Source organism: Hyperolius riggenbachi, chromosome 10 (genome assembly GCF_040937935.1).
Source record: "Hyperolius riggenbachi isolate aHypRig1 chromosome 10, aHypRig1.pri, whole genome shotgun sequence".
In the NCBI taxonomy this organism is placed as follows: Eukaryota; Metazoa; Chordata; class Amphibia; order Anura; family Hyperoliidae; genus Hyperolius; species Hyperolius riggenbachi.
In genome coordinates this window covers 209804809-209933338 of record NC_090655.1, presented here as the reverse complement: position 1 = coordinate 209933338, position 128530 = coordinate 209804809, and the positions used below count along the sequence as shown (strand labels likewise).

Sequence of the window (128530 nt, the reverse complement as noted above, 5' to 3'; positions counted from 1 at the left end):
ATGGGGGGTATATACAGGGGGAATAGTGTGATAAGGGGTGTATATAGAGGGGGATAGCAGTAAGAGAAGGTGCACATGGGTTTGTTTAGGGTACTTGGTGAAGCTGGTGGGGCAGCAGCGGTTGGTCTAGCTGGGCAGTGTAGATTAGATAGAGGTAGGTTTGGGGGAAAAGGTCCACAAGACGTCTCTGACCATAGACACACCAGGTTTGTTTGTTTTTTTTCCTGGGTTTTGTCCTCTAAGCCTAACTGTCTTATAGTCCAGAACGTCTTATGGTCCAAAAAAATACGGGAATTAACCTAATGCTTGGCTGTACCCTTTCAATCACTGGCCCCAGCCCATACCTGTTTCGTGAGCACAAGCTCTGGTCTACATCACCAACAACATTGCAGAGTTCCCTAACCATCCTAAGTGTCTAATTAATAGACAAGGCCTCCATGGCATAGCCTGCTGAGCCTGCCAAAATGTACTCAGTGGCTGACACAATTCACAAAAATGTGTCTTTAGAGTGGATACTACTTGATGTCATTAGAGGAGGAAGATCTGTCTTTTTTAAAAGGTCACATAGGAGCAGAGCTGTGCCAAAGCAGAGACTTGGGTACCAGGGGCCTCCGGGTGCAGGTGCTCTATTGGGTTGGGAGGATGCAGGCTTCACTTATTCCTCTGTCCTCACGTCTACTTATGTGACGCACCTCCCATCCTCCTGTATAGCAGTGCTGCCCACAGCAGCCAGCCATCAATGTGCAGGGCAGATTTGTTATTACTCGCCCTCCCTCACAAAGGCTGAATTCAGCTTTGCCCCTCCTGCCTCTGTTGGGATGCTTCTCACCAAGGCAGCCTCTCTGCAGGTCTTGCCAGTGTATGTGCTGGTCAGCTTAAGAATGGGTTGCTCTGATGTATTTACATATGTGTGTATAGGGTGCTTGCATATGTGTGAGAAACCTGTGCCTGGTGTGCATATTTCTGTGTGTACATATGTGGGAACTCTGTTGTACAGGTGCCCCAGGCTATCTAGCACTCTTTACCCACAACTTGTCAATCCGAACGTGTCACCCAGTGTTTTTCCCCACTTCTTGTCACCTAATAACCAGCACCAATTTACAGTATAACCCAATACTGGTCACTCACTACTTGTCGCTCACTAGTACCTGTCACCTATCTACCACAACTAGAGATCTATCTATCTACAGGTCCTTCTCAAAAAAAATAGCATATTGTGATAAAGTTCATTATTTTCTGTAATGTACTGATAAACATTAGACTTTCATATATTCTAGATTCATTACCCACAATTGAAGTAGTTCAAGTATTTTATTGTTTTAATATTGATGATTTTGGCATACAGCTCATGAAATTCCAAAATTCCTATCTCAAAAAATTAGCATATTTCATCCGACCAATAACAGAAAAGTGTTTTTAAAACAAAAAAAGGCAACCTTCAAATAATTGTTTAGTTATGCACTGAATACTTGGTCGGGAATCCTTTTGCAGAAATGACTGCTTCAATGCGGCGTGGCATGGAGGCAATCAGCCTGTGGCACTGCTCAGGTGTTATGGAGACCCAGGATGCTTCGATAGCGGCCTTAAGCTCATCCAGAGTGTTGGGTCTTGCGCCTCTCAACTTTCTCTTCACAATATCCCACAGATTCTCTATGGGGTTCAGGTCAGGAGAGTTGGCAGGCCAATTAAGCACAGTAATACCATGGTCAGTAAACTATTTGCTAGTGGTTTTGGCACTGTGAGCAGGTGCCAGGTCGTGCTGAAAAATGAAATCTTCATCTCCATAAAGCTTTTCAGCAGATGGAAGCATGAAGTGCTCCAAAATCTCCTGATAGCTAGCTGCATTGACCCTGCCCTTGATAAAACACAGTGGACCAACACCAGCAGCTGACATGGCACCCCAGACCATCACTGACTGTGGGTACTTGACACTGGATTTCAGGCATTTTGGCAAAACCCTCTCCCCAGTCTTCCTCCAGACTCTGACACATTGATTTCCGAATGACACGCAAAAGTTGCTGTCATCCAAAAAAAGTACTTTGGACCTCTGAGCAACAGTCCAGTGCTGCTTCTCTGTAGCCCAGGTCAGGTGCTTCTGCCGCTGTTTCTGGTTCAAAAGTGGCTTGACCTGGGGAATGCGGCACCTGTAGCCCATTTCCTGTACACGGTGGCTCAGGATGTTTCTACTCCAGACTCGGTCCACTGCTTCCGCAGGTCCCCCAAGGTCTGGAATCTGTCCTTCTCCACAATCTTCCTCCGGGTCCGGTCACCTCTTCTCGTTGTGCAGCGTTTTCTGCCACACTTTTTCCTTCCCACAGACTTCCCACTGAGGTGCCTTGATACAGCACTCTTGGAACAGCCTATTTGTTCAGAAATTTCTTTGTGTCTTACCTTCTTGCTTGAGGGTGTCAATGATGCCCTTCTGGACAGCAGTAAGGTCGGCAGTCTTACCCATGATTTTGGTTTTGAGTAATGAACCAGGCTGGGAGTTTTTAAAAGCCTCAGGAATCTTTTGCAGGTGTTTAGAGTTAATTAGTTGATTCAGATGATTAGGTTAATAGCTCGTTTAGAGAACCTTTTCATGATATGCTAATTTTTTGAGATAGGAATTTTGGGTTTTCATGTGCTATATGCCAAAATCGTCAATATTAAAACAATAAAAGGCTTAAACTACTTCAGTTGTGTGTAATGAATCTAAAATATATGAAAGTCTAATGTTTATCAGTACATTACAGAAAATAATGAACTTTATCACAATATGCTAATTTTGAGAAGGACCTGTATATATCTTCCTTCTATCTACCTGCTTGCCATTAAAACCTATTGATGACTACCTGACTGCCACATGATTGGGGCATGAATAAAGAGTGTTGGACTGGACAATTTTTGATCAGAGTATAGTTAGAGTAGGTGATTAATCTTTCTAAATTTGAAAAGGGTGGGAAAAGAAGACACAGCTTTTAAAGGATACCAGAGCCAAATAAAGCTAGAGAAATGGGGAGCGGGGAGTGGGCATATACTGTCACCTGTCCTGATGCCTACCTCTGCATTCTACGTAAATGCCCTCCGGCAGCCTCTTCTGGGTCGCAGGAGTCGGGCACTACTGCTCATGCATATGTCGCTATATTATGCGCATGTCGTCATATGCATGCGCAGAGTGCCCTCCCCACCACTGGCGCATGTTGTAGGATGTGCACAGCCCGGCCTGCGCAGTAGTGCCACGCCCTGAAGAATCATCCTGTGATGTGAAACGTGTTGGTGGGAGGAGCCATCCGCGGCAGTGCATTTATGCACGCCTATCCCACATCTGAGCCGGCTCATCTGCCCGCAGGAACCGCTCTGTGACTGATCAGTGGTAACCGAGAACAGGTCTGAGACAAGTAGAGACCTGTGTGTTTGTAGCTCCATGAGAGGAGCTCATTGTGTTTAGTGTGCATAAAGAATTCATGTGCAATAAAGAATTGGTGATTTTGGACAATTGAAAAATAGGTGTACTAGGCCATTAATTTTTTGTTGATTTATTTATATATATATATACACACACACACACACACACACACACACACACACACACACACACACACACACACACACACACACACACACACACACACACACACACACACACACACACACACACACACACACACACACACACACAGCTTCACCTAATTAATTGGTCCAAAAGAATAATTGTGACCTCTTTGTGCACAATGCAGCGTGCTGCACCCACAACCCTTGAATTGTTGCCTGCGCAGTAGTGCCCGACTCCGGTGACCTGGAAGAGGCTGCTGGAGGAGCATTTAGGTAGAATGCGGGGACAGAAAAAATGGGGGAGTGGTAGGCATCAGGATAGGTGACAGTATATGCCCCTTTTTCTCTAGGTTTATTCGGCTCAGCCTTGGGTGATAGACCACCTTGTCTCAGCCTTACATCTAAGAGACAATCCTAGCAAATGTTTATTTCTGAAATAAAGTTACCTTTATAGAAAAAAGATTAGAATAGATATCCTGTACATTCATATTAGGGGTGCGGTTATGTGGAGGGGATGTTATTGTTGCAGTAAGTCCTTTGTTGAAGGTTTCTAATTGCTCCCGCTACAATTATATTCTGTATTGGCTTTAAAATTACTTAAAATTAAACTTTCCACACTTTACTTCTTGACAGCTGGAAGATGTTAAACCTGTTAGAGAAAAAATATACTTTTCATGCTTTCATGTCAAATACTCCCATAGATGCTCTATTTGTGTTGGTCAAACAGACCTCTCAAAAGTAAAGTACACCTCAACTGAGAGGGAGATGGAGGTTGCCATATGTATTTCCTCTTAAAGGTGTGTAACGATCTGATCATTTATCGAACGATCTGGAACAACGTCACATACTGTCCCTGGAAGTGACATCATAGCAAGTTCCGCCCGCACGTAACAAACTGTTCAAAACGTACATTACACTGTAAAGCTAACGTTAAGTATATTACATTACAAGAATTCATACTGTAGGTATGTAGGTGGAGCAGTTACATAATATAGCGTTGGCAAAACATACAAAAATACACTCTGTCCTGTTAAAATGATAATCATGTAGCAATTAACATGTCACAGGACACATTCATGGAACGAACGTTACATCACGAAAAGCAACTGTTGCGCTTGCGCATAAAAATGAGAGGTTCTATGGAGATATAACAAAATGCGCATGTCAAGCCTAGTACGAACGACCGTTTTCTAACAATGTACTACTTTTGCAAACAATCGTCGTTAAAAACAAAAGATCTGCCTTGGCGGATTTTTTTAAACGATCTAGCTCGTCCATCGTTTGACTTAATGATCGTTGGATTTTCTTTTTTTAAACGATCGTCGTTTGAAATGATCGGGGAACGATCGTTTCAAACAACTATAGTCGCATGTGTGTACCCACCTAAACTTGGGCTGCAGCATTTTTTAGATTTCTGAGGCATTTCTGCCTCAATGTTAAAGTATAGGAAAGTGGAAAAACGCTGCATCAGGGTGGTTTTCCTGGCGTTTTTGTTACAGTAGCTGTTCAGTAACAGCTTTACTGTAACAATATTTGTAATCTGCTACACAAAAACGCTCCCAAAACCGCTAGGCATGTTCAGAAAGCGTCTCTAAACATGCCTTGAAGGCCAGTAATTGTGCTCCTAAATACAGCAGTACTTTATTTGTGTATTGCATGAGATTGCACATTGCCTCTGACGGATTTTGCTGTTTTATGCTTGTTTTTGGTTTTCATTTAAAACAGCGTGTACGTGTTGAAACAAACTCATTATTAGACTCAATTCACTAAGCAGTTTAGACTAGTCTACTGATGGTTTTTAGTCTACTGATGGTTTGGTCAGTTGCATCAAAGGGGAATTCACTATTACCAAATGTTTTAGGTCTGTTTGTAGACCTGGTCTAAACCATTTGGTAATTAGCTGGGTAAAACAGGGGGAATGATCAAAAGATGCAATTCAAAAACAAGTAGCTATGACTAACATCCTTCTCCTTTGATGAGCTCTCCTCTGCATAGAATTAAACTCCTGCATAATTAATTCAAAAGGTTCCATCCTCACATCTAAAATGCCTCACAGAATTACTTTACGGACAAGAAATCAGCTGGTCTAATCTCTGTCAGAAGAAGTGGGCGTGGTTACTCCTTGTTTGCCTTTGTGAATTGTGTAATTACTGAATGTTAGACCAGGTCTGAAAACAGGTCTAAAACCCAATCTACACGATACGATTCTTTGTGCGATTTAATTACGATCCAATTAAATCCGATCGGAATTTGATTCGATTTGCCATTTCAAAACAATGGTAAATCGAATTGAATCAAATCGAATTCCGATCGGACATGTCTGATTTAATCCGATCGTAAATAGAATTGTAATCGAACCGCACAGTATCGTATCGTGTAGATGGGACTTAAAACATTACACCAAACCATCAGTAGTCTAAAAACCATCTGTAGACTCGTCTAAATTGCTTAGTGAATTAAGGCCATTGAGGAAAAATGGAACACAAGCTAGTTCCCAGTAGGATTGGCTCTGTACATTTATCCATCATGTTACATGTCCAGTGGTATAACTATGGAGCTTGGGGCCCCCGTGTGAGTTTTACATGGGGCCCCAAGCACTCTATTGATATGGAGCCCAAAAAAATCCTATCAAGGACAGCTGCAGTGCCAGAGAGGTGTAATCACAGTAAGGGCTTGTTCACACCTAGGGCTTGATTCACAAAGCCGTGCAAACTGTTTAGCATGGTTGTGCTAAACAGCACGTGAAGTGCCGTTCGCTGACTTTTGCGCACGCAAAGTGCTGCGATTCGTGCGATTGCGGACTGTTGCGCACGCAAACGTCCACGATCGCGCGAATCGCGGCACTTTGCGTGCGCAAAAGTCCGCGAACGGCACTTCACGTGCTAACTGTTTAGCACACCCATGCTAAACAGTTTGCACGGCTTTGTGAATCAGGCCCCTAGAGTGTTTTCGCCTTTCTTGTGAAATTGCCCTCAAAGTGCTTGTGCAATGATTCCCTATGAGAGTGTTCACATCTGAGCGGTTCGATTCCGATCCGCTTACTAAAGTACTGCCTGTACCATTTTTGGGGCGATTTTTTATAATCGCAAAATGCTTGAAAAAAGAGCTTGGTATAGTGATTTCCCAGCACTTTTAAGCAGTGGCGTAACTAGAAACCTCTGGGCCCCGATGCGCAATCTGGATGTGGGTCCCCCCCCCCCCTCCTGGGAACAACAGCCCCCCCCCCCCCCCCTCGCAACACCAGAAGCACACACATATCCAAATCCCCATAGCTGTGCATGGTATGGCTATATCAATTCCGCTTTCCAGCAGCATGGGTGCCACGTTCAATTTGCAAACATACGCAGCACCCAGAGGAAATAGGGCAATTAGTAGCAAGATGCCAGTCTGAAGGAAAATAATCGTTATGTGCGCAGCATTCACCCGATAATAATTATGTGCGCAGCATTCACCAGAAAATAATCGTTATGTGCGCAGCATTCACCAGAAAATAATCGCAATGTGGGAGCATTCACCAGAAAATAATCACAATGTGGGAGCATTCACCAGAAAATAATCGCAATATGGGGAGCAGTCACCAGAAAATAATAGTTATGTGCGCAGCATTCACCAGAAAATAAACGCAATGTGGAGACATTCACCAGAAAATAATCGTTATGTGGGGGCAGTCACCAGAAAATAATCGTTATGTGGGGGCAGTCACCAGAAAATAAACCTGTACAAATAAAAAAAATTCACTCACCTGGCCTGCCCCTGACGTGAGCTCCCCGACGTGCAGCTCCTCTAGCGACGATCCTGCAGCGGAGCAGCCAGTTTCTCCCTCGCTGACAGGCAGAGTGCAGGGCTACGGGAAGATGGCGCCCGAAGCCCTGTACTGGAGACACAAATAGTCTCTAGTGCAGGGCTTCGGCAGCCATCTTGCCTTAGCACTGCTCTGCTATCGGGAGAAACTGGCTGCTCCGCTGCAGGATCCTGCTCTGCCTTTCAACACCTGCCCTCCCCCGCCTCTTTAGGAGGCGGGCCTGGTCGCCACGGCGACCCCTGCGATCCTACGCCCATGCTTTTAAGAATAAAGACAATGTATTTATTATTTTCCGGGTCAAAGTGTTCACTTCCAGACTTGTCAGGAAGTGAACAAACAAATTGCTTAGAAAAGCGCTTTTAAAAAAAGGTAAGGTAAGCACTGGGAGAGGGGGAAAAAAAATCACAAAATTGAAAATCGCTGGCATCAGCGATTACACCAGCGTTAATATACTTTACATTGCAGAAACGCTAACGCTAAATGCCAAAAATGCTGCATGTCCTGCATTTTGCGATTTGGCAATCGCAATCGCTCCAGTGGAATTTGGCCCATCCATTAACAGCTGAGTGTTTAGGAAAATCGCTAGTGGTTTGAATTGCTCCCTAAACGCTCATAATATCGCTCTAGTGGGTTCCAGCCAGGGCTGTTTTTACCGCCGTGCGGCCTGTGCCGCCGCCCTGAGCGCTGCTGGGAGGGGGGCGCTGTGATTGAGGGGGGAGCCGCAGCCGCGGGGAGGGCAGCCCGACCCCTCCCTTCCTCTCCCCGGGCCGCCCTCCGTGCGATCCCCCCTCGGACTGCAGAGTGATGCGCAGGGAAGCGCTATAGAAAACTACTCACCTCGCTGGCTCCAAGCGCTGCTCTCTCGCCGCCAGTCTCCTCTCTCTGCCTACACGCTGATACACACACACACACGCTGCTTCCGGCTAAACAGGACGCAGCGTGTGTGTGTATCAGCGTGTAGGCAGAGAGAGGAGACTGGCGGCGAGAGAGCAGCGCTTGGAGCCAGCGAGGTGAGTCGTTTTCTATAGCGCTTCCCTGCGCATCACTCTGCAGTCCGAGGGGGGATCGCACGGAGGGAGGCCCGGGGAGAGGAAGGGAGGGAGAGGTCGGGCTGCCCTCCCCGAGGGTGCGGCTCCCCCCTCCATCATGAGGGGGTACCTACCTAACCTATATTGGGGCAGCTACCTATCTAACCTATCCTGGGGGGCACCGACCTAATCTAACCTATCCTGGGGGGCACCGACCTAATCTAACCTGTACTGGGGGGCACCGACCTAATCTAACCTATACTGGGGGGCAGCTACCTAATCTAACATATACTGGGGCAGCTAACTATCTTACCTATCCTGGGGGGCACCTACCTATCTAACCTATCCTGGGGGGCACCTACCTAATCTAACCTATCCTGGGGGGCACCTACCTAATCTAACCTATACTGGGGGGCACCTACCTAATCTAACCTATACTGGGGCACCTACCTATCTAACCTATCCTGGGGGGCACCTATCTATCTAACCTATACTGAGGGGCAGCTACCTAATTAACCTATACTGGGGGGCACCTACCTAATCTAACTTATACTGGAGGGCAGCTACCTAATCTAACCTATACTGGGGGGCAGCTACCTAATCTAACCTATACTGGGGGGCAACTAGCTAAGCTATACTGGGGGCAGCTACCTATCTAACCTATACTGGGGGGCACCTACCTATCTAACCTATACTGGGGGGCAGCTACCTATCTAACCTGGGGGGCAGCTGCCTAATCTAACCTATACTGAGGGGGCAGCTACCTAATCTAATCTATACAGGGGGGGGGCACCTACCTATCTAACCTATACTGGGGGGCAGCTACCTATCTAACCTATAGTGGGAGCAATAAGTTATCTAACCTGTATTGGGGGCACCTACCTACCTAGCTAGCCTATACAGGTGACCACTATACTGGCTACCTATATTGGAGGCACCTACCTAACTAACCTATACTGGGGGCTTCTACCTATCTAACCTATGCTGGGGGCAACTATTCTGGCTACCTATATTAGAGGCACCCACCTAGCTAACCTGTACTGGGGGCACCTACTACCTATCTAATTTATACCGGGGACGCCTGCCTATCTAACCTATACTGGGGGCAACTATACTGGCTACCTATACCGGAGGCAACTATACTGGCTCACCTATGCCTGGCTACCTATACTGGGGGAACCTATAGCTGGCTACCTGTACTGGGGTAGCTATTCTGGGTTAATCTATACTGAGTGCAACTAGACCTGGCTAATCTATACTGCGGCCACCCATACCTTGCTGGGGGGGGGGGGGGGGGGGGGCGCAATTTGTACACCCTCGCCCTGGGTGCAATTTAGCCTAGAAACTGCACTGGTTCCAGCCCTAACAAAGCCTCAGAGACACAGAGGTCTCCTTAATCCACTTTGGATGAGTATAGCACATCAGACACCCCAGAGTGCAGGCAGCCAGAGACTAGTGTTGTCCGGATCATGAACGAATCGTTCATTTGATCCGGATCTTTTTTGTGAGTCGAATCATCCGGATCATCACAATGAACGATTCGGTTCACAGTGGATGTCTGCTGGAAGAAAGGGCCTGGTGCACACCAAAAACCGCTAGCAGATCCGCAAAATGCTAGCAGATTTTGAAACGCTTTTTCTTATTTTTCTGTAGCGTTTCAGCTAGCATTTTGCGGTTTTGTGAAGCGTTTTTGGTGTAGTAGATTTCATGTATTGTTACAACAGAGTAACCAAGCAGCTCAGGGTGACCCAAACTACTAGGAATGTATAGGGGGATAAAAGGAACCAAAAAGCCCTCCTACTAAAAAAGCAAAGCTTGGTGTAATTGCCTTCTTAAAACAGAAGGAAATTTGCAATAATTCAGTTATAAGTGAACATTTGTGGTTACCCACAATGCACTACTACTAAATGTGCAAATTATCCCTTTTCGCCCTTGTTAAGCATAGCAAGCAAGCATCCAGAACCGCTGGTGTATAGCAAGCCTATAGCTTTAAAGAGACTCTGTAACAAATTTTTCAGCCTTAGTTCTTCTATCCTATAAGTTCCTATGCCTGTTCTAATGTGCTCTGGCTTACTGCAGCTTTTCCTAATTGCACTGTCTCTGTAATAAATCTTATCTCCTTTCCTCTGTCGTGTCTGTCGGGCTAAGGCTTGAATGTGTGGAATGTGCAGGGCTGCTTGTGATTGGTTAGAAGCGATACACACCCTCTGCAGGCCCCCTGCACACTCTGTATGACTCACACACTCTGTTTATGTGAGCCTATCACAAGCTGGTTAGTTTGCTTGTAAACACTGCCTAAAACTGTTAATTACAAGCCAGGATTGCAGCAGAGAGTGGCAGAAACAGCACAGAAGGGCACAGGAGAAAATAAGGAATAGAATGGTACAGGGGCGTAACTTGAAGCCACTGGGCCCCCCTGCGAAATTTTGGATGGGGCCCCCCACATCCAAACCTCCCTCCCCTCCGAACTCTTCCCCAAACCACTCCCCCCCCCCCCCCAAAAAAAAATCAGGCTGGAACCCTACCTTCACTAGAAAAATAGAAATTTTGCAGGCACCCCCACTCACAAAACAGAAATCAAGCACCAACCACACCCTCCCTCCTTCAGAAAATACATCAGGCAGCATACTAATAATACATATATACACACACACACACAGGCTCAGGGTAACGTCCCCCCCCCCCCCCCTGCGACCTCTCTTGTCCCCCGAGTGTCTCGAATCCTCAGGTACACACACACACACACACAGCACCCAGACATATACTCACACACACACACAGCACCCTGACACAGCATACACAGAGCAACCTGAAACAGCATACACACAGCACTCTGGCACAGCATACACACAGCACTCTGACACACACATGCACACAGCACCATGACACACATGCACACAGCACCATGACACACACAGCACCATGACATACACATGCACACAGCACACACATGCACACAGCACCATGACACACACATGCACACAGCACCATGACACACACATGCACACAGCACCATGACACACACATGCACACAGCACCATGACACACACATGCACACAGCACCATGACACACACATGCACACAGCACCATGACACACACATGCACACAGCACCATGACACACACATGCACACAGCACCATGACACACACATGCACACAGCACCATGACACACACATGCACACAGCACCATGACACACACATGCACACAGTACCATGACACACACATGCACACAGCACCATGACACTCACATGCACACAGCACCATGACACTCACATGCGCACACATGCACACAGCACACACATGTACACAGCACCATGACACACACATGCACACAGCACACACATGCACACAACACCATGACACACACATGCACACAGCACACACCCAAGCGGATCCGCAGACGCAAGCGGATCGCAAAATGCAGCCGAACCACTCTGGTGTGCACTAGGCCGAACTGCAGCTTCTGCTGAGCTGTGAATAGTTTGGAAGGCCATAGTGCCAGTATAAAACGCAGGCCTCTTGGGAATTTGGTGGGCAGACAGTTAGGGGGGTCTCCATATAGGTTTACATGTTAGTTAGCAAGTTGCTGGTAGGATATATATATATATAGCTAATGATGGTGCTCAGGTAGGGATAGTTATATACTACTGACAGGATTAGTGGTACTAATAGGGTTAAATAGTTTTTTCTGTTTGATGCTGGCTGTGCCTTTCTTCTCTTTCAGGTGATGGGCTGTCCCTAGGAAGCCTGTGAGGAATGCAGTTGCTGTGCGGATGCCCAGAGGAGCTCTCTGTGATTGGCAGCTGTCACTTGGAGCCAAGATTTGTCCGGCCAATCACAGAGGGGGTCCTGTCAAGACATCTCTGACACTCTGTGTATCTCCTCAGTTTCCAGTCAGGCATAGAGATGGGAAGTTCGGATCTTTTTAATGATCCGGATGATTCGAATCGGATCATTGAAAAGATCCGGATCTTTGATCCGAATCTCGGATCATTTTACTACCGAAGCATTCGGGGTGAGATGACTAGCAGGACAGGTCTTTCCCTGCTGTGGACAGGAGAAGGGGAGGGGGGTGGATACACAGAGAGAAGGGGAGAAGATGGACAGAGGGCAGGGAGTGGACAGAGAAGGGAGGACGGACGAGCAGAGAGCAGAAATGTTTGTGCACACAATACCCACATGCTGCAATCATATGCTTTACATGTATTTATTTCACCTATATGCTCATCTGTGTACTTTCCATGCAAACGTCACACAGTGAAGGAAAGCATTCCCAGAAGATAAGTGCAGCTGTTTAGTGCCGAGTGCAGGAGGATCATTTTGCCCTGCAATCACAGTGCCTGCAAAGTTACTGAGCTGTGCTGAGCCAAAAGCTTCAAATGTGTTCACTGTGTAGCACTACGGAACAGCCAGCCTATAATGGGCAGCACATTGCAGCCAGTATGTGTGCTCTAGTCTACACATATCTGGCAGTGGCACCCATGTCCCCTCTCTCTCATCTACCTGTCTCCCTGCAAGGCTGCCTCCCATCCAACAGAGCGATCCATCTCAGCTCTGCTTCCAGGACCCCGCTGCCCGCTGAGAGGGGGCGTGTCGCTCCTGGCCCCGCCCCTTTTGCGATCCGAATCGTTCATTTTGATGATTCGGATGATCGACTCATTAAATAGATTCGGATCAAAGATCCGAATCGTTCATGATCCGGACAACACTAGTCAGGCAAGCTGGGAGCAGGAGCTGTCATTAGCTGTTCCTCTCACTGATAGTTTCTGACGGAATTCTGATTACTTTTCCTTTATTTTACTTTATCTCTTATTCTTTTATCTTTATTTATTCTTTCCTTTCATTTATTTTCAAAAAAAAAAAAAAAAATTATCTCTTTCTTTATTTCTTTTCTTGTTATTTTTCCTCCATTTTTCATCCCTCCTTCTTTTCTATTCTGCTGCCATGGATCAAATCTGGATGAGAGTGGCAGCTGTTGCGGGGTCTGAAGGGGGCGAAGACACGCTCCGCAGGTTTCTGGACTCTATTTCTGTTCCTCCTGCCCCCCTGCCTAACCAGCAACCTCTGCCCGCTGTGCAGCTACCTCAAATGCCTACTGACCTGGTCCCCCTGGATGTTCAGCTGCCTCCGGCGATCCCCTCCACCTCTGCTGCCGCCTCCGCTGCGCCCGGATCGTCTGTGCGGGAGTCCAGGAGCCGCACCAAGAAATCCAGGGCCCCGGACCACCTTTCTGTTACTGCCGGAGCGGGCGCGGACCTTTCCTTAGCGCCGCCGGCGAAGAGGCCCAAAAAGCCCAGGCGCCCCTACTCTCCGGATTCCCGGGGGCCGCTTTTGAAGAGCGCAGGAAGTCGCTCTGCTGTGGGCGGAAGTGCACGGGCATCTAAGGGCGGAAGTCGTCACCTCCACACCACCGGAAAGAAGCCCGGCGGCCATCTTGCCGATCAGTCAGGGCCTAGCTGCGTTCCAGGGCGCCCTGCGGATTCAGCTGCCCGGAACGCCTCTTCATCTGCTGCCGCTGATGCGGCTCTTTCCTCCTCCGCTTCTGCCTTTCCTCCGGCGGCTGCCGGCCACCAAGCGTCAGGACCATCTCCGGCCTCCCTGCCCTCCACATCCAGCTCCACGCCAGCTGCCTCCTACCTTCCGGGACCGGCCTGCCAGGTACCCCTTCCACAGCATGTGATGCAGGGCCAGCCCTCCCTCTATGCGCAGCCTCCACCTCCGGGCCTGCCCATCCTGCCCAGCCAGCATCCACTCCTGGGGGCCCCTCCGCTTCTGAGCCAGCCTCATCCACAGGACCAGCCTCCTCTACAGGTCCAGCCAAGGGTTGCAGGGGACTTCACTGCGGATCCAGCCTCTGATTCATCGGATGGGGAAGCTGAGGAACCTGTCCAAGGAATCCCTGCTCCCAGACCGGGTGAGAATTTGGGGAATATTGGGGAGGGTTTAATGCATCGTATGAATGTTTTATTACAATGTATGCAGCAGGTGGTGGAGAGAATGCCTGCTCCTAGCCAAATTGCTTCACCTGCGACAGTATGGATTAAATGCGGTTGAAGGCAATCTTTGTAATTCTGTATCTAATGTTGGTATTTCTGCTTCTCCTATCAGTGTAACTATTGCTGCAACTGTTGTTGCTAATACTTTTCCTGACTCTGCTAACACTGTTTTTCCAGGGTCACACTCATTTAACCTACCTAATGCCTCTGGAGGGCTTAGCTCCCTTTCTGATTCGGTTACATTGCTTCCTGCATCAAGGGCCGGTGTACCCGAGACGTCTTATAAGGGAGTTATGCCTTGTCCCTCTTCCCCGCTTGGCTTTCACTTACCTCAAGCTGTTAAAGAAAAAATCTGGCGTGGGGAATATGTGGATGTCCTCTCACTGCTTCCTTTCCATAAGGAGTACCTGAAAGACCACAAGGAGGAGGAAGATCGGAGGAGGCCTGTGACCAGAAATTTTAACAACTGGTTGCAGGCCTTCCTGATTTTCGCTGGTGTTATTGTCGAGAGGGATCAGAGTGTGGCGCTAGGTTTGCTCCAACATATTGACACGGTTTTTGATGTTCAGCGTCAGTATGGTGGAATAGCATGGTTCCTCTATGATGAGGCATTTCGCCAGAAAAGGGCAATATACCCCACGCTGCTATGGGGAACCAAAGATGTGGAACTGTGGATCCGTCTGATGATTCCACAGCAGCCGCAGAAACCCAAACCAGCTGTTCCCGCCACCTCGGGCGCCGTCCCTTTCAAAAAAGGTATATGTCATGCGTTTAACGAATCGCAATGCAGATTTACACCGAATTGCCGTTATAGGCACGAGTGTGCGCACTGCGGAGGTCTCCATGCGGCGATCCGCTGCTTCAAGAAAGCATCGGCGGCTATCCAGGGTTCCACGAAGGAGTCCTTTCTGCGCAGCGCGGACGCCAGTGAAGGTTCAAAACCTCACTCAATACCTAAAACACTTTCCAAATCCGGAGATTAGTGAATTTTTTGATTGGCGGTTTTACCCATGGTTTCTTTCTTCCACCTTTTGCTGGTTCGGGTTGCCTGTGGGCTGACAACTTAAAATCTGTGTACAAAGAGCCTGTCATTGTTACAGAGAAAATTGAAAAAGAGGTGCGGGCCGGCAGAGTTGCCGGCCCTTTCCTCTCTCCCCCGTTCAAGGACTTCAGGGTGTCACCCTTGGGGATTGTGCCAAAAAAAAAAAAAAGATCCAGGCGAGTGGCGCCTAATTCATCATCTGTCTTTCCCCAAGGGTGGCTCTCTGAATGATTCAATTGATTCCGCTATGTGCTCGGTATCCTACTTGTCATTTGACCAGGCTGTGTCTGTGATCAGACAATTTGGTCGAGGAGCCTTACTGGCCAAGGCTGACATTAAGTCGGCTTTCCGCTTACTGCCAATTTGGCCTGGGGCCTATAATTCCCTGGGATTTCAATTTGAGAACAAGTTTTATTTCGACATGTGTCTCCCCATGGGCTGTTCACTTTCATGTTGCTACTTCGAGATTTTTGTTCTGAAGGAGCGGCTCAATAAACTATTGAGCAAGCATAAAGCGACAGTTAAGGAGCTGCAGGAACTCCTGGGTCGTTTGGCGTTCGCAAGTAGAATCATGCCCATGGGGAGGGTTTTCTCCCGTCGTACTGCGCGCTTATTATCGGGCCTAGAGAATCCTGCATGGCATGTAAGATCGACTAGACCAGTAAAAGAAGATTTTTTGGTCTGGTATGGCTTCCTGGTTAATTTTAACGGGCGGTCTATGTGGCAGGAGGATTTCGTTAAGGATGTTGACATGGACTTGTTCACAGACGCAGCTGGGTCAATTGGCTATGGTGCTTATTTCCAGGGACAATGGAGTGCTGAAAAATGGCCCGAGGATTGGTTCACCCTCGGTTACAGTAAAAACATTGTACTCATGGAATTGTTCCCAGTTTTGGTTTCAATAGCCATTTGGGGCCATAGTTGCGCTAATAAGCGCATACTATTGCAATCTGATAACAGGGGAGTGGTTTTTGCCGTAAATACCTTAACTTCAAAGTCTTTGCCTGTTTTGCAAATCCTTAGACAATTGGTACTATTATGTTTACGTTTTAACATATGGTTGAAGGCGGTTCATCTGCCGGGCAAATTGAATCTGATCGCAGATGCTTTATCCCGACAGCAATTTGCGTCATTCAGAGAGCTGGCGCCATCTGCGATCCAAGAGGGTGTCCCCTGTCCGGCCCATCTATGGAAGTTAATCGGGAACTAGTATCATCGGCAATACGCCAGTCACTGTCAGCCAGAACATGGGCTGAGTACTCAGCTGCATGGGCTGATTGGTGTGCTTACGCAAATGCTGGTGGTATATCACCTTTAGCAGGCGAAGTAGTACTGTTTTTATCTTTCATTTGCGCTAAGCTTTCTGAGGGTTCGTCGGTATCCTCGCTCCAGCGTGTTTTGGCAGGCATTTCCTTTTTCCGTCGTTTACATAATTCTATCCCATGCGCCAATTATTTTATAGTTAAACAGCTTCTTAAGGGTCTTAAGTCTTCCTCTGCCATCCCAGACGGCAGGCGCCCAATCACTTTTCAGCTCCTGGGTGACTTGCTACGTGTTCTGCCAATGATTTGTTCTTCGGAGTACGAAGTTCACTTGTTCCGTGCGGCCTTTACGCTAGCGTTTTTTGGCGCATTGCGTATTTCGGAACTGGTGTCTAGATCAAAGCTGGTTCACACAGGTTTGGGCCACCAGGATGTGGTCTTGACTAGTGACTCAGTCAAAATTTTTATTAAGAAATCCAAAACAGACAGATTCGGTAGGGGGGCATGGCTCTCACTTTACAAATTGGATGGTTTGTCATGCCCCTGTTATTCAATTTCCAAATTTTTGCAGCTGCGGGCTCCCTCTTTATCATTCCTTGCGCATGCCGATGGTGCCCCACTGTCCATGTTCCAGTTTAGGTCAGTTTTGAGCAAATGCCTCAGTGTCCTCGGGCTGTAAGCCTTAAAATTCTCTAGCCATTCTTTTAGGATTGGTGCGGCTACTGAGGCCGCCAGACTCGGTTTAGCAGAATCTGTGATTAAACGCATTGGCAGGTGGGAGTCTAGGAGGTACAAATTGTATATCCGCCCTGCTTTATCCTGTTACTAATGTTTTATTTTTCAGGTCTCAAAAGGATGGTCTGGATAGTTGGACACTCGTTCATCTTCTGGGCCCGGATGAGGGCAAAGGAAAGGCCTTATTCCGAGCAGTTGGATCTTAATGTGGATGATTACCATATTTATTGGAAGGGTGGTAGGGGAATGCGTTGGGCTTCATTTGTCCCAAAAATATTATCCTTGTTAGATTCATGGCCGGTACCTGATATTCTGATTGTGCACCTAGGGGGCAACGATTTGGGCAAGGTCAGGACGCTTGACCTTATGTCACAGATGCGTCATGACTTCCAGCAGATACACGATTCTTTTCCCCACACAATTTTAGTTTTCTCCGAAATGGTGTAACGCTATCTGTGGTTAAAGGGTTCCCGCAGATTCCTGGAGAAAATCCGTAAACGAGTGAATTTTGCGATGAGCAAATTTATGCCATTGGTGGGCGGTTTCACGTTTCGCCACACCGAGTTAGAGGGGGATGTCCCAGGCTTGTACCGCCGGGACCTTGTTCATTTGTCCCCAATAGGACTGGACATTTTTAATATGGACATGCAAAGCATGGTTGAGAGGGCCGTGGGCGGTGGTGCCAGGCCTTAGCCTGGCGTGTGGCGGTTAAAGTCGCCCACGATTGTGGGTTGACTAGTTTGACTTGGATTACTTGGTATAATACTAGTCTAAAGACTGTATTTTGGAATATTTATTTTGGAATATTTATGGTTATACTGTTTGGAGTTTTATTTGGTTATATGATTTCCGATTTAATGATCAAAGTTTTATAATAAAGATTAATTATTTAATTAAATTAAACCGCAATAAACAGTGCCTGCGGCCATTTTTACATCCAACCTGGTGTTTTGTTCTTTCTTTATTATGATTTTATGGTTAACCATGTATGTACCACTTAAATTCCCAAGGGACTCCGAAGTGAGAGAAGCAACTCCTCCCAGCTCACTGAGGGTGAGGGATCACATTACAGCAGCATAAGCAGCAGCTCTTTGGTTACAAAGTTAATAACTCCTAGTCTCACACGCCCACTATCACTGCTGGCCATGTGTCCTCACACTCACTATCACTGCTGGCCATGGGCCTGATTCACAAAGCGGTGCTAACAGTTAGCACGCTGGTGAAAAGCCCTTTATCACGCCTAAACTCAGTTTAGGCATGATAAGTTTAGGTGTGATAAGTTTAGGCATGATAAGTTTAGGTGTGATAAGTTTAGGCATGATAAGTTTAAGCACCAACTGCGTTAGCACCGCAGTGCACAGCTGATCAAAAGTTTTGCGCTAGCAAAGTCTGGTGCACTTCGTATAGAGTTTAATGGCGCTGCTTTGCGTGCGGGACTTTGCACGCTATCTACACTTATCTAAACTTAGCATGCCTAAACTTATCACACGTAACTTATCACACCTAAACTTATCACACCTAAACTGGCTTTTCACCAGTGTGGTGCAAAGGTTATCATGCCTAAAGTCTTTTAGGTGTGATAACTGAGTTATCACCGCTTTGTGAATCAGGCCCCATGTGTCCTCACACAGCCACTACCACTGCTGGCAAGGTGAGAGGTATTTGGAGGCTGCCATATTTATTTGCTTTTAAACAATACCAGTTGCCTGGCAACCCTGTGTCTCTAAAGCCCTATCTACACGAGGCGATCCGGCGGCTCGATTAGCCGCCGGATCGCCTCTTCCGCATTCCCGCGCGTACCCCAGATTCGATCCCCCGCTCGTCCCCGCCCGGTGCCGCTTATCTTCCGCTCCATTCCCTGCCATTGTCCCTTCATGGGGAACAAGCAGGGGATCGGCGGTGGCAAGATCCGACCTGTCGGATCTTATCAATCGAGCTGCATCAGCGGCTCGATTGATAATCCACATCGCCGCCTCATCTACTTGTGTAGATGAGGCTTTATACTTTTAGTCATAGACCCTGAACAAGCATGCAGCAGATCAGGTACTCTGACTCAGGTTTTACTAATTTGCCATATGCTTGTTCCTGGGTTTTGACACTACTTATGCCAGCTGATCAGCAGGGCTGCCAGGCAACTGGCATGGTTTACAAGGAAATAAATATGGCAGCTTCCATATCCTTCTCACCTCAGGTTCCCTTTAAAGGACTTCCGAGGCCAAATAAAAAAAAAGTGACATACCTGCATCATATTTGAAGGCATGGAGGACGCCGTCCACGCCCTCCATGCCGTTCTGCCGGGTCCCCGCCACTCCATAGGTTGGCCCTAGAGCTGCGCAGCCGCACTCGCAGCTATGCGGACTGCGCAAGCGCGGCCAGCTCATGCGGCCATGTTTGTAGAGGCAGGAGAGCCTGACCCGGGCCGTGAGTTTGGGAGCTGGCCCGGGGGGCTATTAACCAGCGGGCACCCGGCAGAACGGCACAGAGGGCGCGGACGGCGTCCTCCGTGCCTTCAAATATGATGCAGGTATTTACGGTAACTTTTTTTTTGATTTGGCCTCGGAAGTCCTTTAAAGGAGTACTGTGGGTTTTTTTTTAAAAAAAATAGGACACTTGCCTGGGGCTTCTACCAGCCCCCTGAAGACATCAACTCCCGCGTTGTCCCTGCAGGATCTTGCGTTTGCCGCCACCAGTCACGGTGTCATTATCACCGCGGCTGCGCGGCCGGGACTGTGCATGTCCTCGTTTCCGATCGTGTCATCGGGAGCTTACTGTGCAGGAGCAGTTCGAGAATGCTTTGTACTGCGCAGTAAGTCTCGATCACGACACGATCGTAAGAGAGGACACACGGCCCTGGCTGCGCAGCTGCAGTGATATTTGTCTAGTTAGACGAATAATGACACCGTGACCGGCGTCGGGGAATGGAAGATCTTGCAGGGACGGTGCGGGACTTAATGTCTTAAGGGGGCCGGTAGATGCCCCAAGTAAGTGTCCGTTTTTCTTTTTAAAAAAACCCACAGTACTTCTTTAATAGATCCTGTGTGTTGCTGTGCTGCATACAGTACACACAACAGAAGGAGAGGGAGACAGGAGGAGTAATGATAGATGTATGGGTCAACACACATACAACTACGAAAATAATGACACATTACAGAGTTGGATTCAAAAAATGTTTTAATTAACACAATAATAAAATAACAATGTAAAACTACAAAAATGCAAAAACTGTTTTTTCTTCAACATAAACATACTATTCTATAAAGGGAACCTAAACTGAGAAGTTCAGACTAACCAGCAAGCTCATGGTGAACCAGAACTCATTGGAGTGTGTGAGTGGCTACAATGGTCCTAAAAGACCCCTTACTAAAATACTGAGGAAAACAAGAGTTTGCTTTCTTACAACAGAAAGAATTTGCGATAATTCAGGTTGGAGTGAGCTTGAGATGTCTCCCAGTGCATCACTGCGGAATATATGCAAATTAACCATTGTTGCCCTTAGAAGCTAAACACACCTCCAAAACCGGTGGAATGCAATGATGTGTCATCTTGTTAATTTGTACAGAGCCATAATAATCCAACATACATACAGACTGTTTCGGTTTGTTTGATCCTCATCAGAGCATGGCATGGATTAATTTGCCTCTATGGAGTAGGGCTTGTAACACCAAGAGGTACAGACTAACCAGCAAGCTCATGGTGAACCAGAACTCGTTGGAGTGTGTGGTGGCCCACACGCGTGAAGATTCCAATTAAGGCGTCTGCTACTGTCTCTAAGATCTAAGGGAAGACAGTGCCACTGCCTGACTTGCTAGCGGGCACACGAGAAGTGGCCGACGACTTGAATGTCAGCCCCATCTTTCGCACTCCCAGCAAGCCAAAGTGCTAAACACCTATAGGCACACATTCTTGGGAACCCCTGGGCAAACCACTTTAGCAGTCCACAGGGTAGATACGGGGACCCACAAGCCCATACGGCAATTCCCCTATCGGACCTCTCCGGAGGTGCAGGCACAGATTAAGCAAGAGATTGAAGAGATGCTGCAGTTAGGAGTCGTACAGAAATCCTCTAGTCCATGGGTTGCACCGGTCGTGCTGGTTCCCAAGAAGGACAAGACCACGCGGTTCTGTGTTGACTACAGGAGGCAGAATGACATCACCACAACCGATGCGTATCCCATGCCTCGAATCGATGAACTGCTAGATCAGCTGGCTTCTGCCAGCTACCTAACAATCATGGACTTGAGCCGTGGATACTGGCAGATTCCCCTCGCGCCTGACGCACGAGAGAAATCGGCATTCATCACACCCTGTGGCTTCTATAAATTTACTGTGATGCTTTTCGGTATGAAGAATGCTCCGGCCACCTTTCAGCGGGCTATGAATGACCTGCTGGAAGGAATGCACGGTTTTGCGGTTGCATATCTGGATGATATCGCCGTATTCAGCCCAACCTGGGAGGATCACCTTCACCACCTAGCACAGGTATTAGAAAAACTGTGCACTGCCAATCTGACTGTAAAGCCCAGCAAATGTCAAATTGGCATGACCAAAGTACAGTACCTTGGACACCGAATTGGAAATCAGCAACTGAGGCCTGAGACAGGAAAGATTGATGCCATCCTGTCATGGCCACGACCTGTCACCAAGAAACAGGTGCAGGCTTTCTTGGGGACGGCAGGATACTATAGACAGTTTGTTCCAAACTATAGTACCCTGGCCAAACCCCTGACTGACGCGACGGGTAAGAAACAACCCCAAACTGTACAGTGGACCCCACACTGCGAAGAGGCCGTTTCGAGCCTTGAAGGAGGCACTGGCTAGCGCTCCCATCCTTCAAGCCCCAGACTTTAGCCGTCGGTTTATCGTACAAACCGATGCCTCTGACTTGGTTTAGGAGCTGTTCTCAGCCAGGTGGACGCGACAGGAAACGAACGCCCTGTCGTCTACCTGAGCCGCAAGTTACTCCCCAGGGAAGTAGCGTACGCTACAACCGAGAAAGTGTGCCTGGCGATTGTGTGGGCCCTCCAGAAGTTACAATTGTACCTTTATGGATGGACCTTTACGGTCATCACTGACTGGCTGAATCGCACTGCGGGTAGCAACGGGAAACTCCTATGTTGGAGCCTGGCGCTACAGCAGTACGATTTCACGATCCAGCATAAGGCTGGGAGTCGCCACCAAAACGCAGATGGCCTTTCTCGCTGTGGCGAACCCTACAACACCAAAGGAGTAAGTTGCTCAGTTCAAGGCATTGTGGGAATACCTATCCCTACCGCAACAAGTTCGGGGGGAGGTGTCACGATTTTGCGAACGCCATTGCGGCAAGAGCATGTAAATGCGCCCAAAATATGATCTGGAGCACCCCTTTAAATTCATTAGCCTGTTTGTAGAAAAAAACAGTGTTGATTTTAGCCCAGACTTCTGCTGCACAGGGAAGAGATGTATATCCACTTTACAGTCAATGTTTCCTAGAGGGAGCCCCAATAAACCAAGAAAAAAAAAAAAAAAAACCAGAGCATTCACATAGCTCACAAATCTACTTCAAAGGTATTGATAAAAAGAGATATGGACAAGAAAACATTCTGCATGTTCAAGCCAGCCACACATTAGAGGAAATGATGTGGTGTTTATGCCTCCCTAGCTAGGGGTCCATAAACCATGATGGCAGAGTCACTGGTTCCTACTACAAAGAATTGCTGATCAGAAGCAGTATACAGGAACCCATGGTAAAATCATTAGGTGACATTCCTGCCTGTAGCCTGTCCTGCAGATACCCAGAGACATGTCCCTTAATGAGCTTTTGATACCTCATTTCACAGTAGTCCATAATTTGATGGATATTGCGGAACTGTTTGGGCTCAGCGGTCCACAACTCGCAGTGCGTCATGCGACCAGCGCAGCACACCTCCTGAGACGTTAATCGATCACATAGTTGCCTCACAGCCTGAGATATCGATTACATAGGCAGGGAAGGTGTCACTCCAAGCGAGTTTGACAGGGGCGTTTCTAGGGTCCTTGGAGATCAGTGGCACCTGTGGGCACCAGGCGGGGAGGCAAAAAATGGGTGTGGCCATGCGGTGAGTGGGCGTGGCCATGGGTGGGGCCAAATGTACATGAACTTAGCAGCGGTGTAAGCTACGGATAACGGGCCTGCCCATCGAAATATTGGACGGAGCCCCCTGTCCTTTATTTCGATCATTTACAATCAGTATAGGCATAGATCAAAGATGTATACGCACATACAATTTTGATTGGTCAATCACTGACCCCCAATTTTCCACCCCCGTGCAGTAAGTGGGCCAACAGACAATGAATTTTATGAACAGAGCTAAAATTGGCTAATCAAAATTGTATGTGTGTACCAGGCTTTACAGCTAATACTGTACATACTGAAAGTAGCAGGGATCAGCATACAATACAGCTGGTTTACAATCAATAAAGGCACAGAGTAACACCTTAAACTGTACACACTGGAGGTAAATCAGCACACAGTGCAAGCACTAGAGAACAGCGTATACTGTACATACTGTAGGCAGCAGAATTCAGCACACTGCAGCTAGCGTGCCAAAAATATGACGATCACGTTGTGCGGCGTGCTTATCGCGCCGCACCAAAAAATGGGTGGGCCATGGACCAGAATATAGGTGTGGTAACGGGTGGAGACAAATTTACATGAACCTAGCAATGGTGGGACATCAGATTAGGACAGTGGTGGCGAACCTTTTGGAGGCCGAGTGCCCAAACTGCAACCCAAAAGTCACTTACCGGTATCTATCGCAAAGTGGCAACAGCAATTTAAACTAAATACTGTACAAACGTTTTAACTCATACATGAACATTATGGAAAATCCAAGTTGAAAATAAACTGTGAAGATAAACAATTTCATCCATCCTACTCCCGAAAAATGTATTCAATTTTTTAGAACCTCCCAGTTTTATTTTCTGTTTTAAAACGCTAAAAAAGTAGGTTTAATGCTATTGTCTCATATGATAAGGATTCAGCTTTTCCCATAGTCTCGCAGTTAGCAATCATGTGACCCCCAACAAGACATATTCAGCAATCATGAGGCCCCCAACAAGACAAATTCAGCAATCATGAGGCCTCCAACAAATCATGAGGCCCCCAACAAGACAAATTCAGCAATCATGAGGCCCCCAACAAGACAAATTCAGCAATCATGAGGGCCCCCAACAAATCATGAGGCCCCCAACAAGACAAATTCAGCAATCATGAGGCCCCCAACAAATCATAAGGCTCCCAACAAGACACATTCAGCAGTCATGAGGCACATAAATAGACAGCATTTCACATAAATAGGCAGAATGCCCCCTTAATATGGTAGCCCCCCAAGTTAGGTAGTGAGTGACAGGGACCCCCAGGTTAGCTAGTGAGTGACAGGCGCCTCCAGTTAGGTAGTGAGTGACAGGGACCCCGATAGTGAGTGACAGGGAGCACCTTTAGGTAGTGAGTGAGTGCCAGGGAGCCCCTTTAGGCAGTGCGTGAGTGACAGGAAGCCCCTTTAGGCAGTGAGTGAGTGACAGGGAGCCCCTTTAGGGAGTGAGTGAGTGACAGGGAGCCCCTTTAGGGAGTGAGTGAGTGACAGGGAGGCCCTTTAGGGAGTGAGTGAGTGACAGGGAGGCCCTTTAGGGAGTGAGTGACAGGGAGGCCCTTTAGGAAGTGAGTAAGTGCCAGGGAGCCCCTTTAGGGAGTGAGTGAGTGCCAGGGAGCCCCTTTAGTGAGTGAGTGCGTGCCAGGGAGCCCCTTTAGTGAGTGAGTGCGTGCCAGGGAGCCCCTTTAGGGAGTGAGTGCGTGCCAGGGAGCCCCTTTAGGGAGTGAGTGCGTGCCAGGGAGCCCCTTTAGGGAGTGAGTGAGTGACAGGGAGCCCCTTTAGGGAGTGAGTGACAGGGAGCCCCTTTAGGGAGTGAGTGAGTGACAGGGAGCCCCTTTAGGGAGTGCGTGCCAGGGAGCCCCTTTAGGGAGTGGGTGCGTGCCAGGGAGCCCCTTTAGGGAGTGAGTGCGTGCCAGGGAGCCCCTTTAGGGAGTGAGTGAGTGACAGGGAGCCCCTTTAGGGAGTGGGTGCGTGCCAGGGAGCCCCTTTAGGGAGTGGGTGCGTGCCAGGGAGCCCCTTTAGGGAGTGAGTGAGTGCCAGGGGGAGCCCCTTTAGGGAGTGAGTGAGTGCCAGGGGGAGCCCCTTTAGGGAGTGAGTGAGTGCCAGGGGGAGCCCCTTTAGGGAGTGAGTGCCAGGGAGCCCCTTTAGGGAGTGAGCGAGTGCCAGGGGGAGCCCCTTTAGGGAGTGAGTGCGTGCCAGGGAGCCCCTTTAGGGAGTGGGTGCGTGCCAGGGAGCCCCTTTAGGGAGTGAGTGAGTGACAGGGAGCCCCTTTAGGGAGTGAGTGAGTGACAGGGAGCCCCTTTAGGGAGTGAGTGAGTGCCAGGGAGTTTGATATGGATTGGTTCAGCGCATGATGACGGAATGTAAAATGTTGGCTTTTATATGATTTGTCAGATATCCGCTGAGTTATGGCATAATTAGAGAAACTGCCAATTCTGTCCCTCAGACAATAGGGGCGGACTTCAGCAGCCTGAGGTCAGATTGCTAAGGGTGGAGAAACCTCTCTTGTTACCATCCACACACCCTCTGGCAGAGAGATGGTTAAAAACCGACTGACACTCAGCCTGAGGGGAGACTCCAGCCATCCTTTACCATCATGGATTTGGCTGGATTATAAAAGGACTAATATCCAACCCACAGAACTTTCCAGAATTGGACTTCATATCACAAAGGACACGGTAACTTGACAAATTGCTCAGACTATCAATAGCTATTTTTCCATTTAATCCTTATTATTTCTGTATCGATTTGTTTCTATTGCTATATTTTTGCTTTGCATGATTTCTTAAAATAAACGATTAAAAATCGTTCGTCTAAGTGCTGTTCTGAAAAATCTCCGTAAACGGATTCATATCTCCGTAGAGACGTTACCATAACTGTTTTGATATTAAGGCTGCTTTCACAGTGGGACGTTACAGCCGCACGTTACAGCAGCCCCTAACGCAGAACAACTTACAGTAATGAAAAATCAATGGGCTGTTCACAGTGCGTTGGAATATAACACTGCACATTAAATGATAGTGCAGCATGCTGTGCGTTATACTCGTATTTAGCTGCGTTAGAATGTTTGCACATGCTCAGTAATGTTTGTTTGTTTTTTTAAAATTTGAAGCATGCGCCTTTTTCGTTCGATCACTATGCGTATCAAAAAGTATGCATCAAGAGACGCATAACGCAGTTCAATATAACGTCCAACTTCAATACTAACATGCGTTGCGTTAGGTGCACGTTATGCGACCTTAACGTCGCATCAAACGCAACGTCTTAGTATGAAAGAGCCCTAATTATTGTTAGTTTAGCTATCTCTAGAAAGGTTGTCAAATTAACCCTTTTTCCTACAGGATTTAGCTAGAGACTATAGTCGTTTGAAATGATCGTTCCGCGATCATTTCAAACGACGATCGTTTTAAAAAAAGCTACCAATGACCATTAAGTCTAACGACGGACGAGCTAGATCGTTAAAAACGAACGATCTAGCTTGGCGGATTTTTTCCAATGACGATCGTTTGCAAAAGTAGTACATCGTTGGAAAATGGTCGTTCGTACTAGGCTTGACATGCGCATGTAGCTATTTATCCATGGAACTTTTCATTTTTATGCGCAAGCGCAATAATTGCTTTACGTGATGTAACGTTCGTTCTAACGATCAGATCGTTACACACCTTTAAAAGCTAACTTTACTTAGGTTGTTCTTTCGTCAATTAAAAGTTCGTTCGTGTTTCACAACAAACGATCGTTGTCGTATGTGTGTACGTAGCTTTAGACTTAGTGCATTCGCACGCTTTATTGCGGATTGGTGGCAGCAACCTGGCCTCTATATGAGAGCCCAGATTGTATCGATTGTATATACAATCGAAATTGGACTGTGTGTGGACTCACCAACCAATCCAAAAGGTTACTTTGCCTGCAGTTCTGACTGCCTTCAGGGTTCCCTCAGGGTCTGAGGTTTTATGGTAAACTGCAGCAAAGGGAACAGGAATTGGTAGGTGACTGCGCATACGTCAAATTGGTGACACATTGGTGTTTTCCTTAGTATTTTAGTAAGGGGGCTTTTAGGACCATTGTAGCCCCTCACACACTCCAATGAGTTCTGGTTCACCATGAGCTTGCTGGTTAGTCTGTACCTCTCGGTGTTACAAGCCCTACTCCATAGAGCCAAATTAATCCATGCCATGCACTGATGAGGATCAAACAATCCGAAACAGTCTTTATGCATGTCGGATTATTATGACTCTGCACAAATTAACAAGCTGACACATCATTGCATTCCAGCGGTTCTGGAGGTGTATTTAGCTTCTAAGGGCAACAATGGTTAATTTGCATATATTCAACCATGATGCACTGGGAGACATCTCAAGCTCACTCCAACCTGAATTATCGCAAATTCTTTCTGTTTTAAGAAAGCAAACTTTTGTTTTTCTTAAACTGAGAAAGATATGGATTTCTCCTTTTAGGCTGGTTTCACAGAGGGACGTTAATTAAAGCCCCACGTTACAGCAGCCAGTAATGCAGCCTTACTCACAGCACTGTAAAATCAATGTGCTGTTCACAGTGCACACTTTGCGTTAGGGTATAACGCTACACGTTGAATGAAAGTGCAGCATGGTGTACTTGTAGGTTATACCCCTATAGAGCTGCGGTTTGCACATGCTCAGTGACTAGCCACATGGCTAATTAATATTCACTGCACTGTGGTGACTAGTGGGGCTCACTGCACTGTGGTGACTAGTGGGGCTCATTTGATCCTGATCTTTTTTGTGAGTTGAATCATCCGGATCATCACAATGAAAGATTCGGTTCACAGTGGATGTCTGTCTGGAAGAAACAGGAACATACAGAATTTACAGTGCAGGGAAAGTGGTGTCCTGCTAGTCATTTCACCCAGTCTGCTTCCCTAGTAAAATGATTCAAATGATTCGGTTCAAAGATCCGGTGCTTTTCAATGATCCGATTCGAATGATCCGAATGCTTAAAAAGATCCAGATTTCCCATCACTATCCTGGAGCGGCTGCTTTGAGAGGCGCATAACACGGCTCAATCTGACATCTAACTTTAACACCACCATGCGTTGCGTTAGGAGCACCTTATGCGACCTAAACGTCCCCTAAAACGCAACGTCTTGGTGTGAAAGTAGCCTTAAAATAATACCAGTTGCCTGACTCTCCTGCTGCGCCTGTGTCTCTAATACTTTTAAGCCTAGTACATACTAGCAATTTTGATAGGCCAGTCATTGGTCAATTTTACCAGCTCCATGTAGTATGACCATTTACCTATATAATCTGCATAGAATTGAAAATCTGTTTGGCCCTCATAATACATGGAGGTGGTAAAATTGACCAATCATTGGCCAATCAAAATTGCTAGTGTGTACTAGCCTAAGGCTGGTTTCACAGTGGGACGTTACAGGCGCACGTTAGAGCAGCCTGTAACGCACCCCACCGCACAGCAATGAAAAATCAATGGGCTGTTCACAGTGCCCACGTTGCGTTACACAGTAACGCTGCGCCATAAGTCAACGTACTGCATGCAGTACTGTATAAGCGGCAGAGCCGCGTTAGACTGCTTGCACATGCGCAGTAATGTTGGGGAGGAGCGGAGAGCGGCCAAGCACATGGCTAATTATTATTCACTGCACTCAGTGACGTCCAGTGTTTACTTCCTGGAGCGTCCGCTCTGTGCGGCGATTGGCCGGGCGGGACCACGTGATGCCGCATGAGTCCAAGAGTGCGCATCACGGACGCCAGAGTGAGCTGCACAACGCGGCTCACTCTGACGTCCACATCAGAGAGCACCAGGCGTTGCGTTAGGGGCACGTTATGCGACCATAACGTCCCCTAAAACGCAACTTCCTGGTGTGAAACCAGCCTAAAGGCTCATACACACATCAGACTATAGTCTGAAAATGAAAGATCACAGACCAATCTTACCACCCTTCATGTAGTATGAGAGCCATACCTTCACAGTCTTTTCTATGGAGCTGAACTCCACATCAGACAGAAATCTTTGCAAGATGTTGCACACACAGATGCTGTACAGGCACAAAAGATCAGTATCTGCAAAAGATCTGTTCCTGCCAAAGATCCATTCCTGCAAATTGCATTCATAGTCTATGAGATCTGCAGATCATCATACACACCTTGTTTAACTGACATTCATCTGCAGATCTGAAAATCCATCGTGGTGGATCTGATCTGCAGATGAATGTCTGTTAAACAAGGTGTGTATGATGATCTGCAGATATCATAGACTAATGCTACATACACACTTGAGATAAAAGTCTTTGGAAAAGGCAAGATCTTAGACCAATTTTACCCCCTTCCATGTAGTATGAGAGCCATACCTACACAGTCTATTCTATGGAGCTGAACTCCCCATCAGATAAAATCTTTGCAAGATGCTGCACACAAAGATGCTGTACACATTCAAAAGATCATTATTTGCAAAAGATCTGTTCCTGCAAAAGATCCATTCCTGCAAAATGCATTCATAGTCTATGATATCTGCAGATCCTCATACACACCTTGTTTAACAGACATTCATCTGCAGATCAGATGCAGATCAGATGCACCAGGATGGATTTTCAGATCTGCAGATGATTGCCAGATATGTAGATGAAGTCTGTTAAACAAGGTGTGTATGAGATCTGCAGATATCATAGACTATGAATGCATTTTGCAGAAATGGATCTTTTGCAGGAACAGATCTTTTGCAGATACTGATCTTTTGAATGTATACAGCATCTTTGTGTGCAGCATCTTGCAAAGATTTCTATCTGATGGGGAGTTCAGCTCCATAGAATAGACTGTGTAGGTATGGCTCTCATACTACATGGAAGGGGGTAACATTGGTCTGTGATCTTTCATTTTCCAAAGACTATGGTCTGATGTGTGTATGTGGCCTTTAGCCACAGCCCCTCAACAAGCATGCAGATCAGGTTCTCAACTGAAGTGTGACTGGATGAACTTCATGCTTGTTTCAGGTGTGTGATTCAGATACTGCTGCAGCCAAAGAGATTAGCAGGACTGACAAGCAACTTGTATTGTATAAAAGGAAATATCCATATCCCTCTCAGTTAAAGTGGATCCGAGATGAAAAGCTAAATATAACAAGTCACTTGTCTATATATCTTATCTAAACTTTAGATAGTTTACACAGCAAATCTAGCTGCAAACAGCTTCAACAGTATATTATTTTTTTCCTGATATACAATGGGAGCAGCCATGTGCTCATCACTATTACACAATTACACATACAGGCAAGCTTATCTGAATCTAGGCATGCTAATCTGCATATTATTATTATTTAGTATTTATATCGCGCCAACATCTTCTGCAGCGCTGTACAGAGTATATCATCTTGTCACTAACTGTCCCTCAGAGGAGCTCACAATCTAATTCCCTACCAGAGTCATATGTCTATGTATGTATTGTAGTCTAGGTCTAATTTAGGGAGGAGCCAATTAACCTATCCGTATGTTTTTGGGATGTGGGAGGAAACCGGAGTGCCCGGAGAAACCCCACGCAGACACAGGGAGAACATACAAACTCCTTGCAGATGTTGACCTGGCTGGGATTCGAACCAGGAACCCAGCGCTGCAAGGCGAGAGCGCTAACCACTACGCCACCGTGCTGCCCGCATATTCAGCCCTCAGCTTGTGAACTCCAGTCCAATCTCTTCCATTACACAGGCAACTGATCTGTATCTGCACTGCCACCCTCAGCTTGTGAAAACTCTGCCTCTGAAATCTATAGCTAGTAATGCTGGGCTCGATGCTGGCGCTACCCGCTCGTCCGCATGGATCGATTCCCGCTCGTCCCCGCGGGTGCTTCTTATCTGCAGTTCATTTTTTTCTATTGTCCGCCCGCGGGGATGAAGCGCAGAATCGATCCGCCGCGGTGATCGGACACGTCGGATATTATCAATCGAGCCATCAGCAGCTCGATTGGTAAGAAGAAACAAACCATGTATGCCCAGCATAACACTTTTTCACCTGCCCAGACTAAAATCCCACAATCCCTTGCAAGCGCCAATGGAACTCTGGAGAAGCTGTGGGCGTGGCTTGTTTAGTTTATAGGAAATTAGGGTATTAAAATAAAACAAAAAAAGTATTTGGCTTAAAGTGAACCTTAAAGAGAATCTGTACTCTAATATTCTTACACTAAAAAGCATACCATTCTATTCCTTATTTTCTCCTGTGCCCCTCTGTGCTGTTTCTGCCACTCTCTGCTGCAATCCTGGCTTGTAATTAACAGTTTTAGGCAATGTTTACAAACAAACTAACCAGCTTCTAATAGGCTCAGCTAAGCATAGTGTGTGAGTATGCAGGGGGCCTGCAGAGGGTGTGTATCGCTTCTACCAATCACAAGCAGCCCTGCACATTCCACACAATCAAAGCCTTAGCCCGACAAACAGGACAGAGGAAAGATACATTGATTTATTACAGAGACAGTGTAATTAGGAAGAGCTGCAGTAAGCCCCAGCACATTAGAACAGGCATAGGAACTCATAGGATAGAAGAACTAAGGCTGAAAAAATTGTTACAGAGTCTCTTTAAGCCAGAAAAAAAAAATGAGTTTTACTCACCTGGGGCTTCTACCAGCCCCCTGCAACAGTCCTGTGCCCTCGCAGTCACTCACTGATCCTCTGGTCCCCCGCTGCCAGCTAGTTTCGTTTTTGCCGACAGGCCCGTCAGGACTGGCCACGCGTAGCTTTTTCCGCATTCCCCACTGTAATTAGCGCTATTGCGGGCCGCAACGCGTACAAAAATATCTATGCGTGCGTAATGCGGAAAAAGCTACGCGTGGCCAGTCCTGACGGGCCTGTCGGCAAAAACGAAACTAGCTGGCAGCAGGGGACCAGAGGATTAGTGAGTGGCTGCGAGGGCACAGGACTGTTGCAGGGGGCTGGTAGAAGCCCCAGGTGAGTAAAACTCATTTTTTTTTCTGGCTTAAGTGTCTCTTTAAGGAGTGGATAAGGCCCCTTGCTTGCTAAACCTCTCTCCAGGCCCGTTTTTAGCGCCGTGCGGCCCGTGCCGCCGCCCGGGGCGCTGTTGGGAGGTGGGCGCTGAAATGGAGGGGGGAGCCGGAGCCGCGGGGAGGGCAGCCCGACCTCTCCCTCCCTCTCCTGGGCCGCCCTCCGTGCTCCCCCCTCAGATGCAGAGCGCAGCAGCAGCAGCAGCCAGGGAGGAAGCGCTGTAAACAACATACCTCCCTGCGTTCCAAGCGCTGCTCTTTCGCCGCCGGTCTCTTCCTCTCTGCCGTCTATACGATGATGCACACACTAGTTCCGGCTAACAGGAACCAGCGTGTGCATCATCATATAGGCGGCAGAGAGGAAGAGACCGGCGGCGAGAGAGTAGCGCTTGGAACGCAGGGAGGTATGTTGTTTACAGCGCTTCCTCCCTGGCTGCTGCTGCGCTCTGCATCTGAGGGGGGAGCACGGAGGGCGGCCCAGGAGAGGGAGGGAGAGGTCGGGCTGCCCTCCCCGCGGCTCCGGCTCCCCCCTCCATTATGGGGGACAGCTACCTATCTAACCTACCCTGGGGGGCACCTACCTAATCTAACCTACGCTGGGGGGCACCTACCTATCTATCCTATACTGGGGGGCACCTACCTAATCTAACCTACCCTGGGGGGCACCTACCTAATGTAACCTACCCTGGGGGGCACCAACCTAATCTAACCTATACTGGGGGGCAGCTACCTAATCTAACCTACGCTGGGGGGCACCTACCTATCTAACCTACACTGGGGGGCACCTACCTAATCTAACCTACACTGGGGGCACCTACCTAATCTACCCTACACTGGGGGGCACCTACCTAATGTAACCTACCCTGGGGGGCACCAACCTAATCTAACCTATACTGGGGGGCAGCTACCTAATCTAACCTACGCTGGGGGGCACCTACCTAATCTAACCTACGCTGGGGGGCACCTACCTATCTAACCTACACTGGGGGGCACCTACCTAATCTAACCTACACTGGGGGGCACCTACCTAATCTAACCTACACTGGGGGGCACCTACCTAATCTAACCTACACTGGGGGGCACCTACTTAATCTAACCTACGCTGGGGGGCAGCTACCTAATCTAACCTATACTGGGGGGCAGCTACCTAATCTAACCTACACTGGGGGGGCACCTACCTAATCTAACCTACACTGGGGGGCACCTACTTAATCTAACCTACGCTGGGGGGCAGCTACCTAATCTAACCTATACTGGGGGGCAGCTACCTAATCTAACGTATGCTAGGGGGCAGCTACCTAATCTAACCTATACTGGGGGGCAGCTACCTAATCTCACCTACGCTGGGGGGCACCTACCTATCTAACGTATACTGGGGGGAACCTACCTAATCTAACCTACACTGGGGGGCACCTACGTAATCTAACCTACACTGGGGGGCACCTACTTAATCTAACCTACACTGGGGGGCACCTACTTAATCTAACCTACGCTGGGGGGCAGCTACCTAATCTAACCTATACTGGGGAGCAGCTACCTAATCTAACCTATACTGGGGGGCACCTACCTAATCTAACCTATACTGGGGGGCAGCTACCCATCTAACCTATACTGGGGGGAACCTACCTATCTAACCTATGCTGGGGGTAACTATTCTGGCTACCTATATTAGAGGCACCCACCTAGCTAACCTGTACTGGGGCACCTACCTAACTAACTTATACCGGGGGCGCCTGCCTATCTAACCTATACTGGGGCAACTATACTGGCTACCTTTACTGGAGGCACCTACCTGGCTAACCTATAGCGGGGGCAACTATACTGGCTCACCTATGCCTGGCTACCTATACTGGGATACCTATTCTTGGCTACCTATACTGGGGGGACCTATACTAAGTGCAACTAGACCTGGCTAACCTATACTGCGGGCACCCATACCTTGCTTGGGGGGGGGGCGCAATTTTTACACACTCGCCCTGGGTGCATTTTAGCCTAGAAACTGCACTGCCTCTCTCTTTAGGTGGGGAAAGGTTATCTTATCCGGAGCAGTGCTTTTCAGCGCTGCTAGATTTGGGCGCAGCCGGCGCCTCCATAGACTTCAATAGGAATCATTCCTATTGAAGCGCTCAGTGAGTAACGTCGGCTCCGTCAGAAGACAGAGCCGAAGTTGCTTAAAAACATAATAATTCGGCCTTCAGCAATCGCTGGAAGCCGAATTATTTCATTCCCCCACTATCCATGTCGGCCTGGAGGGGGAATAGTAATTAAATCGGCCCGGACTTGTGCAGAAGCAGGATCAGCTATATACCGCTGTATCCTGCGCCCAAGTCTACCGGCGCCGATTTCAAATGTACGCTATCTTATCATCCTGCGCGAGTCTACATATCATGTCTTAAAACAGAACTAAAAGTAAAATATATCAGTGAAGTTGACACACAGCTTGCTATACTAGCAGCCAGGCTTGAACAGCATGTACACAGTGCAGGGAAAGTCCTGTCCTGATAGTCTTTTCACTCCCAGTCTGCTTCCCTAGTAAAATGATTCAAAGATTCAGTTCAAAGATCCGGATCTTTTCAACGATCCGATTCGAATCATCCGAATCCTTGAAAAGATCCAGACTTCTCATCTCTACTAGAGATGGGAAGTTCGGATCTTTTCAATGATCCGGATGATTCGAATCGGATCATTGAAGAGATCCGGATCTTTGATCCGAATCTCGGATCATTTTACTACCGGAAGCATTCGGGGGTGAAATGAACAGCCGGACAGGTCTGTGGACAGGAGACGGGGAGGGAGTGGACACACAGAGAAGGGGAGAAGATGGACAGAGGGCAGGGAGTGGACAGAGAAGGGAGAAGGGACGAGCAGAAATGTTTGCACGTAATACCCACATGCTGCAAATCACATGCTTTACATATATTTCACCTATATGTTCACCTGTACACTTTGAAACAAAAGGTCGCACAGTGAAAGAAAGCATTCCCAGAAGATAAGTGCAGCTGTTTAGTGCTGAGTGCAGGAGGATTATATTGCCTTTCAATCACACTGTCTCTAAAGTTACTGAGCTGTGCTGAGCCAAAAGCTTCCAATGTGTTCACTGTGCAGCACAACTACGGAACAGCCAGCCTATAATGGGCAGCACATTGCAGCCAGTATGTGTGCTCTACACATATCTGGCAGTGGCACCCATGTCCCCTCTCTCTCATCTACCTGTCACCCTGCAAGGCTGGCTCCCATCCAACAGAGCGATCCATCTCAGCTCTGCTTCCAGGACCCCGCTGCCCGCTGAGAGGGGGCGTGTCGCTCCTGGCCCCGCCCCTTTTGCGATCCGAATCACTCATTTTGATGATTCGGATTATCGACTCATAAAATAGATTCGGATCAAAGATCCGAATCGTTCATGATCCGGACAACACTAATCTCTACCAGAGACCTCCTGCAGTAGCAGCAGCAGCTATTACTTTCTGCCTCCCTGAAGCACAGGGAAGGGGGTGGGAGAGAGTGGGGGAGGGATCTCACTTCTCAGTGCACACTGCACAGAAGAGAGGCTCCATAGTACTAGTGCTGGATCCGAGGCCTGGCTGAGCTCTGCATGCCTGTGCTGTGAGTATCTGCTCCTGACTCCTGTGCCCAATCCAAACCTGGAAGCAGCATTAGTGGTGGCTCATTTGTCTAATACCCCAGTATAGAGGCACCACAGCTCCCAGCATGGCCCTCGGTGGAAGCACCACAGCTCCCAGCATGGCCCTCGGTGGAAGCACCACAGCTCCCAGCATGGCCCTCGATGGAAGCACCACAGCTCCCAGCATGGCCCTCGGTGGAAGCACCACAGCTCCGAGCATACCCCTCGGTGGAAGCACCACAGCTCCCAGCGCGCCCCTCGGTGGAAGCACCACAGCTCCCAGCACGCCCCTCGGTGGAAGCGCCACAGCTCCCGGCACGCCCCTCGGTGGAAGCGCCACAGCTCCCGGCACGCCCCTCGGTGGAAGCGCCACAGCTCCCGGCACGCCCCTCGGTGGAAGCGCCACAGCTCCCAGCACGCCCCTCGGTGGAAGCGCCACAGCTCCCGGCACGCCCCTCGGTGGAAGCGCCACAGCTCCCGGCACGCCCCTCGGTGGAAGCACCACAGCTCCCAGCATGGCCCTCGGTGGAAGCACCACAGCTCCCAGCATGGCCCTCGATGGAAGCACCACAGCTCCCAGCATGGCCCTCGGTGGAAGCACCACAGCTCCGAGCATACCCCTCGGTGGAAGCACCACAGCTCCCAGCGCGCCCCTCGGTGGAAGCACCACAGCTCCCAGCACGCCCCTCGGTGGAAGCGCCACAGCTCCCGGCACGCCCCTCGGTGGAAGCGCCACAGCTCCCGGCACGCCCCTCGGTGGAAGCGCCACAGCTCCCAGCACGCCCCTCGGTGGAAGCGCCACAGCTCCCAGCACGCCCCTCGGTGGAAGCGCCACAGCTCCCGGCACGCCCCTCGGTGGAAGCGCCACAGCTCCCGGCACGCCCCTCCGTAAAAGCGCCACAGCTCCCGGCATGCCCCTCCGTAGAAGCGCCACAGCTCCCGGCATGCCCCTCCGTAGAAGCGCCACAGCTCCCGGAATGCCCCTCCGTAGAAGTGCCATAGCTCCTAGCATGCGGAGCAGTGCTTTTCGGCGCTGCTAGATTTGGGCGCAGCCAGCGCCGCCATAGACTATTATTATTATTTAGTATTTATATAGCGCCAACATATTACGCAGCGCTGTACAGTGTATATATATATATTGTCTTGTCACTAACTGTCCCTCAAAGGAGCTCACAATCTAATCCCTACCATTGCCATATGTCTATATTATGCAGTGTAAGTACTGTAGTCTAGGGTCAATTTTTTTTTTAGGGGGAGCCACTTAACTTATCCGTATGTTTTTGGAATGTGGGAGGAAACCAGAGTGCCCGGAGGAAACCCACGCAGACACGCAGGGCTGTGGAGTCGGTCCAAAAATCCTCCGACTCCTCAGTTTAGGATTACTCCGACTCCTCTAATTTGCATATTACAATTTTGTTGATTAAAAGTATGTAACATGAAATTCGTCTCATAACTGCCAACGCTTAGGAATTTTACAAGACAACTGAAGTGAGAAGGATATGTAGACTACTATATTTATTCCCTTTAGACTAAAACTAGTCCTTGGTAAGAGTACTTGTAAAAGGTACAAACCGGAACAAAGAACATCTATCAGGCCCTAGGCAATGTAAGTGTGGGTACATGTAAGAATGATGTGCAGGTACTCTGCAGGGGAATGAGGAGATTGTAAACAGACAACACCTCTGTGTTCAATGTGCACAGCATTCTCAGTGGATTCCCTGCAGCTCTGTGGGGAGTACATATGTAGAGTATAGTACTACTGTGTAACAAAGTAAACCTGAGACAGATGAAATTAAAGTTTTATACATACCTGGGGTAACCTCCAGCCCCCTTCAGGCTAATCAGTCCCTCGTTGTCCTCCTCCACCACCTGGATCTTCTGCTATGAGTCCAGGTACTTGAGCCAGTCAGGCGTAGTGCGCATGCACACACTCCGCCGCCAGGAGCATACTACACCTGTGCAGCACTATTGCGCAGGTGCAGAATGTTCCTGGCTGTGGGAGCGGCATGCGGCCGGACAGCGCTGACTGACTGAATTACCGGGACTCATAGCAGAAGATCCGGGTGGTGGAGGACAGTGAGGGACTGATTAGCCTGAAGGGGGCTGGAGGAAGCCCCAGGTATGTATAAAACTTTACTTTTCATCCGTCTCAGTTACCCTTTAATTTGTAGTCACCAAACCAAATTTTAATAACATATCAAATTATTTTATTTCATCAGCAAAGGGAGTGCATACATTTGCATAAATCAGCATCAATGCAGAATTATTTCCATCTTGTTGACCATCTCTATTAGTGACATAGCTACACATCAGGCTTTATTCTTACAGCATAGATGTTATTTAGTATATATAAGAGATTCCTGTGTACACATCATATATACAGTCACAATCAGAAATGTATATCTGACCTTAAAAATACGTGGACTGCTTTATTGAAGCAGCACAAGTAACTAATTTTGATTGGTTTATTTCATTTTTGTATACTAAGCACAGCTATTACTGTATATATACTGTATATATACATTATTTTTAATGACTATTATCTGAGAAATAGAACATTTTATCATATATTCTATTTTAATTACAGTTACAAATTCATTAGGAGTCGGAGTCAGAGTCGGTGCATTTTTTCCCGACTCCGACTCCAGGCACCCAAAATTGCCCGACTCCACGACTCCGACTCCACAGCCCTGCAGACACGGAGAGAACATACAAACTCTTTGCAGATAGTGCACTGGCTGGGATTCGAACCAGGGACCCAGCGCTGCAAGGCGAGAGAGCTAACCACTACGCCACCGTGCTGCCCATAATGGGCATCAGTCTATAGCGGCGCTCAGTGAGTAACGTCGGGGCCGGCAGAGGACGGAGCCGAAGTTGCTTAAAAAACACAATAATTCGGCCTCCAGCAATCGCTGGAAGACGAATTATTTCATTCCCCCACTATCCATGGCGGTTTGGAGGGGGAATAGTAATTAAAACTGCCCGGACTTGTGTAGAAGCAGGATCAGCCATATATCGGCTGTATCCTGCGCCCAAGTCTACCGGCGCCGATTTTAAATGTACTCCCTAGCATGCCCCTCCGTAGAAGCACTAAGGCTCCTAGCATGCCCCTCCGTAGAAGCACTACAGCTCCTAGCATGCCCCTCCGTAGAAGCACTACAGCTCCTAGCATGCCCCTCCGTAGAAGCACTACAGTTCCCTGCATGCCCCTCCGTAGATGTACTAAGGCTCCCAGCATGCCCCTCCGTAGAAGCACCACAGCTCCTAGCATGCCCCTCTGTAGAAGCACTACAGCTCCTAGCATGCCCCTCTGTAGAAGCACCACAGCTCCTAGCATGCCCCTCCATAGACGCACTACAGCTCCCAGCATGCCCCTCCGTGGAAGCACCACAGCTCCTAGCAGGCCCCTCCGTAGAAGCACCACAGCTCCCAGCATGCCCCTCCATAGACGCACTACAGCTCCCAGCATGCCCCTCCGTGGAAGCACCACAGCTCCCAGCATGCCCCTCCGTAGAAGCACCACAGCTCCCAGCATGCCTCCTCCGTAGAAGCACCACAGCTCCCAGCATGCCTCCTCCGTAGAAGCAGCACAGCTCCCAGCATGCCCCTCCGTGGAAGCACCACAGCTCCCGGCATGCCCCTCCGTGGAAGCACCACAGCTCTCGGCATGCCCCTCCGTGGAAGCTCCACAGCTCCCGGCATGCCCCTCCGTGGAAGCGCCACAGCTCCCGGCATGCCCCTCCGTGGAAGCGCCACAGCTCCCGGCATGCCCCTCCGTGGAAGCGCCACAGCTCCCGGCATGCCCCCTCCGTGGAAGCGCCACAGCTCCCGGCATGCCCCCTCCGTGGAAGCGCCACAGCTCCCGGCATGCCCCCTCCGTAGAAGCGCCACAGCCCCGGCATGCCCCTCCGTAGAAGCGCCACAGCTCCCGGCATGCCCCTCCGTAGAAGCGCCACAGCTCCCGGCATGCCCCTCCGTAGAAGCGCCACAGCTCCTAGCATGCGGAGCAGTGCTTCTCGGCGCTGCTAGATTTGGGCGCAGCCAGCGCCGCCATAGACTATAATGGGTATCAGTCTATAGCAGCGCTCAGTGAGTAACGTCGGGGCCGGCAGAGGACAAAGCCGAAGTTGCTTAAAAAACACAATAATTCGGCCTCCAGCAATCGCTGGAAGACAAATTATTTCATTCCCCCACTATCCATGGCGGTTTAGAGGGGGAATAGTAATTAAAACTGCCCGGACTTGTGCAGAAGCAGGATCAGCCATATACCGGCTGTATCCTGCGCCCAAGTCTACCGGCGCCGATTTTAAATGTACTCCCTAGCATGCCCCTCCGTAGAAGCACTAAGGCTCCTAGCATGCCCCTCCGTAGAAGCACTAAGGCTCCTAGCATGCCCCTCCGTAGAAGCACTAAGGCTCCTAGCATGCCCCTCCGTAGAAGCACTAAGGCTCCTAGTAGGCCTGAACGATTTTAGGAAAGAATTGAATTGAGCGATTTCTGTCCAAAATTACGATTTCGATTCACGATTTCCTTCAAATCAAGCTTTGTTCCCCCCCTTTGTGCCTGTTTGTTCCCCCTCTGTCCCCCTGTCTCTCCTTATGCCCCTTTTGCATCTTAATGCTTCCTCTGGGTCTCTCTCTTGCCTCCTTTGTGTCTCTGTGCCCACTCTGTTTCTCTCTGTGCCCCCTCTGTGTCTCCTGTGTCTCTCTCTGTGCCTCCTGTGTCTCCCAAGTTGCATCGGTTCTGGACATAGCTTCAAGCACGAGTCCAGCGATGCCCGTCTATCCACTTTGCCTCCTGCAGGCTCTAATGCTCGGCATACTTCCTGTATATCATGTGACATACAGGAAGCCGAAGTTTTGCCAAGCACAACAGGCGGCAGAGCGCGATAGAGGATGGAAGGTATGTCCAACGCTGCGGGCCGCACGCACTGGGACTTTGGGAAAGTTTGAAGGCGCTTCTTCAAACTTCCCCATGTGGAAATGACGTGATCGCAATATTCGCCGCTTTGACGATTCTGAAATTGTGATCTTGATGATCGCGATTTCGATTTAAATTCGATTTATCTTTCAGGCCTAGCTCCTAGCATGCCCCTCCGTAGAAGCACTAAGGCTCCTAGCATGCCCCTCCGTAGAAGCACTAAGGCTCCTAGCATGCCCCTCCGTAGAAGCACTAAGGCTCCTAGCATGCCCCTCCGTAGAAGCACTAAGGCTCCTAGCATGCCCCTCCGTAGAAGCACTAAGGCTCCCAGCATGCCCCTCCGTAGACGCACCACAGCTCCCAGCATGCCCCTCCGTAGACGCACCACAGCTCCCAGCATGCCCCTCCGTGGAAGCGCCACAGCTCCCGGCATGCCCCTCCGTGGAAGCGCCACAGCTCCCGGCATGTCCCTCCGTGGAAGCGCCACAGCTCCCGGCATGCCCCTCCGTGGAAGCGCCACAGCTCCCGGCACGCCCCTCCGTGGAAGCGCCACAGCTCCCGGCAAGCCCCTCCGTGGGAGCGCCACAGCTCCCGGCACGCCCCTCCGTGGAAGCGCCACAGCTCCCGGCACGCCCCTCCGTGGAAGCGCCACAGCTCCCGGCACGCCCCTCCGTGGAAGCACCCCTATTTCCCCTATGGAAATATGGGCCCTGGCTAGCCCCTCAATTATAATAATAGTAATTATTGTTTGATCTTACCTTCCCCTACCCTGGCTGACTTCTTCACCCTGAACACCCCCTCTGTTCTGTGTGCCCCTCCATCCTTTCCTCACTGCAACCTGTCTGCTCTCACCCTGACCACCTCCTCAGTTCTTACTGCCCTTCTCCATCCTCACACCCACCCAACCCCAATTTCCAGTTCACTTCTTTACCCTGACTGCCCCTCAGTTCCAACTGCCCCTCTGCATGCCACTCGCATATCTCTCGTAGTTGACTTCCCTCAGTTCTAACTGCCTTCTCAAATATCACATAACTGTATAATAATTTGCCTGTCAATGCTCCTGTGTCCCTGTGTTGTGCTACACAAACTCACACTCAGGCCTGGTGCACACCAGAGGAGTTTTTCTGAGCGTTTTGAGTTTTTAAATCTGCTGCTAATGTTATCCTATGTGTCTGTGCACACTGGAGCAATGAGGTTTTGTAAAAAACCCCATAGCATTACATTGGGAAGAGCTTTTAGAGGTTTCAAAAGCTCTTCCCACTTCCCACTGTGCCCTCGCTGCAGCTCCGCTCCCAGCCGGTGGTCCGTGGTCCCCTCCATTGCAGATGTCAACCCTGCCAGTTCTTCATCTTCTCCCAGAAGATGCAGAACTGGCAGGGTTGACATCTGCAATGGAGGGGACATCTGACCACCGGCTGGGAGCGGAGCTGCAGCGAGTGCACAGAAAGGCTGACAGGGGCTGGAGGAGGCCTCAGGTAAGTAGATTTTCTTTTTTTATTTTGCTCGGACCTTCCCTGTAAGCTGAGTACACACATGACATAAAAATCTTTGCAAACTGCGGAATTTGTCGCATAGGTTTGAAAGACTGATCGATCTAGAGATTTTGTACACATGCAAAGATCAGTTTATGCAAAACACCTGAAAAATGCATTCATAGTCTACTTACTTACTTTTTTCATGCGTGTGCACACAAAAGTTAAGAAATATCTGCAGATCCCATACACGCCTTGTTTAATGGACAGTCATCTGCAGATCAGATCCACCAGGATGAATCTGAAAGATTGAGAGATAAATATCTTCAGTCTGTAGATTTGGAGGTCTTTTGTGAACTTTTTTTTACAAAGATTATGTGCAGATTATCTTTGATCTTTCATTTTTCAGACTTTTATCTTGTGCTTTAGGCCTGGAACCCACTAGGAATTGCTGCAGCGCTGTGTGCAGCGATTCCTAGGGTGTTTGCAACGGCGATTGCCAGATGCTTGGAAGCGCTGTACAGTAATCCATACAGCGCTTCCGATTTGCAATTAGCTTTTTTTTGTTGTAAAACTCTGTTATACTTACCAGGCATCCTTCTTCCGTCCATAGCCCCGCCCCCTAAAGGAAGAGGTCATAGGTGCTTTTCAATGACTAATCAGAGATACGCCTGTGACATCTTCCTTTGGGGGGCGGGGTTATGAAGGAACTACAGCGACCCTATAAGTATAATAATGTTTTTTTTTTTTGTTTTTTTAAAGCTAATTAATGCTCAGCCCCCAAAGCGCTGCATAATCAGTTTGATAAGCGATTTATGCAGCGCTTATACTGTATACTTAGCATTGAGCGCAGATGAGCTTAAAATGCTGCATGTCCTGCGATTGTGATTATAGCTAATCGCAATGGCCAAAACGCCCTAGTGGGATCCTACCCTCATAGTCTGATTGAGCCCATGACAAGTGAGCAGATTAGCTTTTCTGAGATCACTGGCAGGCTACAGTACTTGTCATGGGTGTGTTCACACATTGCTGCATGTGAACTCACTGCCCATATGGGCATGTTCACATCTCTGCAATGTCACCTATCATCAATCCCTTTATAATCAGAATCTGACCAGAGAGGGATTGGGTTTTACCACACAGTATTTTTTGTCCTGATAGCTTTCATCGAATGAAAATACAGTATATATACGCAACATACACAGTTACTCGTGCGTCACCTTGATTGGGTCCACTGTACCGCGTTCATTGTGATAGCCCTATAGAACCAGCACTACTTATGTGCCGGGATGCGGCATTTATTTCGACACAACGCGGAAAGAGTGAAGGGGTACTTGAGGTCAGTGATTCAAACTACTGAAACAAAAAAAACAGTACTAGAGAGGGCTGAAAAATTGGACTTTGGGTCAATTTCTTTCCACACAGGAAATGGAATGTGCATGTTGCCCGGTTAATGCCCAGCATGCTGTGCGTTACTGCATTGGAGCCTACCGCTGCGTCACACTCAGTGTGAAAGCCCCGTAGTAGTATCAGTGCATCGCGATGTGATATTATCAGTTGCTTAGGGTCCCCAAGACTCCTTTCACACTGCTTCCATTGCATCACGTCACACTGAGCCAACAATATTCCTGTGTGGCTAGTACATTGGGTTTGGCACGTTTTGTCAGGATAGTGTTTACAGGGCAATGCATGTGGTTACAGTGACAGAAGCAGGCATTGTACTGTATCGTCCAGGGCTGTGGAGTCGGTACAAAAATCTTCTGACTCCAACTTCGACTCCTCAATTTATGAAACCACCAACTCCGGGTACCCAAAATGACTCTCCTCGACTCCAACTCCTTAGTCTAATACTTACTAGGGCAATGGATTTTATACAAAATCATCTGACTCCGGCTCCCGACTCCTGACTCCTCAGTTTATGAAATCTCCAACTCCGACTCCGGGTACCCAAAATTGCTCCGACTCCACAGCCCTTGTAACGTCACTAAACTACCTTGTCATGCAACTTTTCAGCTATGTTTCCAACATGGATGGAAGCAGCACTCAAATGCTGGCTGGGGTGTCAGGTAGCGTGCCAAAGCTCATACCTGTGCACTAACAGGTCAAACCCACTGCTATTTTTTTTAGACCATTCTCATACCATGGCTTTTCATACTGTTGCAACCCTACTCCCATGTAAAACTTGGTAACTAAGGTCCAAGCTCCTTAGTTACGTCACTGGCAAGATATTTTGAGGAGTGTGGCCTTTTCAGCGTGTCAGCATAGCTTAGCATTTTGCATTCATCAAATTGTGAATCTATGTAATCGTAACGTAGCTGAAAAGTCAAATTGCACTGTAGCATTGCTGTGAGACCATACGATGAGGCTTGCATTACAATGAAAGAAATGTTTTGCCTCTGCTATAAAGAGCAGAAGAAGAGGCGTGTTGAACAAGTGAAACACCTGTAGGCCAGGGTCTTTTTTTTTTTTTTTTTTTTTTTACACAGGTTTGTCGTAGCCAATAAAAGAAGTTTTGTATGGAGAGTGTCAGAGTCCGCGTTTTCTTTTTGCCTAAGCACTCACAATATGGTTAGTGGTATGTAACATGCTTACAATACTGGGTTTCCAATGTATGGAACCAACTGGAAAGCATAGGAAGAGGTACAGTCCCCATTCAGGGTAATAGCTATTCGCACCTTTCTCATAGCTATTGCTAACTGATCGCAGAGGCACCACAAAATGTGCTGTCTATTTTGTGCAATCTAAAATAAAACTTTTAACCTCTGTTTTCTCTTCAGAATGTACAAATCTTTCGCCTTTTACTAGAGATTTCCGTGGAGAGAAAAAAAATTGAGTTAAGCAAACAAACCTCATTTGGTGTTTGTCTTGAATGTTGACCAACAATTGCCTACCTTTTTCAAGCTGTTTTTAGATACGGTATTTTACCCGATTTGGAGCGCCACTACTTGTTCTTGTTTCTGCTAATTAATGATGATTTTTAGAATTTACCTTCAAATGTGGGTTTAGTTGTATAGTATTTGGAATTGTGAACGAACTATAAAATGTTAATTCATATTAGCATATCTTTCACAGTCCAGGATCCTATCTCGGGAGCTGCTGCTTGACCTCTACAAGATGGACGAGAGCAAAAATGAAATAAATTCAGGGATGCTCCGCCTTGCCTTTGAGATTGTCTATTTGTTGACAGGAGAGGTGAGATATTGTACAGATATGAATACAGTTATGAGATGAAAACCTGTAGCAGCTGGTAAGGTACCTTTTGAGTGCCAGGACCTCCCCCAGCTAGGAACATTTTCTTGGTTCGTAAATTGGAGCTCTTGCATGCTATGTCTGTTGTGTAGCAGAATAATTCTGCATGCCAACTTGCTGGCCATACAATTCTATGGGGCTGCAGGCAGATGCGTTGCACCATAGGTGGCTATGGGCAATCATCACTCCTCTGGAAAATCGGAGCAGGTCTTTTTAACAAGTGGCAGCTGATTTATTTTTAACATTAGGATCCCTTTCCTTGTTACAGCTTATATATCTTCTTCAGAGATGCTGCAATGTAGTTACTTCCTGGTTTGCTGGGAGCACATAAAGGGTTAAATTCCTGTGTTTACATATAGTCTATCTAAGTGGCACACTGCAGACAGAAATGACATCTTAAATTACAGTGGCTCATTACTAGCAGATAAGGGAGTATTAGACAGGCTTTTATCTCTAAATACACACTGGGTGGGTTTCTCAGTGTTTTCCTTCTCTCCTGTGGAGAGTTTAGGTCCTCCTAATTAGTCCTAAGGGGGTATTCACCTCCCAGAAAATTGGTGTGGCTGATTGCACCAGGGAGGAAAAAATCACCAACCATTCAGTATACCCTGATGTGACTCAGGAGCCACTTTATGGCAAACAATTTTAACAACTCATTCAGGTTTGTTTTTTTTATCTTGTCCAGAACGGCTAATGAAAGTCAGTGGTAATTCACATGCAATGTCTGGATTTATGCTGCAAGAAGTATGCTTGTTTTTTTTTTTCTTTTCTTTATGCACAGGAGGCTTCTTTCACACTGCAAAATCGCAATTTAGACTTTTTTTTTTTTAACCTCGTCAGTTATCACTAGTCAGGCTCGTGTGTTTGTAGTGTAGAAGAGCCCTGAAAACATAAACGTGAATTTTGAAAGAAGTACGATTCCTCATTGACTGACTATGGATGTGCAACCACCACGATTTCGCGCTTACGCAAAACTCCTGCATACTGTCATTAAGTTACATTAGTTATGTTAATTAAAATATATAGGTCATATAATCTCTTACCCAACCTGTTTTAAAAGAACAGGCAAATGTTTGTGATTTCATGGGGGCAGCCATCTTTAGGTTGAAAGGAGGCGACAGGGACCATGAGACACAGTTCCAAGTGTCCTGTGTCCTGATCACCCCTCCTAGCTGCACTCGCTAGGCTTTAAATCTCAAATTCAAAATTTAAAAAATCAAAACATCAGAAATCCCATCATGCTTTGCACAGCATCAGGGGAAAATGCCCAGGCAGATTTCTTCTGTGCAGCTAAAAATGAGGCTTGGGTAAAAAAACAAATTCTGATGCTGTGAAACTTTTTTAAAAAAACAAAAACAAACCCCAAGCCTTTTCAGTGCTGTTGTGTAGATTTTTAGTCTGGAGGTTCACTTTAAGTGTGAACCCTGTCTTGAAGATACAACTAGCCGAACAATCGTTTACATACCATTCTTCATATGAACGATCGGAAATGATCATTTGGGACCACTAATGGACAAAAATCTCCTGACCAATACGATCGGATTAATGAAATCGATCCGAAAGGCCTCGATTCATCAAGACTTATGGAATTGGTTAACTACACTTACCGAATTTGTTAAGTTGATTTCAGGATTCATCAAATTTATGTACAGCTGTTAGCGAGCGTTCAGTAATAATTCGGTAATGATGCGATAAAACGGAAGAAAGTACAATTCATGAAAGTGGGCGTGGTTTAGTGTTACATTTTAGGATTAGTTATCTCCTTCACTGCTCTGTCGTTATTCCTGTCAGATCATTGCTGACAGAGAAGATGGAGCCATTTGAAGTGGTTATGTATCAGCTGAGAGTGATTCAAAGGTGCAGAAGGTTAAGAATAAGGTCTAGAACAGGCATGGGCAAACTTGGCCCTCCAGCTGTTAAAGCGGAACCAAACCAAACATTTTTTTTAATTCAAAATATGTAGTTGCACCACTCTGACACATACAAATATAAATAAACACTCCTTCAAGCCTATGAGCATTTCAGTGCATGCTTTTCACCCTCCTCTTTGCATAACTAGGGTTATACAGGTGGCAGCCATTAGCAATTCCTCCTTTGCTGGACACCATCTACTCCACCAGTTTGCCGGATTATTTGCCGGCAATATGAGAGGAAGGGAGGGGTTTCTCCAATAAATGTAAAATAGTTTATATTTGTCATCATGCAGCTGAAAAAAGGCTGCTATTTATTATTATAATTTAGAAAATAGATTTTATTTCTGAAATCTTGTATTTTTAGTTTGGGTCCACTTTAAGGAACTACAAGTCCCACAATGCATTTGCCTTTATGAGTCATGACTGTGGCTGTCAGACTCCTGCAATGCATTGTGGGACTTGTAGTTCCTCAACAGCTGGAGGGCCAAGTTTGCCCATGCCTAGTCTAGAACCATATTCATTTGCAAGAGAATAGATTTATTTGCTATACCAGGTCATCTGCATTTCTCTTGAATCATCTTGTAAGAGAACACAGGCAGTGCCAGGGTTAACTAATTTGCTAGCTGCACTACATGTTTCAGAAAAGGCTCCTATCAAGCCGCAGCGGGCGAAATTGTGGGATTGTCCCAAGCCACTTCCAGAATCCTGGTCCAGGTGTTAAGCCCTATTCAGAATGTTGCTACGTGGTGTTCAAAGGACTGCCTTTTTCCCACAATTCCATGGGAATCTTATGGCCTTGTGTTAGAATTACCACTGTAAAATGGAAATATCGACAGGTTACCGAATTGTTATCGATATTTTATCGAATTCACACCGAATGCGGAAAAACCTTGATGAATACAACTAGAAATCGATAAACTTCGAATTCGGTAATTTAACAAACTGTAAAAAGTTATCTCAAAGACAATGATGAATCGAGGCCAAAGTTGGGAGCTAAGGCTGTCTGTATAAACTGGTGTGTGGCATATTAGTGTAACCTACAGGTTTCTGATATGGAAATCTGGGCCTAAAGGATGTAGTTGTAAAGGTCTCCTTTATACGGCTGTCATTTGATTTCTGTTCTGCGGAAGATTTTTATTAGTTTTAAAAGACACCTGAACAAGGAGGGATACGCAGGCTGCTTTATTTCCTGCTGATCGTCTGCTTCCAATGTTTTAGCCATTCACCCTGAACAAGCATGCAAATCAGATGTTTGACTAAAGTCTGATGAGATTATCTGAATGCTTGTTTTTAAAGGGACCCTGACCAGTCAATAAAGATCAAATTGGTACTTACCTGGGGCTTCCTCCAGCCCACTGTAGGCCGCGAGGTCCCCGGCATCCTCCTGACTCCTCCACAGGTCCTGCTGGCGGCTCCGGTACCGGTGACTTCGGGGCTGGCCGGTGTGACAGTCCTGCGCATGCGTACTTCAGTTAGAAAACCGCGCATGCGCAGGACTGTTGTGCCGCGTAGCAGCCAGCATGATGTAGCATTGAGTGCCCATCCAGGAAGTGTACTACCAACCATCAGCCCAAAAGTCGCCGGTAACTAAGCCACCAGTGGGACGGGGAGAGGACGCCGGGGGACCTCACGGTATACGGTTGGCTGGAGGAAGCCCCAGGTAATGACCAATTTCATTGTTATTGACTGTTCAGGGTCCCTTTAAGTGTGTGATTCATAAGGTGCCCATACATCAGGTGTTGTATGGGAAGATCGAATAAGAAACAGATCTCGCTCTGATCAAATATGATCGGAGAGAGATCTGTTGACTGCCCATACATCACAGGCTGATTCCCGATTCATTTCATGCTAAAATCAATCTGGAATTGGCCTTGTGGTGATGCATGCGCCAGTCCAATGCTGTCCCCCCCTAATGGTCAATGTGCAATCCCCCCCCACCTCCCCCCGGTGCCCAGTGTACTATCCATTACCTGTCTGTGGCTTGTCCGCTGCTGGCTCTGGGCTCCTCCATCCATACACACGCCACGTGGTTACTGGAGTAATGTGGGCACCTGTGTGACATCACACATGCACCCACGTGGATGCCGACAACCACATGGGGTGCGTGTGGATGGAGGACAGCGCCCGGAGCCAGGTAATGTTCAGTGCACTGGGCACCGGTGGGAGCACCTTGACCATTAGGGGGAACAGCGTTGGGTTTTGTTGCGTTTCATGGCTCGTCCCGGCATCGTTCGCCATTACTGCCGCACACCTGACCAACCACAACAGCCCGACGTCTCGCAGCATGTGTGACCGATTAATGTGACCAATTTCTGCCTGAAATTAGTCGCATCGTCGATCTTGCATGCATTTGGCGGCATTGTTTGTTTTTCATCTGGTTTGATTATAATTGAATCAGATGGTAGATTAGCTGACGAGTTGCCTGATATATGGCCACCTATACGCTATTGCAGCCAAAGACACCAGCAGGACAACCAGGCAACTGGTCTTGTCTAAAAGGCAATAAATATGACAGCCTCCATATCCCGCTCACTACAGGTGCCATGTAAGCCCCTTCTATTGCTTGATGGATGATTGAGGAGGAAATGTGATGTATTTCTCCTCCAGGACTATATTGTAGTAAAGAAGTCTGAGCATGGAAAATCCAGCAAGGATTCCCCTGACCCTGGAGGATGGAGTGAGGACAAGATCTCCACTGCAGAGCTTCTGTCTGCTTCCTTGGCAGCTACGATAAACTCCGAGAAGATATTAGAAGTCACCAATAAGATGATTGAGATGCTGACGGGAGAGGTGAGCAGTGCTGGGAATTCTGGGATGTTATCCAGTAATGCAAGTGATTGGTCTGGATGTTGGCTGTATCCTTATATGTGTGCTTCAGGTTCCTATAAGGTGCCAGGACGTCGCCGTTTATCTCTCCATGGAGGAGTGGCAGTATGTGGAGGGACACAGAGACCTATACAAGGAAGTCATGGTGGACGATGACGACTACATAGCAGGTAAGGATGTTTTAAAAGGCAAATTCATAATTTTCTACAAACCCATCCCCGTTTAGAGTTAGAGGAGGCTGACACGATGCTGAAGATGCTAAAAACTAGGGATGGGACGAATCCACAATTTCTTCGAATCTAAATCTAGAAAGGTTCTTGAATATCTCGAACCTTTCGAATCACGAATCTAACGAATCATGCACATAAGAATTGTGTGGTCTGTGGTATAGTTGCCCGCAGTGTAGGAACCCAGGCATAGGTGCCCACAGTATAGCTAGCTATGTATAGATGCCTTTAGTATAGGTAGCAAGGGATATGTGCCTTCGATATAGGTAGCAGGGTATAGGAGCCTCAGTATAGGTAGCAGGGTATAGGAGCCTTCGTCTAGCTAGCAGGGTACATGGGCCTTCAGTATAGGTAGCAGGGTACATGGGCCTTCAGTATAGGTAGCAAGGTACATGGGCCTTCAGTATAGGTAGCAGGGTACATGGGCCTTCAGTATAGGAAGCAGGGTACATGGGCCTTCAGTATAGGTAGCAGGGTACATGGGCCTTCAGTATAGGTAGCAGGGTACATGGGCCTTTAGTATAGGTAGCAGGGTACATGGGCCTTCAGTATAGGTAGCAGGGTACATGGGCCTTCAGTATAGGTAGCAGGGTACATGGGCCTTCAGTATAGGTAGCAGGGTACATGGGCCTTCAGTATAGGTAGCAGGGTACATGGGCCTTCAGTATAGGTAGCAGGGTACATGGGCCATCAGTATAGTTAGCAGGGTACAGGGGCCTTCAGTATAGTTAGCAGGGTACAGGGGCCTTCAGTATAGTTAGCAGGGTACAGGGGCCTTCAGTATAGGTAGCAGGGTACAGGGGCCTTCAGTATAGGTAGCAGGGTACAGGGGCCTTCAGTATAGCTAGCAAGGTATAGGGGCCTTCAGTATAGGAAGCCCTGTGCTTCTCCCCCCCCCCCCCCCCCCCGTCCCGCACAGCCTTCTCCGCTCACACCCCCTGCATAAATAAGTACCTGCTCACCTCCAGTGTGGAGCACAGAGCGGCAGGCCTCACCCTTAATTCCCTGTTCCCTCTAGTGGCCGTACCAGCTTTTACTGCTGACGCGATTAGTAAGCCGGTCACTAGGGGGAATAAGGAAGTCGGGGTGAGGTCTGCCGCTCTGCTCTGGATAGGTAAGGGGATAGTTTTAACTATGCAGGGGGGGGGGGGGGGGGGCAAGCGAGAGGAGGGAGGGGGAGATGGAGGATGATGAGGGCGAGCGGCGGATGCGCAGGGACGAAGCGTCGGGATTCGGCAAGCAGTAAATGGCGTTGGGATTTGAATCCCGAGTATTTCCCAATATTCGAGGGATTTGCGGATTCGTCGTCCCATCCCTATTAAAAACTACCTCTCAATGAGATAGGGCCTGAACGTTCACAGGCTGATTCATGAACCATTATTTACTGTGGGCTCAACTGACGAGGCGGCTGCAGTGGCGATTTTATCATTTCCTGTGCTATTTGATCAATTGCATATGGTTTTTCACTAAGGTGTATTCACCAAACAGTTTGATCTCATTTTGCTGACTGAAGTGTTAAAATAAAAATAATTCTTAAAATACAAATAAAATTCATAAAATAAAGCCTGTGTGCTTTATTTTAAAGTCAATTTACAAATGCTATGTAACGTGGTCTAAACTAAGAACTTCATCTCTGCTCTAAAAGTTTAAATACAGCATAGTGACCTTTATGGGGAAAAAAAATGTTCATTACAATGAAACTATGGAATCCTAAAAAAAAAATAAAAATTACTTGGTTTCACTTTTGTAGAAGGCACTGTAAGGTTTAATCTTCAATGTTTACTATATGTAGAGATGTCTTGGCAAAGCTCTCCTGCAGTCTATTCAGTTACTCATTAGAACTAATTAGATACAGTACATTGATGTGCTTAGTGCCACTAATGCTATTACTACTTATGCCTAGTACACACAATGAGATTTTCAGGCAGATTTTCTGCCAGATTGATTATTTTCAACAAGTCCGATTTTGATTTTGCAATCAATTTTCCATAGAAGTGAATGGAACATCGATCGGAAAATCATTTTCTATTCACTTATTTGGAAAACTGATCAAACTGATTGGACATGTTGAAAATAATCAGTCTGGCAGGAAATCTGCCTGAAAATCTCATTGTGCGTACTAGGCATTACACTAATACTGCAAATACTAAAAATACTAACAATACTATTACAATACTATAAATACAACGAATACTACACTACTAATACTACCAATTCTAATGGTAATACTACAATCATACCAATACTACTGTCAATACTAATTCTACTAAAATGAATACTACTACTAATAATAATACTAATGCTAGTAAAACTACTACAGTAATACTTATAATTCTTATTTTACTAATACTGCTCCTACTAAAATATTACTAATGCTCCCAATACTACCATTACTAATACTAATACTACATTACTACAATACTGATATTACCACAACTGCTAACATTACTAACCTTACAATACTAATACTGATGCTATTAATACTTATATGAAGAATATTACTAACGACCAATACTACTAGTACTGCTGCTAACTATCTGCTTACTGCTAACTTTCTAGATGGATCTTCCAATAGAATTTCTTCAGACAAAGGTCGCATAGTAGTCTGTGAAGATGAAAGGAAATCTTCTTCTCTAATCTCAGCTAAGTCAAAGTCCCGTTCCAAGAGGAAACCAGCAGGCGGGGGTGATAAACGGCCAGTTAATGGCTCTAAGTATTTGCAGCGTAAAGCGAAAGCCACAAAGGGATGGCGTCAGTGTGATGTAGATTCCATTGGCAATAACGTCTATACGGAACGTGAGCTCCCTTCCCGTGCATCAGTCAGATATGTTGATCAAATGCAACAAACTACATCCGGTACTGCAGTTGAAATCTATAAGAAAGACCAAACTGCAAATACTACAGAACAAGACAAAGACACAAATTCCAATCAACGCAAAAAAACTTCACTTATCAAGTGTGATAAATGTTGTAGAGAGTTTGAAAGAAAACCTGCATTTATTGCTCACTATAAAAAACATTCTGCCCCCAGCAGTTATCAGTGTGCAGTGTGTGGAAGAGGGTTTTCTAATCGGTATAGATTAGCTGTCCATAGCAGAATGCACACAGGAGAGAAAAAATTTACCTGTTCAGAATGCAAAAAGTCTTTTGCTTGCCAATCCTACCTCCGCAAGCACCAAAGAATCCACACTGGGTACAGGCCTTATACCTGCAGAGAGTGTGGCAGGAGGTTTTTTGGCAGCAACCACCTGGCGAGACACATGAGACTTCACACTGGCGAAAAGCCGTTCTCTTGCAACGAATGTGGCAGGAGGTTCACCGACAAGATCTGTGCTGTTGCCCATCGACTAGTTCACACAGGGGAGAAGCCATTTTCTTGTTCAGAGTGTGGGAAACTATTTTCCAGAAAAAGCTCCTGTGCCACCCACCAGCGTACTCACACAGGAGAGCGTCCATTTCCATGCTCGGAGTGTGGTCGCTGTTTCTCTAGTAGAGGCCATCTTCGAATACACCAGAGCATACATGTTGGGAAGAAGCCCTATTTGTGCTCTGAGTGTGGGAAATCCTTTTCAAGGAAAGCCCACCTCGTTAATCACCAACGCACGCACACAGGTGAGCAGCCGTTTTCCTGTCAGCAATGCCAACGGCGATTCACCAACAAGGTCAATCTAAACCTCCACATGCGTGTGCACACAGGAGAAAAGCCATTTTCTTGCAGTGAATGCGACAAAAGGTTTGTCTTAAAAGCCCACCTCCTTGTTCATGAGAGATCTCATACAGGGGAAAAACCCTTTGCCTGCACAGACTGTTCTAAATGTTTCGCCAATAAAGCACACTTGAAGGTACATCTGCGGATTCATACTGGAGAGAAGCCATATTCCTGTGTACAATGTGGCAAGTGCTTTGGTCAGGGACACCATCTTAGTTCACACCTAAAGACTCACTCTAAGGCTCCAGTATTCACCTGTAAGAATTGTGGGAAGAACTTAAAGAGCAAGGGTTTCCTGAACAGACACATGAAAATTCATGATAGATCGGGAAGTTGAAGGTCCTATCAAATGTAGTATTTTGTCAAAGTCCACTTTCAGTGCGATACCTGCTCTAGAATTCACACCCTTTTGCTCAAGGGTTTTTAATAGTTTGGTTTGGGTTGAGGGGCAACTGGTATATAGATATCTGATCATTGCCACCCAGTTAAAGCAAACATGAATGTGTAGTATGGATAATGAATAGAACATTAGTAGCAAAGAAGTCTAAATATTATTTTGTTTTATATAGTTTTTTTTTCTTTTTATTTAAATACCATTGCATCATACTATCAGGGTCTATTTCCACTACACACGGAATCTGGATGCAAAAAAACCTACTCCAATGAATGCCTATGGGTCTGATTTTTCTGATGCAGATTTCCCATAGGCATTCATTGGAGTCAGTTTTCTGCACCCAGAATCCGCATGTAGTGGAAACAGGCCCTCATAGTTGAAGTTTTAAAACCACACACAGTCTTTTATAAAACAAAGCAGAAATAATGACCCATTGAACTTTCCTGCAGTAAAACCTTATTCCAAGCCGTATCACTTTTTCTTGGCTGTTTAAGTGCTACAGAAAACAGGACTGTAGTCACCTAAGTTGGTCAAATAGCTCAGAATAGCTCTTTGCATAGATAACTTCTTCCTGTACTAGAAAAACACTGAGACTCTTTTCTTTGCTACTAATGTTCTATTTCTTAGCTGTACTACACATACAATTCATTATCTAATTAGTTTATATTCACTTCAGATTTGCTTTAAAATGTTCAAAGTCTCTTAAAAGCTTTCTCTTATTATCTTGACATAAAATCTTTGTCCAGCCAACACCATCAGCCAGTTCTGGTGAGCCTTTCCAGGAGCTGTACACATACATAGGCCTGGCGGCTGTACACATACATAGGCCGGGCGGCTGTACGCATACATAGGCCGGGCGGCTGTACGTGTACATAGGCCGGGCGGCTGTACGCGTACATAGGCCGGGCGGCTGTACGCATACGTAGGCCGGGCGGCTGTACGCATACGTAGGCCGGGCGGCTGTACGCATACGTAGGCCGGGCGCGGCTGTACACATACATAGGCCGGGGGCGCTGTACACATACATCGGCCTACGTATGTGTACAACCGCCCCCGGCCTATGTATGTGTACAGCCGCCCCCGGCCTATGTATGTGTACAGCCGCCCCCGGCCTATGTATGCGTACAGCCGCCCGGCCTACGTATGCGTACAGCCGCCCGGCCTACGTATGCGTACAGCCGCCCGGCTTACGTATGCGTACAACTGCCCGGCCTACGTATGCGTACAGCCGCCCGGCCTACGTATGCGTACAGCCGCCCGGCCTACGTATGCGTACAGCCGCCCGGCCTACGTATGCGTACAGCCGCCCGGCCTACGTATGCGTACAGCCGCCCGGCCTACGTATGCGTACAGCCGCCCGGCTTACGTATGCGTACAACCGCCCAGCCTACGTATGCGTACAGCCGCCCAGCCTACGTATGCGTACAACCGCCCGGCCTACGTATGTGTACAGCCGCCCCCAGCCTGGCGGCTGTACGCATACATAGGCTGGGCAGCTGTACACATACATAGGCTGGGCAAAAGAAAGTAATAAAGGACAATGTTAGTGGCAACAAGTGTCTGGCATATACAGCTTGCCTCTGGCTTCATGTAAGACATTCCTACTACTGTTCTGTTTCCTTTTTCACAGATCAATAAAGCAACTAATTCAATTATTATTAAACAAGCACATTTTTTTTAAGAAGCTTAATGTGTAAATGCACTTTATATTCTACTTCTATATTCTATATTCTACTTCTATATTCTGTTCATTTATGAACTAGATTTGTTTTTCAATGAAATCGAGGGTAACTCCTTTTTTATATGAGTTATTTGATTTATTTTGTATGTTAAGAGGTGCGCTGGATGTAATAATCAATGCTTATTTTGAAAAATCATGATTCTATATCTATTTGTTACATAAAACAATTACACTTGAAAACCTTTAATTGTTTTTCATTCATTCACTATTCACACACATACAAACATACCAGAGCGTACTGGTTCCCCCTAAAAAGAAAAATTTAATCAAAATTCCTTTTATAAAAAATTCCAAGCTAAAAATAAAAATTGAAAATATAAAAAAATCACAAAAAGAGGCCTAGAGTTCTGAGCAAAAAATGTTTCCATACAATTCGTTCACATCTCCTGCGATCCACCAGAGGGAAGCAGTTCTTAATGTGTATTCCTTAGCAATAGTTCCTATTTCAATGATCAATCAATCTCTTCCAAATAGGTAATCTTACATACTGGTCTGGGATCAGCTATGGGTCGTATCTCGCCTTCTGTTGTCTTTCTCACTAGACCGATCCCGGTAGTTAAGTCCCGGATGCCGTGGGTTCCATTCAATACTCTCCAATCTACCCAATCTGGGTGGCCATTCAGTAGTGTTAGCAGCGGTGAGTCGTCCTCATACAGACGTCTCCGCTCCGGAAACATCAACTTTCGGTCCTTCGCTCCTGGGTGATGATGTCACTTCCTCCAGTGCGTCTCACTTACACTGCTCTAGCCACTTCCTTGCGTTCCGCAAGGCACTCCGCCGTTCGCCGTTCGCACTTCTCAGCGGGGGCGAAAGGTGGACTAGTAGGTAGATAGAATTGGGGTGCCCCTCCACTTCTACTGCAGTATTAGATTGACCTGTTTCAACGGTAGCGACCGTCTTCATCAGAATCTCTCAGGGTCTCTGGACCGGGTGCCATACTTATATGCTGACGTTCAAACCAAAGCTCCTCCCTCTTCCTCTTTATTAAAGCGGTATTTCCACTAATATCTTCACACTTTCTGCATTCAAAAATTAGTCCAAATATATATATCCGGAATCCACCTCTAGGGTGTGCGCTTATACAGTATATATTTGTGGAGATCTTGATTGTCACGTTAACCGTCATCTCCAGCAACACTTCCCGCCGTAGTATACGTTCTATAATCTCCATCCCCATACCTACTAATTTCAAAATATAACAAAACATATTCCAGATATATTAACCCCCAAATCTGTACATATCAAAAATTACAATCAATATTCCCCTATACATTCTTCCTGTGGGAACCAGTTGCCCACAGGGAACCAGAAGGCTCACTTATACAACATTCCTTAGTTATTTCATAAAGCCAAAGAGCTCCATCTCCTCATTTAGTCCTTTTGGTGCAAGGGTATCTAGATTAAAGATCCATCTACTCTCTTGTCTTGACATTTTCGCAAGATAGTCACACCCCCCCCCCCCCCCCCCAAATCCCTATGTACCACCTCCAACCCGAAATAGACCACATCCCTTACACAGCAATTATGGAGACTTTTAAAATGCTTAGAAAGTGGGTGTCCCCGCCAGCCTTTCCCAATATTGTTTAAAAGCTCCCCAATCCTGCTGGAAAATGACCTCTTGGCATACCTACATATTTCTTTCCACAAGGGCAAATCAGGCAGTAAATGACACCCTTAGTGTCGCGTGATTTATTTTGTCATGCAAGTCTTGTTGGATTGAGTTAAAAGGACAACTGAAGTGAGAGAGCTATAAAGGCTGCCATATTTGCCTTTTAAACAATGCACATTGCCTGGCTGTCTTGCTCATCCCTTGCCTCCAATACTGTATTTTTAGCCATAAACCCTGAACAAGCATGCAGTGTCTGACAAGATTATCCGCATGCTTATTTCAGGCATGTGCTTGGCACTATTGCAGCAAACGATGAGCAGGATAGCCAGGTAACTGGTATTGTGTAAAAGGAAATAATTATGGCAACCTTCATATCCCTTTCATGTTAGGTGTCCTTTAAGTGATTGGCAGTACAGTGAAGTAGCCATGTTTACATTAAATCAGTCCAAGCAGTAAGCTGCATAATTGCCTGTTGTTTTTTTTGTTTGTTTGTTTTGTTTTTTTAAGCTTGATATCTGTAATCTTTCCTAGATTTCTATATTTCTGTAAGATATTTCTTGGATGGGAATAAATTTGAATTCTTTCCTAAGACATTACTTTGGAGAAAAGATGCTTTTTCTCGCCTAACTTTTTTAGACATTGCGAACGCAACATTGCAACTGCTAAAGCAACGTGCCTAGCCGCTGAGCCACAGACACTAGCCTCATGTGTCCCTGTCCAATCGAGTGAGCAGCAATGCTGGAGGCTGCTGGTGATAGGCTCTGATGGTCTATGGATGGGACCATGTCTCCCATTGGGGCCAGTCACTGCACTGACTGCTAGTTAGTGAGTGCAGTGATTGGCCCCAATGATGGAGCTGTGGTCCCGTCCATAGACCATCGGCGCCTATTACCAGCAGGCTCCAGCATTGCCGCTCACTCGATTAGACAAGGGCACGTGACGCTAGCGTCTGCGGCTCAGCGGTTGGGCACGCTGCTTTGGCTGGATATTGAGAAGTTGATGGGGTTTGGACATTGAGAGAATCTGATGAGTGCAAGCCCTGTCAGTGAGCAGCCTTCTCTACAGCTCCACTGGCAGGGCCACTGTCTTCAGTTATGTTCACCACTACCCTAAGCCATGATCGCCACCGCCTCCATCCACAAACTTCACTGGCACATTCCGTCCATCCATAGGGCCGGAAGCAGCATGGTGGCCTCTCAGCCCCTGACTCTTGTAATCCCTAGAGCAGACTTAATTCAGCTAAGGGTGCCACACACATCAAATGTTGAGATTTTAGCAGAGGGGATACAGGGGGAGGGGGCTATATACAGAGGAGATAGAGAGAGAGAGAGTGTGTGTGTGTGTGTGTGTGTGTGTGTGTGTGTGTGTGTGTGTGTGACAGTTGGCTACATACAGAGGGGATAGTCTGTGATGGGGGGTATATACAGGGGGAATAGTGTGATAAGGGGTGTATATAGAGGGGGATAGCAGTAAGAGAAGGTGCACATGGATTTGTTTCGGGTATTTTGTGAAGCTGGTGGGGCAGCAGCGGTTGGTCTAGCTGGGCAGTGTAGATTAGATAGATGTAGGTTTGGGGGAAAAGGTCCACAAGACGTCTCTGACCATAGACACACCAGGTTTGTTTGTTTTTTTTTTCTGGGTTTTGTCCTCTAAGCCTAGCTGTGTCTTATAGTCCAGAATGTCTTATGGTCCAAAAAATATGGTAATTAACCTAATGCTTGGCTGTACCCTTTTAATCACTGGCCCCAGCCCATACCTGTTTCGTGAGCACAAGCTCTGGTCTACATTACCAACAACATTCCCTAACCATCCTAAGTGTCTAATAGATTAGGCCTCCATGGCATAGCCTGCTGAGCCTGCTAAAATGTACTCAGTGGCTGACACAATTCACAAAAATGTATCTTTAGAGTGGATACTACTTGATGTCATTAGAGGAGGAAGATCTGTCTTTTTAAAATGTCACACAGGAGCAGAGCTGTGCCAAAGCAGAGACTTGGGTACCAGGGGCCTCAGGGGGCAGGTGCTCTATTGGGTTGGGAGGATGCAGGCTTCACTTATTCCTCTGTCCTCACTTCTACTTATGTGACGCACCTCCCATCCTTTTGTATAGCAGTGCTGCCCACAGCAGCCAGCCATCAATGTACAGGGCAGATTTGTTATTACTCGCCCTCCCTCACACAGGCTGAATTCAGCTTTGCCCCTCCTGCCTCTGTTGGGATGCTTCTCACCAAGGCAGCCTTTCTGCAGGTCTTGCCAGTGTATGTGCTGGTCAGCTTAAGAATGGGTTGCTCAGATGTATTTGCATATCTGTGTGTATAGGGTGCTTGCATATGTGTGAGAAACCTGTGCCTGGTGTGCATATTTCTGTGTGTACATATGTGGGAACCCTGTTGTACAGGTGCCCCAGGCCATCTAGCACTCTTTACCCACAACTTGTCAATCAGAACGTGTCACCCAGTGTTTTTCCCCATTTCTATTGATGACTACCTGACTGCCACATGATTGGGGCATGAATAAAGACTGTTTGACTGGACAATTTTTGACCAAAGTATAGTTAGAGTAGGTGATTAATCTTTCTAAATTTGAAAAGGGTGGGAAAAGAAGACACAGCTTTATAGGATACCAGAGCCAAATAAACCTAGAGAAACGGGGAGGGGGGAGCAGGCATATACTGTCACCTGTCCTGATGCCTACCTCTGCCTCTGCATTCTACGTAAATGCCCTCCGGCAGCCTCTTCTGGGTCGCAGGAGTCGGGCACTACTGCTCATGCATATGAAGTCGCTATATTATGCGCATGATGTCATATGCATGCGCAGTGTGCCCTCCCCACCACTGGCGCGCGTTGTAGGATGTGCACAGCCCGGCCTGTGCAGTAGTGCCACGCCCTGAAGGAACGTCCTGTGATGTGAAACGTGTCGGTGGGAGGAGTCACCTACGGCAGTGCATTTATGCACGCCTATCCCACATCTGAGCCGGCTCATCTGCCCGCAGGAACCGCTCTGTGACTGATCAGTGGTAACCGAGAACAGGTCTGAGACAAGTAGAGACCTGTCGCCGCTGTCAACCAAAAAGCGGACATTGCGCCCCCCTCCATGGCTGGGACTGTAACAAATGAGTAAGGGGCGAGTGCTCCAGTCGTGAGAAACCCAGAGCCATCTGTGCATGGCCATACAGCCAAAACTAGACCATCTCAAAGGAGGCTGAATCGCATAAACCTCAAGTGGAGAGTGCACATGCTATGCGGTGGGAAAGGAAATTACAGAGGAACCTGCGAGCGAAACGCACACGCAAGTATACTGCCAACAAATGATTATTGAACGGCTATGTGATATATGATTTGTGCGAACGGAACTGCTGATACCCAGCGGTTTTGTGCTACCAAGCCGGCCAACAATATATGCTGCAGCCACCTTTGGGACTACACCCTATTAGAGGGAAGCAGCTGCTGTATGCTTGGCATTGTGTTTATGGGGCAGTGAGGGGCTTTGACCTGCGTGTATGGAACAAATAGAGCCCATTGCAGCCAGTCTCAATGCACACAGGTCTACGTTATAGAAAAGTGGGAAGTGGGGAACTCCTGATTTTAAGTGTCTGCGCAGATACAATTTGAATGATTGTCCGTGTGTTTGTAGCTCCATGAGAGGAGCACATTGTGTTCAGTGTAATGTGCAATAAAGAATTGGTGATTTTGGACAATTGAAAAATAGGTGTACTAGGCCATTAATTTTTGATTTTTTTGCCATATATATATATAAATGGCTTCACCTAATTAATTGGTCCAATAGAATAATTGTGACTTCTTTGTGTACAAAACCCACAACCCTCCAATTGTTGCCTGCGCAGTAGTGCCAGAATCCGGTGACCTGGAAGAGGCTGCTGGAAGAGCATTTAGGTAGAATGCGGGGGCAGAAAAGGGGAACGGGGGAGTGGTAGGCATCAGGATAGGTGACAGTATATGCCCCTTTTCTCTAGGTTTATTGGGCTCAGCCTTGGGTGATAGACCACCTTGTCTCAGCCTTACATCTAAGAGGCAATCATAGCAAATGTTTATTTCTGAAATAAAGTTACCTTTGTAGAAAAAATAATAGATATCCTGTACATTCATATTAGGGGTGCTGTTATGTGGAGGGGATGTTATTGTTGCAGTAAGCCCTTTGTTGAAGGTTTCTAATTGCTCCTGCTACAATTATATACTGAATTGGCTTTAAAATTATTTAAACTTAAACTTTCCACACTTTACTTCTTGACAGCTGGAAGATGTTAAACCTGTTAGAGAAAAAATATACTTAGGTCACATACACACATCAGACTATAGTCTTTTGAAAATGAAAGATCACAGACCAATTTTACCCCCTTCCATGTAGGAGAGCCATACCTACACAGTCTTTTCTATGGAGCTGAACTCCCCATCAGAAAAAAATCTTTGCAAGATGCTGCACACACAGATGCTGTACAGACACAAAAGATCAGTATCTGCAAAAGATCTGTTCCTGCCAAAGATCCGTTCCTGCAAATTGCATTCATAGTCTATGAGATCTGCAGGTCATCATACACACCTTGTTTAACTGACATTCATCTGCAGATCAGACAATCATCTGCAGATTTGAAAATCCATCCTGGTGGATCTGATCTGTAGATGAATGTCTGTTAAACAAGGTGTGTATGATGATCTGCAGATAGCATAGACTATGAATGCATTTTGCAGGAACGGATCTTTGGCAGGAACAGCTCTTTTGCAGATACTGATCTTTTGAATGTCTACAGCATCTTTGTGTGCAGCATCTTGCAAAGATTTCTGTCTGATGGGGAGTTCAGCTCCATAGAATAGACTGTGTAGGTATGGCTCTTATACTACATGGAAGGGGGTAAAATTGGTCTGTGATCCTTTATTTTCCAAAAACTATGGTTTGATGTGTGTATGAGCCTTAACTCTTCATGCTTTCATGTAAAATACTCCCATAGATGCTCTATTTGTGTTGGTCAAACAGACCTCTCAAAAGTAAAGGGCACCTCAACTGAGAGGGAGATGGAGGCTTCCATATGTATTTCCTCTTAAAGGTGTGTAATGATCTGATCGTTTGTTATTGAACGATCCGGAACAACGTCACATACTGTACCTGGAAGTGACATCATAGCAAGTTCCGCCCGCACATAACAAACGGTTCAAAACGTACATTACACTGTAAAGCTAACGTTAAGTATATTACATTACAAGAATTCATACTGTAGGTATGTAGGTGGAGCAGTTACATAATATAGCGTTGGCAAAACATACAAAAATACACTCTGTCCTGTTAAAATGATAATCATGTAGCAATTAACATGTCACAGGACACATTCATGGAACGAACGTTACATCACGAAAAGCAACTGTTGCGCTTGCGCATAAAAATGAAAGGTTGTATGGAGATATAACGAAATGCGCATGTCAAGCCTAGTACGAACGACCGTTTTCTAACAATGTACTACTTTTGCAAAGAATCGTCGTTAAAAACAAAAGATCTGCCTTGGCGGATTTTTTTAAACGATCTAGCTCGTCCATCGTTTGACTTAATGATCGTTGGATTTTTTTTTTAAACGATCGTCGTTTGAAATGATCGGGGAACGATCGTTTCAAACAACTATAGTCGCATGTGTGTACCCACCTAAACTTGGGCTGCAGCATTTTTTAGATTTCTGAGGCATTTCTGCATAGGAAAGTGGAAGTATAGGAAAGTGGAAAACAGCTCTGAAAAACGCTACATCAGGGTGGTTTTCCTGGCGTTTTTGTTACAGTAGCTGTTCAGTAACAGCTTTACTGTAACAATATTTGTAATCTGCTACACAAAAACGCTCCCAAAAACGCTAGGCATGTTCAGAAGACGTCTCTAAACATGCCTTGAAGGCCAGTAATTGTGCTCCTAAATACAGCAGTACTTTATTTGTGTATTGCATGAGATTGCACATTGCCTCTGACGGATTTTGCTGTTTTATGCTTGTTTTTGGTTTTCATTGAAAACGGCGTGTACGTGTTGAAACAAACTCATTATTAGACTCAATTCACTAAGCAGTTTAGACTAGTCTACTGATGGTTTGGTCAGTTGCATCAAAGGGGAATTCACTATTACCAAATGTTTTAGGCCTGTCTGTAGACCTGGTCTAAACCAGGCATGGGCAAACGTGGCCCTCCAGCTGTTAAGGAACTACAAGTCCCACAATGCATTGCAGGAGTCTTACAGACACAGTCATGACTCATAAAGGCAAATGCATCGTGGGTCTTGTAGTTCCTTAACAGCTGGAGGGCCAAGTTTGCCCATGCCTGGTCTAAACCATTTGGTAATTAGGTGGGTAAAGCAGGGGAAATGATCAAAAGATGCAATTCAAAAACAAGTAGCTATGACTGACATCCTTCTCCTTTGATGAGCTCTTCTCTGCATGCAATTAAACTCCTGCATAATTAATTCAAAAAGTTCCATCCTCGCATCTAAAATACCTCACAGAATTACTTTACCGACAAGAAATCAGCTGGTCTAATCTCTGTCAGAAGAAGTGGGCGTGGTTACTCCTTGTTTGCCTTTGTGAATTGTGTAATTACTGAATGTTAGACCAGGTCTGAAAACAGGTCTAAAACCCAATCTACACGATACGATTCTTTGTGCGATTTGATTACGATTCTATTTATATATCCAATTAAATCCGACATGTCCGATCGGAATTCGATTCGATTTGCCATTTCAAAACAATGGTAAATCGAATTGAATCAAATCGAATCCCGATCGGACATGTCGGATTTAATCCGATCGTAAATAGAATCGTAAAAACCGCACAGAATCGTATCGTGTAGATGGGGCTTAAAACATTACACCAAACCATCAGTAGACTAAAAACCATCTGTAGACTCGTCTAAATTACTTAGTGAATTAAGGCCATTGAGGAAAAATGGAACACAAACTAGTTCCCAGTAGGACTGGCTCTGAACATTTATCCATCATGTTACATGTCCAGTGGTATAACTATGGAGCTTGGGGCCCCCGTGTGAGTTTTACATGGGGCCCCAAGCACTCTATTGATATGGAGCCCAAAAAAATCCTATCAAGGACAGCTGCAGTGTCAGAGAGGTGTAATCACAGTAAGGGCTTGTTCACACCTAGGGCTTGATTCACAAAGCCGTGCAAACTGTTTAGCATAGGTGTGCTAAACAGCACGTGAAGTGCCGTTCGTGGACTTTTGCGCACGCAAAGTCCGCGATCGCACGAAAAGTCCGCGAACGGCACTTCACGTGCTAACTGTTTAGCACACCCATGCTAAACAGTTTGCACGGCTTTGTGAATCAAGCCCCTAGAGTGTTTTCGCCTTTTTTGTGAAATTGCCCTCAAAGTGCTTGTGCAATGATTCCCTATGAGAGTGGTCACATCTGAGCGGTTCGATTCCGATCCACTCACCAAAGTGCTGCCTGTACCATTTTTGGGGCGATTTTTATAATCGCAAAATGCTTGAAAAAAGAGCTTGGTATAGTGATTTCCCAGCACTTTTAAGAATAAAGACCATGTATTTATTATTTTCCGGGTCAAAGTGTTCACTTCCAGACTTGTCAGGAAGTGAACAAACAAATTGCTTAGAAAAGTGCTTAAAAAAAAAAAGGCAAGGTAAGCACTGGGAGAGGGGGAAAAAAATCACAAAATTGAAAATCGCTGGCATCAGCGATTACACCAGCGTTTATATACTTTACATTGCAGAAACACTAAATGCCAAAAATGCGGCATGTCCTGCATTTTGCGATTTGGTAATCGCAGTCGCTCCAGTGGAATTTGGCCCATCCATTAACATTAGCTGAGCGTTTAGGAAAATCGCTAGTGGTTTGAATTGCTCCCTAAACGCTCATAAAATCGCTCTAGTGGGTTCCAGCCCTAACAAAGCCTCAGAGACACAGAGGTCTCCTTAATCCACTTTGGATGAGTATAGCACATCAGACACCCCAGAGTGCAGGCAGCCAGAGACTAGTGTTGTCCGGATCATGAACGAATCGTTCATTTGATCCGGATCTTTTTTGTGAGTTGAATCATCCGTAACATCACAATGAACGATTCGGTTCACAGTGGATGTCTGCTGGAAGAAACAGGAACTGCAGCTTCTGCTGAGCTGTAGAGATGGGAAGTTCGGATCTTTTCAATGATCCGGATGATTCGAATCGGATCATTGAAGAGATCCGGATCTTTGATCCGAATCTCAGGTCATTTTACTACCGGAAGCATTCGGGGGTGAAATGACTAGCAGGACAGGTCTGTGGACAAGAGAAGGAGAGGGGGTGGACACACAGAGAAGGGGAGAAGATGGACAGAGGGCAGGGAGTGGACAGAGAATGGAGGAGGGACGAGCAGAGAGCAGAAACGTTTGCACACAATACCCACATGCTGAAGTCATATGCTTTACATATATTTCACCTATATGTTCATCTGTACACTTTGAAAGAAAAGGTCGCACAGTGAAAGAAAGCATTCCCAGAAGATAAGTGCAGCTGTGCCGAGTGCAGGAGGATTATATTACGCTGCAATCACACTGTCTGCAAAGTTACTGAGCTGTGCTGAGCCAAAAGCTTCCAATGTGTTCACTGTGCACAACTACGGAACAGCCAGCCTATAATGGGCAGCACATTGCAGCCAGTATGTGTGCTCTACACATATCTGGCAGTGGCACCCATGTCCCCTCTACCTGTCCCTGCAAGGCTGGCTCCCCTCCAACAGAGCGATCCATCTCTGCTCTGCTTCCAGGACCCCGCTGCTACCCGCTGAGAGGGGGCGTGTCGCTCCTGGCCCCGCCCTTTTTGCGATCCGAATCACTCATTTTGATGATTCGGATGATCGACTCATAAAATAGATTCGGATCAAAGATCCGAATCGTTCATGATCCGGACAACACTACTGAGCTGTGAAGAGTTAAGGTGGCCACTAAAGGTTCAATTTCTAGCAAAAAATCGTTCGAGCGATCAGAAATTCTGATTGGACGAAAAATCGTTCACTACACCATCAACTAACCAATCATTGCTTCCTATCTATCACGACCAACAAGAAAATCCAAATTTTGGTTTGACGAAAATTCAATCAGACGATTGTTTTTATCATCGTTCATTATCGATTGTGTCCACCAACTGAGATTATTTACAACCAATCCAATCAGAATTTCTGATCGCTCGAATGATTTTTCGCTAGAAATTGGACCATTAGTGGCCAGCTTTAGGGACTCTGGAGTGAGAGAAGCAACTCCTCCCAGCTCACTGAGGGTGAGGGATCACCAGGGCCGGCCCGCCCATGAGGCGGGGTGAAACTTTTGCCTCAGGCGGCACTTCTGGAGGGGCGGCAGCCGCCCGTCTGTGTGTGTGGGGGGCCGCCCGAGCTGGAGGGGATAGCGGGCAGGAAGGGGATATTGGGCCTAGCGGCGGGGAGGGGGGTCGGACCCCCCCCTCCCTCGCCTGGGTCCCCCGTCCTCCGCTCCCCTCCAGCTTTAGAAGTGAGGTCGCTGGCTGCAGCTATATTGTAAGAGGCAACGGGCGGGGAGGACTCACCTCTTCCTCGTTCCAGTCCGAGCCTGCGCTCCACTGACGTCACTTCCTGCTACGCCGCAGGAAGTGATGTCAGTGGAGCGCAGGCTCGGGCTGGAACGAGGAAGAGGTGAGTGATCCCCGCCCGTTGCCTCTTACAATATAGCTGCAGCCAGCGACCTCACTTCTAAAGCTGGAGGGGAGCGGAGGACGGGGGATCCAGGCGAGGGAGGGGGGGTCCGACCCCCCTCCCCGCCGCTAGGCCCAATACCCCCTTCCTGCCCGCTATCCCCTCCAGCTCGGGCGGCCCCCCACACACACACGGCTTGGGGGGGGGGGAGGGGCGGCGATTTTTTTGAATTTTGCCTCAGGCGGCAAAAAGTCTAGGGCCGGGCCTGGGGATCACATTACAGCAGCAATAAGCAGCAGCTCTTTGGTTACAAAGTTAATAACTCCTAGTCTCACACGCCCACTATCACTGCTGGCCATGTGTACTCTCACACCCCCACAATCACTGCTGGTGTAATGTCTGATTGCGCTGCCCGGAAGCTCCCTTCCACACCGAGTAGCACGCATGCTCAGTGTGAAGTTAATGATGCTGCTGGAGGTAAAATACTAAATATGTCCGCTCCCATACCTCTTACACTCCCCAAATTTTCAGGGTAGGGAGGGGATCCCCCGAACGACCTCTATGCCAAATTGCAGCCCCCGAGCCCCGCTGGTTCAGGAGATAGATTAGAGAAATCTAACTCCAGCAGCATCATTGTATAGGAAATGTGGCCGCACAGTCTCCTACTGCGCATGCGGGGCAGCGCAAATCCACAGGCAGCGTAATCAGACACAACACTGGCAAGGTGAGAGGTATTTGGAGGCTGCCATATTTATCTGCTTTTAAACAATACCAGTTGCCTGGCAGCCCTGCTGACCCTGTGTCTCTAAAGCCCTATCTACACGAGGCGATCCGGCGGCTCGATTAGCTGCCGGATCGCCTCTTCCGCATCCCCGCGCGTACCCCGGATTCGATCCCCCCGCTCGTCCCCGCCCGGCGCCGCTTATCTTCCGCTCCATTCCCTGCCATTGTCCCTTCATGGGGAACAAGCAGGGAATCGGCGGTGGCATTTTCCGACCTGTCGGATCTTATCAATCGCATCGCCGCCTCATCTACTCGTGTAGATGAGGCTTTATACTTTTAGTCATAGACCCTGAACAAGCATGCAGCAGATCAGGTTCTCTGACTCAGGTTTTACTAATTTGCCATATGCTTGTTCCTGGGTTTTGACACTACTTATGCCAGCTGATCAGCAGGGCTGCCAGGCAACTGGCATGGTTTACAAGGAAATAAATATGGCAGCTTCCATATCCTTCTCACCACAGGTTCCCTTTAAAGGACTTTCGAGGCCAAATAAAAAAAAAAGTTAAATACCTGCATCATATTTGAAGGCACGGAGGACACCATCCGCGCCCTCCGTGCCGTTCTGCCGGGTCCCCACCGCTCCATAGGTTGGCCCTAGAGCTGCGCGGCCAGCTCATGCGGCCATGTTTGTAGAGGCAGGAGAGCCTGACCCGGGCCGTGAGGTCAGGAGCCGGCCCGGGGGGCTATTAACCGGCGGGGATCCGGCAGAACGGCACAGAGGGCGCGGACGGCATCCTCCGTGCCTTCAAATATGATGCAGGTATTTACGGTAACTTTTTTTTTTTATTTGGCCTCGGAAGTCCTTTAAAGGAGTACTGTGGGGTTTTTTTAAAAAAGAAAATAGGAAACTTGCCTGGGGCTTCTACCAGCCCCCTGAAGACATCAACTCCCGCGTTGTCCCTGCAGGATCTTGCGTTTGCCGCCACCAGTCACGGTGTCATCACCGCGGCTGCACGGCCGGGACTGTGCATGTCCTCGTTTCTGATCGCGTCATCGGGAGCTCACTGTGCAGGAGCTGTGCAGAATGCTTTGTACTGCGCAGTAAGTCTCGATGACACGATCGTGAGCGAGGACACGCGGCCATGGCTGCGCAGCTGCAGTGATATTTGTCTAGTTAGACGAATAATGACACCGTGACCGGCGTCGGGGAATGGAAGATCCTGCAGAGACGGCGCGGGACTTAGTGTCCGTTTTTCTTTTTTAAAAAACCCACAGTACTTCTTTATTAGATCCTGTGTGTTGCTGTGCTGCATACAGTACACACAACAGAAGGAGATAGAGACAGGAGGAGTAATGATAGATGTATGGGTCAACTCACATGCAACTATGAAAATAATAACACATTACAAAATTGGATTCAAAAAACGTTTTAATTAACACAATAATAAAATAACAATGTAAAAGTACAAAAATGCAAAAACTGTTTTTTCTTCAACATAAACATACTATTCTATAAAGGGAACCTAAACTGAAAAGTTCAGACTAACCAGCAAGCTCATGGTGAACCAGAACTCATTGGAGTGTATGAGGAGGGGCTACAATGGTCCTAAAAGCCCCCTTACTAAAATACTAAGGAAAACAAGAGTTTGCTTTCTTAAAACAGAAAGAATTTGCGATAATTCAGGTTGGAGTGAGCTTCACTGCGGAGTAAGTGAGTGAGCATCACTGCGGAATATATGCAAATTAACCATTGTTGCCCTTAGAAGCTAAACACACCTCCAGAACCACTGGAATGCAATGATGTGTCATCCTGTTAATTTGTACAGAGCCATAATAATCCAACATGCATTCAGACTGTTTCGGTTTGTTTGATCCTCATCAGAGCATGGCATGGATTAATTTGGCTCTATGGAGTAGGGCTTGTAACACCGAGACGTACAGACTAACCAGCAAGCTCATGGTGAACCAGAACTCGTTGGAGTGTGTGGTGGCCCACATGCGTGAAGATTCCAATTAAGGCGTCTGCTACTGTCTCAGATCTAAGGGAAGACAGTGCCACTGCCAAACTTGCTAGCGGGCACACGAGAAGTGGCTGACGACTTGAATGTCAACCCCATCTTTCGCACTCCCAGCAAGCCAAAGTGCTAAACACCTATAGGCACACATTCTCGGGAACCCCTGGGCAAACCACTTTAGCAGTCCACAGGGTAGATACGGGGACCCACAAGCCCATACGGCAATTCCCCTATCGGACCTCTCCGGAGGTGCAGGCACAGATGAAGCAAGAGATTGAGGAGATGCTGCAGTTAGGAGTCGTACAGAAATCCTCTAGTCCATGGGTTGCACCGGTCGTGCTGGTTCCCAAGAAGGACAAGACCACGCGGTTCTGTGTTGACTACAGGAGGCAGAATGACATCACCACAACCGATGCGTATCCCATGCCTCGAATCGATGAACTGCTAGATCAGCTGGCCTCTGCCAGCTACCTAACAATCATGGACTTGAGCCGTGGATACTGGCAGATTTCCCTCGCGCCTGACGCACGAGAGAAATCGGCATTCATCACACCCTTTGGCCTCTATGAACTTACTGTGATTCCTTTCAGTATGAAGAATGTTCCAGACACCTTTCAGCGGGCTATGAATGACCTGCTGGAAGGAATGCACGGTTTTGCGGTTGCATATCTGGATGATATCGCCGTATTCAGCCCAACCTGGGAGGACCACCTTCACCACCTAGCACAGGTATTAGAAAAATTTTCCACTGCCAATATGACCGTAAAGCCCAGCAAATGTCAAATTGGCATGACCGAAATATAGTACCTTGGACACCGAATTGGAAATCAGCAACTGAGGCCTGAGACAGGAAAGATCGATGCCATCCTGTCATGGCCACGACCTGTCACCAAGAAACAGATGCAGGCTTTCTTGGGACGGCAGGATACTATAGACAGTTTGTTCCAAACTATAGCACCCTGGCCAAACCCCTGACTGACGCGACGGGTAAGAAACAACCCCAAACTCTACAGTGGACCCCACACTGCGAAGAGGCCTTTCGGGCCTTGAAGGAGGCACTGGCTAGTGCTCCCATCCTTCAAGCCACAGACTTTAGCTGTCGGTTTATCGTGCAAACCGATGCCTCTGACTTTGGTCTAGGAGCAGTTCTCAGCCAGGTGGATGCGACAGGAAACGAACACCCTGTTGTCTACCTGAGCCGAAAGTTACTCCCCAGGGAAGTAGCGTACGCTACAACTGAGAAAGTGTGCCTGGCGATTGTGTGGGCCCTCCAGAAGTTACAATCGTACCTTTATGAACGGACGTTTACGGTCATCACTGACTATCTGAATCGCACTGCGGGAAGCAACGGGAAACTCCTACGTTGGAGCCTGGCGCTACAGCAGTACGATTTCACGATCCAGCATAAGGCTGGGAGTCGCCACCAAAACACAGATGGCCTTTTTCGCTGTGGCGAACCCTATAACACCAAAGGAGTAAGTTGCTCAGTTCAAGGCATTGTGGGAATGCCTAGCCCTACCGCAACAAGTTCAGGGGGAGGTGTCACGATTTTGCGAATGCCATTGTGGCAAGCGCATGTAAATGCGCCTAAAATATGATCTGAAGCACCCCTTTAAATTTATTAGCCTGTTTGTAGAAAACAGTGTTGATTTCAGCCCAGAATTCTGCTGCACAGGGAAGAGATGTATATCTCTCCCTGGCAAGGGAGCCATAAAGCAACAGATCCACTTTACAGTCATTGTTTCCTAGAGGGAGCCCCAATAAACAAAAAAAAACAAAAAAAACAGAGCATTCACAAAGCTCACAAATCTACTTCAAAGGTATTGATAAAAAGAGATATGGACAAGAAAACATTCTGCATGTTCAAGCCAGCCACACATTAGAGGAAATGATGTGGTGTTTATGCCTCCCTAGCTAGGGGTCCATAAACCATGATGGCAGAGTCACTGGTTCCTACTACAAAGAACTTCTGATAAGAAGCAGGATACAGGAACGCATCCTAAAATCATTAGGTGACATTCCTGCCTGTAGCCTGTCCTGCAGATACCCAGAGACATGTCCCTTAATGAGCTTTTGATATCCTATTTCACAGTAGTCCATAATTCAATGGATATTGCGGAATCGTTTGGGCTCAGTGGTCCACAACTCGCAGGGCGTCATGCGACCAGCGCATCACACCTCCTGAGACGCTAATCGATCACATAGTTGCCTCACAGCCTGAGATATCGATTACATAGGCAGGGAAGGTGTCACTCCAAGTGAGTTTGATATCGATTGGTTCAGCGCATGATGACAGAATGTAAAATGATGGCTTTTATATGATTTGTCAGATATCCGCTGAGTTATGGCATAATTAGAGAAACTACCAATTATGTCCCTCAGACAATAGGGGCGGACTTCAGCAGCCTGAGGTCAGATTGCTAAGGGTGGAGAAACCTCTCTTGTTACCATCCACACACCCTCTGGCAGAGAGATGGTTAAAAACCGACTTGACACTCAGCCTGAGGGGAGACTCCAGCCATCCTTTACCATCATGGATTTGGCTGGATTATAAAAGGACTAATATCTAACCCACAGAACTTCTGTTGGACTTTATATCACAAAGGACACGGTAAAGGCTCATACACACATCAGACTATAGTCTTTGGAAAATGAAAGATCACAGACCAATCTTACCACCCTTCATTTAGTATGAGAGCCAATACCTTCACAGTCTTTTCTATGTAGCTGAACTCCCCATCAGAAAAAAATATTTGCAAGATGCTGCACTCACAGATGCTGTACAGACACAAAGGGCTCTATTCTCAAAGACTTCCCGCATGCGGTAAAGTACATGCGGGAAGTTTGCACCCAAAATACCGTCAAGTTTTAATTCTCTAAATTTTCCGCATGTTTTTCCCGCATGCGGAAAAAGTGTGGTAAAAGTGCAGGATTCATACGGAAAAATTTCCGCAAAAGTCGGTATTTTCCGCAATAAAAGATCAATTCTCAAAAATGTTCAGGCGCATCATTTCGCCGTTAATTACCGATTTTTTTTTATCACCTACAAGTAGTAGGTGATATATTCCGCATCCCATTGACTTTAATGAAGTCTGGAGGCTTAAGGGCTGTGCTTGCTGGACTTTAACTTTTTTTTTTTTAAACACTTTTTCATGCGACCTTTTTACCGCATGATTCCCGCATGAATAATGGCTGTTTCCGCACCTTTTTTTCCGCGTGCGGCAAACATGCGGAAAATATTAGTGAATGTGAAAAAAATGCGGGGTTTACCGCTGGCGGAAATATAGCGGTAAAATTTTGCGGAACTTTTGGCTCTTTGAGAATAGAGCCCATAATATCAGTATCTGCAAAAGATCTGTTCCTGCCAAACATTTCCTGCAAATTGCATTCATAGTCTATGAGATCTTCAGATCATCATACACACCTGGTTTAACTGACATTCATCTGCAGATCTGAAAATCCATCCTGGTGGATCTGACCCGCAGATTAATGTCTGTTAAACAAAGTGTGTATGATGATCTGCAGATCTCATAGACTATGAATGCAATTTGCAGGAATGGATCTTTTACAGGAACAGATCTTTTGCAGATACTGATCTTTTGAATGTCTACAGCATGTTTGTGTGCAGCATCTTGCAAAGATTTCTGTCTGATGGAGAGATCAGCTCCATAGAATAGACTGTGTAGGTATGGCTCTCATACTACATGAAGGGTAGTAAGATTGGTCTGTGATCTTTCATTTTCCAAAGACTATGGTCTGATGTGTGTATGAGCCTTAACTTGACAAAAAAAAATGATTAAAAATCGTTCGTCTAAGTGCTGTTCTGAAAAATCTCCGTAAACGGATTCATATCTCCGTAGAGACGTTACCATAACTGTTTTGATATTAATTATTGTTAGTTTAGCTATCTCTAGAAAGGTTGTCAAATTAACCCTTTTTCCTACAGGATTTAGCTAGAGTTAGAATTAGCGCATTCGCACGCTTTTATTGCGGATTGGTGGCAGTGACCTGGCCTCTATATGAGAGCCCAGATTGTATCGATTGTATATACAATTGAAATTGGACTGTGTGTGGACTCACCAACCAATCCAAAAGGTTAGTTTTCCTGCAGTTCTGACTGCCTTCAGGGTTCCCTCAGGGTCTGAGGCTTTATGGTAAATTGCAGCAAAGGGAACAGGAATTGGTGGATGACTGCGCATACGTCACATTGGTGTTTTCCTTAATATTTTAGTAAGGGGGCTTTTAGGACCATTGTAGCCCTTCACACACTCCAATGAGTTCTGGGTCACCATGAGCTTGCTGGTTAGTATGTACCTCTTGGTGTTACAAGCCCTACTCCATAGAGCCAAATTAATCCATGCCATGCACTGATGAGGATCAAACCATCCAAAACAGTCTGTATGCATGTTGGATTATTCTGGCTCTGTACAAATTAACAAGCTGACACATCATTGCATTCCAGCGGTTCTGGAGGTGTGTTTAGCTTCTAAGGGTAACAATGGTCACTCTGTTTTAAAGGGGAACTGAAGAGAGATGTATATGGAGGCTGTCATGTTTATTTCCTTTTAGACAATACCAGTTGCCTGGCAGCCCTGCTGATCCTCTGCCTCTAATACTATTAGCCATAGCCCCTGAACAAGCATGCAGCAGATCAGGTGTTTCAGTGGTTCAGACTTATAAGTCTGATCTGACAAGACTAGCTGCATGCTTGTTTCTGGTTTTAATCAGATACTACTGCAGAGAAATAGACCAGCAGGGCTGCCAGGCAACTGGTATTGATTAAAAGGAAATAAACATGACAGTCTCCATATACCTCTCTCTTCAGTTCCCCTTTAAGAAAGCAAACTCTTGTTTTCCTTAAACTGAGAAGGATATGGATTTCGCCTTTTAAAATAATACCAGTTGCCTACCTCTCCTGTTGCGCCTGTGTCTCTAATTAGCCTAGTACACACTAGCAATTTTGATAGGCCAGTCATTTGTCAATTTTACCACCTCCATGTAGTATGACCATTTACCTATATAATCTGCATAGAATTGAAAATCTGTTTGACCCTCATAATACATGGAGGTGGTAAAATTGACCAATCATTGGCCAATCAAAATTGCTAGTGTGTACTAGCGTTAGCCACAGCCCCTCAACAAGCATGCAGATCAGGTGCTCAACTGAAGTGTGACTGGATTAAGCTTCATGCTTGTTTCAGGTGTGTGATTCAGATACTGCTGTAGCCAAAGAGATTAGCAGGACTGACAAGCAACTTGTATTGTATAAAAGGAAATATCAATATCCCTCTCAGTTAAAGTGGATCCGAGATGAAAAGCTAAATATAACAAGTAACTTTTCTATATATCTTATCTAAAGTTTAGATAGTTTACGCTGCAAACAGCTTCAACAGTATATTATATTTTTTTTCCTGATATACAATGGGAGCAGCCATGTTTTCTGCTCGTCACTATTACACAATTACACATACAGGCAAGCTTATCTGAATGTAGGCATGCTAATCTGCATATTCAGCCCTCAGCCTGTGAACTCCACTCCAATCTCTTCCATTACACAGGCAACTGATCTGTATCTGCACTGCAGCCCTCAGCTTGTGAAAACTCTGCCTCTGAAATCTATAGCTAGTAACACTTTTCCACCTGTCCAGACTCAAATCCCACAATCCCTTGCAAGCGCCAAGGCACTCTGGAGAAGATGTGGGCATGGCTTGTTTAGTTTATAGGAAATTAAGGTATTAAAATAAAACAAAAACAAAAAATAGTATTTGGCATAAGGAGTGGATAAGGCCCCTTGCTTGCTAAACCTCTCTCTTTAGGTGGGGAAATCATCCTGCAGGAGTCTACATATCATGTCTTAAAACAGAACTAAAAGTAAAATATATCACTGAAGTTGACACATAGGGCTCTATTTATAAAACATTTGAGTCGGAAAAAATCGTGGAGGTAAAATACCGCATCGGTATTTTCAATTCAATTCACTTTATTGTCATTGTGTAACACAACAAAATTACTTTTCATGACAACCCCACGGTGCATATAGGGAACATAGTGATAGTAACAAGGAAGAGAAGAAATTATACAAGTATGCCAGGTATTACAGATGTTTAAACAATTTGTACACAGTGTTAATTATTTCAGAGAGGATTCAGAGTTTATCAAGTTTATGGCGGATGGGAAAAAGCTGTCTTTCAGTCTGTTTGTGTGTGTGCGGATTGATCTAAAACGTTTACCTGATGGAAGGAGCTCAAACAGGGCATTTCCAGGGTGAGTGTTGTCCTTGATAGGGCTCTATTCATAAAAAAGTTGTTGCGAGAAAACTCCTGGAGGGAAAATACCGCAGCGGTATTTCACACTTCTGGGTGGTCATTCAAAGAAATCTTGAAAGCTGCGATGCAAGAGCGGAGATCTCCCGCTGAAAGCTGGCGGTAAGCTGTCGGAAGGCATGCGGAAACACTTCAGCCGGCAGAGTCCCTCCGTGCACTGCTCTCTCTGGGAGGTCTGTCCCATTCACTTGTATGTAATCCGCAAAATCAGAGGAAGCGGTATTTCCCGTCCACATACCGCTTCCTCTAATCTTTATGAATGGCCATTTTGTTACTTTTTTCTAGATAAATCTAGAAAAACACTGGAGAAGGCGGAAATTTCTCGCTCTGCTGGGGGATTGTAGATTTTCATGCGGGAACAGCTTTTATGAATGCCCACTTTGCTAAATGGACGGGAAAATCCGCTGTTTTGAGCGGAAAACTTGCGGTAAGGTTTTATGAATAGAGCCCATAATGTTTTTGGCCCTTCTCAAGCCGCGAGTATTATACAAAAGTTCCAGTGATGGTAGTTCAGTGCCAATAATGGCTTCTGCTGTTTTAACAACTCGCTGCAGGGCTTCTCTAGTAGCCTTCGTGCAGCTGTTGTACCAGGCAGTCATGCAATTGGTCAGAACGGTTTCTATAGTGCATCTGTAGAAATTAACCAGCAGCTTCTGTGGGAGGTTAGCGCTCCTTAGTTTTCTCAGAAAGTAGAGGCATTGTTGTGCTTTGCCAGTTAGAGCTAAAGCATTGTCAGCCCAGGACAGGTTCTCTGCGATGGTGACTCCCAAAAATTTGAAGCTGGAAACTCTCTCCACAACCTCTGCATTGATCATTAGCGGTAGGTGAGTAGTCTTTTTGGTGGTCCTAAAGTCCAGAAAATTTCTTTGGTCCTCTAGGTGGTCTTTCATAAAAATCTTGCCAGCTGCGATGCAAGTGCGGAGATCTCCCGCTGAAGGCTGGCGGTAAGCTGTCGGAAGGCATGCGGAAACACTTAAGCAGCAGAGTCCCTCCGTGCGCTGCTCTCTCTGGGAGGTCTGTCCCATTTACTTGTATGTAATCCGCAGGCTTCTCGCTACATCCGAGGAAGCGGTATTTCCCGTCCACATACCGCTTCCTCTAATCTTTATGAATGGACATTTTGTTACTTTTTTTTAGATACATCTAGAAAAACACAGCAGAAGGCGGAAATTTCTCGCTCTGCTGGAGGATTGTAGATTTTCATGCGGGAACAGCTTTTATGAATGCCTACTTTGCTAAATGGAGGGGAAAGTCAGCTGTTTTGTGCGGTAAACTTGCGGGGAACGTTTTATGAATAGAGCCCATAGTTTGCTATACTAGCAGCCAGGCTTGAACAGTAGTGTTGTCCGGATCATGAACGATTCGGATCTTTGATCCGAATCTCTTTTGTGAGTCGAATCATCCGAATCATCAAAATGAGTGATTCGGATTGCAAAAGGGGCGGGACTAAGAGTGACACGCCCCCTCTCAGCGGGGTCCTGGAAGCAGAGCAGAGATGGATCGCTCTGTTGGAGGAGAGGCAGCCTTGCACAGCCACAGGTAGATGAGAGAGAGGGGACATGGGTGCCACTGCCAGATATGTGTAGAGCACACATACTGGCTGAAATGTGCTGCTCATTATAGGCTGTCTGTTCCGTAGTTGTGCACAGTGAACACATTGGAAGCTTTTGGCTCAGCTCAGCACAGTAACTTTGCAGGCACTGTGATTGCTATGCAATATGATCCTCCTGCACTCGGCACTAAACAGCTGCACTTCACTTCTGGGAATGCTTTGGGGAATGCTTTCTTTCACTGTGCGATGTTTGCTTTCAAAGTATACAGATGAACATATAGGTGAAATATATGTAAAGCATAATGATTGCCGCATGTGGGTATTGTGTGCAAACAAACATTTCTGCTCTCTGCTCGTCCCTCCTCCCTTCTCTGTCCACTCCCTGCCCTCTGTCCATCTTCTCCCCTTCTCTGGGCTCTATTCATAAAACCTTCCCGCAAGTTTTCCGCTCAAAACAGCGGATTTTCCCGTCCATTTAGCAAAGTGGGCATTCAAAAAAGCTGTTCCCGCATGAAAATCTACAATCCCCCAGCAGAGCGAGAAATTTCCGCCTTCTCCAGTGTTTTTCTAGATTAATCTAGAAAAAAGTAACAAAATGGCCATTCATAAAGATTAGAGGAAGCGGTATGTGGACGGGAAATACCGCTTCCTCTGATTTTGCGGATTACATACAAGTGAATGGGACAGACCTCCCAGAGAGAGCAGTGCACGGAGGGACTCTGCCGGCTGAAGTGTTTCCGCATGCCTTCCGACAGCTTACCGCCAGCCTTCAGCGGGAGATCTCCGCACTTGCATCGCAGCTTTCAAGATTTCTTTGAATGACCACCCAAAAGTGTGAAATACCGCTGCGGTATTTTCCCTCCAGGAGTTTTCTCGCAACAACTTTTTTATGAATAGAGCCCACAGTGTGTCCACCCCCCTCTCCCCTTCTCCTGTCCTGCTAGTCATTTCACCCCCGAATGCTTCCGTAGTAAAATGATCCAAGATTCGGATCAAAGATCCGGATCTTTTCAATGATCCGATTCGAATCATCCGGATCATTGGGCTCTATTCTCAAAGACTTCCCGCATGCGGTAAAGTACATGCGGGAAGTTTGCACCCAAAATACCGTCAAGGTGGAATTCTCAAAAAGTTCCGCATGTTTTTTCCGCATGCGGAAAAAGTGTGGTAAACGTGCGGGATTCATAAAAGTCGGTATTTTCCGCAATAAAAGATCAATTCTCAAAAATGTTCATGCGCATCATTTCGTCGTTAATTACCGATTTTTTTATCACCTACAAGTAGTAGGTGATATATTCCGCATCCCATTGACTTTAATGAAGTCTGGAGGCTTAAGGGCTGTGCTTGGTGGACTTTAACTTTTTTTTTTAAACACTTTTTCATGCGACCTTTTTACCGCATGATTCCTGCATGAATAATGGCTGTTTCCGCATCTTTTTTTCCGCATGTGGCAAACATGCGGAAAATGTTAGAGAATGCTGAAAAAATGCGGAGTTTACCGCTGGCGGAAATATAGCGGTAACATTTTGCGGAAAAGTTTGGTCTTTGAGAATAGAGCCCATTGAAAAGATCCGAACTTCGCATCTCTATTGAACAGAATTTACAGTGCAGGGAAAGTCCTGTCCTGCTAGTCATTTCACTCCCCTCTGCTTCCCTAGTAAAATGACTCAAATGATTCGGTTCAAAGATTTGGAACATCCGAATCCTTGAAAAGATCCGGACTTCCTATCTCTACCAGAGACCTCCCGCGTAGCAGCAGCTATTGCACTCTGCCTCCCTTCTGATGCCAAAGCACAGGGGAGGGGGCGGGAGAGAGTGGGGGAGGGATCTCACTTCTCAGTGCACAGAAGAGAGGCTCCATACTAGTGCTGGATCCGAGGCCTGGCTGAGCTCTGCATGCCTGTGCTGTGAGTATCTGCTCCTGACTCCTGTGCCCAATCCAAACCTGGAAGTAGCATTAGTGGTGGCTCATTTGTCTAATCTCCTACTATAGAGGCACCACAGTTCCCAGCATGCCCTCCTATAGAAGCACCACGCCTCCCAGCATGCTCCTTCCATTCCATAGCGGCACCACAGTTCCCAGCATGCCCCTTTATAGCAGCACGACATCTCCCAACATGCTCCTTCCCTTCCATAGAGGCACCACAGTTCCCAACATGCCCTTCTATAGAAGAACACAGCATTCTCCTTACATTCCATTGAGGCACCACAGTTTCTAGCATGCCCCTTTATAGAAGCACCACAGCTCCCAGCATGCCCCTCCATAGAAGCACTACAGCTCCTAGCATGCTCCATAGAGACACTACAGCTCCTAGCATGCTCCATAGAGACACTACAGCTCCTAGCATGCTCCATAGAAGCACTACAGCTCCTAGCATGCTCCATAGAAGCACTACAGCTCCTAGCATGCTCCATAGAAGCACTACAGCTCCTAGCATGCTCCATAGAAGCACTACAGCTCCTAGCATGCCCCTCCATAGAAGCACTACAGCTCCTAGCATGCCCCTCCATAGAAGCACTACAGCTCCTAGCATGCCCCTCCATAGAAGCACTACAGCTCCTAGCATGCTCCTCTGCTCCATAGAAGCACCACAGCTCCCAGCATGCCCCTCCATAGAAGCACTACAGCTCCTAGCATGCTCCCCTGCTCCATAGAAGCACCACAGCTCCCAGCATGCCCCTCCATAGAAGCACTACAGCTCCTAGCATGCCCCTCCATAGAAGCACTACAGCTCCTAGCATGCCCCTCCATAGAAGCACTACAGCTCCTAGCATGCTCCTCTGCTCCATAGAAGCACCACAGCTCCCAGCATGCCCCTCCATAGAAGCACTACAGCTCCTAGCATGCTCCCCTGCTCCATAGAAGCACCACAGCTCCCAGCATGCCCCTCCATAGAAGCACTACAGCTCCTAGCATGCCCCTCCATAGAAGCACTACAGCTCCTAGCATGCCCCTCCATAGAAGCACTACAGCTCCTAGCATGCCCCTCCATAGAAGCACTACAGCTCCTAGCATGCCCCTCCATAGAAGCACTACAGCTCCTAGCATTCCCCTCCGTAGAAGCACCACTGCTCCTAGCATGCCCCTCCGTAGAAGCACCACTGCTCCTAGCATGCCCCTCCGTAGAAGCACCACAGCTCCCAGCATGCCTCTCCGTAGAAGCACCACTGCTCCTAGCATGCCTCTCCGTAGAAGCACCACTGCTCCTAGCATGCCCCTCCGTAGAAGCACCACTGCTCCTAGCATGCCCCTCCGTAGAAGCACCACTGCTCCTAGCATGCCCCTCCGTAGAAGCACCACTGCTCCTAGCATGCCCCTCCGTAGAAGCACCACTGCTCCTAGCATGCCCCTCCGTAGAAGCACCACTGCTCCTAGCATGCCCCTCCGTAGAAGCACCACTGCTCCTAGCATGCCCCTCCGTAGAAGCACCACAGCTCCCAGCATGCCCCTCCGTAGAAGCACTACAGCTCCTAGCATGCCCCTCCACAGACGCACTACAGCTCCTAGCATGCCCCTCCGTAGAAGCACTACAGCTCCTAGCATGCCCCTCCGTAGAAGCACTACAGCTCCTAGCATGCCCCTCCGTAGAAGCACTACAGCTCCTAGCATGCCCCTCCGTAGAAGCACTACAGCTCCTAGCATGCCCCTCCGTAGAAGCACTACAGCTCCTAGCATGCCCCTCCGTAGAAGCACTACAGCTCCTAGCATGCCCCTCCGTAGAAGCACTACAGCTCCTAGCATGCCCCTCCGTAGAAGCACTACAGCTCCTAGCATGCCCCTCCGTAGAAGCACCACAGCTCCCAGCATGCCCCTCCGTAGAAGCACCACAGCTCCCAGCACGCCCCTCCATAGAAGCACTACAGCTCCTAGCATGCTCCATAGAGGCACCACAGCTCCCAGCATGCCCCTCGGTGGGCGCGCCACAGCTCCCAGCATGCCCCTCGGTGGGCGCGCCACAGCTCCCAGCATGCCCCTCGGTGGGCGCGCCACAGCTCCCAGCATGCCCCTCGGTGGGCGCGCCACAGCTCCCAGCATGCCCCTCGGTGGGTGCGCCACAGCTCCCAGCATGCCCCTCGGTGGGCGCGCCACAGCTCCCAGCATGCCCCTCGGTGGGCGCGCCACAGCTCCCAGCATGCCCCTCGGTGGGCGCGCCACAGCTCCCAGCATGCCCCTCGGTGGGCGCGCCACAGCTCCCAGCATGCCCCTTGGTGGGCGCGCCACAGCTCCCAGCATGCCCCTCGGTGGGCGCGCCACAGCTCCCAGCATGCCCCTCTGTAGAAGCACCTCTATTTCCCCTATGGAAATACGGGCCCTGGCTAGCCCCTCAATTATTATAAATATTATTATTATTATTGATTTATCTTGCCTTCCCGAACCCTTCACCCTGAACACCCCCTCTGTTCTGTGTGCCCCTCCGTCCTTTCTTTCCTCACTGCAACCTGTCTGCTCTCACCCTGACCACCCCCTCTGTTCTGTGTGCCCCTCCATCCTTTCCTCACTGCAACCTGTCTGCTCTCACCCTGACCACCCCCTCTGTTCCTTGTGCCCCTCCATCCTTTCCTCACTGCAACCTGTCTGCTCTCACCCTGACCACCCCCTCTGTTCTGTGTGCCCCTCCATCCTTTCCTCACTGCAACCGGTCTGCTCTCACCCTGACCACCCCCTCTGTTCTGTGTGCCCCTCCATCCTTTCCTCACTGCAACCTGTCTGCTCTCTTACCACCCCCTCTGTTCTAACTGCCCTTCTCCATCCTCACACCCACCCAACCCCAATTTTCAGTTCTCTTCTTTACCCTGACTGCCCCTCAGTTCCAACTGCCCCTCTGCATGCCACTTGCATATCTCTCGTAGTTGACCTCCCTCAGTTCTAACTGCCTTCTCATATATCCCATACCTGTATAATAATTTGCCTGTCAATGCTCCTGTGTCCCTGTGTTGTGCTACACAAGCTCCACACTCTCTCTTCTGGTGGAATAACACACAGCATGCCATTTACAGTGGCATTGAAGCACATGTTCAGCGCACTGTATTTTTCACTATATGCATTGCACACTTATGCTCCTTGCACACCATGTACATTGCTTGCGATGCGATAAAATTGCTACGCTCCTGAAAAAGATGGACGGCTGAACTGAGCGCTTGCCGAGCAGTGTAGTCTCCTGTCTGCTGCCCGCCAGTGCAATTCAGGTGCAATTTAAATGCACCAAATTTGCAGCGGTTGTAACATCACGTGTGTCAAGTGCTGACATGTAATGGCATTACTGGGCAGCAGAGCAACCCCACATGTCGAGTCTGAGCGTGGCAGCGACATCGCTCCTATCACACTCCATGGAGGAGCGGCTGCCTGTACAGTGCTGGTACCGAGCGCTGACAAGCGCCCGGCCTGTGCAGGGGAGCAGCAGACAGGCGGTGACTTCACCGCTTGTCAGCTGCCCATGTGAAAGGGCCCTTGCTTCCTTTGCAACATTCATATATAATTTTTTTTTTTTGGGGGGGGGGGGGGGTATTCCCTTTTAAAGCTATTCATGTGTTTGCTCAGCCAATTAAAGCAGGATGCCAGCTAATAAAGTCACAGCAGGTGATTTCAGAAATGATAAATGGACTGAATTCTGGAGCAGTACCTGTCCTATATGGAAAGGATCAGATCACGCTGGTTTTGGAGATTTACATGCTGTAAATGGAATTCTTATAACTAGGTACTTCAAGGTCCTTGTAATACAAGTATGACAGCAATAAGACACAGAGCAGCAAGGTAAACTCTATAGAAAGAGTTTCTCTCTGATCAGAGAACCTCTGCAGGGCTGCCATCTTATTCTTTTGAACCTGATGTGGTTTAGGGCCAGTTCACATGGATGATTACTGGTGACGCATTTAAACGCAGTGTAGTCTGCCTTAGCTGGTTAAGCCACAAAACATGCAGTTGAGCTCTGTCGAGTTTTAAATAAATTAGGCGGCAATTGTAGGATGCAGGGAGGAATTGTGTTTTTTGTGATTGTACAACCTCGACTACATGTCAGTCACTGAACAGCTGCTGACTATTAATACTGATCATGCGTGTAGCCATGTGATAGAGGAATCTGAGGGCTGGTGCACACCAAGCGTTTTTGGTAGCGTTTCAAAACTGCTGCCTCCTGTGAAAACGCTTGGCTAATGTATCTCAATGGGATGGTGCACACCAGCGGATTGAGATTTTTAGCAAACCTCAAACGTGAGTCCTGCAGCATTTTTGCGGTTTGCAGATGAGTTTCTGCCTCAATGTAAAGTATAGGAAAAGCTCAAACTGCTCTGAAAAATGCCAGATCAGAGCGATTTTCCAGGCGTTTTTGTTATAGTAGCTGTTCAGTAACCGCTTTACTGTAACAATATATGAAATCTGCTACACAAAAACGCTCCAAAAACACCAGGCATGTTTAGAAAATCTCTAAACATGCCTAGCATTGTTTTGAAAATCTGCTTCAAAAACCTCTAGCGTTTTGTGGATCTGCTAGAGGTTTTTGGTGTGCGCTGACCCTAAATGAGCAATAAGGAGAGGGTGATTTTGCTGACTAGAGCTGATCAATGAGATGCAATTATTTCTGAGTTCATGCAGTATGATGTACATTTTTATGCAAATGTACCGTATGCAGCTTGGAAATTGACCAATCAAGTCCCACCCAGGTAAATTGACTGGTCCATTTTCAAACTGCATGTACGGTATTTGCATACACACTTGCCTAATTCTGCAATTCGGAAATAGTTGTATCTCATTGATGATTCTTATCTCTGGACTCCTCTAAATGCTTCTTCTCTGACTGTTGGGCTGCATTCAGTGTCTGACCATGTATACTGTAATGGTACATGCACATCAGCATGTTAAGGTGGCCAGGGCTGTGGAGACGGACTCGGTACAAAAATCTTCCGACTCCTCGGTTTATGAAACCACCGAATCCAGGTACCCAAGATGACTCAGACTCCTTAGTTTAATACTTACCAGGGCTGTGGATTTTGTTCAAAAATCATCCGACTTTGACTCCTCAGTTTATGAAATTTCCAACTCCGGGTACCCAAAATTTCTCCGACTCCTTGATTCAGACTCCACAACCCTGAAGGTGGCCATACATTAGGCGACTTGGAGGCCGATCGACCATCCGAATTGGATGAAAATCGGTACTGCCAAGTGCATGCCCGATCAGGAAGGAAATTGGTTGCCTTGTCGATCGCGCATGCTGCAAGATGTTGGGCCAAAGTTGGTTGGGTGCGCGGCGGGAACGGCATGCAATTTTCCGACGATCGACGAAACCATCCGCCGCCTCCCCGCTGTTTAATGTAAAGTGCCCCATGTAAAGTATGCATTACCTGTCCGCTGCCTCCACTTGTCCCCCGCAGGCGTCCGGGATTCCTCTTCCGCATACACGCATGCATCACGTGGTTTCCTGGTAAGGGCGCACATGTAGCGTCGCACACGCACCACTAGGAAACCACGTTGGGGTACGTGTGAATGTGGGGGGAAAAGTAGAGGCTGTGGAGAGATAATGTATACACTTTGGCTCCGAGGGGACATTCCATTGGGGGCACAACAGCAAGGCGGCGCACAGAGCCGATTCCAGATTGATTTCATGCTGAAATTGATTGGGAATCGGCCTGTGGTGTATGGGCAGCTGACAGATCGCTCTCTTTTCAGATTTGATTAGAGAGAGATTGTCTCTTGGTGGAATCTGCCCATCATCGCTAGATCTATGAGCACCTTTAGCGGTGTGGTGGTATCCGTTGCCATGTGTGCAGTGTGTTACCACATAACGTGCATGCTAACAGTTACAGGGAAGCATGCATTGTATATACTGGGTGTCACACATTGCACAATGTGACTTTTCTGTGTTACGATCAAGCTTCTGCAGGATGTGCAATGCCTCACTGGGAACATGGCCTGCTGTTTCATTGTCGGTCATGCCCGGTACACACAATGCAATTTCCCAACAGACTGAAGGTTGAATAGATAATTTCCGACAAGTCTGATTTTGTTTTCCGATCCCTTCTATACAAAAATGATTGGCTTTTTAGATTGGACCTTTCGAAAATTGATTTGACTGTCAATCTGGCAGGAAATTGCATTGTGTGTACCAGGCATAAGATTAAGTTTCCAATGCTGCGATTCCCGTCTGTTTTCCTGCACATAAATTTACACTCAGAAAAAAAAATCAGCAGCATAAAATCGCATCACCAATGCAAATCCCTGTAGATGTGCATGACAGATGCCTTCTCGCCTTACAACAAGTGCTGGCATCATTGTGTCTTGCAGACACATGCCGGCTCAGTGGAAACTTAAAGAGGAACTGTAACGACAAAACGGCCCCTGGGGGGTACTCACCTCGGGTGGGGGAAGCCTCAGGATCCTAATGAGGCTTCCCACGCCGTCCTGCGTCCCTCGGGGGTCTCGCTGTAGCCCTCCGTACAGCTGTGACGCAATATTTACCTTCCTGGCTCCTGCGCAGGCGCTCTGATGCCTCTCGGCGCCGAAGTAGGCGGAAATACCCGATCACCGTCGGGTCTGCTCTACTGCGCAGGCGCAAGTTTCCGGCGCCTGCGCAGTAGAGCGGACCCGACGGAGATCGGGTATTTCCGTCTATTTCCGTGCAGAAAGTCGCCACAGCGCCCCCGCTGGAGCCAGCAAAGGTAAATATTGAACTGACAGTCGGCACAGTCGCCGGCTGTTCGGAGGGCTGCGGCGAGACCCCCGTGGGACAGAGGACGACGTGGGAAGCCTCATTAGGATCCGGAGGCTTCCCCCACCCGAGGTGAGTACCCCCCAGGGGAGATTTTTAATGTTACAGAGTCTCTTTAAAGAGGAACTCCAGTGAAAATAATGTAATAAAAAAGTGCTTCATTTTTACAATTATGTATAAATGATTGTGTTTGCCCATTGTAAAATCTTTTAAATCCCTCATTTACATCTGACATTTTTACTGCTGGCAGGTGATGTAGTTGCTGCTTGCTTTTTTGGAATTTGGAAACCGCTGTAAACAGCTCTTTCCCACAATGCAACAAGGTTCACAGACAGGAAACTGCCAGGAGTACCACGGTCCTCAGTTTCTTGTGGGAGGGGTTTCACCACAATATCAGTCATACAGCGCCCCCTGATGGTCTGTTTGTGAAAAGGAATAGATTTCTCATGTAAAAGGGGGTATCAGCTACTGATTGGGATAAAGTTCAATTCTTGGTCGGAGTTTCTCTTGAAAAGGAAGATCCGGGGTGTAAGAAAAAAAGATCTACTTGGGGTTTCCTCCAGCCCCTGGCAGCCGTCCTGTGGCATCTACTGCGCATGTGCTCTCGTGACCGCTCTTACGTAGCCTGGAGCGTTCTGCATGCAGAACTACTGCGCCTGAACACTCCAGACCACAAGAGTGTGATTGGTGCTGGCGCGGAAGATGCCAAACTGGCAGGGTTGGCATCTGCAATGGAGGGGACCCCGGACCACCGGCTGGGAACGGAGCATGCGGCGAGGGCACAGGACGGCTGATGGGCTGGAGGAGGCCCAGGTAAGTAGATTTTTTATTTTTTTTTTTGCTCGGACCTTCCCTGTTAAGCCTGGTTCACATTCCCTGTCCGGATCCGCCTGGTCGGATCCGGACCATATACTGTACAAACGGAACGTACGTTCTGCATAGCAATGCAAAGTCTATGCGGACGTTCACATGCGTACGTTCCGTACAGAACAGAGCCGGATTGGATCCGGACTCCGGACACTTTTCCAACATGCGCTATTTTTCGGGTCCGGATCATCCAGCCCACGCACCCGGACCGGAGCCTGACTGCACCATCCGGAATTAGAAACCAATGGGGAACGGAAAGCACAGAACACACAGGATACAAACACCTGACGTTCTACCCCACTTCCTATGGGTATTCTAGCGGCCATTTCGGATAGGGACACATGGGCAGCAGTGACTAACGTGCTGGAGCTGTTTGGCAGTATGTCGGAGGTGAGGCCTAAACAGCGGAGGACCTGATTCTACAGGTGCACCAGGTGCACCTTCTGCTGACCCCAACAATTTTATTAGTAATTTCGCTGTTTTTACCACACGGATCCGGATGGCAGCCTGATACATTCCTGATGCAAACGGACCGGGTCCGGATCGGAACCGTACGGTTCCGATCCGGATCAGGTCCCGATCCGGTCCGTTTGCATGCCAAAACGCAAGTGTGAACGGGGCCTAAGCTGAGTACACACATGACATAAAAATCTTTGCAAACTGGGGAATTTGTTGCATAGGTTTGTCTGGAAGGTTTGAAAGACTAGAGATCTAGATCTAGAGATTTTGTACACATGCAAAGATCAGTTTATGCAAAACACCCGAAAAATGCATTCGTAGTCTACCTACTTCCTTTTTTCATGCATGTGTGTGCACACAAAAGTTACAGAACATCTGCCGATCTCCTACACGCTTGTTTAATGGACAGTCATCTGCAGATCAGATCCACCAGGATGAATTTGAAAGTTGAGAGATAAATATCTTCAGTCTGTAGATTTGGTGGTCTTTTGTGAACTTTATTTTACAAAGATATTGTGCAGATTATCTTTGATCTTACATTTTTCAAAGACTTTTATCTTGTGCTTTAGGCCTGGAACCCACTAGGAATTGCTGCAGCGCTGTGTGCAGTGATTCCTAGGATGTTTGCGACGGCGATTGCCAGACACTTGGAAGCGCTGTAAGGTAATCCATAAAGCGCTTCCGATTTGCGATTAGCTTTTTTGTTGTTGTTGTAAAACTTACCAGGCATCCTTCTTCTGTCCGTAGCCCCGCCCCCTAAAGGAAGAGGTCATCGGTGCTTTTCAATGACTAATCAGAGCTATGCCTGTGACCTCTTCCTTTAGGGGGCAGGGCTATGGAAGGATGAAGGAAACTCACTACCCTGTTTAACCTCTCCCTATCCACAGGCACCTTCCCCTCAGACTTCAAGCAGGCCACAGTACTGCCCCTGCTCAAGAAACCCTCCCTCGCTACCCTCCAACTACCGCCCGATCTCCCTCCTCCCCTCTGCCTCAAAACTCCTTGAGCATCTGGTTCACAAACGCTTGACCCAGTACCTCAATGCCAACTCACTACTAGACCCACTGCAATCTGGATTTCGGCCTACCCACTCAACCGAAACTGCTCTCACCAAAGTGGTCAATGACCTTGTCTTAGCTAAAGCTGAAAGTAAATACTCCATTCTCCTCCTCCTTGACCTTACAGTAGCTTTTGATACAGTAGATCATCCCCTACTCCTCCAGTCCCTCCAGTCCATGGGCATTCACAATCTCGCCCTGACCTGGCTTTCATCCTACCTCTCCAACCGCTCCTTCACAACCCTCTTCAATGAGTCCTCGTCTACCCCTAACCAAATCTCAGTGGGAGCCCCCCAAGGCTCGGTCCTTGGCCCCCTAATGTTCTCCCTATACACATCCTCCATTGGCAACGTTATCTCCTCCATGGGTTTTAACTATCATCTGTATGCAGATGGCACCCAAATCTACCTCCACACCCCTGACATATCCACCACTACCATGGACAAGGTCTCCTCCTGCCTATCTGCCATCTCCTCCTGGATGTCCGCTAGGTTTCTGAAACGAAACCTAGACAAAATGAATTTATGATCTTCCCACCCCGGTCATCCCTGGACCTCCGAGATGTGCAGGTCACTGTAAACCACACTACCATCCGCCCTACCTCTCAAGCCCGCTGTCTGGGTGTCACCCTGGACTCCGCACTCTCCTTCACTCCCCACATCCAAAACCTCACAAAGTCCTGCAACTTCCACCTTCGTAACATCTGTAAGATTCACCCTTTCCTGACCTCTGCCACCACCAAACTCCTCATCCATGCCCTCATAATTTTCCACCTCGACTACTTCAATGCCCTTCTGTCTGGTCTCCCTATGACCCGAATAGCCCCACCGCAGTCCATCATGAATGCGGCAGCCAGAATTATCCACTCCTCCCATCGCTCCACCAGGGCGGCTCCCCTCCATGAATCCCTCCACTGGCTTCCTATCCATTCCAGAATCAGATTCAAGATATTGTCTGACCTACAAATCCATCCACAAAACCTGTCCAACCTACATTTCTGATCTTACTCAAAGATGCACACCAAGCCGCTCACTCCGCTCCTCCAATAAACTTCATCTGACCGTCCCCCGCATCACCCAGTCCCATGCACGTCTCCAACACTATAAAACTCCCTACCTCCACCCATTAGGGCAGCCCCCTCCTTCAACACCTTCAAGAAGGCCCTCAAAACTCACCTTTTCACTCTGGCCTACCACCCCTTACAATTGCTCTAAACCCACAGCTGAACTCTGATCCCCTACCTCACGTGTCCCTACCTCTCCCTCTAGATTGTAAGTCTTTGGGCAGGGTCCTCCTTCTTTTGTGTCCTACCTGATCATGCGCCTGCATTATTGTGCACCCATGCTATGCATTTGAGTGAACCTAACTTGCCTAATCTCCATGCTCCCATCCAGTGACTGACTAAGCATTACCTTGTACTCATACTGTGCTGTGTGATCTGGTTTTCTTGTATTCCTGTATTGTCATATTGCTGTATGTCACCCCTAAATATTGTCTGTAACCTAAATTAATGTCCAGCGCTGCGTAATATGTTGATGCTTTATAAATACAATAAATAATAATACAGCGACCCTATAAGTATTTTTTTTTCCCTCAGCCCCTAAAGCTCTGCATAATCAGTTTGCTAAGTGATTTATGCAGCGCTTATACTGTATACTTAGCATTGAGCGCAGATGAGCTTAAAATAGTGCATGTCCTGCGATTGGGATTATCGCTAATCGCAATTTCCAAAAACTCCCTAGTGGGATCCTACCCTCATAGTCTGAGCCCATGAAAAGTGAGCAGATTAGCTTTTCTGAGATCACTGACAGTATACAGTACTTGTCATGGGTGTGTTCACACATTGCTGCATGTGAACTCACTACCCATATGGGCATGTTCACATCTCTGCAATGTCACCTATCATCAATCCCTTTATAATCAGAATTTTTACCACACAGTATTTTTTTGTCCTGATAGCTTTCATCGAATGAAATTATATACAGTTATACGCACACCATACACAGTTACTCGTGTGTCACCTTGATTGGGCCCACTGTACCGCGTTCAATGTGATGGCCCCATAGAACCAGCACTACTTATGCGCCGGGATGCGGCATTTATTGCGACACAACGCGGAAAGAGTGAAGGGGTACTTGAGGTCAGTGATTCAAACTACTGAAACAAAAAAAACAGTACTAGAGAGGGCTGAAAAATTGGACTTTGGGTCATTTTCTTCCCACACAGGAAATGGAATGTGCATGTTGCCCGGTTAATGCCCAGCATGCTGTGCGTTACTGCATTGGAGCCTACCGCTGCGTCACGCTCAGTGTGAAAGCCCCGTAGTAGTATCAGTGCATCGCGATGTGATATTATCAGTTGCTTAGGGTCCCCAAGCCTCCATTCACACTGCTTCCATTGCATCACGTCACAACGGACAATGCCACTGAGCCAACAATATTCCTGTGTGGCTAGTACATTGGGTTTGGCACGTTCTGTCAGGATAGTGTTTACAGGGCAATGCATGTGGTTACAGTGACAGAAGCAGGCATTGTACTGTATCGTCCAGGGCTGTGGAGTTGGTACGGAAATCTTCCGATTCCTAAGCTTATGAAACCTCCGGGTACCGAAAATGACTCCGACTCCTTAGTCTAATACTTACCAGGGCTGTGGATTTTATACAAAATCATCCAACTCCTGACTCCTCAGTTTATGAAATCTCCGACTCCGGGTACCCAAAATTGCTCCGACTCCACAGCCCTGGTATCGTCACTAAACTACCTTGCCATGCAACTTTTCAGCTTTGTTTTCAACATGGATGGAAGCAGCACTCAAATGCTGGGGTGTCAGGTAGCGTGCCAAAGCTAATACCTGTGCACTAACAGGTCAAACCCCCACACTCCAATAAGGATCCTGCACCCATTCAGTAATAATAGCTCTCTTTATTAGAACAAGATTGTAAAATATCAAAGGACAAAAAGGCTGGAGAGTGGCTACAGCTCCTTGCTTCGGAACTCTTCCAGGCTGTGTGGTGTAAACAAGGGCAAAGTCTCAAAACAGAAAGCCGCAGCCACTCTCCAGCCTTGTTGTCCTTTGGTGTAAATCTTGTTTTAATTGATTTAATCTTGTTCTAATAGAGAGGGCTATTTTTACTGGTAATCATACCATGCACAATCGCGTTATACCGGTTTCCCGGGGGGGGGGGGGGTCGGGGGCAGCGCAGTGGCGGGGATGTGATGCAACGGCAGGCGCACGGACAACGGCGAGAGTAAACACAAACTCGCTTGTCGGGGTCCTGCTCATGTGTACTACTTGCTTCTTTCTCCTTCCTGTTCTTGTATTCCATCTCCCTGTAACAGCAATAGCTGGAAAATGAATTACATCTTTCACCACTATCCATGGCTACCTGGAGGGGGAATAGTATTTAACGCCACCGGGACTTTTGCAGGAGCAGAGTGAGCCGCTTTACCCTGTGCCCAAATCTCCTGGCGGCTTAAGCATATGTATGCTGAGGGAATGGGGCACTACTGGCTACCATGCTGGTGTGTGTGTGTGGGGGGGGGGGGTTACATTATTTTATGTAAGGGTCCAAATAATTGTATTTTACTGTCACACCGTGCTATTTTTTTTTTTTAGACCATTATCATACCATGGCTTTTCATACTGTTGCAACCCAACTCCCGTGTAAAACTTAGGCCCGGTTCACATTAGCGGTGGCCGTCCGGAATCGCCGTGCCGGAGCCGGACCGCTTTCAGAACGGACGCACGGCATGGCAATGAAAGCCTATGCGTCCGTTCACATGCGTCCGTTCTGCCGGAGCCGGGCCGGATCCGGACTCCGGCGTCCGTTCCAACATGCGCTATTTTTTGGTCCGGCTCCTCCGGCAGCCGTATCCGGAGCGGAGCCGGACTGCACCATCCGGCCAATACAAAGCAATGAGAGCCGGAGAGCGCACAACACACTGGCTACAAAAACCGGACGTTCTACCCCACTTCCTATGCATTTTGGATGGGGACCACATGGGCCCAGCGAAGAGTGGGGCAGCAGCGATTTCATGCTGGAGCTCTTTTTGCCAGCAACATGTCTGATATGTCTGAAGGAGGCGAACAACAGAGAGAATTCCCAGGTTTACGAGTAAAAAATGCCTGGATCCATGGTCCCAACTGCAGTCTCTGTATCCACGGATCGTCTCCACACGTCCACCTGTCTCCAACAATGACCCCAGACCCTTCTGCTGACTTCCCAGACCCCAGGTAATTAAAAGGATGTTATCTCCTTAAGAAACCGGATCCGGACCGCAACCGTGTTCACACCGCACGGAAACCGGATGCAAACGGACCGGATCCGGATAGGAACCGTACGGATCCGGTCCGGATACGGTGCGGTCCGGACATCCGGTGCGGTTTTTACTAAACCGCAAGTGTGAACGGGGCCTTACACTGAGGTCCAAGCTCCTTAGTTACACCACTGGCGAGATATTTTGTGGCCTTTTCAGCGTGTCAGCATAGCTTAGCATTTTGCATTCATCAAATTGTGATTCTATGTAATCGTAACGTAGCTGAAAAGTCAAATTGCACTGTAGCATTGCTGTGAGACCATACGGTGAGGCTTGCATTACAATGAAAGAAATGTTTTGCCTCTGCTATAAAGAGCAGAAGAAGAGGTGTGTTGAACACGTGACACACCTGTAGGCCAGGGCCTTTTTCTTTTGTGTGCAGGTTTGTCGTGGGCAATAAAAGAAGTTTTGTATGGAGAGTGTCAGTCCGCCTTTTCGTTTTTCCTAAGCACTCATGATATGGTTATTGGTATGTAACAGGCTTACAATACTGGGTTTCCAATGTATGGAACCACCTGGAAAGCATAGGAAGAGGTACAGTCCCCATTCAGGGTAATAACTATTCGCACCTTTCTCATAGCAATTGCTAGCTGATCGCAGAGGCACCACAAAATGTGCTGCCTATTTTGTGCAATCCTGTTTTCTCTTCAGAACGTACAAATCTTTCGCCTTTTACTAGGGTTTTTCTGTGGAGAGAAAGAAAACCGTTAAAGAAAACAAAAAAAACCTACCTCATTTGGTGTTTATCTTAAAGGTTGACCAACAGTTGCCTACCTTTCCAAGCTGTTTTTAGATACAGTATTTTACCTGATTTGGGGAGCCACTACTTGTTCTTGTTTCTGCTAATCAATGATGATTTTGAGAATTTACCTTCTAATGTGGGTTTAGTTGGATAGTATTTGGAATTGTGAACTAACTATAAAATGTTAATTCATATCACCATATCTTTCACAGTCCAGGATCCGATCTCGGGAGCTGCTGCTTGACCTCTACAAGATGGACGAGAGCAAAAATGAAATAAATTCAGGGATGCTCCGTCTTGCCTTTGAGATTGTCTATTTGTTGACAGGAGAGGTGAGATATTGTACAGATATGTATACAGTTATGAGATGAAAACCTGTGAAAGCTGGTAAGGTACCTTTTTGAGTGCCAGGACCTCCCCCAGCTAGGAACATTTTCTTGGTTCAGGAATTGGAGCTCTTGCATGCTATGTCTGTTGTGTAGCAGAATAATTCTGCATGCCAACTCGCTGGCCATACAATTCTATGGGGCTGCAGGCAGATGCGTTGCACCATAGGTGGCTATGGGCAATCATCACTCCTCTGGAAAATCGGAGCAGGTCTTTTTAACAAGTGGCAGCTGATCCTATTTTTAACATTGGGATCCCTTTCCTTGTTACAGCTTATATATCCTTCAGAGATGCTGCAGTGTAGTTACTTCCTGGTTTGCTGGGAGCACATAAAAGGTTAAATTCCTGTGTTTACATATAGTCTATCTAAGTGGCACACTGCTGACAGAAATGACATTTTAAATTACAGTGGCTCATTACTAGCAGATAAGGGAGTATTAGACAGGCTTTTATCTCTAAATACACACAGGGTGGGGTTCTCAGTGTTTTCCTTCTCTCCTGTGGAGAGTTTAGGTCCTCCTTAGTCCTAAGGGGGTATTCACCTCCCAGAAAATTGGTGTGGCTGTTTGCACCAGGGAGAAAAAATTCACCAACCATTCAGTATACTCTGATGTGACTCAGGAGCCACTTTATGGCAAACCATTTTTAACAACTCATTAAAGGGAAGGTCCAAGCAAAAAAAAAAAAATGAGTTTCACTTTCCTGGGGCTTCTACCAGCCCCATGTAGCCATCCTGTGCCCTCGTAGTCACTCACTGCTGCTCCAGTTCCCCGCTGGCAGCTTTCTGACCTCAGAGGTCAGGGCCACATTGCATACATTTTTACGCATTCCAGCTAGTGCAGGAACAAAAATGTACGCGTTGCACCACTAACGCACCACTAACGCGTAAAAATGTATGTGTTAATGTTTCTGCACTAGCGGGAATGTGTAAAAATGTACGCAATTCGGCCCTGACCTCCGAGGTCAGAAAGCTGCCAGCGGGGGACTGGAGCAGCAGTGAGTGACTACGAGGGCACAGGATGGCTGCATGGGGCTGGTAGAAGCCCCAGGTAAGTGAAACTCATTTTTTTTTTTTTGCTTGGACCTTCCCTTTAAGGTTTGTTTGTTTTTTATCTTGTCCAGCACGGCTAATGAAAGTCAGTGGTAATTTGCATGGAATGTGTGGATTTATGCTGCAAGAAGTATGCTTGTGTTTTTTTTTTTTTTTGGTTTTTTTTATGCACGGGAGGCTTCTTTCACACTGCAAATTTGCAATTCCAATTTTCACTGGATGCAACAGAAGAATAAAAACACAGAAAAAAATGCAGCGCGCTGAAAACATAAACCTGAATTTTGAAAGAAGTGTGATTCATCATTGACTATGGATGTGCAGCCACCACGATTTTGCGCTTCTCCAAAACTCCTGCATACTGTCTTTAAGTTACATTAGTTATGTTAATTAAAATATATACTGTAGGTAATATAATCTCTTACCCACCCTGTTTTAAAAGAACAGACAAATGTTTGTGATTTTCATGGGGGCAGCCATCTTTAGGTTGAAAGGAGGCAACAGGGAGCATGAGACACAGTTCCAAGTGTCCTGATCACCCCTCCTAGCTGCGTGCGCTAGGCTTTAAATCTAAACTTCAAAATGTAAAAAAATCAAAACAGCAGAAGAACAACATCAGAAATCCCATCATGCTTTGCACAGCATTAGGGGAAAAATGCCCAGGCAGATTTCTTCTGTGCAGTTAAAAATGAGACTTGGGTAAGAAAAACTAATTCTGATGCTGTGAAACCTCCGGTGGCCGACCCGACCTGGCCAGGCCGGCTGCCAGGTCGGGCTCTTCTGCGTTTCAAAATGCGCCTCACGGGGGCGCGCTGACGTCATCGGACGTCCTCCGGGCTGTACTGCGCAGGCACAGTAGTTCTGCGCCTGCGCAGTACAGCCCAGAGGACGTCCGATGACGTCAGCGCCCCCCCGTGAGGCGCATTTTGAAACGCAGAAGAGCCCGACCTGGCAGCCGGCCTGGCCAGGTCGGGTCGGCCACCGGAGGGGACCGGGAGCCTGCGGAGCGGTGCCGAGGGCACGGCCTGGCTGCCCACGGCTGGAGGAAGCCCCAGGTAAGTGGATGGGCATTTTTATTTTTTTAAGAGCCACCCTGAACCTTCCCTTTAAGTGTGAACCCTGTCTTAAAGTGGCCACTAACGATCCAACTAGCCAAACAATCGTTTACATACGATTCTTCATATAAACGATCGGAAATGATCATTTGGAACCACTAATGGACAAAAATCTCCAAACCAATCCAATCAGATTCATGAAATCGATCCGAAAAAGATAAAGTTGGGAGCTAAGGCTGTCTGTATAAACTGATGTGTGGCATATTGGTGTAACCTACAGGTTTCTGATATGGAAATCTGGGCCTAAAGGATGTAGTTGTAAAGGTCTCCTTTATACTGCTGTCATTTGATTTCTGTTCTGGGGAAGCTTTTATTAGTTTTAGACACCTGAACAAGGAGGGATACGCAGGCTGCTTTATTTCCTGCTGATCGTCTGCTTCGAATGTTTTAGCCATTCACCCTGAACAAGCATGCAAATCAGATGTTTGACTAAAGTCTGACGAGATTATCTGAATGCTTGTTTTTAAAGGGACCCTGAGCAGTCAATAAAAATCAAATTGGTACTTACCTGGGGCTTCCTCCAGCCCACCGTAGGCCGTAGGTCCCCGGCATCCTCCTGACTCCTCCACAGGTCCTGCTGGCGGCTCCGTTACCGGTGACTTTCAGGCTGGCCGGTGTGACAGTCCTGCACATGCGTACTTCAGAGTTAGAAAACCATGCATGCGCAGGACTGTCGTGCCGCTTAGCGGCCGGCGTGATGACGCATAGCGTGCCCATCCAGGAAGTGTACTACCAACCATCAGCCTTAAAGTCGCCGCCAGCGGGACGGGGAGAGTGGGTCAGGAGGACGCCGGGGGACCTTGCGGACTATGGTGGGCTGGAGGAAGTTCCAGGTAATTACCAATTTCATTTTTGACTGTTCAGAGTCCCTTTAAGTGTGTGATTCATAAGGTGCCCATACATCAGACTATGTATGGGCAGATCGAATAAGAAATAGATCTCGCTCTGATCAAATCTGATTGGAGAGATATCTATTGACTGCCCCTACATCACAGTCTGATTATCGAATCATTTCATGCTAAAATCAATCTGGAATTGGTCTTGTGGTGATGCACCCGCCGGTCCAATGCTTCCCCCCCCTAATGGTCAATGTGCAATCCCCCCCCCCCCCCATTCCACCGGTGCCCAGTGTACTATCCATTACCTGTCTGTGGCTTGCTGGCTCCAGGCTCCTCTGTCCATACACACGCCCTACGTGGTTGCTGGAGTAATGTGGGCACCTGTGTGACATCACACATGCGCCCACGTGGAAGCCGACATGGGGTGCTTGTGGATGGAGGACAGCGCCCGGAGCCATATTACCTGGCTCCGGGCGCTGTCCTCCATCCACATGCTGTCACCTGACCAACCACAACAGCCCGACGTCTCGCAGCATGTGCGACCGATAAATGTGACCAATTTCTGCCTGAAATTAGTTGCATCGTTGGTCTGGCATGCATTTGGCGGCATTGTTTGTTTTTTTTTTCATCCGATTTGATAATAATAATTGAATCGGATGGTTGATTAGCTACCAAGTCACCTGATGTATGGTCACCAAAGACACCAGCAGGACAACCAGGCAACTGGTCTTGTCTAAAAGGCAATAAATATGACAGCCTCCATATCCCGCTCACTACAGGTGCCATGTAAGCCCCTTCTATTGCTTGATGGATGATTGAGGAGGAAATGTGATGTATTTCTCCTCCAGGACTATATTGTAGTAAAGAAGTCTGAGCATGGAAAATCCAGCAAGGATTCCCCTGACCCTGGAGAATGGAGTGAGGACAAGATCTCCACTGCAGAGCTTCTGTCTGCTTCCTTGGCAGCTACGATAAACTCCGAAAAGATATTAGAAGTCACCAATAAGATGATTGAGATGCTGACGGGAGAGGTGAGCAGTGCTGGGAATTCTGGGATGTTATCCTGTAATGCAAGTGATTGGTCTGGATGTTGGCTGTATCCTTATATGTGTGCTTCAGGTTCCTATAAGGTGCCAGGACGTCGCCGTGTATCTCTCCATGGAGGAGTGGCAGTATGTGGAGGGACACAGAGACCTATACAAGGAAGTCATGGTGGACGATGACGACTACATAGCAGGTAAGGATGTTTTAAAAGGCTACTTCATAATTTTCTACAAACCCATCCCCGTTTAGAGTTAAAAGGAGGCTGACACGATGCTGAAGATGCTAAAAACTAGGGATGGGACAAATCCACAATTTCTTTGAATCTGAATCTAGAAAGGTTCTCGAATATCTCGAACCTTTCGAATCACGAATCTAACGAATCATGCACATAAGAATTGTGTGATCTGTGGTATAGTTGCCCGCAGTATGGGTAGCCAGGCATAGGTGCCCACAGTATAGGTGCCTTCAGTATAGGTAGCAAGGGATATGTGCCTTCAGTATAGGGGCCTTCAGTATAGGTAGCAGGGTGTATGTGCCTTCAGTATAGGTAGCAAGGTATAGGGGCCTTCAGTATAGGTAGCGGGGTATAGGAGCCTCAGTATAGGTAGCTAGTTATATGTGCCTTCAGTATAGGTAGCCCTGTGCTCCCCCAGTCGTCGTCCCCCCCCCCCCCCCCTCCCGCAGCCTCCTCCGCTCACACCCCCTGCATAAATAAGTACCTGCTCACCTCCAGTGTGGAGCACAGAGCGGCAGGCCTCTCCTTTACTTCCCTGTTCCCCCTAGTGGCCTCACCAGCTTTTACTGCTGATGCGATTAGTAAAAGCTGGTCACTAGGGGGAAGAAGGAAGTCGGCGTGAGGTCTGCCGCTCCGCCCTGGATAGGTAAGCGGATACTTTTAACCATGTAGAGGGGCAAGCAAGGGGAGGCCGGGAAGGTGGAGGGCGAGTAGCGGATGCACAGGGACGAAGCGTTGGGATTCGGCAAGCGGTAAATGGCGTCAGGATTTGATTCCCGAGTATTTCCCAATATTCTAGGGATTTTCTGATTCGTCGTCCCATCCCTATTAAAAACGACCTCTCAATGAGATAGGGCATGAGCCTTCACAGGCTGATTCATGAGCCATTATTTACTGTGGGCTCAACTGACGAAGCATCTGCAGTGGCGATTTTATCATTTCCTGTGCTATTTGATCAATTGCATATGGTTTTTCACTAAGGTGTATTCACTAAGCAGTTTGATCTCCTTTCGCTGACTGAAGTGTTAAAATAAATATAATTCTTAAAATACAAATAAAATTCATAAAATAAAGTCTGCGTGCTTTATTTTAAAGTCAATTTACAAATGCTATGTAATGTAGTCTTAAAGTGAAACTAAACTCAGAACTTCATCTCTGCTCTAAAAGTTCAAATACAGCATAGTGACCTTTATGGGAAATAAATGTTCATTACAATTTATGGAAATCCTCAAAAAAAAAAAAAAGTACTTGGCTTCACTTTTGTAGAAGGCACTGTAAGGGTTAATCAATGTTTATTATATGTAGATCTGTCTTGGCAAAGCTCTCCTGCAGTCTATTCAGTTACTCATAGAACTAATTACATATAGAGATGTTGCGAACTGTTCGCTCGGCGAACATCTCTGGGGCTTTTACTACTTCCGGGTCGCTCTGACCCGGAGTAGTACGACTGCGCTGCCCGGCGAAGCGTGTCCTAGATCGCGCTCCTGTTGCCGGGCACTCTCTGCGCATGTGCGTGACGTCGTTCATGACGTCACGCACATGTGCAGAGAGTGCCCGGCAACAGGAGCGCGATCTAGGACACGCTTCGCCGGGCAGCGCAGGCGTACTACTCCGGGTCAGAGCGACCCGGAAGTAGTAAAAGCCCCATGTATCCAGAGATGTTCGCCGGCGAACGGTTCGGGAACTGTTCGCTACATCTCTGATTACATACAGTATGCTATTACTACTCATGCCTAGTATATACAATGGGCTCGATTCACAAAACGGTGCTACCCTGGTGAAAAGCCCCTTATCACGCCTAAACTCAGTTTAGGCGTGATAAGTTTAAGCACCAACTGGGTTAGCACCGCAGTGCACAGCTAATCAAAAGTTTTGCGCTAGCAAAGTCTGGTGCACTTTGCATAGAGTTTAATGGCGCTGCTTTTTGCGCGATCTAAACTTATCTAAACTTATCACGCCTAAACTGGCTTTTCACCAGTGTGGTGCAATGGTTATCACGCCTAAAGTCTTTCTTTTACATGGTTAGCACTGCTTTGTGAATCAAGCCCAATGAGATTTTCAGGCAGATTTTCTGCCAGTTGATTATTTTCAACAAGTCCAATTTTGATTTTGTGATCAATTTTCCATAGAAGTGAATGGAACATCGATCGGAAAATCATTTTCTATTCACTTCTTTGTAAAATTGATCGAAAACGGGTTGGACATGTTGAAAATAATCAGTCTGGCAGGAAATCTGCCTGAAAATCTCATTGTGCGTATTAGGCATTACACTAATACTGCTAATACTAAAATTACTAACAATACTGATATTAACACAACTGCTAACATTACTAATACTGATGCTATTAACCTCCTTGCCGGTTATCCCGAGCTCAGCTCGGGGTAACCTGCGCAGGAGGATTTCTCAGGCCCCGCTGGGCCGCTTTGCATTTTTTATTTTTTTTTGTTACAAGCAGCTAGCACTTTGCTAGCTGCTTGTAACACCCGATCGCCGCCCATCCGCCGCTATCCGCAATGTCGCGCCGCCCCCCTCCCCCCCCCTCCAGACCCCTTGTGCAGCCTGGCCAATCAGGGCCAGGCAGCACTGAGGGGTGGCCCGGGATTCCCGGTGACGTCCCGACGTCGGTGACGTCATCCCGCCCCGTCGCCATGGCGACCGGGGAAGCCCTGCAGGAAATCCCGTTCTCAACGGGATTTCCTGCATACTCTGATCGCCGAAGGCGATCGGGGGGGGGGGGGGGCCTCGGGGGATGCCGCCGCCCAGCGGCTATCATGTAGCGAGCCCTGGGCTCGCTACATGATTTTAAAAATAAAAAAAAAATTCCACGCTGCCTCCTTGCCGGATTTTTTAGACCGGCAAGGAGGTTAATACTTATATGAAGAATATTACTAACGACCAATACTACTAGTATGCTACTACTTGTACTGCTGCTAACTATCTTCTTACTGCTAACTTTCTAGATGGATCTTCCAATAGAATTTCTTCAGACAAAGGTCGCATAGTAGTCTGTGAAGATGAAAGGAAATATGCTTCTCTAATCTCAGCTAAGTCAAAGCGCCGTTCCAAGAGGAAACCAGCAGGCGGGGGTGATAAACGGCCAGTTAATGGCTCTAAGTATGTGCAGCGTAAAGCGAAAGCCACAAAGGGATGGCGTCAGTGTGATGTAGATTCCATGGGCAATAACGTCTATACGGAACGTGGGCTCACTTCCCGTGTACCAGTCAGATATGTTGATCAAATGCAACAAACTACATCCGGTACTGCAGTTGAAATCTATAAGAAAGAACAAACTGCAAATACTACAGAACAAGACAAAGACACATATTCCAATCAACGCAAAAAAACTTCACTTTTCAATCAGCGCAAAAAAACTTCACTTATCAAGTGTGATAAGTGTTGTAGAGAGTTTGAAAGAAAATCTGCATTTATTGCTCACTATAAAACACATTCTGCCCCCAGCAGTTATCAATGTGCAGAGTGTGGAAGAGGGTTTTCTAATCGGTACAAATTAGCTGTCCATAGCAGAATGCACACAGGAGAGAAAAAATTTACCTGTTCAGAATGCAAAAAGTCTTTCGCTTGCCAATCCTACCTCCGCAAGCACCAAAGAATCCACACTGGGTACAGGCCTTATACCTGCAGAGAGTGTGGCAGGAAGTTTTTTGGCAGCAACCACCTGGCGAGACACATGAGACTTCACACTGGCGAAAAGCCGTTCTCTTGCAACGAATGTGGCAGGAGGTTCACCGACAAGATCTGTGCTGTTGCCCATCGGCTAGTTCACACAGGGGAGAAGCCGTTTTCTTGTTCAGAGTGTGAGAAACGATTTTCCAGCAAAAGCTCCTGTGCCGCCCACCAGCGTACTCACACAGGAGAGCGTCCATTTCCATGCTCGGAGTGTGGTCGCTGTTTCTCTAGTAAAAGCCATCTTCAAATACACCAGAGCATACATGTTGGGAAGAAGCCCTATTTGTGCTCTGAGTGTGGGAAATCCTTTTCAAGGAAAGCCCACCTCGTTAATCACCAACGCACGCACACAGGTGAGCAGCCGTTTTCCTGTCAGCAATGCCAACGGCGATTCACCAACAAGGTCAATCTGAACATCCACATGCGTGTGCACACAGGAGAAAAGCCATTTTCTTGCAGTGAATGCGACAAAAGGTTTGTCTTAAAAGCCCATCTCCTTGTTCATCAGAGATCTCATACGGGGGAAAAACCCTTTGCCTGCACAGACTGTTCTAAATGTTTCCCCAGTAAATCGCACTTGAAGGTACATCTGCGGATTCATACTGGAGAGAAGCCATATTCCTGTGTACAATGTGGCAAGTGCTTTGGTCGGGGACACCATCTTAATTTACACCTAAAGACTCACTCTAAGGCTCCGGCTCCAGTATTCACCTGTAAGAATTGTGGGAAGAACTTAAAGAGCAAGGGTTTCCTGAACAGACACATGAAAATTCATGATAGATAAGGAAGTTGAAGGGATCAGGAAGTTGAAGGTCCTATTAAATGTAGTATTTTGTCAGTCCACTTTCAGTGTGATACCTGCTCTAGAATTCACACCCTTTTGCTCAATGGTTTTTAATAGTTTGGTTTGGGTTGAGGGTCAACTTGTATATCGATATCTGATCATTGTCACCCAGTTAAAGCAAACCTGAATGCGTAGTATGGATAATGAATAGAACATTAGTAGCAAAAAAAAGTCTAAATATTTTGTTTTATATAGTTTTTTTTCTTTTTTCTTTAAATACCATTGCATCATACTATCAGGGTCTTATTTCCACTACACACAGATTCTGGATGCAAAACAACAGACTCCAATGGGCCTGTTTCCTATGGGCCTGATTTTTCTGATGCAGATTTCCCATAGGCATTCATTGGAGTCAGTTTTCTGCACCCATAATCCGCATGTAGTGGAAACAGGCCCTCATAGTTGAAGTTTTAAAACCACACACAGTCTTTTATAAAACAAAGCAGAAATAATGACCCATTGAACTTTCCTGCAGTAAAACCTTATTCCAAGCCGTATCACTTTTTCTTGGCTGTTTAAGTGCTGCAAAAAACAGGACTGCAGTCATCTAAGTTGGTCAAATAGCTCAGATAAGCTCTTTGCATAGATAACTTCTTCCTATACTGGAAAAACACTGAGACTCTTTTCTTTGCTACTTATGTTGTATTTCTTAGCTGTACTACACATGGAATTCATTATCGAATTAGTTTATATTCGCTTCAGATCTGCTTTAAAATGTTCATGGTCTCTTAAAAGCTTTTCTTATTATCTTGACCTAAAATCTTTGTCCAGCCAACACCATCAGCCAGTTCTGGTGAGTCTTTCCAGGAGCTGTACACATACATAGGCCTGGCAGCTGTACACATACATAGGCCTGGCGGCTGTACACATACATAGGCCGGGCGGCTGTACACATGCATAGGCTGGGCGGCTGTACGCATGCATAGGCTGGGCGGCTGTACGCATACACAGGCTGGGCGGCTGTACGCATACACAGGCTGGGCGGCTGTACGCATACACAGGCTGGGCGGCTGTACGCATACACAGGCTGGGCGGCTGTACGCATACACAGGCTGGGCAGAAGAAAGTAATAAAGGCCAATGTTAGTGGCAACAAGTGTCTGGCATATACAGCTTGCCTCTGGCTTCATGTAAGACATTCCTACTACTGTTCTGTTTCCTTTTCACAGATCAATAAAGCAACTAATTGAATTGACCTCAAACAAATGACAGCTCTCATAGGCTGCAACTGAATTGTAGACCAACAGAGGGATGCAGAGCCCCACAGGGCTAAATACATGACTTGAATGCAGATCAGATGCATATCATGTACTAGTCCTAATCTATAATTTGAATGCAAATTGATGCACATGGATGCAGCTAGCCATAAGTATACTTACATGAGTTTTGTACAGCAGGAGACATTGGCAGTGCTTCCAAACAAAGGCTGCACCCGAATTGACTACCTGCAATAGATGTGCAGAGCTCCACAATTGTGGGCTAAAATACACAACATGCATTCAAAACGGGTACAGCAAAGGACGACGTTGGCTTCAATATAAATAATTTGTGCACATATTATTTACTGTATACTGAAGGTAACGTCCTCCTTTGCTGTACCTGTTTTGAATGCATGTTGTGTATTTTAGTCCACAATTGTGGAGCTCTGCACATCTATTGCAGGTCGTCAATTCGGGTGCAGCCTCTGTTATGAAGCGCTGCCAATTTCTCCTGCTGTACAAAACTCATTGAATTATTGATAAACAAGCAAAAACATTTTTTTTTAAAAAGCTTAATTTGTAAATGCACTTTATATTATACATTTATGAACTAGATTTGTTTTTCGATGAAATCAAGGGTAACTCCTCCAAAACTTTTTTTTTTTTTATTTTTTTTTTTTTTTATTATGAGTTATTTGATTTATTTTGTCATACAAGTCTTGTTGGATTGGCAACTGAAGTGAGAGAGCTATAGAGGCTGCCATATTTGCATTTTAAACAATGCACATTGCCTGGCTGTCTTGCTCATCCCTTGCCTCTAATAATGTAATTTTTAGCCATAGACCCTGAACAGGCATGCAGTTTCTGACAAGATGCTTATTTCAGGCATGTGATTGTCACTATTGCAGCAAACAATGAGCAGGACAGCCAGGTAACTGGTATTGTGTGAAAGGAAATAATTATGGCAACCTTCATATCCCTTTCATGTTAGGTGTCCGATTGGCAGTACAGTGAAGTAGCCATGTTTACATTAAATCAGTCCAAGCAGTAAACTGCATAATTGCCTGTTTTTTTGTTTTTGTTTTTTTAAGCTTGATATCTGTAATCTTTCCTAGATTTCTATATTTCTGTAAGATATTTCTTGGTTGGGAATAAATTTGAAATTCTTTCCTAAGACATTACTTTGGATAAATTATGCTTTTTCTCGCCTAACTTTTTTGGACATTGCGAATGCAACATTGCAATTGCTAAAGCAACGTGCCCAGCCGCTGAGCCACAGACACTAGCCTCATGTGTCCCTGTCCAGTCGAGTGAGCAGCAATGCTGGAGGCTGCTGGTGATAGGCGCTGATGGTCTCATGGATGGGACCATGGCTCCCATTGGGGCCAGTCACTGCACTGACTGCTAGTTAGTGAGTGCAGTGATTGGCCCCAATGATGGAGCTGTGGTCCCGTCCATAGACCATCGGCACCTATTACCAGCAGGCTCCAGCTTTGCTGCTCACTCGATTGGACAAGGGCACGTGATGCTAGCGTCAGCGGTTGGGCACGCTGCTTTGGCTGGATATTGAGAAGTTGATGGGGTTTGGACATTGAGAGAATCTGATGAGTGCAACCTCTGTCAGTGAGCAGCCTTCTCTACAGCTCCACTGGCAGGGCCATTGTCTTCAGTTATGTTCACCACTACCCCAAGCCATGATCGCCACCGCCTCCATCCACAAACGTCACTGGCACATTCCGTCCATCCAGAGAGCCGGAAGCAGCATGGTGGCCTCTCAGCCCCTGACTCTTGTAATCCCTAGAGCAGACTTAAAATTCAGCTAAGGGTGCCACACACATCAAATATTGAGCTTTTAGCAGAGGGGATACAGGGGGAGGGGGGTATATACAGAGGAGATAGTGTATGTGTGACAGTTGGCTACATATAAAGGGGATAGTCTGTGATGGGGGGTATATACAGGGGGAATAGTGTGATGAGGAGGATAGCAGTAAGAGAAGGTGCACATGGGTTTGTTTAGGGTACTTGGTGAAGTTGGTGGGGCAGCAGCAGTTAATCTAGCTGGGCAGTGTAGATTAGATAGAGGTAGGTTTGGGGGAAAAGGTCCACAAGACGTCTCTGACCATAGACACACCAGGTTTGTTTGTTTTTTCCTGGACTTTGTCCTCTAAGCCTAGTTGTGTCTTATAGTCCAGAACGTCTTATGGTCCAAAAAAATACGGTAATTAACCAAATTCTTGGCTGTACCCTTTCAATCACTGGCCCCAGCCCGTACCTGTTTCGTGAGCACAAGCTCTGGTCTACATTACCAACAAGCTTGCAGAGTTCCCTAACAATCCTAAGTGTCTAATTACAAGGCTTCCATGGCATAGCCTGCTGAGCCTGCCAAAATGTACTCAGTGGCTGACACAATTCACAAAAATGTGTCTTTAGAGCGGATACTATTTGGTGTCTTTAGAGGAGGAAGATCTGTCTTTTTAAAAGAGCAACACTACTATAGAAAGAGCTATGATTCCATGCATAATCCTATGCCTTGGAATCTACACGTGACATGATAATGTGTCTGAATGGCCTGAAAGTGTAATGAACACACTAAAAAAAGTTACCCACTGAACAGACGATTGTATTGGATTAAGAAGGTGGTTTTAATGTTGTTTTTAACTTATTTTGTGTTTGGATATGTCCACAATAAATATATTTTATAGCTTTACAATTAAGCTGTGATGAGTTGTGACTTTCATACAATAGTCTGTTCAGTGGGTAACTTTTTTTAATGTGTTCACTGTCTTTTTAAAAGGTCACACAGGAGCGAAGCTGTGCCAAAGCAGAGACTTGGGTACCAGGGGCCTGGAGGGGGCAGGTGCTCTATTGGGTTGGGAGGATGAAGGCTTCACTTATTCCTCTGTCCTCACGTCTACTTATGTCACATATGTTCAGCAGTGCTGCCCACAGCAGCCAGCAATCCAGATGTGCAGGGCAGCTTTATTATTACTCGCCCTCCCTCACACAGGCTGAATTCAGCTTTGCCCCTCCTGCCTCTGTTGGGATGCTTCTCACCAAGGCAGCCGCTCTGCAGGTCTTGCCAGTGTATGTGCTGGTCAGCTTAAGAATGGGTTGCTCAGATGTATTTGCATATCTGTGTGTATAGGGTGCTTGCATATGTGTGAGAACCCTGTGCCTGGTGTGCATATTTCTGTGTGTACATATGTGGGAACAGGATAAAGCGGAAAGAGGCACCCAGATAAAATGCGTTAAAAACAAATAAAATGAAAAAAAGTGATGTGGCTTACTTCAATGAAGACAAATTCACGTATTAATAGAATTTTATTGCACTGGCAACGCGTTTCGTGGGTGCATACCCACTTCCTCAGGCCAAATAGTAGTGCCTATTAGTGTTTGTAGCCACAAATAAGGCCTTCTACCTTCTATCTTTCTAAATTTTGAAGAGTGGGCAAGGAAGACACGTTTTTTAAAGGAAACCAGAGCCGAATAAACCTAGAGAAACGGGGGGAGCATTCACATACTGTCACCTGTGCTGATGCCTACCTCTGCGTAAATGCCCTCCGGCAGCCTCTTCCGGGTCGCTGGAGTCGGGCACTACTGCGCATGTACATATATGACGTTGCTACATCATGTGCATGATTTCATGCACAGTGTGCCCTCCCCACCACTGGCTCGCGTTTGTAGTATGTGCAGAACCTGCGCAGTAGTGCCAGTATCCGGTGACCTGGAAAAGGCTGCCGAATGGGGCATTTAGGTAGAATGCGGGGTCAGAAAAGGGGAACGATATACCGAAATTAGAAGAGATTCTTAGAAAAGTACAATCCAACTTGTTGGCGGAAAAGGCTTGGTCCATCAGATGCGGGAACTTACAGTCTTTTATGAGAAAGGTTGATCTCTCGCCTACTGTGTACACGACATCGAGAGTTCTGGAATTCTGAGGTGTCTTCTCTCCTTTTCCTCATGGTCCTTATATTATCTTCATTCCCCATTATCACCTTTCATCACCTTTATTATTTTCATTACCTTATTACCTCTTCTACCCCTTGCATTGGAGACAACAGATACAAATTCAGGTTTGCTGGTGATTCCCCCCCTGGAGAAAAGCCCCTTTCTGTGCACATGACCTATTGGACTTCACTGAAGGTAAAGTTGAATCTACACTATTGAACACCAATTGGATAGTATGAGAAGCATAGTAGTTTAGTTATTAGTTTAGTTAGTTGTTTAGTTTAGTTTAGTTAGTATAATATCATTAAGCTACATTCTGCTAATTTTTCAGACATCTACTCTAAAATTGTGCTTACTCCCTACCTGGAGCTAATTACTGCATCCTATTTCAGTTATTCTCAGTTAAGCGTTCAATCTAGAGACTGTGGGCTAAAATTTGCAGGCTCCACTCCCTGGAATCTCAGTAGGGGGTTAACTCACCCATTTTCCAGGTTGAGAGGATCCTTATTTCTTATTAATCCATTCCCATAATCTCTCAATAATATCATAGAAAGGTACACTTTAAACTTCAAATATTCATTTCCAAGAAATTACTCCAGAAGTCGCAATTGTGTCAATATTATTTGACACAGATTTATTTTTAGTAAGTATAATTTTTATCAAGTTGAAGATGGTTTAAATATCCAATACACAACATTTTAATAATTTGTTATAATTTTATAATTTTCGTAGTTTTTTATACTTCAGTAAGATTTGTCATCATTTTTACTATTTTTATGTAAATACGGGTTCTTTTCCACATTTATAGATAGGTTACATGCCTGGGTGTGTTGAACGCGTTTATAGCGCGTTTTTCGCACCTATTGGCGTTTTTCGCGCGTTTTCTTTTTTTACGCGTTTTTGCGCATTTTCGCGCAACTTTGAGGTTTTCTGAATCCTACCGCAAAATTTCGCATGGTAGCATTATATTTACGCATCTTGATGCGGATTTTGCATCTTTATGCGGATTTTATGCGAATTTATGCGGATTTATAATCTTGCAGTATTGAATTTTTTTTTTTTTTTTTTATTTCTTCTTTACTCTATAACATGATTATAAGATGCAAATTTATTTCACAGTTATATTTAACCACTTGAGGACCTACGGCTTTCTACCCCTTAAGGACCGGCCACTTTTTTTCCATTCAGACCACTGCAGCTTTCACGGTTTATTGCTCGCTCATACAACCTACCACGTAAATGAATTTTGGCTCCTTTTCTTGTCACTAATAAAGCTTTCTTTTGGTGCTATTTGATTGCTCCTGCGATTTTTACTTTTTATTATATTCATCAAAAAAGACATGAATTTTGGCAAAAAAATGATTTTTTTAACTTTCTGTGCTAACATTTTTCAAATAAAGTAAAATTTCTGTATACATGCAGCGCGAAAAATGTGGACAAACATGTTTTTGATGAAAAAAAACCCATTCAGTGTATATTTATTGGTTTGGGTAAAAGTTTTATAGCGTTTACAAACTATGGTGCAAAAAGTGAATTTTCCCATTTTCAAGCATCTCTGACTTTTCTGACCCCCTGTCATGTTTCATGAGGGGCTAGAATTCCAGGATAGTATAAATACCCCCCAAATGACCCCATTTTGGAAAGAAGACATCCCAAAGTATTCACTGAGAGGCATAGTGAGTTCATAGAAGATATTATTTTTTGTCACAAGTAAGCGGATGATGACACTTTGTGAGAAAAAAAAAAAAAAAAGTTTCCATTTCTTCTAACTTGCGACAAAAAAAAAAATGAAATCTGCCACGGACTCACCATGCCCCTCTCTGAATACCTTGAAGGGTGTACTTTCCAAAATGGGGTCATTTGTGGGGTGTGTTTACTGTCCTGACATTTTGGGGGGTGCTAAATTGTAAGCACCCCTGTAAAGCCTAAAGGTGCTCATTGGACTTTGGACCCCTTAGCGCAGTTAGGCTGCAAAAAAGTGCCACACATGTGGTATTGCCGTACTCAGGAGAAGTAGTATAATGTGTTTTAGGGTGTATTTTTACACATACCCATGCTGGGTGGGAGAAATATCTCTGTAAATGACAATTTGTTAATTTTTTTTACACACAATTGTCCATTTACAGAGATCTTTCTCCCACTCAGCATGGGTATGTGTAAAAATACACCACAAAACACATTATACTACTTCTCCTGAGTACGGCGATACCACTTGTGTGGCACTTTTTTGCACCCTAACTGCGCTAAAGGGTCCAAAGTCCAATGAGTACCTTTAGGATTTCACAGGTCATTTTGAGAAGTTTCGTTTCAAGACTACTCCTCACGGTTTAGGGCCCCTAAAATGCCAGGGCAGTATAGGAACCCCACAAATGACCCCATTTTAGAAAGAAGACACCCCAAGGTATTCCGTTAGGAGTATGGTGAGTTCATAGAAGATTTTATTTTTTGTCAAAAGTTAGCGGAAAATGACACTTTGTGAAAAAACACAATTAAAATCAATTTCCGCTAACTTGTGACAAAAAATAAAATCTTCTATGAACTCGCCATACTACTAACGGAATACCTTGGGGTGTCTTCTTTCTAAAATGGGGTCATTTGTGGGGTTCCTATACTGCCCTGGCATTTTAGGGGCCCTAAACCGTGAGGAGTAGTCTTGAAACGAAATTTCTCAAAATGACCTGTGAAATCCTAAAGGTACTCATTGGACTTTGGGCCCTTTAGCGCAGTTAGGGTGCAAAAAAGTGCCACACATGTGGTATCGCCATACTCGGGAGAAGTAGTATAATGTGTTTTGGGGTGTATTTTTACACATACCCATGCTGGGTGGGAGAAATACCTCTGTAAATGGACAATTGTGTGTAAAAAAATCAAAATTGTCATTTACAGAGGTATTTCTCCCACCCAGCATGGGTATGTGTAAAAATACACCCCAAAACACATTATACTACTTCTCCCGAGTACGGCGATACCACATGTGTGGCACTTTTTTGCACCCTAACTGCACTAAGGGGCTCAAAGTCCAATGAGTACCTTTAGGCTGCTTGCACACCAAGACGTTACAGGCGCACGTTAGTGCGCCTGTAACGCTCCCCCAACGCACAGCAATGTAACACAAGTGGGCTGTTCACACAGCCCACGTTGCGTTACATGTAACGCTGCACGTTCTGTGCAAAGTGCAGCATGCTACGGCGTTGGAGCGGCTATAGCCGCGTTAGACTGTTTGCACATGCGCAGTGGGGGGCGGAGGAGGCGGGGAGAGCCAGCTACAGTAGCCGCGCACATGGCTACTTAATATTCACTGCACTGGCGGGCGCTGATTGGCCGGCGGGACCACGTGATGCGGAGTGTCTCGCTCCGCATCACGTGGTCCCGCTGGCCAATCAGCGCCACTCTGGGAGATATTATGGGCATCGAGCAGCCTAACGCGGCTCACTCTACCGTCGGCTTTTGCAGCACCATACGTTGTGTTAGGTGCACGTTATGCGACCTTAACGTGCCACCTAACACAACGTCTTGGTGTGCAAGAAGCCTTAGGATTTCACAGGTCATTTTTGTTTCAAGACTACTCCTCGCGGTTTAGGGCCCCTAAAATGCCAGGGCAGTATAGGAACCCCACTAATGACCCCATTTTCAAAAGAAGACACCCCAAGGTATTCCGTTAGGAGTATGGTGAGTTCATAGAAGTTCTTATTTTTTTGTCACAAGTTAGCGGAAATTGATTTTAATAGTTTTTTTTCACAAAGTGTCATTTTCCGCTAACTTGTGACAAAAAATAAAATCTTCTATGAACTCACCATACTCCGTACGGAATACCTTTGGGTGTCTTCTTTCTAGAATGGGGTCATTTGTGGGGTTCCTATACTGCCCTGGCATTTTAGGGGCCCTAAACCGTGAGGAGTAGTCTTGAAACCAAATGTCGCAAAATGACCTGTGAAATCCTAAAGGTACTCATTGGACTTTGGGCCCCTTAGCGTACTTAGGGTGTAAAAAAGTGCCACACATGTGGTACCGCCGTACTCAGGAGAAGTAGTATAATGCGTTTTGGGGTGTATTTTTACACATACCCATGCTAAGTGGGAGAAATATCTCTGTAAATGACAATTGTTTGATTTTTTTTACACACAATTGTCCATTTACATAGAAATTTCTCCCACCCAGCATGGGTATGTGTAAAAATACACCCCAAAGCACATTATACTACTTTTCCTGAGTACGGCGGTACCACATGTGTGACACTTTTTTGCAGCCTAGGTGCGCTAAGGGGCCCAACGTCCTATTCACAGGTCATTTTGAGGCATTTGTTTTCTAGACTACTCCTCGCGGTTTAGGGCCCCTAAAATGCCAGGGCAGTATAGGAACCCCACAAGTGACCCCATTTTAGAAAGAAGACACCCCAAGGTATTCTGTTAGGTGTATGACGAGTTCATAGAAGATTTTATTTTTTGTCAAAAGTTAGCGGAAAGTGACACTTTGTGGAAAAAAACCAATAAAAATCAATTTCCGCTAACTTTTGACAAAAAATAAAATCTTCTATGAACTCGTCATACACCTAACAGAATACCTTGGGGTGTCTTTTTTTCTAAAATGGGGACACTTGTGGGGTTCCTATACCGCCCTGGCATTTTACGGGCCCAAAACCGTGAGTAGTCTGGAAACCAAATGTCTCAAAATGACTGTTCAGGGGTATAAGCATCTGCAAATTTTGATGACAGGTAGTCTATGAGGGGGCGAATTTTGTGGAACCGGTCATAAGCAGGGTGGCCTTTTAGATGACAGGTTGTATTGGGCCTGATCTGATGGATAGGAGTGCTAGGGGGGTGACAGGAGGTGATTGATGGGTGTCTCAGGGGGTGGTTAGAGGGGAAAATAGATGCAATCAATGCACTGGGGAGGTGATCGGAAGGGGGTCTGAGGGGGATCTGAGGGTTTGGCCGAGTGATCAGGAGCCCACACGGGGCAAATTAGGGCATGATCTGATGGGTAGGTGTGCTAGGGGGTGACAGGAGGTGATTGATGGGTGTCTCAAGGTGTGATTAGAGGGGGGAATAGATGCAAGCAATGCACTGGCGAGGTGATCAGGGCTGGGGTCTGAGGGCATTCTGAGGGTGTGGGCGGGTGATTGAGTGCCCTAGGGGCAGATAGGGGTCTAATCTGATAGGTAGCAGTGACAGGGGGTGATTGATGGGTAATTAGTGGGTGTTTAGGGTAGAGAACGGATGTAAACACTGCACTTGGGAGGTGATCGGACGTCGGATCTGCGAGCGATCTATTGGTGTGGGTGGGTGATCAGATTGCCCGCAAGGGGCAGGTTAGGGGCTGATTGATGGGTGGCAGTGACAGCGGGTGATTGATGGGTGGCAGTGACAGGAGGTGATTGATGGGTGGCAGTGACAGGGGGTGATTGATGGGTGATTGACAGGTAATCAGTGGGTTATTACAGGGGAGAACAGATGTAAATATTGCACTGGCGAATTGATAAGGGGGGGTCTGAGGGTAATCTGAGCGTGTAGGCGGGTGATTGGGTGCCCGCAAGGGGCAGATTAGGGTCTGATCTGATGGGTAACAGTGACAGGTGGTGATAGGGGGTGATTGATGGGTAATTAGTGGGTGTTTAGAGGAGAGTAAACGCTGCGCTTGGGTGGTGATCTGATGTCGGATCTGCGGGCGATCTATTGGTGTGGGTGGGTAATCAGATTGCCCGCAAGGGGCAGGTTAGGGGCTGATTGTTGGGTGGCAGTGACGGGGTGATTAATGGGTGATAGGTGATTGGCAGGTGATCAGTGGGTTATTACAGGGAAGGATAGATGTAAATAATGCCCTGGCGAATTGATAAGGGGGGGTCTGAGGGTAATCTGAGCGTGTAGGCGGGTGATTGGGTGCCCGCAAGGGGCAGATTAGGGTCTGATCTGATAGGTAACAGTGATAGGGGGTGATTGATGGGTGATTGATGGGTAATTAGTGGGTGTTTAGAGAAGATAACAGATGTAAACAATACATTTGGGAGGTAATCTGACGGCGGGTTTGCGGGCGATCTAATGGTGTGGGTGGGTGATCAGATTGCTCGCAAGGGGCAGGTTAGGGGCTGATTGATGGGTGGCAGTGACAGGGGGTGATTGATGGGTGATAGGTGATTGGCAGGTGATTGACAGGTGATCAGTGGGTTATTACAGGGAAGAACAGATGTAATGAATGCACTTGTGAATTGATAAGGGGGGGTCTGAGGGCAATCTGAGCGTGTGGGCGGGTGATTGGGTGCCCGCAAGGGGCAGATTAGGGTCTGATCTGATAGGTAAAAGTGACAGGTGGTGATAGGGGGTGATTGATGGGTGATTGATGGGTAATTAGTGGGTGTTTAGAGGAGAGAATAGATGTAAACAATGGATTTGGGAGGTGATCTGATGTCGGATCTGCGGGCGATCTATTGGTGTGGGGGGGTGATCAGATTGCCCGCAAGGGGCAGGTTAGGGGCTGATTGATGGGTGGCAGTGACAGGGGGTGATTGATGGGTGATTGACAGGTGATTGACAGGTGATCAGGGGGGATAGATGCATACAGTACATGGGGGGGGGGTCTGGGGAGAATCTGGGGGGTGGGGGGGTGATCAGGAGGGGGCAGGGGGGGTATAAAAAAAAAATAGCGTTGACAGATAGTGACAGGGAGTGATTGATGGGTGATTAGGGGGGTGATTGGGTGCAAACAGGGGTCTGGGGGGTGGGCAGGGGGGGGTCTGATGGGTGCTGTGGGCGATCTGGGGCGGGGGGGGGAGAAAATCAGTGTGCTTGGTGCAGACTAGGGTGGCTGCAGCCTGCCCTGGTGGTCCCTCGGACACTGGGACCACCAGGGCAGGAGGCAGCCTGTATAATACACTTTGTAAACATTACAAAGTGTATTATACACTTTGTATGCGGCGATCGTCGGGTTAACATCCCGCCGGCGCTTCCGTATGGCCGGCGGGATGTTGCGGCGAGTGAGCGGCGCCAGGCGGAGGCGGAGGATCGCGTCACGGATGACGCGATCGCTCCGCCCATGCCCAAACAAGGACCGCCGCATTTTGTCAATACGGCGGTCCTTGCGGCGTCTGCTTCCCGGCCGCCATTTGTCTATACGGCGGTCGGGAAGTAGTTAACTTATAACAAGCTGGTTATACAACTGAGCTATATTTTTCTAGTGAAATGTATATGCTTATGTGGAGAACTTCTTATATATTGTTTATTTGTTATTTGTTATATATATATTATATACTATGCCATTGGATACTTACATAACTTGTATGCTGAAAATTTTTTCAATAAAAATTATTGTGAAAGAAAAGGGGAACGGGGGAGTGGTAGGCATCAGGATAGGTGACAGTAGACAGTAGACAGTAGACTTTTCTCTAGGTTTATTCGGCTCAGCCTTGGGTGACAGACCACCTTGTCTCAATCCTACATCTAAGAGACAATCATAGCAAATGTTTATTTTTGAAATAAAGAACAAGTTACCTTTTATAGAGAAAATAATAGATCTCATGTACATTCACATTAGGGGTGCTGTTATGTGGAGGGGATGTTATTGTTGCAGTAAGCCCTTTGTTGAAGATTTATAATTGCTCTTGCTACAATTATATACTGAATTGGCTTTAAAATTAATTAAACTTAAACTTTCCACACTTTAACAGGTTTAACATCTTTAACCACTTGAGGACCTAGGGCTTTCTACCCCTTAAGGACCGGCCACTTTTTTTCCATTCAGACCACTGCAGCTTTCACGGTTTATTGCTCGCTCATACAACCTACCACCTAAATGAATTTTGGCTCCTTTTCTTGTCACTAATAAAGCTTTCTTTTAGTGCTATTTGATTGCTCCTGCGATTTTTACTTTTTATTATATTCATCAAAAAATACATGAATTTTGGCAAAAAAATGATTTTTTTAACTTTCTGTGCTGACATTTTTCAAATAAAGTAAAATTTCTGTATACATGCAGCGCGAAAAATGTGGACAAACATGTTTTTGATTAAAAAAAACCCATTCAGTGTATATTTATTGGTTTGGGTAAAAGTTATAGCGTTTACAAACTATGGTGCAAAAAGTGAATTTTCCCATTTTCAAGCATCTCTGACTTTTCTGACCCCCTGTCATGTTTCATGAGGGGCTAGAATTCCAGGATAGTATAAATACCCCCCAAATGACCCCATTTTGGAAAGAAGACATCCCAAAGTATTCACTGAGAGGCATAGTGAGTTCATAGAAGATATTAATTTTTGTCACAAGTAAGCGGAAAATGACACTTTGTGAGGAAAAAAAAAAAGTTTCCATTTCTTCTAACTTGCGACAAAAAAAAATGAAATCTGCCACGGACTCACCATGCCCCTCTCTGAATACCTTGAAGGGTCTACTTTCCAAAATGGGGTCATTTGTGGGGTGTGTTTACTGTCCTGACATTTTGGGGGGTGCTAAATTGTAAGCACCCCTGTAAAGCCTAAAGGTGCTCATTGGACTTTGGACCCCTTAGCGCAGTTAGGCTGCAAAAAAGTGCCACACATGTGGTATTGCCGTACTCAGGAGAAGTAGTATAATGTGTTTTGGGGTGTATTTTTACACATACCCATGCTGGGTGGGAGAAATATCTCTGTAAATGACAATTTGTTAATTTTTTTTACACACAATTGTCCATTTACAGAGATATTTCTCCCACTCAGCATGGGTATGTGTAAAAATACACCACAAAACACATTATACTACTTCTCCTGAGTACGGCGATACCACATGTGTGGCACTTTTTTGCACCCTAACTGTGCTAAAGGGCCCAAAGTCCAATGAGTACCTTTAGGATTTCACAGGTCATTTTGAGAAATTTCGTTTCAAGACTACTCCTCACGGTTTAGGGCCCCTAAAATGCCAGGGCAGTATAGGAACCCCACAAATGACCCCATTTTAGAAAGAAGACACCCCAAGGAATTCCGTTAGGAGTATGGTGAGTTCATAGAAGATTTTATTTTTTGTCAAAAGTTAGCGGAAAATGACACTTTGTGAAAAAACACAATTAAAATCAATTTCCGCTAACTTTTGACAAAAAATAAAATCTTCTATGAACTCACCATACTCCTAACGGAATACCTTGGGGTGTCTTCTTTCTAAAATGGGGTCATTTGTGGGGTTCCTATACTGCCCTGGCATTTTAGGGGCCCTAAACCGTGAGGCGTAGTCTTGAAACGAAATTTCTCAAAATGACCTGTGAAATCCTAAAGGTACTCATTGGACTTTGGGCCCTTTAGCGCAGTTAGGGTGCAAAAAAGTGCCACACATGTGGTATCGCCATACTCGGGAGAAGTAGTACAATGTGTTTTGGGGTGTATTTTTACACATACCCATGCTGGGTGGGAGAAATACCTCTGTAAATGGACAATTGTGTTTAAAAAAATCAAGATTGTCATTTACAGAGGTATTTCTCCCACCCAGCATGGGTATGTGTAAAAATACACCCCAAAGCACATTGTACTACTTCTCCCGAGTACGGCGATACCACATGTGTGGCACTTTTTTGCACCCTAACTGCACTAAGGGGCCCAAAGTCCAATGAGTACCTTTAGGATTTCACAGGTCATTTTTGTTTCAAGACTACTCCTCACGGTTTAGGGCCCCTAAAATGCCAGGGCAGTATAGGAACCCCACTAATGACCCCATTTTAGAAAGAAGACACCCCAAGGTATTCCGTTAGGAGTATGGTGAGTTCATAGAAGTTTTTATTTTTTTGTCACAAGTTTGTGAAAAAAAACTATTAAAATCAATTTCCGCTAACTTGTGACAAAAAAATAAAAACTTCTATGAACTCACCATACTCCTAACGGAATACCTTGGGGTGTCTTCTTTCTAAAATGGGGTCATTTGTGGGGTTCCTATACTGCCCTGGCATTTTAGGGGCCCTAAACCGTGAGAAGTAGTCTTGAAACCAAATGTCGCAAAATGACCTGTGAAATCCTAAAGGTACTCATTGGACTTTGGGCCCCTTAGCGTACTTAGGGTGTAAAAAAGTGCCACACATGTGGTACCGCCGTACTCAGGAGAAGTAGTATAATGCGTTTTGGGGTGTATTTTTACACATACCCATGCTAAGTGGGAGAAATATCTCTGTAAATGACAATTGTTTGATTTTTTTACACACAATTGTCCATTTACATAGAAATTTCTCCCACCCAGCATGGGTATGTGTAAAAATACACCCCAAAACACATTATACTACTTTTCCTGAGTACGGCGGTACCACATGTGACACTTTTTTGCAGCCTAGGTGCGCTAAGGGGCCCAACGTCCTATTCACAGGTCATTTTGAAGCATTTGTTTTCTAGACTACTCCTCGCGGTTTAGGGCCCCTAAAATGCCAGGGCAGTATAGGAACCCCACAAGTGACCCCATTTTAGAAAGAAGACACCCCAAGGTATTCCGTTAGGTGTATGGCGAGTTCATAGAAGATTTTATTTTTTGTCACAAGTTAGTGAAAAATGACACTTTGTGAAAAAAAAACAATAAAAATTAATTTCCGCTAACTTTTGACAAAAAATAAAATCTTCTATGAACTCGTCATACACCTAACAGAATACCTTGGGGTGTCTTTTTTTCTAAAATGGGGTCACTTGTGGGGTTCCTATACCGCCCTGGCATTTTACAGGCCCAAAACCGTGAGTAGTCTGGAAACCAAATGTCTCAAAATGACTGTTCAGGGGTATAAGCATCTGCAAATTTTGATGACAGGTGGTCTATGAGGGGCCGAATTTTGTGGAACCGGTCATAAGCAGGGTGGCCTTTTAGATGACAGTCATGCAATCAATGCACTGGGGAGGTGATCGGAAGGGGGTCTGAGGGGGATCTGAGGGTTTGGCCGAGTGATCAGGAGCCCACACGGGGCAAATTGGGGCCTGATCTGATGGGTAGGTGTGCTAGGGGGTGACAGGAGGTGATTGATGGGTGTCTCAAGGTGTGATTAGAGGGGGGAATAGATGCAAGCAATGCACTGGCGAGGTGATCAGGGCTGGGGTCTGAGGGCATTCTGAGGGTGTGGGCGGGTGATTGAGTGCCCTAGGGGCAGATAGGGGTCTAATCTGATAGGTAGCAGTGACAGGGGGTGATTGATGGGTAATTAGTGGGTGTTTAGAGTAGAGAATAGATGGAAACACTGCGCTTGGGTGGTGATCTGATGTCGGATCTGCGGGCGATCTATTGGTGTGGGTGGGTGATTAGTTTGCCCGCAAGGGGCAGGTTAGGGGCTGATTGATGGGTGGCAGTGACAGCGGGTGATTGATGGGTGGCAGTGACAGGGGGTGATTGATGGGTGGCAGTGACAGGGGGTGATTGATAGGTGATTGACAGGTAATCAGTGGGTTATTACAGGGGAGAACAGATGTAAATATTGCACTGGCGAATTGATAAGGGGGGGGTCAGAGGGCAATCTGAGCGTGTAGGCGGGCGATTGGGTGCCCGCAAGGGGCAGATTAGGGTCTGATCTGATGGGTAACAGTGACAGGTGGTGATAGGGGGTGATTGATGGGTGATTGATGGGTAATTAGTGGGTGTTTAGAGGAGAGAATAGATGGAAACACTGCGCTTGGGTGGTGATCTGATGTCGGATCTGCGGGCGATCTATTGGTGTGGGTGGGTGATCAGATTGCCCGCAAGGGGCAGGTTAGGGGCTGATTGTTGGGTGGCAGTGACAGGGGGTGATTGATAGGTGATTGGCAGGTGATTGACAGGTGATCAGAGGGTTATTACAGGGAAGAACAGATGTAATTAATGCACTGGTGAATTGATAAGGGGGGGTCAGAGGGCAATCTGAGCGTGTGGGCGGGTGATTGGGTGCCCGCAAGGGGCAGATTAGGGTCTGATCTGATAGGTAAAAGTGACAGGGGGTGATTGATGGGTGATTGATGGGTAATTAGTGGGTGTTTAGAGGAGAGAATAGATGTAAACAATGGATTTGGGAGGTGATCTGATGTCGGATCTGCGGGCGATCTATTGGTGTAGGGGGGTGATCAGATTGCCCGCAAGGGGCAGGTTAGGGGCTGATTGATGGGTGGCAGTGACAGGGGGTGATTGACGGGTGATTGATGGGTGATTGACAGGTGATGGACAGGTGATTGACAGGTAATCAGGGGGGATAGATGCATACAGTACATGGGGGGGGGTCTGGGGAGAATCTGAGGGGTGGGGGGGTGATCAGGAGGGAGCGGGGGGCAGGGGGGGGGGATAAAAAAAAAATAGCGTTGACAGATAGTGACAGGGAGTGATTGATGGGTGATTAGGGGGGTGATTGGGTGCAAACAGGGGTCTGGGGGGTGGGCAGGGGGGGGTCTGATGGGTGCTGTGGGCGATCTGGGGCAGGGGGGGGGGGAAATCAGTGTGCTTGGTGCAGACTAGGGTGGCTGCAGCCTGCCCTGGTGGTCCCTCGGACATTGGGACCACCAGGGCAGGAGGCAGCCTGTATAATACACTTTGTAAACATTACAAAGTGTATTATACACTTTGTATGCGGCGATAGTCGGGTTAACATCCCGCCGGCGCTTCCGTATGGCCGGCGGGATGTTGCGGCGGGTGAGCGGCGCCAGGCGGAGGCGGAGGATCGCGTCACGGATGACGCGATCGCTCCGCCCATGCCCATACAAGGACCGCTGCTAATTGTCAATACGGCGGTCCTTGCGGCGTCCACTTCCCGGCCGCCAATTGTATATACGGCGGTCGGGAAGTGGTTAAGCTGTCACGTTAGAGAAAAAATGTACAGGTGCTTCTCAAAAAATTAGCAGATTGTGATAAAGTTCATTATTTTCTGTACTGTACTAATAAACATTAGACTTTCATATATTTTAGATTCATTACACACAACTGAAGTAGTTCAAGCCTTTATTGTTTTAATATTTCTGAATTTGGCATACAGTTCATTAAAACCCCAAATTCCTATCTCAATAAATTAGCATATTTCATCCGACCAATAAAAGAAAAGTGTTTTTAAAACAAAAAAGTCAACCTTCAAATAATTATGTCCAGTTATGCACTCAATACTTGGTTGGGAATCCTTTTGCAGAAATGACTGCTTCAATGCGGCGTGGCATGGAGGCAATTAGCCTGTGGCACTGCTCAGGTGTTATGGAGGCCTAGGATGTTTCGATAGCGGCCTTAAGCTCATCCAGAGTGTTGGGTCTTGCGTCTTTCAACTTTCTCTTCACAATATCCCACAGATTCTCTATGGGGTTCAGGTCAGGAGAGTTGGCAGGCCAATTGAGCACAGTAATACCATGGTCAGTAAACCATTTACCAGTGGTTTTGGCACTGTAAGCAGGTGCCAGGTCGTGCTGAAAAATGAAATCTTTAACTCCATAAAGCTTTTCAGCAGATGGAAGTATGAAGTGCTCCAAAATCTCCTGAGTGCTAGCTGCATTGACCCTGCCCTTGATAAAACACAGTGGACCAACACCAACAGCTGACATGGCACCCCAGACCATCACTGACTGTTGGTACTTGACACTGGACTTCAGGCATTTTGGCATTTCCCTCTTCCCAGTCTTCCTCCAGACTCTGGCACGTTGATTTCCGAATGGCATGCAAAAGTTGCTTTCATCTGAAAAAAGTACTTTGGACCACTGTGCCACAGTCCAGTGCTGCTTCTCTGTAGCCCAGGTCAGGCACTTCTGCCGCTGTTTCTGGTTCAAAAGTGGCTTGACCTGGGGAATACGGCGCCTGTAGCCCATTTCCAGCACATGCCTGTACATGGTGGCTCTGGATGTTTCTACTCCAGACTCAGTCCACTGCTTCCGCAGGTCCCCCTAAGGTCTGGAATCGGTCCTTCTCCACAATCTTCCTCAGGGTCCGGTCACCTCTTCTCGTTGTGCAGCGTTTTTCTGCCACACTTTTTCCTTCCCACAGACTTCCCACTGAGGTGCCTTGATACAGCACTCTGGGAACAGCCTATTTGTTCAGAAATATCTTTGTGTCTTACCCTCTTGCTTGAGGGTGTCAATGATGGCCTTCTGGACAGCAGTAAGGTCGGCAGTCTTACCCGTGATTGCGGTTTTGAGTAATGAACCAGGCTGGGAGTTTTTAAAAGCCTCTTTTGCAGGTGTTTAAAATTAATTAGTTGATTCAGATGATTAGGTTAATAGCTCGTTTAGAGAACCTTTTCATGATATGCTAATTTTTTGAGATAGGAATTTTGGGTTTTCATGAGCTGTATGGCAAAATCATCAATATTAAAACAATAAAAGTCTTGAACTACTTCAGTTGTGTGTAATGAATCTAAAATATATAAAGTCTAATGTTTATCAGTACATTACAGAAAATAATGAACTTTATCACAATATGCTAATTTTTTAGAAAGATCTGTACTTACTCTTCATGCTTTCATGTCAAATACTCCTCTAGATGCTTTATTTGTGTTGGCCAAACCGACCTTTCAAAAGTAAAGGACACCTCAACTGAGAGGGAGATGGAGGCTGCCATATGTATTTCCTCTTAATACCTGTAGACCGGTAGTCTCTCTGATCCTCTGCCTCTTATACTTTTTGCCAGACCATACTTTTTTAGACCCTGAACACGCATGCAGATCAGATCTTTCTGACGTACTTAAACTCCAGTCCTTTAGGACCATACCCATGGCAGTGTTTTAGGATGGACTGAGAAAAGGATGGGAGTTCTACATCCCCTTCATGCCTCAGTACAAGTTTAGCTATGAAGATAAGCTAGACAAAGCTTTTGGGTTTTGAAACAGGTGCTCAAAAATGTGGTGGTAAACCCTCCTTTCCATCCCGATACTCCCTTATTTTTTTCTTTCTCCATCTACTCTTCGTTTTTGTTTTTTTCTGATTTCAATTTGAATTATGTGTGTTCTTACTCTCTCTTTTCTTTACATAGCACAGCCTTTGTTCTTTCATATTCATTTAACTGCAAATTAAACATGAAAATATTTAAGATTTAATGGATTTGTGTCCCTCCACATGCTTCTGCTATGACCCCCCCCCCCCCCCCAATCTGCTGCCCCCCCCCCCCCCCCCCCCCCCCCGTGAGTGCAGCATCTTCCCCTGCAATGTCTCCGCCATCCCCATCTAATGTCCTGGCCCCCATCCTTGTCTGCAGCAGCTTACATGATACATGCCACCGCGAGGACTGCAGCCACCCGGCTTCCCCATACACACTTCCTCATGCGCGTGGCTACTGATGACGTGATCAGTACGAGTCGTATATTTTTCCCCCTGGTTTTTGCACTCTAAACCTAGGTGCGTCTTATACGTTGGAAAATACGGTAAGTGATAACTACAGGAACCAGAAGTTGCAGCTTTATTATCCAATCAATGATGCGAGGTATGCGATTTCAAGACTTTAACCACAGGAGTGTGGAGGTGGTAGGTGTGGGGATCACTGTACAGATTGTACACGTAGGCCATGTTGCGTCAACATGTGCTTAGTCATGTTTAGTGTTAATAAAAATGTACCTTAAAAAAATAAATAAATCGTCGGATCCCTGTTGGGAAATTAAAATTGAGCCCGCAACTTACCAACATCTGTTAGCAGTGTTGCTGCAGAAGAAGAGTGACTTCTTGCCACTGAAGACTTCTGACAACATGAAGCCGGAAAATTGCAGATAAAATGCAAAATTGCTAATCCGCCACCAGCTTATGTTGGTACCTGGTATACGGTATATAATGGTATACGAAGACCTCAGATGTCTGTCCTTAAAATAGGTAAAGGGGTAAATCTTTTACCCCCATGTAAAAAACAAACAGTAATTCTATTTAGAATTTAGAACAGTGACCACTGTTGCACCACCATTCTGTGCCGGCCCTCTGCTTGCACTACTATACTGGGAAGAATCTTCAATGGATCAGACCAACAGGGAGCCTTGGCAGGAGGTTTACCTATGGTTTTGACCAGGCTTTCTGTATAGTACTGCACTGGAGTCTAAGTCTGGAGTGGGGACTGAAATTTCTGGGCCCCATACAGGGAAAAGCTACTTTAAAATCCTTCTCACTCCTCTTCCCACCCCTATCTTTAAAGTGTACTTGAGCCCAGGTGGAAAAATTCTATTTTACTTGCCTGGTGTTTCTTGGAGTCCCCGTTGCCTTACAGGTCTCTCGGGTTTCCTCCCAGACCTCCATTCAGCAGCTGTAGCCCTCTGGAAGCTTCCTCGATCGCGCTTCTGGCCATGGGAATGCGATTGAAGAGGTGCAGGTGCATGGCCTGAGCATGCTCAGTCGACCATGACGGGCGATCATCTGGAGGGGTATAGCAGCCGAATGGAGAGGCCTAGAAGGAATCTGATGGAAACTCATACACACACTCTTAGAAAGCCAGTATCATCAGGCTCGGATGTCTATCCTCTTCCAGATAACTAGGCATAGAGGGTCACTTTTCACCCCGAACGTATTCATTATAATGTTTTTTGGTTTTTTTTTTAAAGTCTCTTTATAAAAAAAAAGAAAATACTTTTTAAATTTGTATTCTTTTCTGTCACATTATCTTCTGTTTACTTATTTCTCCTGGTGTCTTCTTGTTTCTGTACACTTTTTTTTTCATCTTGTTTAAAGGTCCACTTCTTGGCTGGCACTAGTTGGTACTACAGCAGCATGGCATCTGCCATGCTGGGCAGTCCGGTGTGGTGTCAATATGCCTTGAATTGTAAACGTTTAATGTCATGAATTATCCATATTGCGTCATTACGCTAGTGCCGTGTTACGCTTGCGCAATGTAACTTTTATTCTCTTTTTGAGAATGGAGTACTTGGTAAGAATGCTCTCGTCCTTCATGCAGCTTCCGGGCAGGGTAGCGCAAAATTATAGGGCTACTGCGCATATCTCCGAAACCAGTTGATAATCGGCTATTTTAGAGACTGAAAATTCTGTTGTGCATGTGCAAAAATAACACGGTGCTAGCGTGATGATACAATATGGTTACATCATGACGAGAAGACAGTAATAATCTAGGGCATACTGACACCACACTGCCACTCTCCCGACTAGCTAGGCTCCCCCAGTGCTCCCTGCCAAAACTGCACTGTCTTGTTGGTGTTCCGACTTCTCAGCATACCTATCAAAACAGCAAAAATTTTCTTCTGTGCTCGTGCAACCCCCTTAATTGACTGTATATAGCGCATGGGCATCGCTGCCACCCATCAGCTCAGCATCCTAGTTTGTTGGGACACCGGTGTGGTAGCATATTTTGCATCCTATAGGAGAAGGTTAGTGTTATGGTACCCATACATGGTACAAGACAAACCTTTGATTTTTCCAATTTTTTCAACCAAAGCGAAAGCGATCAAATTGAATGAAAGTAAAAAATAATCTATTTTTTTCGATAAAAATCCGATTGGACATGCTGGAAAAATCTTTATATTTGATTTAATGGAATAATAAAATTAATAAAAAGAAATTGTACCATTTATGGGGGCACCACTAGGCAGAGGAGATGGGAGGTCAGTGCTTGGCACGGGATGGGTGAATGGTAGTTTTCAGCACATGATAGGGTAGGTTAGGCCTGGGATGGGTGGAGGGTAGTCTTAGGCTGGGCACAGGATAAAGTAGGTTAGTGTCAGGCAGAAAAGTTGGAAAGTTCATTTGAGGCAGAGGAATAGTAGAGGTTGCTAATTCTGATGAAGTTGCAAATATTTTCACTATACTGTAGTTAGCATTTTATGCAACCTGACAGACTTTGCACCCCATAGGAAAAGAATGGTAGAAGTTGCAAATTCTGATGAAGTTGTATTTTCACCACACTGTGAGGGCTCTGTGAAGCTGGGCCCCTACAATCAGCACAGATAAAAATTCCATCATGCTTGGTTAGTGCTACGTTTGTGCCTATCTGTGCTGCTTTCATTTTGCAGATAACAGCACTTATTTTCTTCAAAACAATATCATCATCTAACCCCCATAAAACAACCTATGGGCATGGAACTGGTTTGTGCTGCAAAAATCATCTTTCTATCTTTTATAGTTTTTGAGATATTCAAGATTTCATAAAGGTCAAAAGTTCACTCAGGCCCTGTTCATACTGTCAGCGTTTACAGAACGCATAGAAATTCAAAAAAACGCAAGTTGAAAAACACATGCGTTGGTATGTGTTTTTCTTGCATTCAAATGCGTTTTCTATTGCGTTTTGCACACACACGTCACACAGGAAACAGAAAAGAATTATGGGAAGCGCAGAGGGAAACGTACGCTAAAAATGCAATAGTACGCGTTTTTGATACGCATCTATAGACTTTCATTGTGTCCGTTTCTGTGTGTGACGCACAGAACTGCGTGCAGCAACGAAGATGAGAAACGTATGCGTCTCATACGCATACATGTGAACAAGGCTATTAGAAAACATTAGTAGCCATTTCTATGTGCAAAGTCTGCCTGTATGCGTTCTGTAAAAACGGCTAGAAACGTAGTCTGAACGGGGCCTTAGGCTCACTCAGCCTGTGTGATGTTGTAGGGGGGCTGAGGGCCCATTCACACTAGAAGCACTTTTCTGTGTGTTTTGCGATTGATTAGTGTTTTTTAAAATTGCTGCAATTTTGCAACCTCGCATGTGAAAATCGCAGTGATTTTTCTGCGATTTTTTTACTGTGATTTTAACCACTTAATGTTTACAATACAGTATATCTACTCCCCTAAAAACTTCATCTAAGCCTCAGGGGAGTAGATATTCGTAACTCTGCTACAATCGCCGCTGTGTGTGCTCTCACGTGCTCACGCACTAGTTCTCACTGCTACATGTTAGCCTGGAGATCAATTAATGGGAACGCAGTTCCCATTCATTTTTCTAGTTCCCTGTGTCCATGATCGCGACATCAATTAGATGCCTGCGGTCATTTGTAAACACTGTAAGTTACACTTACACGCATTAGTTCCTGTTTGTGTACTAAAAGCATGCGCAGGAAGCTAATAACTGAGGACATCTTGTGGCCAAAGAGTAAAATTACACCTACAATCATTTACTTTAATAAAGAGACCTACACATAATTTAAAATTAACCCCTTACCTCCCACTCTCTCCCATAAATGCCCAAATAAAACTTTTGCATTTAAAAATAATAATAAAATAAAGTAAAAAAACAAAATGACATAAATACTTACCTTAGGGACTGAACTTTTATATGTATGTCAGGAGGGTATATAACTGTTATTTTTTTAAATTATGGGCTTGTAAATAGTGATGGACGCAAAACTTAAAAACTGCACCTTTATTTCCAAATAAAATATTGGCGCCATACATTGTGATAGCAAGATAATTTAAATGGTGTCATAACCAGGACAAATGGGCAAATAAAATATGTGGGTTTTAATTATGGAAGCATGTATTATTTTAAAACTGTAATGGCTGAAAACTGAGAAATAATGATTTTTTTAATTTTTTTTCTTAATATTCCCATTAAAATGCATTTAGAAAAAAATAATTCTTAGCAAAAGGTACCACCCAAAGAAAGCCTAATTAGTGGCAGAAAAAACAAGATACAGATCATTTTGTTGTGATAAGTAGTGGTAATGTTATTGGCACATGATTGGGAGGAGCGCTGAAATGTGAAAATTGCTCTTGTCCATAAGGTAAAAATACACTCCGGGCTAATAAAAGTGGATGGTAGCGATTTTAAAAACCGCTTATCAATCGCAAAGCGCCCAGAAAAG

General features: G+C 46.5%; 2 protein-coding genes and 1 pseudogene across 2 annotated transcripts; all 3 read left to right on the top strand.

The window, feature by feature from the left end:
• Positions 1–13288: 13288 nt before the first annotated feature.
• LOC137534369 (uncharacterized) lies at positions 13289–18248 on the top strand. The gene is made up of 2 exons (XM_068255848.1): positions 13289–14280; positions 17511–18248. Exons 1-2 carry the CDS (start codon positions 13311–13313, stop codon positions 17846–17848), a joined length of 1308 nt encoding a protein of 435 aa, XP_068111949.1. The 5' UTR covers positions 13289–13310; the 3' UTR covers positions 17849–18248.
• Positions 18249–36010: 17762 nt separating this feature from the next.
• On the top strand, positions 36011–105169 carry LOC137536780 (zinc finger protein 850-like). Its single transcript, XM_068258983.1, has 12 exons — positions 36011–36083; positions 45567–45686; positions 50264–50446; positions 50535–50652; positions 53269–54750; positions 58694–58707; positions 70663–71348; positions 71501–72020; positions 94774–94893; positions 98799–98981; positions 99070–99187; positions 102191–105169. Exons 2-12 carry the CDS (start codon positions 45609–45611, stop codon positions 103699–103701), a joined length of 5013 nt encoding a protein of 1670 aa, XP_068115084.1. The 5' UTR covers positions 36011–36083; positions 45567–45608; the 3' UTR covers positions 103702–105169.
• On the top strand, positions 45252–45372 carry LOC137537376 (U5 spliceosomal RNA; annotated as a pseudogene).
• Positions 105170–128530: the final 23361 nt, after the last annotated feature.

Excerpts from the sequence above, each read along its gene's own strand:
- LOC137536780 (XM_068258983.1), top strand. The coding sequence starts at position 45,609 with ATGGACGAGAGCAAAAATGAAATAAATTCAGGGATGCTCCGCCTTGCC. Across the intron at positions 50,653-53,268 it reads CGATGACGACTACATAGCAG|ATGGATCTTCCAATAGAATT; the intron begins GTAAGGATGTTT and ends CTAACTTTCTAG. Across the intron at positions 72,021-94,773 it reads AACCCTATAACACCAAAGGA|TCCAGGATCCGATCTCGGGA; the intron begins GTAAGTTGCTCA and ends TATCTTTCACAG.
- LOC137534369 (XM_068255848.1), top strand. The coding sequence starts at position 13,311 with ATGGATCAAATCTGGATGAGAGTGGCAGCTGTTGCGGGGTCTGAAGGG. Across the intron at positions 14,281-17,510 it reads AATCCCTGCTCCCAGACCGG|GTCTCAAAAGGATGGTCTGG; the intron begins GTGAGAATTTGG and ends TTTATTTTTCAG.